We start from the raw sequence: 133520 nt of genomic DNA, 5'->3' as shown, positions 1-133520 counted from the left end.
AATATTCTTAGAAACTGACTGTTAAGCAATTGCTACAAAAAGATCACTTTGAACTTAGGGTAGTAAATATACACACTGAAAGCAGAGTGAACCAGTGTAGCCTAGACAAGCCCAGGGGAAAAAGAAAAAGCAACTCTGTGTAGTCAAAGTACATGTATAATAAAAGTAATGGGTAGAGCTGGCTTCTTAAGGCCTATATTCACCCCAGCCACATGCTCCCCCAGCTCCTAGTCTCCCCAGTAAATCTACAGAGGGTTTCTGAAATCAAACTTCACAATATAATTCCTCTTTTGCCCTCCCCCCTTCATATAAAATAGCAGATCTCATGGCTTCTTTTTAAACAGCTTTGCCTGCTCAAAGAGATTAATGCCTCTGTCTTTTTTTATTCCAGTTGTGCTCCCACACTCTAAACCATATCCGTCTATTCCCAGCTGGGTCTAATAGCTGAAGGACCAGCCAAGAATGCATGATAATATTCCTTCAGCATTACTTTACAAATAGTCAGACACAGGAAAGTAAAGGATTCATCAGAAATCTCAAGTCACAAATATGGTCTTCAGCTGAAACAGAAATGACACAAAGGAAAAAGGACAATATCAAAAGCCTTCCATGGTTTCTGTTCTCTGGTACAAAGTTAAAGTGTGTCCTTGAGAAAGTAATGTGCCAAACGCCTGGACCTTTAGAATAACTGTAGCCCTTTATGTACTAAACCATGCAAATTATCCAGCAGCCAGGAAGTAGAACCACCTGAGGGTTTCTTCCCACCCAGACCCTCTTCTTTCTAGGTATTTTGTTTGGCCATTTCTCTGTTTTCTGGATGTTAGAAAACATCCCTTGGGACTGCTCCAATGGGGCTATCAAATATCTAGAAATCTTTGACAAATGGCCACCCTGCATATAGAGACCAACCTGTCAATATGTGCACAGTCAGGGCAGCAAGCGGGTTGAAGGCTAGCAGGTCTTTATCCAGAGGCAGTAAAAATAAAAATAATGCCTTTCACTACAATCTACACCAATCTGTTGTGAGCACGCATCAGGTCCACATGCATTTCAGATGTGCTCATAACAATGAGAGCATGTGCCCAAATGCTTTGGTTTCATTCTCAGGAAAGCTTTCCTGATTGAAGCCCAAGTTTTCAGAGGCACTGCCTGGTGTGCAGAAGCTCTCACAGGCACATGAAACATCTAGTTAGTCCTGGTGAACCGAGGAATACCTAGAACCAATGTAGATTTACATCATCCAACAAAACTTGAGCATTTTCTCTGCACATACTCTCTGCGTGCTCATTAGAATTATATTGAAAGAAGGTTCAGGTTGGTCTTTTAGCAAAATCGTTTCTACTTGATAGAAAGATATGAAGACACGGCTACCCAAGCCAGTTGCTCTAAGCTATGGTAGGGTGTGGATTTACAGCACACTAGGCATTTCACAAAGACTGGCCTTGAGCATGCCCTTATTACATGGTGCCAGTGGGCTGCCTCCACTATCACTGCACAGTAGCTACCCACTCATGTGCTACCAAATGAGAGCCGTGTGGCTCTCACCAGCCAGTGGCTTATTTTGTAAATGCAAACACTTCCACCACTATGCTGTGTCTTGTTTGTGGATCCATACACATTGGGCCAGATTTTTAAAAGAATTTTGGCATTTAAGTTGGCTTAGGCATTTAATGGATTGGCACGAAGCAGGACTATGTTAAGTCACTGTATATACTACAGCAAGGACAACTGTCTAGATTTTCCTTTTTAATCAAGTGATGCAGCATAGGACTTCTTAAAGCACGGCCCCACCTGCTTATGTGAACCTTTTTGAGTTACCCAGACTAAGCTAATAACAAATACCCTTGTTAGCATTCAGGAACAGTCCTGGGCAGGTACTGGGAGACACCAAAAAGATGTGCTCTATTTTAATTCACATTTTTTCAGATAGGTAAGAGGCTGCGGTTAGATTTTTAAAAGAGGCGTTACATATTTGGCATTACATTACTATTATCACCATTTGTCTACAGCACTTTGAAAATAAACTTTTCATCATGCCCAGACATGATTTACAGATACACTCCTTCAAATAGAAACACTGTGTGAGTTTTAAGACAAATCCTTTCTTATGTCCAGATCTGATTTACAGTTAATTTCCTTCAAATAAAAATGCATGACGCAGATTTCCATTTGCTTTCTGCCAGAAACTTCTATTTTTAGATGCAGGGCAATTTTATACTCCTTTAACACACCTACCACTCCTGTACAGCAAGCAGCGTACCTTAGTAAGGGCTGACACATTCCACTAGATAAATAAATTCTGCAAAATTGCTGACAATATTGTATCAACATTGATAAGAACAGCAATGTGTCTGGACCTCCTTCTTGATGGAGATCTGCTAAAGAAAATTACTCTTTCTTTTTTCTTTTCTTCCCTTTTTAATTGTCATTTTTATATATGGAAATAAATCAGAAAAAGAAGTAGCTCTCTGGGTACAATCCATACTGGAACCAAATTGCTCTGACACAATATGTCCTTCTGCTTCTGTCAAGTTGGGGCTGCTCTAGAAGTCTTCACTGCCTCCCATTTTCAAGGCACAAGGCCTCATGTCATCAGCTTTGCCCAATATTGTCTCCACCTATGCCTCTCCCATTTCCTCACACACCTTCCACTCTCCATGCTCTGCCCAAATTACTGATGACTGACCGTTTTGGATTCTTTATCCACTCCCAATCGTGGAACTTCTTATAAGTCCACCCATGCTGGTAGAAGAAACATCTCAGCCAGTATCTACCAAATATTTTCCCTCCATTAAGAGAAGCCAGAAAGCTCCTATTCCAAAAAAACAAAAAAACCCCACTCCACTGTTAAAGATTATGGGGATATGTAGACAACAAGAAATGTTGTGTAGTGTGCCTTGTGTCCAATCCTTTGTCTGGCATATGTTTAGTAACATACAGACAATATAGATAAATATTTTGTTAGCTAGAGGAAAATACTGAAATAGTGTTCTTGTTTTGCTTTTCTTTTTTTCCACAAGTGACAAAGCTGGGTTTAGTTTTTCAATAAAAGTGAAAACATTTGGCACACATCTGATACACACAGATGGGTTTTTTCTTTTCCCTATCTTAATGTCAAGTCAAATGGAATTTTCCTGATTAGAAAAACAGTTTTTCTATCTATCTATCTATCTATCTATCTATCTATCTATCTATCTATCTATCTATCTATCTGTCTATCCTGGCTTTGTGATGGCCTGTCTTTTACATTTTATGAAATTATGACAACTCCAAAAACATACATTTATTGGTCTTTCTGAAAATAAACAGCTTATTATCTATACAAAGTGTGGAAACACAAAGAAAAAAGAAGACCTCATTTAGCAATTTCATTCTCCAGAGCCCTCTGCAGCACAAGTAATGCAGAGTACAGTGAAGATCATGTACCTCAAGTAGTGTGTTTCAGGGATCTGTAACATTCCTTGCTGCAAGCTTTGGGAAAGAATCGACTTCTTCTGGTAAGACATTTTTCTTCTATTAGCTAACTTATTTTGAGTTATTTGAAACTATGAATATTTGTCCAAATGTTTACATTACTGAGCAAATGTTAGGTAAATTCCATCCAAACAATGAAGCAACTTCCAGCAATGTGTAACAGAAATAGCGCCTCCCTTACATATTTACTTTTGTAAACATCTAAAAGCTATCCCATAATCAGTTACGGCAATGAGAAATGAAAGACACTGGGAGGATCGCAACTTTTGGAACAAAAACTCTTTCACCATATTGTAGATAATATCTGTGTAGGAAGAGAGACTTTGTACTTACTTTAATTTCTCATGGATGTTCTCACTTATCTATTCCCCTCAACGCTTCCAAATTATTTCCTGCTTTGACAAAACAAAACTATTTTTGGAGAATTTCTCAACTCTGGAAAAAATGTTTTAAAATAACACTTGGAAAGCCTTCTGAATGAAAAAGACTTCTGCCCCCGGCCCCGCTGAGTCCAATTGGCACTATGAAATACTTCCCATTCTGTTTAAAAACCAAGATCCTGAAAATAATTATACTTCAAATAACCCACAATTCTGATTGACCAGGAAGTTTGTGAAAACACAAATGCAACCTCCCTCACAGTAACGACCAGCTGCTTCAAAATCATCTATTATAGAACTACAAGTGTTTAAAATTAAGAATTTTATCAAGGATACATCTTTATAAGCATGTCCTTACGATTACATGGGTTGAAATTGGACAACATGAGTATGGAGTATGCAGAAAGAAATCAGAACTTATTTTTACCTGGAACCAAAAGTTAACTTTAATGAAAGAACCTGTTACATTACAAAATTACTGTTTAGTTATTTTTGCCATATGACATTTTCTCCATTTTCTACAGAACTAGTGAAAAAAGTGCCACCTATGCAGCTCACAGAGCTGTCTGCAACACACTGAAAGTTTTTCAAAGTCAGTGCCTGAAATTTTTCAGGCTACCTGAAAACAGCTATGACTAATGAAGCTGGTGAAGGGCCTGGAGCACAAGTCTGATGAGGAGCGGCTGAGGGAACTGGAGTGTTTAGTCCGGAGAACAGAAGGCTCAAGGGGGACCTTATTGCTCTCTACGACTGCCTGAAAGAGGTTGTAGTGAGGTGGGGTTGGTCTCTTCTCCCAGGTAACAAGCAATAGGACAAGAGGCAATGGCCTCAAGCTGCGCCAGGGGAGGTATAGATTGGATATTAGGAATAATTCCTTCACAGGGTGGGTGCTCAGGCATTGGAACAGGCTGCCCAGGGCAGTGGTGGAATCACCATCCCTGGAAGTGTTCACAAACCGTGTAGGTGAGGCCCTTAGTGACATGGTTTAGTGGTGGACTTGGCAGTCCTGGGATAACGGTTGGCCTTGATGATTTGAAAGGTCTTTTCCAACCTAGTTGATTCTGTGATTCCATCACATCTCAGAACAGACCTCCAACTATCATGGAGCTACGGCACCTTGTGTCAGCCCCACATTTTCAGAGGGCTTCTAGATAGGGAGGAGTACCACCGAGATTTTAAATGAATGAAAGGTCTTCCTTCTCTAAACCAAATCACAAAAAAATCACAGGCCATGATCTAAAGCGTTAACAATAACGATGTATCGTATTTAGGAATATTACTGTAAATAACTATGAAGTTTGCATTAGGACTAATGTTATGGTAGACAGTGGAAGCAGTGTCCAAAAACTAGACCAGAAAACAGCAACCCAGCACCCTGATTGCAGAAACCAGTATAGGATTTCCACCACTGCTGTTTCTCTGTGGGCAAATCCCAGGCCCTTGGAGAAGGCAAAACCCCACCTTTTATTAAGAGTTGTCTTGAGAAGCAGAATTTCACTGTAGAAGTCTGTTATATTAAACCAGCATTTTGAAGGATAAAAGACAAGGTAGGTAATGTATGGCATGATGCATATCCTGCCACAGTTGTTTCTCATCTTGCAAAACAGATAATAATACTTCCCAAATTCAGTGTGTCACAGAGTGATGGTATTTTCAGATATTGCTGACACACAACGCTAGTAACTCAAATTGTATTTGGCAAGGGATTGAATTTAAAACAGAAGTCTCTCTTGGGAGAGGGAGCTTCAGGAAACAATCTCAACTGATACCACTTCCCAGTGCTGACACTTTAGTGACATAATACCATGATGAAGCTTTATTTTACTGCCAAGTCTGGTATCCTCTTGTAAACCTAATTCAAGCAAAGAGGTTGTCTTTCCTGCATGTTTACTATTGCTCTTCAAGCCCAGGCAGCAGGAAAGTTCTTGTGAACAAATAACCCTGGATCAGCTTATGCTCAAGAGAAAGTGATATAAGCAACACTGGCTTTGCAATAGATCAGCTAAGGAACAGCCACAATATCCAACCCAGAAGTGATGGTAATGACAGGGCAATAATGAAGAACTTAGAGAGATAATATAGTTACCAAGGCAAATGTACATCCAACCTTTTGTGAGGACTAGGGGGGAATAATGCTGTCTCCTTAAAAACACCAGTGGTGTTCTGTGTAGCACCTAGAAGTGTCTTGTTCAAGTCCTACCTCAGTCCAGTCATACTTAATTTCTCAGACAGTCATAGCAGTTTGCTACAAATTCCACCCCCGAATCCCTTTTAAGGATTGTTAGAGCTTTGAACTCTACATTAGGTTTGAAAATGAAGTAATGAAATTACCTGATAAAGCACACATGCTATAAATTCAGACCTAGATCACAAATGAAAAAACCCCTCACAACATTCACAGAATAGTTAAGTTGCTCTCATAATGTACTTCAAGCATCGTAAGATGTTCAAAACCATATGACATCCAAAAATAAGAAAAAAAACATTGTTGAAACTGGTAATACTCAAATTTGAGCATGAGTCTGGACCTTGCAGAACACCCTTCCAGTGCTAATAGTGCAAAAGTCAAGCCAATTTGGTCTGAATTTGAATGTTCTCCTTGAAGCCCTGTGGGAAGGAAGGCAAATTTAGTTTCCAGATTTAAACCTTTCTCTGGTGTCAACTCAATGGCTTGTTTTAAAATATCAACACTTGAATGCAAACTTCGGCTATCTCCCCAAGGCACAAAAAGTGCAGAAAGAGAAGCGTCCAGCCTCAGGCTGTGGAAGCATTGCAGCCTGAAAGAGAACAGGTTCCTATTGGAAGCATTTGCAGATGTGTGCAAGTGGGCTACTTCATTCACTAAGAATGCCCCGCAGCTTCTCACATGGTCAAACTATTACACTTTGGAATAGTCTTAGGATACAAGAACTCCCTTGGGAGTTCAGGCTGCTGCCAGCATAACTTTGGAACTGCAGGGCAGGGAACAGCAGCTACAGCAAAGTCGCACCCATGAACCAGAGCTTTAGACCACACTGTGTGTGGTGAACAACTGGTAAACAAGAGAAATGCTGACTGAAGCATACAAGCTGTTCATTTAAAATAGACTTCAACTTGCACAACTTGGAACAGAGTACGACCTAGCAAGCAAGCAGTGCCACTTCCAGCCAGATGACTGCACTGAGTACTATTCTTTCTACATACAATACTCCTTGCATACACTTTGCATAGTATAAAGGGGATGCAACCACAGCAAACTGAATTAACCTGCTAGTGCTTTACTGGAAGTGTCTCACTTGGACAATCCCACTCCAGGAAGTCCAGTTCAACTCAGACTACAAATCAAACACCAGTAACTGAGCCCATGTGCTGTTGTCATGAGCACCTGCATGTTAGCATGTCCAAGGGAGATTATGGAATATAAATTAGCTATAATCTCTAACGCAAACAGAAAAACTAAAAGGGAAGTTTGGGTCTGTTACAGAACCTTAATCTAAAAGTTTCTAGTTGTAACACAGAAAAGGTCATAAACATCGTGGGAAAGTGGAAAGTAAAAATTTCACCTACATTTGTTCAGGACCACTCCCCCGTCTCTCCCCAAACTACAATCAGCAGGGATGCACCTGTTTTGAAGTTCTGCCTTGAGACAACTCAGTTCCAACATGCCGACAGGGACTTTGGCACAGCTTCATTTGCAATCAGAGTTTTTGATGGATTTTGTTCTACAAAATACGTAATTAATGCTTTTGTTAATGCACTTTAACAATTTATCTTGTATTTATTTACTGCTCCTCTCAGACTTTTCCTGACTGTAAAGACTTGCAGATTTCTGCTGATGCTAATATTATGAAGTGAATCGGATGAGAATGTTTACTGACATCTTCTAAGCTTTACTTTTGTTGCTGTAGTATTAAGCTAGGAGGGAGATGAAGAAAGGAAGGAAGCACTATCCCCTTATTGGGAGATCTACTTCAGCCAGGACTTTAGAACCTGACCCCGGATCAGTTTTGCTGGGGTAAGGACAGGGTGGCAGAAGACTTTGGCTAGAGCCAAGATCATGTCAGCAAAATGTCAATATACCAGAACCATGACAGATTAGGTTGTGCCTTCAATCAGTACTGAGCAATCAAGCTTCAGGCCAAGGAATTACCGGTAATCTACAAAGACAAAATATACTAGGGAGACAGGGAAGAGGGGACAGAGTATCTCTTCACTCTCCTCCAACTGCAATTTGCTTAAAATCCCTTACACTTTGGTCATCTCTACCTATTTCCTGCCTGAAAACCAATTCAAGCCAACTCTTCAGCGTTATTCTTCCTGAACAAGCCAATTAGATCCTACTTTCTCTCAACCTTCAGTAACTTCAAACTTCTCCAAAATACAGACTGTATCTTTATAAGAGGATATCACGTCTGTTATTTGGCATGTAATCCTTTCAATACTCCTGCCAACTACAGCAATTCTTCACGTAAAAAAAAAAGTATTCATTACATTTTTGTAAGTATTTTAAAATTTAATAGCTAGGAAAAGGGAGAGAAATAAGACACATTGTAATTAGCCATATATTTATGGATCACCAGCAGAAGTCCTCCAACGTGAATCTCCCAGGTACAAACCATGTTGTCTTATTTGGGAGCACAGCATATCTGTTACTGTAGATATCCCTGTAGATGAAATATTACTCTAAATGTGTATGTCATCTGGGTGGGAAGTAACTGAGAAGTGAAAGCTCAGTCATAGAGTCACTTCTGACTTCAGATCAGTGGCTGCTTTTATTAGGAGGCACAGATCAACCCTGAGACTTACCTACTAAGCAGGGAGCTTCAACTAGAACACTGGTAGAAGCGTAGCTGGGAAACTGAAAGCTTTGTTCACTTGTTACTTGTAAACAGCATTTTAGGAACATCAGTGTCTTTTTAAATTCACGTGAAACACTCAGCTCTGTTGGTTAATATCCTTTGTTTACTGTAGTCTGGACACTGATACCGAGCACAAGGAACTCTTTTTAATCCATTAATTGGAAGTCATATCACCAAACGTGCATGAGCTCAGTATGTCCAATCTGTATCATAAGTTCTGGTGAGAAGCCAGACCAACAAGTAGGTCTGATCTAACTGTTCCCATAAACATAGTAGGAATGTAACAAAAAATTCTGCTTTTAATTGTGCCCAGCAGCCTCCAGTGACCTTTTCCAGGGATAATCAAAGATGGAATTTGGCCCAGAGCAATTTGCTTTTAAGTTGCATTCGAACATCAAGATTAATAGATACCACAGAGAAATCAACATAACCCTAGACTCTGGACTGGTATTTTATGTCTTCCAAAATGATCTCAGATACATTGCTAAAAATCTTTACATCCAGTTCTGGCTCTCCACTTTCCCCTCTTTAGACTGGGTCCATCCTTTCAGTCTTTAAAGGACACCCGGCTACATCCACCCATCCATCCTCTTTGCTATTATTTCTTATGTAAGCAGCACTGCAGTAGCAAAACAGGAAACCACAAAGCCAGGCTGTGTAAGAAGGGAAGCTGATTTCATTTTAAAACAAAACTGATTTCATTCACTCACACCCTCATATTCACATACTCACAAGCACCTAGATATGCGTGTCCAAGTAGTCTGTGCAAAATTCAGGTGCCAGACTCCTGAATCCAGGAGATCTGTATAAGACTCCTTGTGACCACACAAAAAGGGACACTAGCCTTTGAGATCTTACCATGTTGAGCTTCTCTGAGGCTGGCAACTATGTGCTGGTTTTGGGCAGGCCTTTTTGTACCTTTTAGGAACTGTGAATAATCAGTCTGTCCTTCTTGTCCTGCCTCCAAGATTCATCAGGATTTGCTTAGGTCCTTTCCCTCCTGACCACCTGCACGTAGACAAATGCTAGGATTTTGATGACCTGCTAATCTAAGTGACTTCAAACGCATGCCATTCTTACAGCCCTTCTGCTGCTTTTGTTCCTTCTGGTATCTCCAACTAGCAGACATTCTCATTCATACCGGTCTTAACATATCCATTACAATTCTCCAAAATTTGAGTGATTGCCAACCATAAAAGAGAACTATATAAATCCTAACTCTCTGCAGAGCAAAGCAAAGAAACTGTTTCAGTGCACAGCAGAACTGCACAGTATTTTAAGGCAAGAAGTGAACTAACCATAATTTGGCCAAGGTTATAGACAGGTTGTCTTCCACAGAATCAACTAGGTTGGAAAATAACTTTAAGATCATCAGGTCCAACCATGTCATGTCTCTCAAGGGACATACTTTTTAGAAAAATAAAGTAACTAAAAATTTGGGCTAGTAGTATGTTGTTTTTCATGCAACTGATCAAAACCTGATCAATTAAAAAATAATATACACTATCTGGAAACCACAGTGCCCACTGATGCCTTCCATCCTTCTCCTGCATTTCAATATCCTGAACATTAGCTAAGTACCTGAAGCACTGAGCCCGGTACAGATTAGCTGCAAGAAAGGGGACATCACAAATACCACACGTTTCTAAAAGAGAAAAAAAAAGGCATTGTCCATTTGCTTCTAGTCCAGTAGAATTCCACCGCAAAGGGAATATGGTTAATTCAACATACGGAAAGATAAAGTTTATTGTTCTGCAGATTATTGCAACATAGGAAAGCTCTGGTCTTCGTGCTATCCTCAGGAAACTGCAGGTTACCTCGACAGTCTAAAATAAATACGTGGCCAGATGAACAAATTCCTTACCTTTGCCCCTGTGGGTCTTATCTGTAGTGGCTGTTTAAGAGAATGATTTTCAGTGTACCTCAGGGCAAGTCTTCATCTTCGTAACAGAAATTATATATGAATTCTCTTGAGAATTTCAAGATGCCAAATCAATCTCTGAAGATTTCAAATTTAACAATAATTTAAGAAAAAAAAAAAGTACTGCTAAAAATGACTGCACCTCTAAATCAGTAAAAGAATCACTGGGGTGAAAAAAGAGGGAATTTTTTTCAAACTCTCTTTTCTGGTCACTTTGGAAGGCCTTGAGCCTCACTTTCTCAGGTGGCGAGCATGCACTCTCATCTCCAGACTAGAATTAAACATTTTTCAGTTAAGCAAACAAATAATTGGTTTGTTCAAAGCAAAGCATATTCAATGATATACTTGGAGAACTCCAACATCAGATCCACCATGCAACAGCTCTACTGCCATGAGACTGAATTCCTTTTGTATGACAGTAAGAGCATGGGTTTGAAAAGAGAGTCTTATTTCCTATACTAGTTCTAAGTGGTTATTTTCTTTTACTTTCATTAACAATAGGCTCACTCTAGGAGGTAGGGCTCCTGGTGAGAACTGTAAGAACTAAATCTGACAGGATTCTTTACTTTATCTTCTAGGTCAAGTGCGAGAACTGCAAAAAAACACCCAAGGTCTTCTGATTCACAGGAGCAGGCTGTGACTGTCCAATTAGAGCTGTAAAACTGCCAGCTAGGAGCCGTAGCCATATAATACCCCCTGGGGGAAGAATGCCGGAACACCCACATTATGTTTGTGTCCCATTACAACTTACTGCAGCCCTGGATTTTGTGGGCACCAATGGTCTCCAGACTGATTTGTTAGCAGCTCTATCACTTATCCTAAAGGTGTAGTTGAATACATTTTATTCGCTTACTACTGGCATTTCTTCTCTTCTACTTCCAGAGATGGTGCTGTGGTTTTTTTTCTTAGAATTCCTCCACAGAGGAATAGAGATCCCTATGTCATTTTGCATCTCCTTCCTTCAAACTCACCCTGTGGCAATTCCTTTCATTCCCTGTCCTCATTCATATGCATTCTCCTTATTGGTTATTACGAAGCGATCTATGCTGAAGTCTTCCCCTCTCCAAAATGTCCTTCTTGCTGCTACCATTGCTCCATGGCACAAGCTAAGCCAGCTCTTCCCCTAAACCAGTTTGTGAAGCAAGAAATTGGAGTCACAACTTCAAAAGCAACAGCCAGTTTAAGGTAGCAAGAGAGATCTTAGATATTACCGTAGTATGTAACAAGACACATGAGCCAACTGTACAGATATTAAACACAGGCCACAGAAACTTACTGACGAATTTAAGTACTTTAAATAGCTGGCTTTCCCATTATGTCAAGGTTTATATATGAGCTTAAAGCTTTTTAAGTAGGTTTTTCAAAGCCAAGCAGCATTAAGACCAACTGTAGGTATTGTTACAAAAATATACAGCCCTTTTCTCCTCTGCAAAAAGAAATAGTTTACTAAAAGAAGCTTTTGTTCACTATTTCTCTCCATCTCCTGTCTTTTTGCACAGCTGAAGTGGTCATTTATGAAGGCAGGTGCAAGCGTGCAATGAAATCCATGTAAGTGGGAGACAACACTATCATGGCATGCCTAGGCTGTGAAGTAAACCAGCATCAAGTGGTCAGAGACTGAAGCAAAAACTCAGTAATGTGGCAAGTTTTGAAGTCATAGAGATCAGTCAGAAAAGGCATTGACAAGGGGTCTGGAAAAGGGATTACACAAGGTGAACAGCAGAAAATAAAAGAAAAGCTGACCAAGATCTTTTAAAAAACTAGAAATGCCACATACAAAACAGGTAGACATTAAAAAAGAGGCAGCAGTAAATGACTCTTAGGAGACCTAAAGGTTAGTATGACAAAGACTGTACTGTGTACATACTTGAAGAGAACACACAAGTTTTTTTGACTACAAAACTATCAAGGAAGAATGAGAATTACGAACAGAAAAAGGCTTAATAAGCCTCCAGTTAGCATAAAAAAAAAGATGATGAACAAGAGATCAAAGTGGCAAGTGAAATCACTGCATCCAGACACCACCAAAATCCTGAAAAACTTCTAGATCAAGTATTTCCTATCACTCTTTCAAAAACAGATACATAAGCACATCACAGACACATTTATTATTAGAGAAATCTGGAAGAAAATGAAAATAAATTTGATAGAAGAAATCAGCAATGCATTATGAAGCACTCACTTAAACTGGTGCATTCGTATCGTGTCACTGTGAAATGTACAATGTGCACAATGTGCACATCCCAGCCAGAAACAAAACTTCCATTGATTCATGTACATCCAAGACTGGACTAGAAAGATGCATAACCACCTCAGTAAGATTTCTGATGGGCATGCCCCTGTGGCATGGACACACCTGCTATTAACACAAACTTAGAAACAACAATGGGCAGGACATATCAGATTTCTATAAGCCCAAGGGCTAAAACTACTCACAGAAAGCACACCAGAACAATTGTTTCCAAGCACTGTAGTGTGACAATTCTTCCGGTTAGATCAGAAGCAACAGTTTCCTGGAAGGACACAAGGCCAGGCTTAAGCTGAGTGGGTTCTGTTGTAGCTGCAATTTCTCATCAAGAGTAACTGCTCTACACAGAAAACCCACAGCACTTTTGAATGGGCATTTCTGCCCCTTCTGTCCTACAGCTTCACTGTGCTGTGTAGCCATTAGCATCTGTTAGATGAGAACACTGAACAGCAAACAGCTTTCAAAGAGGTTGATAAGGAAGTGAAAAAATAAGTCTCTCTCAGAACTGAACAGCTTTGTTTACAAGGATCTTCTTCCTCCAACAGCCCAAAATCTTCAAAAGTCCACTTTTAAAAACAGTAACTTAAAAATGGCATATTTCAAAACAAGAAAAAGATGGCAAGCCTGGTATTTGATCTCTGCAATGCCAAATAGCAATTTCAGAAGATTTCTTTATTCATGAAGTACAGAACAGAGCACATGCATAAGACCTGGTCCTCTTCACAAATAGAAAGTACACTCACTGCTCTGAAGGAAGATCATGCATTTAGCAGCAATATTCATTTAAAGAGCTGAGTTTTGAGTCAGTTAAGGCTCTGACAGCTAGTAGGGAAGAAAACATTTTAGATTACTAAACACTGTTTCTAGTTGCTACCACTTAACACCGCGTCATTCCTACAGAAATACATAAATTAGCAAGCAATGTGATCATGCTGAAGCCTATGCATGACAAATAATGGTACATCGGAACAAAAAAAAATATACTCTGTTGTAACTTATTAAATTTTGTTGTCTAACTAGTCTTATGCTGCTCTGCAAGCTGCTTGTTGGCCATACTCTTAAATTTCAGCTCTACAGGAAGCTTCTGTACCCATTACTAGGACATGAAGTCTGAAAGAAAAGAATTCAGTCTTGATTTTTGTTGTTTTCACATACAAGTTCATTTATCTTAACAGTATTCAGGACTGAACAGGTTAACTACAAAAAACATCATTTGGTATTTCTTTTTCTCCTCATCTATAAAAAATTGCAAATGGAAAAGCTCTCAAGGAAATATAGTTCATACCAAAACATTTGCCAGACAAAAAAGGGTCAAATAAGTGTACTCTAGAACACAGTCTCAGCCGAGAATCAACACAGAATTCTGACACACAACATCCTACTACAGCTGCTGGAGTAGGTGCAGGGTACGTCATCTCAACAACCTGAAGTTAGATTACAGTCTTGTCCCTTTACCAACATAAAAGCCTATGTCAAGGATCCAGACTTGATTCATGTTCTTCAGTTTCATCAGGCAGTTCTTCAGCAGATGCACCACACACATTGTCCTGGTTATCTGCAGACTGATTTAGCTCATCAGGTTCCCCAGCTGCAATCTGAGTTGTTTCTTCTTCCTCTTCTTCCTCAGCTTCCCCATCATCTTCCACATCCATCTCAAACACCCTCACGTGACGGAGATTTGAACTTAGCTATGGAGACATTAACAAGTTTCCATTAACAAATCTTGTTTTTTTAAAAAAGCATCAATACCATCTTAAAGGTCAGCCAATAGCTTTGAAAACGGCCTTGCTTTGAAATGGAGGTATTGAGGAAATAGGCAACTTTTTAATTGCTCTGCAGGCTAAAAAGTAAAGCAAATAGATGTATCAACTTCTGTTAACATCTTCCATGCTGTGTTACAAGAGGGGTGTGACTGTATCCTGACACACTTATAACAGATTATAAGAGAATAATATATTTATAAATATTTTAGTATTCATTTATTTTATTAATTATTAAATATTTTATTATTGGTTATTTATTACAAATTATGTTTTTTATTTTTCACTAATTCTCACTAAATTAGCAGAAACAGGTTATCACTCTCTCCAGTCATAGGATGTTTTCTTTAATAGTTTACAAGCTGCTTCTCAGATACTGTACTTACCACACAGGAAACTTTCCTAATGCCATTTACAGAAACATACTGAGCTTTCATATTCTCCAGCACTCTCCACTGATTCTCCAAGATGACAGTATGTGTGGGTATCTCACCACTTTGCTCATCCAGCCTGCATGCAGGAAGAAGAAAAGCACAAAACTAGTACATAAGAAACTATTCCAGTACTAAGACAAACCTCAGCCAGTCCAGGGTTTTTTTACGTTAAAGTTTTATTGTATCATATGCAACAAGCAGATGAGCATTTGAAACCATTGAAAGGCTGCTATGGATATTCTAGAGAGGCGGATCCACCTGCAAAGAGACAGCATGTTTCATCTGAGGTAAAAGATTACAGCAGATGAGAAGGGAGTTGTAAAGCCTGATCTTCCCACAAGTAACAGCTACAGCAGGGGGATGAAGATGACATTCCTTCAAATGTTTCCTCTGCAAAAGAAGGGGTTTCTGAACAAAGTCCTGCAGGCAATGCCTTCATTTACACAAAAGTTTAGCCTCTATGACCTTTCAAAGATGTATTACTCTAGTTTTCTCCCATTCACAGGGACTGTGTGAAGGACTCCCTGCCTATTACAGTGGCCAGGATTAGTCTGAACTTGCTTTTAGTATTTTCTGTTCATTCTTCAATACACAACTTCTTTATAGCATTTAAAAAAAAAAATAAATTTACATTTCAGTATGGCTCTTTGTTTTGAGGTTAAAATGGATTTTGAGCAATCCACCAGAGGCATAGGGAGACAAAAAAAAAAAAGCAAGTGAGGCTCAACAACTAAAAGACTGGATTCACCACTTGAACTACATCGGCCTTTTTTTTCGTGTGTGTGTGTCAGTTCACTTCCCCAGATGCTCTTCTCTCCCTAAGCCAACACAGAGGCATGAGTTCTGATCTTTCAGGGCTAAGCTGACAATAGCAGTATGTGTGACTACCAGGGAAAGGATGAAGAAATATTTGTGTATCCTTATTACAAGGCAGAGGTATACGAGCAAATAGGCTGAAAACATCCTAAATTCAAGTATTCTGACCAGCAAAGTTAGCATCCTCTAAAGAAAAGATCATCTCTGAATCTGTGGGATGTCTTCAATTGGTTCTTCCATTTCATGGGAGCCATATGCACACATAGTATTCAGTCTCAAAAAAACCAAAACCAATCCCAACCCCCAAAAACCACAAACCAAACTTTTAGGAAGCTTCCATCTCTGCACCCCACTCCCCAGGCACAAAGCTTTTGTCTTTAAAATATTTACACACACACAAAAGGCATAAGTAATTGTACACAATTAGAATATTTGCTTAATCTGCTTTTCAGTTCTACATTTTCAGACTCGCTCAAAGTTTTTCAGTACCTTTTAGTAGAATCCCAGATTAATTCCCTGTCTTGGTCCTCATCTGTGTATACTGAAGACAAAGGCAGCTGAGCCAGCACTCTCTCCTTCCCTTCTTGTTCCATGCTCTCCTTCAGAACTACAGTTACAGTTTCATCATCATAGAAGTGTGCATCTAAACAACTGTAGCATCTATAGGAAAATAATTTAGAAAGGAATAAAAGTCAGAACTAAAATATTTTTAAGTTGCACAGCATTCATGTTAAATATTATTCAGTAGCTAACAGGGAGCTTTACTGTAAAGGTCAGTCATGCAGCCAAGACACTGAATGGCAGTTATAACCATGTCAGACTCTTGTGTGATGCAGGAAAAATGATTCTGAAGGGGAAAAAAAACCCACACGAACCTCCAAAATAGAACAATTACTAGCAATCTTACTTTGTCTCGGTTCAGGTGAGGTGTAAGGAACAGTAAACACAAACACCAGAGAAAAATTAGAAATACATCTGAAGGTACTGATGGCAATCACATCTGGCCTTTGTACATGAAAAGGATGAGCTTAGTCTGCCATGCCTGCTAGGATGCCTTCATTTGGGCATATCAAGTGTCTCTCCATCTTACTTAAAGAACATTACAGATATAAGCAAGAGCTGTTTCCAGCTAGCTTGCTTTCTTGTATGCGTGCTAAAAGCTCTAGTTTTCAGATAGAAAACTAAAAATACTTGATTTTGTGATGAAGTGCAAAAATAAGATTCCCACAATCCTGAAGCTTCATGCACCTGTGCCACCTCACCCAGGGACTACAAGCTGAAGTAGTAATTGCAGGAAAAAAGCCAAACTATAATGCCTCAGAAGTTAACATAATGTGAAAAATAAACATTAGAAAACATGGTTCTGCAAGAAAAATCAATATACTGACCTGGAGTCTGAGCTCTCATTTATACTGTTGCCCAAGAAGTTTCCGAACTCTACTGCAAGAATTCCATTACTGACAGACCTAAAACAACAGTGTTCGTTATCTCAGTCGATGATTTCTTTTCCATTCATAGAGAATCCAAAAATCTCTAAAGGCAACCGTGGTAAGAGATGGTGTAAGCCTGGCTAAGCTTAGCACAATACAAGTCTACATCCCAAAATAATGCAACTGGTGGATGAGAACCTTTTGATTTCCTCTGCCCTCACCAAAATATGACTAATGGAGTCAAACAGGAAACTGACTCTGGCTTGTGGGATACAGTTCTTCTCTACTGAACTCTTTGTCTTACCTGGAAGTATCGGTATGTCTCCTCAAGATGTATATTTTAGAAATAGAATCTTCTAACATAGTGAAGAGAACATAATGTATATTGGATGTTTTGTCATTCCACCTGTAATGTGAGGGGAGGAAATGAAAATTCAGATTAAGTTTTAATAACTGGTAAATGACACAGAACAAGGAATAGCAGCATACTTACAGAAATGGTAGCTTAAATAATTGAGGTGTGGAATCTTCACTGAAAAGAAAAAAATAAATGTTTATTAAAAGCTGTAATTTTGTGCAACTGAGCTTTAGAAATAATGTAAATAAGTACCTTTGAGAAGTTTTGTAAAGAGACATGCAGAATGCTTGATGCACTGACTTTCCAATAACATCCTAAAAAAACAATGAAAATAGGCCAAAAAATGCAGTCAGTTATTCATAATTGAACACATTTTTAAGACAAGAAAAAAAACCCCAACAAACCAAACAAAAACCAACCAACACCACCTGAGTACATCTGAAAAAAATCCACCAATATTTAAGCTGGAATAAACATCCCTACTGTAAACACTACTGTCACTTGACACACTAGCTGTTGTTTAACATCTTTGTTGGTGACATGGACAGTGGGATTGAGTGTGCCCTCAGCAGGTTTGCCGATGACACCAAGCTGTGTGGTTCGGTTGATATGCTGGAAGGAAGGGATGCCATCCAGAGGGACCTTGACATGCTTGAGAGGTGGGCCCATGCAAACCTCATGAAGCTCGACAAGGCCCTGCATGGTGGTCGGGGGCAATCCCAAACACAAGGCTGGGCAGAGAACAGATTGAGAGCAGCCCTGAGGAGAAGAACTTCGGGGTCTTGGTTGACGAGAAGCTCAACATTGACCTGGCAGTTGTGCTCGCGGTCCAGAAACCAACTGTATCCTGGGCTGCATCAAAAAGAGCATGACCAGCAGGTCGAGGGAGGCGATTCTGCTCCTCAGCTCTCGTGAGACCACGCTTAGGAGTACAGTGTGCAGTTCTGGTGTCCTCGACATAAGAAGGACATGGACATCTTGGAGGGGGCTTTGAGCAACCTGGTCTAGTGGAAGGTGCCCCCACCCATGACAGAGGGATTGGAACTAGATGATCTTTAAGGTGCCTTCCAACCCAACCCATTCTATGACTCTATGATTCTTCATTATATACAGATTAACGTATTGCCAACTAATACATTTATCTAGTATACAGCGCATACACCAAGTTAATTAACATTAAAAACAGACCCCAACAATGTGGAACATAAGACATGAAACAAAAAAGCCCCCATTATGCTCTCCCTGGCCAAAGGCTTGAGACATCCTGGCAGTGGTGAAGCTGAGCTGCATACTACCACCTAAGCTGCAGGCACTCAAAGGCAAAGATTTAAACTTCAGGCCTTTCTAAGCATGACTACTACCTTCAGTTGACTGCTAGCCCTAGAAAAAAGTTCTAATTTCTATAAATTTAACTTACCGCTGGCTTTTGTAAACACTGATCAATGACCCCTTCCATTTGCCTTTTGACAAAATGCAGTGATTTCTCAGGATAGTAGGGAAACAGAAGTGGACTTTCTGTAAACAGATAAAGTTCATGTGAAAAATACCTGTATCTCTATAAAAAACATAATACACTATTATCAAAGTGACAAACTGGAATGAACCCAGTGGAGGGCCAAAAAAGATGGCCACGGGGCTAGAGCACACGCTTTACAAAGAGAAGCTGAGGGGGCTGGGTTCATTCAGCCTAGAAAAGCAAGGGCTATCAAGGAGGAACCCACTGGTCTCTTCAGCTGCCTAAAAAAGGAGTTACAGAAGACATCATCTTCAAAGCTACTCACAGGGAGGGGAGAACATGCAACAGCCATAAGCTCCAGCAAGGGAAATTCCAACCAGATATAAGGAAAAGAGTTTTCACAAGGACTGGTTACTGTTCGTGAAAGGGCAGTGTGCCCAGAACGGCTATAGAGTCTACCCTTGCAGATGCAGAGGACCTGATTGCACAAAGCCTTGAGCAACCCATCTCAGCTTCAAAGTTAGCCCTTCTTTGGTTGGAGTAGCACTGTCTAAATTATTCCCTGATCATAAATTCTAACTCGAGTAACCAACTGGACTAGAAAACAAATTTGCAAGAAGGAGGAACTACATTTACTTGAGAGGTAGAAACAGAGTTGTCATAAAGTATCTTGTTTAAGCAAAATTATTTCCATACTTTTTACAGTAGCCCTGATTTGGCTTCTGTAGGATGGATTCATTCTCTTATGAAATGAACAACTTCGTAAGAAGACATTTAGCGTTGGAGATAATCTCACTGTTTATTTTAAGTACATAACTTGTTTCTTTTCCAATGTTTAGCTGGAAAAATGATACAAATTACATCAATCAATGAAGTTATACAAAATGTTGACACCTTTCTACCAAAGAAAGGTAGAAAGTGTCAACAACAGAAGCATTACTTGTCCTATAATCCTATAAACATCTCAATACTTGCCAAATTAATACGAAGAAAACCACTTTGAATTAAATAGGCAGAAAAAGGCAGCTTTAGCAAATTCTATTACAAGACAGGTTATGCTGTGTAAGTTTTATAGTCTATGGTTTCTAAAGTTAAACAAGAAATGTTTCGCTATCAGCTTGTTACAGTTTCTTACTTCTTTTTCACCGCTCATTAACAAAATAGCCTCAGACTCCAGTGAAGGAGAACATTTAGGACACTTCCCCCAGGTATGACCTAAGCGTAATTATTACTTCCTTGAACTAGAATCAAGATCTCCTAAAACAGGCATCTCCAGGGATATCTTCCAAGCAACAGTTCTGAGACCGGTACATAAAAAGGCAGGAAACTCCTCATACCCAGAAAAGGGCTAACTGACTGGGTAAGGCACTACATAAAAACTGCGTAAAATAACAAGGCCCGTTTATTTTATTCTGCTCAGATGAGGACCCATGACTAACACTACAGAAATAGAAATAACTCGTAAGCATGAAAACACAGATTATTCTTCTACATTGGTTCCATTCTACATGTATTTTTGTTAAATTTTTTACTAAAGCACAGGTTACCTTTAAGGTGAGTACTGTTTTTAAGAAAGTTAAACCACTGGTTTCCCTCTGTATTAGGTGGTGATACAAGGTCATCATCTTCATCTTTCAAGTACTAGAAAAGAAGCAGACATTTATATGATTGCATTTTAAGAATAAGGGACATTAGAATTCACCTCCAACATCACCCCTCAAGAGCCTGTTAAACATTTCTTCTTAATCTAACATGCCCTAGTGTTAAAACTAAATACTCCACCTCTTCTAGAAAAAATAAGAAAAATCAACTATTGTCCAAGATCACATAGTGGTAGTTCCATAGGAAACCAATTTTTAAATCGGTTTCAGCACAAATGTTTTGAAATACAGTGATTCATGGCATAAAGACAAATAAACACATTTCAGTTTTACCTTACTGTTGCTGGCTGTGAAGAAGTTTCACTTTTCCTAAAAATACAGCATGTGTAAGGTAAAACTATAGGATATGTTTTTAAACACTACTTTTCCTAATCATAGGGGAAAATAATTAAAATACTCTCCATTACCATTACTGGAATATGCAACACAGAGCAAAAGGGACAAAGATGAAAAGTAGACACAGCTTTAAATCTTCTCTAAGGATTTTCTCATTTAATCTTTTTCTATTTATTCCCTAGTTCTTTACCTGGCCAACTCTCTCCACATTGAAGTATTTTCCTTTACGATTGTAAAGTTCTGGTGCCTGAAAAAATAATGCAAACAAAACCATTATTTAAAGCCAAAGCTAATGAGAAGCAGCGTACAAAAAGATGATTGAGTTATTTTATCATAAGATTTTTCAGATTCAATTCTTGATCGCAAAAATACAGTCAGATGCTGTATTGGAAAACCAATAACTTACCTCATTGAAGTGTTCAGTAAGAAAATCAGCAACAAACGTGATATCTTTTTGAGTCATCTAAAAGGAAAAAAAAAAGTGAGAAAAGCAGAGGATAAGAAATATATTTCAATGAGCACAGAACACACAAGGTCCCTTGGCCTGTCCTCAAAGAACACATGCTGCAGCCTCCAACCTGCTTGGGGGCCCTCCGCTGAACTCACTCCAGTTTATTTGTGCTTGTCTTATATAGGAGGGCCTCAAACCAGAGAAAGTATTCTAGATGCAATCTGATGAGTGCTAAATAAGGAGGTCCTGTCCATGCTCCTTTTAGTACAGCCATGGTTACTTGGCCACCATTGCTGCCAGGGCACACTGCTGGCTCATGCCCCAGGTCCATCCCAGCACAGTTGCCCCCAGCCAGTTGGGGCTCTGCTGTGTAATTGCAGGTGGTCACTCCTCCCTGGGACAGAACCTTGCATCAGTCCTTGCTGAACTCCAGAAGGTCCCCATCTGTCCATTCCTCCAGCCTATATTTCCCTCTCGAAGGCACCTCTGCCTTTGAGCATATTAACTGGTTCACCTAGTGTGATGCTGTCTGTAAATCTGATGCAGGTGTATTCCACCTCCTCTACCAGGGCACTGGTAAAGATTTTAAAATCCCATTCTGGTTAAGTTAGTTGTTTAGGGCATATAAAGAGCTGCTATACACAGAGGTCTCAAATTCACATACAGTGTACTAAAAAGAGCAGTATTCACAAAGAAAACAGAATAAGTAATTCATATGAGACAGCATATTAGTGTGAATCTGCAGGCATCAACTTTCTCAAAGAAATGACAGATGCTATCCTTTAAATTTTGGAACAAAAATAAACCTTTAGCCTTGCACTTAAGGCAAGCAGAATATAGAGTATACCACCATTTATTAGAAAATGTTACTACTACCTTGTTCAGCTCTGGAAGCACATGATCTTCTGACATCCTCAACATGGCTGAGGGAAAAATTATATTCTTACTGCATTAATATTAATATGTTTTCCTAATAGTCTTTATTTTCCATGGCTATGTAATAAAACTGTTGATAAAATAGGAAAGATTACATTGTCAGAAGCAGAAGAGAGTGGACAATTATGAGTTGAGACTGAAATTAAGCCTCAGTTGCTTCACTAGCTTACAATACAAATCTTGGAGAATATTTATCTTTAATCTTTTCCAACTGCACTATAGCCTGTACAAGACAGAAAAGATTATTATAAAAAGAGTTCATAAGAATGTATTCATGTACATAGAATAGTAAAACAGACATAAAACACATGAATACTGTCACACCCAGAATAATCTGTTTTGAAATTCTCTATCAGTGAGACTTAGATAAACAGTTCTCTGTTCAGTTTGAACACAAGCAAACACAGTGAACATTTAAATAACGAAAGTTCTAATGTCATGACAGAGAACTCTGATAGTTCCACTTTCTGCAATTTTAAAAATTATAATTATTATATTCCTGCTCGTAAGCGCTAACACGGCATTCCTGGTGCTTTTACAGTATCTGGTAAGACTGCTTAGTTTTTTGTAAAGTAGTTCTAAAAAGATCAACTAAAAATTATAAACCTATTCATAGCCACTTGATAAGAATAAGCAGGCTAACATATAGCAATTTCTGCTAACGTCTTACCTTCAGCTACCCAGCTACAATTGGAGGTGGCTATTAAGCGTATGTGGGCATTCAGAGACTGTTTACATGTATGCATAACCTTACAGCTAACTAGATCTCCACAAGAGAAAACAACAAGTGACAGCGTAAGGAGAGTGAGACTATACTTCAAATATGGTGTAAACTAAATATTAGTTTAATTTCTCCCAAGACCAGCAAATTGCTCATGAAGCAGACAACAGTCTGGAGCATCATTACAGCATAAGTATATACTTAATACACACTGTACACACAGTAAGTTTAATCAAGAACCATCAGATTTGTGAGCTATGTAATATTATAATTAACTGTAACGTTTTTAGACATTCAGAAATTTTCTATGATAGAAATAAACAGATGATCATAACTAAGACTGGTTTAATTACTTGCCAACATTTCAATGCTTACAATACAAAACAGATACTGGATGCTTACTGTGCCATCAAGCTTACCAACATACAGCCATCGAAAAAACGCTTTGAAGTTTTTCATACTACTGTCAATAACTCTGAGCAAGAAACAAGAAAAGAAATTACCAAATGTCATAAGCCACTCCATGCTTAAGTCCCATCTTTACTAAAGAAAGGCCTGCAAACACTATCAGGTTTCTTTTAAAATGCCCAGTGCAACCTTCCAAGTAAGACTATTCTTGGGGTGTGAATCTTTGAGATGCAGTGAGACGAGATAAAAGCTCACCACCAACAGAGAAGCCTTGTTCTCCCAACCTCCTCTATTCCCAGCCGCATGCTTTTCCTTAGATACAAGACTCAATAGGGATGTTTTAGAAGCTCTCCAGACATTATACTTACTGAAGCAGCTCATTTGCTTTCAGGATGAAAGAACCAACAGCAGTGATAGCCTCTGCAAAAAGAGCTAACCATTATTATTAAGCTTTCAAAAGTAAAATCAGAGTGGGTAAGTAGCACACATACTACTGTACCTTCAATTCCAGATGCATCCAATCCCAGAGACTCATATTTTTGTTTCCATAAAGCCATCCCTTTCAATTCACTCAAGTGGTATAACAGTGCCTCAGAGCCACTAGAAAGGCAGAACAAAGAATCTTTTAGCACCTTTTGGAAATTCACCACTTCACTGTGTGCTATGTTTTCATCATTTACAAAATGATGCAAAGAGGAGAGCTTTGCAGAGAGTGGTGGTCTGGCACATAAGGGTTAAAGTATCACTTCACAGAAAGGCAAATACTGTCCTAATGATTTTAGCCACCACACAAAGTTGGTGTGAATATTTTGCACATATCCTATAAGCACACCAGGCAGTGATATACAGGTGGTGTGTCATGAAGATTGTCCAAAATACTTCAATAGCTCTCCAATACCCAAAAGTAAAACAGTACATTTTGTCACAATCATGGTCTCTGCACCAGCACACCTACCTAACAAAGAACCACCAATATGCATGCTGTTTTTTAGCAAAGCAGATAATATGCCATTTTATCTATAATTTATTGGATATTCTGTGACTTACCTCTGCAAATGACTTATGACCAACTTTTGTATACTGGAATAGGAAGACTCTATGGACTGACCAAGTTTTTTTAAGCCCTGTTAAAAAAGAAACACAAACATATAGTAAAGTTCTGTTAACTTAACAGAATAGTGATTAAAATATATTAAAATAATTATTTTAATATGTTAAATATTAACATACCTTTACTGTCAGTTGGTTCATTAGTAACGCCTGAAGCTCCAGACTGTAGCGGACAGGGGAGAGAACCAAATATGCATTCATTTTCTATTTCAATGTCAAATGCAAATGCATACTCAGATAAAACAATAGTAACTACCTTGCTTTGCCCCATAACAACAGCTGCATAAACTCATCCTGAACAGAAGTGGTTGTATTCTTTTCCTGTCAGTCAAAATGATTGAAATAGATTGGTGAAGAGATTAAATCCAGGCTACCAAATAATCTCACAAACGCTTCAGTTAAACTATATCATAAAACCCACCCCACATCCTTGAATGCTGGAATCAGACTACTGATCTCTGGAGATTTTCTAGTATTTTAAGTTATTTTCAATTGTATTACCCAGTAAAAATTCTAAGCAGTTTGCCACCACCAATAATCTGGTTTTAAGAAAATAAAGAAATTATTTGATTCAATTAACTTCTAGTCACAGTACCTGGACAAACTTTGTTAGTCGTGAGTCCATCTGCATCAATATTTCTTCCCATGCTTCACACATGCATGTCAATGACAATTTTATATACTGTAATACAGATACAGACATCAGTGTTATTCTCTTTTTCCCCCCTTCAACACACATGCAAGAACTGGATGTTACAATACCAAGTGAAACTATACTGTAGATATTATATAACATTTATTACCAAATTTCAAGTTAGAGCTCTACATTTACTTAAAACCAACTTAAGCTTCCTGCTAGAAAACATTTATTTTACTTGCATTAAGAATATTGAAGCCAGTAGGAACTGTGATATTAAAAGGATGTTGTAACACAACTGTACCTGTAACAGAGTTGAAATGTGAGTAAATTTCCGGGCCATTCGAGTTACTTCAGGTAAGTAACTTGATAACAGACTAGTGTCCAGCTATAACAAATGAAACAAACAACAGTCCACAGATGCTGCTTTGTCTTTCAAGAAATTTTAGATTACAGAAATTAAAAGACAGATTGGGAGAACCAGCAGAGACATTTCTCATTTCCTAAAGTCCATTTTAAGAGAGAAATACATTTCATTCAAAGGGGCACTAAATATTTTTAATACATCTATAAAAAACTCCTGATAAGGTTCATCATTTTGAAGTTCTAAGAGTAATAGTTTCAAGGATGACTGTTCTGGATAGACTGGATAATCAACAGAACTGCTGCTATGCCTTTGTATGCAGAATGAAGAAAATCTGAGTAACAATATGTCGTGGTTTGAGCCCAGCCGGTAACTCAGAACCACACAGCCGCTCGCTCACTTCCCCCCCCCCACCCTTCTTCCTCCCCCCGCTCCCGGAGGGATGGGGAGGAGAATGGGAAGAATGTAACTCCCACGGGTTGAGATAAGAGCAGTCCCGCAACTAAGGTATAACACAAAACCACTACTGCTACCACCAATGATAATAACGATTAGTGAAATAACAAGGGGAGAGGATACAATTGCTCACCACCCGCCGACCGATACCCAGCCCGACCCGAGCAGTGATCTGGGCCTTCCGGGTAACTCCCCCCGGTTTATATACTGGGCATGACGTGCTGTGGTATGGAATACCCCTTTGGCTAGTTTGGGTCAGGTGTCCTGTCTCTGCTTCCTCCCGGCTTCCCCTCCTTCCTGGCAAAGCATGAGACTGAGAAAGTCCTTGGTTGGAATAAACATTACTTAGCAACTACTAAAAACATCAGTGTTATCAGCGTTGTTCCCAGGCTGAAAGTTAAAAAACACAGCACTGCACCAGCTACTAAGCAGGAGAAAAATGACTGCTATAGCTGAACCCAGGACACAATAATTGCATAAATGAATGTCTAATTTAAACTAATATTTTAGAAGAATGCCTCAGATCATCAGCATCAGGTTCACTGGTGAAACTGCATGTTAACATGATGATAAATCCAAAAGCTAAATTGTGAATTTCAGAAAGGCTGGAAATAGTAGTTTGGGGGTTTTTTTCCTGCAAATAATCGGAAAGCAATAAAGCTACCATAAAGTAATTAGAAAAGCAGTTTTACTTATAAAGAACATTTCAAAATTACTTTACTTGCCTGAAAATATGTTATCTCAGCTTCGCTGTCTGAGGAGTCTCGTATCTCTGTAATAACCGATAGTGATTTCAAATCACTAGACAAACATAGTCCATGACAAGAACCTGCCACCTGAAGGATTCCAGTTTAAAAGTTAATGAAATATTGCATTTCCTCTAAGATGTATTTACTGCTCTAACACATACAATGACAATTGTGGTCAACAACATATAAAAACAAAGTGGAATTTTCAGCTACTGTTCAGGAGCAAAAGCACTCATTAGTGTGGATTAACGTTGAACTTTGTTTCATTTGAAACAAGATGTTAAAGCCACCAGAGACAGAATGTCTTTCCAACAATAGTCACATAACCCAACCAAGAGAAACAACTATTCCTTTCTTTAAAACTCAGCAACATGTTTTCACTTATATGTAAGCACACACACGTATTTTTTTTCATTCAGTTCATCTGTAGTTTCATCTATTATGAAACACAAATACAGAAAGTAATGGAACGTACCCCAGTTACTGTAGCAATCTTGAACATTCCATAGGCATAAATCTCAATAAATCCACAGCTGCCACCAAGGACAAGAGCATTAAGCCTATAAAAATAGAAGAATGTGTTGATGAGCATACTGAAACAAATTATAATGCATACAAACATAATTCCTTACACTTAAATTCCATCCCTTTACTAAAGATCCTCTAAAGAATCTCTGAACAAAAGGAAACACTGTGCTAATGTCAAGAAATTTAAAAACAAAACAAGTTTGGATGCCATTGATAAGACCTGCCTCTAATATTTACAGAATGAGTAGCAACTACTAAATTAACTGATAGAATAGGGGAAAAAAACCCAAAACAACAACATAGGCACACAAGTCCTTCTTCACTTTTTATCTTCCAAAAGACAAAAAAGTAGCGGTTTCTGGCAACAGCCCACCTATCAATACAGGCTGCAAAGCATTCCTACAAAGCTACTTTAGTATTTCCAGGAGTTTATCCTGACTACACGTGAAGTAACTTTGTTGCACTCACTCAGTCGCACTCCTCAGCAAAATCTCAAAGACAGTTAAGATTTGAAATGACTGCAGCATCAGAAACAGAAACCCAGTTCAAAGAACAGAGTCTGGGACAGACAGGTTTATGTTTTGCTCATTTACTAAAACCAACTTGCTACAGTGACTTGGTAAAAAGCTTCTCTATGACCTTTTTGTCTATGCTTAAAACATTAAACGTCAGACAGGGAGGTTATCTATTCTTGTCATACACCCATAAAACTTCAACAGTGAATAGTAATTACAGTGAGTAGTAATGCTCTCAAACGCAAAAAATGAGAACGTTTTACATGTCCCCTTATAAATACAAGAAAATTAACTGCAACTTCTGCCTGTTAAACACCTAAATACATGTTAAAAGAGAATATTTTCATTAAAGCCAAGACAGAAGTTAACAAAACAGTATCTAAAAAACTTTTGGTTTGATTAATTGAATGGATGAAGCAGCACAGAATGTAGGAAGCACCTACACCACAGTCAGTGACCAAGTCTCTCTCTATCAAGGAAGTCCTACTGTAAGAAGAGGTATCAAGTCTTAAGGAATAACTGGTGATAGACAGAGATGCCATTATTTAATAATTTTTTTTTAATAAGGAGGATGATCCTCAGTGGTGAGACTGTAAGGAACAGTGAAAAAAGCAAATGGAAATCCAAGGTACTCCTCAAAAATGCACCACAAGTGCTCCACAAACCCAGTCTCACTCTGCTAAACTACACTTCCTCCAGCTGCTCCTGTGTTTCCTAATACGAGACATTTACCTTAAAGTAACCTTAATACATCTGATTTCAGAGCTAATTTTAACTTTGCCACACTCATGCAAACTCATAGGAATTTCCCATCCATAACACGAATTTACCAATGTCTCCAAGACCACCCTAAGCAACACAACATAGCCTTCAAATGCAGCCCAAGAAACTTCTCCTAAGGAAAAGAATATATGGCACCAACAGCAGCTGCTGATAAAGTGCCTTATAATCCGTCTAAATTGAAGAGGGAAAGTGTAAACTGATGCAGGCTTTAATATATTCTTTGAACTATACTTTCATACATGAAAAAAGGAGACATTCCATATCCTTTCTCCAGGACCTTTAAAAACAGATTATGAATAACTTAAAAGTAAACCCACTGTATCCATTATTTTATAGCTTTAAATAAAAAAACCCAACAACAATCCCACAACCCACATACGGAATTTACCTTACATCACCCAGAAGCTTCATAATCTCATCTGACTTTTCTTCACTGAAAATACAAAATGTATGATTAGGGTTTACGTAGCTTGTCTCAACACCAGAAAACAAAATAAACAAAAACCAGAGAGAGATAAAATGCCAATGTCTTACCTGAAAATTTTTGCAGTGGTACTGTAACTGAAAATAAAATAATTATTCTCAATAACAGTGAGCAAACCTCTAATCTAAAGCATCTGTATTCATTAGAGATGAATAACCAAACCAAAGACAACAAACAAATTGTATCTTCTCAGACTTACTAGTACAATGCTTACTTTTTTGGTAGTGCTGGTAATTTAGGCAAAAGGAGATTTGATTCATCCTCAGCATTGTAAAAGGATGTAAGAACACTGAAAAAGAAGTAAGACTGTCTTTACCACCCAAGCTATAAAAATGGAGGGAAGGAGAATTTCTTTCTAACTTCAGCATTACAGCATATCTTCAATACGTAATATAGGTTAGTTACAAATACCAGAGGATAAGTCCTTATGAAGCCTTTAGTAATTCATAAAATGATCAAATTAGTAAAAGAAGTCTGAAAGTCTTTTATTTCCACCAAAGAATATAAAGTTTGTAACTGCTGACTCAGCAGCTTGCCATCAAATCTCTCATCTCCTGTAATACAGTTACTGACCAAGGCTTTCTGTTCAAATCCTCTACAACCCTGCGCTATAACCCACCTATACTTTAGAAAAGCTACAGGCACATTACAGTGAGAGGAAAACTAAAGTGCAATACTTAATATCACACCTTAGACATGCCAGAAGGATGAGATTTCCCATAAGGAGATAAGTCTATTCCCACCAGTTATTTCCTTGACATTTTAAGACTAGTGTTTTCTGGAGAGGGGTGGGATCTTACACCACCTCCCATTTTTAAAACCAATGTTTTACTTAATTGTTGTCTAGTACTGCAACAAGATGCATATCAGAGGTTTTTGTGGGACCACAGAAACAGGGACCATGAATGCCACAGAGCTCACGGTCACTAAGGGCAGTCTGACTTCCTGAAGCAAGTATACCCACAACAGAATTGCCAGTGGGGTTGAATGTAACACCAAAGGCACATTGTGACAGATACGGCACCAAACTAAAGATCTTGAAAACACAAGTGAAGAAAGACTTAAATATAATTCTTATTCTGACTAACAAAACAAATTAACATAATAACATTATTATAATTAGTTTAATAAATTAATCGGTATTGAAGCAAACTGGATCAGAAGACAGGCTGTACAAGCTAACATCAGATTAAGCAGCTCTTAAGTGGTGGGTGCTCAAAATCATGCTGAAATTTTTGTGTATAACCTAAAGAACCATGAGACTAAGATATCAGCACTACAAATAAGTGTATGAAAAGTTTCTAGTCTAACAAAAAGGAAAATTTTAGCCAAGTGGTAAAAAAACCTCCACAGCTATATATTATTTTATTTTATATGACTGCTTGTAACATTCTAAACATAAACTATTAGCAAGGCGGCACTACATAGCGCATAATCTATTTCTAGAGTTTTTCAGACGCACCTGCTTTCCTCAGTTACTTCCATCCAATGCATGTATGTAATAGATGAGTCCACAGAGAAAGAATGCAAGCTTTCAGGTTTTTCTACATCACACAGAATAATCCTCTTGGTATCAGTAAGGCCAAAAGCCAGAACTAGAGAAAGACAAGTGAAATGTATAAATAACCAATGTGCAAAACTTAGTACTTTATACTGAACTAGAAAAGGAAGTGTCTTCAAAGCCAAGTTACAGACAGAATTTTCTTCGTCTATGTACAGTCCTTCCAAATTCTCTTTTGAAATCTACTTACTAGAATGAAAATTGAACTATCATATTGTAGCTGATAAAGTCAAAGGCCTGATTTCACAATTATCTATCTACATGTTGAACTGAACATGCTTCTAACACTTCTAACAACAGTTCTGACACAGCAGAGGCTTCAGTTTTTTGCAAATTTGAGGCCAAAATCATATATAAAGATTGTCCACTAAGAAGGTTTGGGTTTTATTACAACAAAATACAATTTTAAGACTTGCTAAGCAGCTTCTGCATCACCTTCTTCTTAACTTTATTCATCCTTAAAGCATATGGCAGTCATAGGTTTCTGTGCTTGCTTCCTTGTAATCACAGACAACCAGCTTAAAAAGAAGTTTCTTAAACTCCTCATACTCCATCGTAAAACAATATCGGTAGTTTTCACCCACATGTCACAGAAGAAGATTGTTCCCATTCTCTACCACTAATGTGTTAAAAAAAAAATAAAAGCCCCCTACTAATTTCACCATTATTTCTGTTGATGAGGAAAAGGTGCTTTTTTTTTTTTTCTTCTCTGGCTTTTTTAGTGCAATTTTAGCCTCTGAAGTTCAGCCTATGCTAAATAAGCTAAACTCTCCAGTCAGTCCTGATCAGCCTCTTTCTCTCCCAATAAATATTGTACTACATACAAAAATATTCTTAGTTAGGAACTTGAAGTTTTCCTATTCCTTGAAAGCAGTATTTTGGACATAAATCCACCTTGCAAATCTGTCTTGCAATTGCTTTCGACAGTGTAAATCTATTACTTTGAATAAACCTACATAAAGTTAATCCATCATTCTCTTCAAAAACAGTTTACTTGAGAATTTCCTTGACAGATACGAGGTATCATCACCACAGCTTTCACTGATTTCCAACAGGATTTTTAATACACCGTATCACCTCATATACTTGACATTACTTTTGCCATCTGGTCTCCAAGCAAGAGCAGTCACTTCTTTTCCCGTATTTTCATTTGGAGGCAAACTCCACACTCGTTGAAAGTTTGCAAGCCGATGGAGTAAAACCTACAAAGCAAACATATCTAAGGCAAGAATAGACTACATTCTCCCACTAATACCAGTTTGTAAATCAGTGCAAGGTGCACTTCTTTTACCACTTCTAATAATACCTGTGGCTTAAATATTGTGTGCTCCTCTAGTAGATTCACTCCTATGTGGTTTTGGAGGGCAGTATATTGTTTACAGCAACAGACTGAAATAAGCTGTGCCATGTATAAGCCTGTAACCAACAGGAGTTATCCACGCCTCCCGAGCAGAAACACTCTGAAAGCACAACTGAAAGCACAGTCTTGTCTTCATGCATGAACAGCAGTTCCAGGGAAAAAAATTAAAAATATTAAAAAAAAAGTATATAATTGAAAATAGATTTAATTTAAATAGGAAACGTCGCGTGCTCCAAAACCCCATCGCTGCAGACAATGAGCGCATCATCAGTGAATTTGTTTGGAAATAAGGAAGTAAAAAAGGAAGGGGCAGTAAGTATCGAGGAGCTTGATAAAAACCTGCTATTCCCAGGCAGCCGGCTTATCTCACAGCACTATGCCACAGCAAACCACAAAGGCACGGCAGGGGCAGCGCTCTCCTGCTCGTCCCCCGTCAGTGCCTCCCCTGAGCCCGGCCGCCCCGCACTCACCTCGCCCGCTCTGTTGGCCAGGGCGATGAGGTCCCTTTTGGGGGACCAGGCCATGAAGACCACCTCCTGCGGCAGCTGCTTCTCCCCGACCTGCCGGAAGGCGGGCATAGCGGCGAGGCGCTCCGGCCCGGAGCCAGCCGTGCTCTAACCGGCTGCCGTGAACCTCCCCCTCCACCGGGCGGCCCTGGCTCCGCACCGCCGCCGGCCTCCCGCCCTCCGCGCCCGGCTTCCGGAGGCGGTGCTTCCCGCCACGGCGCGGATTGGGCCTGGGTTACCCTCAGCAGCGCAGGGCGGTGCTTCCCGCCCCGCCCACAGGGCCGAGGCGCCTGCCTGCCGTGAGCACCTGGCGGCTCCCTTTCCCCCCGCATCGAGGCCGAGGGGGGTGAGGGCCCCATGGAAGGGCGGCGGTGGGGTCCCAGGCGGGCCCGGTCCCGGCTAGGGGTGGCTGTGTGTGGGAAGCCCAGCCTGGCCTCCCTGCAGTGCAAACCAATGCTGCTCTGACTCCAGCCAACAGCATAGAAGGGCTCATCCCCTCCTGCTGCAACACAAACCCTCGTTTTTCTTACACCCCAAACCATGCAGCACTGACACTCACCCCAATCATTTTTACAACATACCCCACCTCTGCCAGCAGTGACAACCCAAAATACTAAAACTTACATTTTTTTTAAATTTAACTCGTGGAAGTAGTTTTGAAATAAATTTAAACACACCTACAAGGTTATTTTTTCACTTACTTCTGAAGTACTTTTTATTTTTCCGTTCTTGGGCTTTTCCACTTGAGAGAAAATTCAGAAACGCCCAGAACCGTACTGTGAGCGCTGCAGCTAACAGAGCCTGCATCCCAATGACCTGTGCCTTCCCGTCACCTACCCTCAGCTCCTCCCCTGCCCCAAGGCCCCCAGTACCTAACACAAAACCACCACCACCTCACCACTCAGCAGTACTCCTCCCTCAGCTTCACATTCCCACTAAATCGGACAGCTAATCCTAAACACACAAAATTGTTATATTATACAAACACATGGTAGGTGTACAGTTTACTTAGCACTTTTTTTTGATGCTGGTAATGATGTATAATGAAAGAATTGTCACTTTTAATTGAATCAGGTTTTATTTTAGATGTTAATATTAACATTTTTAGAAAATGGAATCAAAGGCTGGCCATAATAAACAGTAGCTATGTATCAGCAAGCAAAGTCAGGTCTTTTTTTTTTTTTTTTTTTTTTGTTTTTCACTTTCTTCCTGGAAAATATGGGACGCTTCACAGCATATTTACTCTCTTCAGAGTTTTCTGCCTTTGCTTTTTTGTCAGCTCTGTAAAGCAAAAAAGGAACATACAGATTAAAATGGAGAACTACATTTGCTAGTATTTTACATAATCTGTCCATTGAAGTATATGACCTCAGAAGTTCATAAACTCACACAAAGTACAAGGACCATTCCATCTTACAATGTTATGACATCTAATCCTCCTAAAACTGTCCATTTTACTGCCATTCATTATTTTTCATTTATGTAAAATAATTAATCAGCATTTTACCTTGTAACTGATGTAGAAAATTAAGAAATGCCACTCACCGAGTATAAAAAAGCACTTACAGACTTTTATACTCAATATATAATGCACAAATATATAACAGAAAGGGCAAAAATTACATACAGTTTAACAACATTATGAAGACACCTGCAAATAATACAGGGCCTAAATCTAAGTAGCAAGTGGATTGTTTTCAGTCTCTGACAAAGGATGTATTTCATAACACAAACCGTTGAATATTTTAACGAATAAAACATACAGCTGTTATTATTAGAAAAAGAAACCAAAATTATCTCCTGCAACAAATCAGCAAAACAAGTAACTGATGGCCTGAAAGGCCTAATCCATTCCAACGCAATGAACAGAGCAGTATCTTATTTGACATGAGAAACAGATGAGATTTCATGACTTAAGTATCCTTTTTACTTCTTTTAGCAAAGAAAAAAAAAATGTTAAGGGAGGGAATTTTTAAAAGAGATATGTAAATGAAAACATTGCTACCTTTTATCTCCATATCCAACACTCAGATTAATGTCACAGCAGGACATGAAGCAATATACCTGTAGTCCTCTACCACCCAAGCAGGCACCTCTCAATCTTGATGCTGCCCCAAAAGCTTAACTATCCAAATCTCACTATCAACAGGGGCACATCTTTTGAGAGGGAAGATTTGCATTTCCACTGCTACAGCCATTCCAGTCAAGAACCACAAACTAACCCATGCACTCTGGAGAGGAAGTTACAGAAGTGTGGGCCAACTATCCTGAACTGGGGATACTGGGCCAACTGCTCTATCGCCTCTAAGCAAATCCCCTTTCCCCTTTTGAGTTAGTTCCATCTGAAGACCATCACACACATTTATTTTTTGTCTTTTGATACATACAAGTATGTGCTTGTGTATGCTATAGAAGCACGATCATGGCAGAATAAAAGTACATAATGTGACCCTCATTAATACAGATTTTACATGGTGGAGATTTAGACCATATGACAGAGAGCACCTGAAATACCAGAAGGAAAAAAGAAAAAGATGCCACAACAAAGCAAGAGAACCAGGAAGCAATAAAAAGAGCATAGTAGCAACTCTTTTCTCTACCCTTTCACGAGGAATCTGAAGGGTTTAAAAGTGTTTCATTACTTTAATTTTGAATCTTCTTGACAGAGCTACCCCACGCACCATACACCAAATTTGGGATCCGTAGCAATCAGCTTTGAAAAAAAAAAACAGTTAAGGAGTTGGAAGCCACAGTAAGTGACTTGTCTTTTATCGTATCCTCCCTTTGGTATATATACCCCAGAGATACAGCAAGTGGGCAACGGTGAAAGCTGGTATCAGCACCCAAAGGCAAAAATCTTCTCTTTCTAGATCATTTCAATGAAACAGGATCTAATCTCATGTGAATGCTATCTTTTACTATATTAATGCAGTATTACACTTACTTGCAAGCTCTTCTGGTGCGGGAGAGACTGGGACAGGTACTGCGTTTGTGACCTGCCTTGCCACAAACAAAACAGCCAGCATCAGTCTTCTCACAAGTGTGGTTTTGAAGAGCACAGGAGTTGCAATTGTTACAGTGAAACCAAGCTGCAAAATAAGTAACATGATTTATGATCTTTAAGAAGTTTAGAATTATCGTTCTGAAACTAAGCTTTAAATATAGGCTACATTGCCAGGTTTTTAATTTTGTTTTAGTTTTATAGAGATGGATGCAGTCAGCTTCTGGTCCCTTGTCACATTTCATAAGGCAGCCAGGTACATATACTGTATGACTATTTCAATATAATAATATCAATATAATAATTTCAATAACTGAATTATTTTTTAGAACTACTATCCTGTATGCAATCTTAAATGAACAAAAAGTCCAGATGTTAAAATGGACTTAAAAATTGCAATTCCTGTACCAATAACAAAAATGATTGCTTTAGCTACTTAAACACAGCTATAAATACAACTGCACATAATTTGATCATGCCCTCTCAAACATTTTAATAGTTGCATATTTGTTTATGAAATTCTAATGAAAAAGTTGACAACATCAGGAGACAAAAAATCAAAGTATTTAAGTTTTCACATAACAAGTATGAATGGGATTTAGTACGGCTTGACAAAAATTTATCACATTCCCATATGGTGCAAGTATACCTTAAGTTTTCGAGAGAAATTGAGATTTTTCCTTTACTCTGTCTTCTGAGAAATTACATTTTATTTCTTTTACAGAATATTTTCTGGTTTGCAATCTCAGTTTCTTTGGACTATATCTAAAACAGTAAGTGTACTTTTATTTAAAAAAGTATTTTTCCGTACTTACAGGGTTTTACACACTTTTTGCAAAGAACACAATGTTTCCATCGCCTACCGTCCTACAAAAGATGAATAAATGCACTGTTTATTTCTCTGTGTGTGTGTTTGTTTAAAAAAAAACCCACTGTTGGACCTTAAAACTGAACTACTGATATGTGGTCCCCATTACCTACAGAAACAGGCCCTCTGCAGGAAGGGCTATAACTTGGAAACAACAGTCCTGAGAATCTGTGACAACTGCAGCATTTACAAATTAGCAAGTCTACAACTTTTGAAACATAAGAAATGTATGTGTCAACAGACCACTGATGAATAAGGTATGGTGTAAGTGGCAAACTCTTCCTGTCCTCTTTCCAACACAAAAGAACTGGGGAAAGAGAAATTAATTCCCAATGGATTATGAATGTGAATTGTGAAACCAGTAAGTCTACGAAACTGAACTGTTTGGGGTTTCCCAACGAAGTCAGAGTCAGAATAGGTTTTTACCAGAGCAAACATAGCAGAAGTTATTATTTGACTACTGCTAAAACTGCTATACAGAAAGAAGTCAAAACACTTACCTTTGATGTACATGAATTGCATATCTCACAGTGCTGGTTACCAGAACTAATGTACCGCTGACATATAGTGCAAAACCTGGAAAAACAAAATTTAAATGCACTGGTTCATTATTTGCTCACAAAGCAATATAACTTAATTTTATACAAGCTCAGTAATAAATATAAACACTGCAGAATCACTTTGCTAAATTAAAGATGATGTTTTTTATGCATAAAATCACCATTTTGGCTATTTAGAACATCCAAATAATAAAATTCAGGTGTTCGAATCCACATTAGCCACACTATTAGCAGTAAATCAAATCTATTTCTTTGTCCTTGATGCTCCTCTTAATGTTCATTTTATTAATTACTGTCTCAACCAAGCTGATTATCAGGCACAGCTGTTAATACCTCTCACAGGTGTACACAGAATTTCCTACAGACAAGCTGAGAAATCTCATCATTCCACCATGGAAAATGTAAACTTCTTTTTAGGTGTCCTGCTCTCCTACATGCTTTTTACATAACATGCGACCTTAGAATAAGAGAGAGAAATGTGCTCTTCAGGTGGCACCCAAAAGTTAGGCAAGACAATACTGAACAGCACCATCTCTTCGGAGACTTTATGCCTTAATTAAGAACAAACACACTCTTTCAGTCACTTCAGTGTTAATACATCTTACCTATAACCCTCTTCCACAGGAAGTACAACCATACTTGGTGTGAGGTTCGTGAAGATACGGACTGGGGACTGTCTACGACCTGTTTTGCCATGTTTATAAAGTGCATGATTATCATAGTCTACCTAGAAATATAAACCGCAGAAAGAGAGTCTTAAACTGAATGCTAAGCACAGGCAGAACTATTTACATATTTATTATCTTCATATATGCCTTATGAAATTTTCATTTTTATATAAAATACTCTAACTACAAATTAGATTACAAGTATTTTGTCTCATTTATTTTAAAATTTGTGCAAACATAGTATCAGGCTAGATTCAAGAAACTAAGTTCCCAGTACCACAAGAATGCTATTCTACTTCTACCTTTTTGTTCTTTTGCATGGAATACCTAAGATAACATTGCAGATGTTTTACAAAAGAGCAACCCATTTAAAAACATGGAACTATACCATTTGGTCAGTCTGGCAATACGAGCTGAGGTGCATCTTACCCTACCTCAGAATAATAACAAAGCTGCAAATCCAATCAGCACTGTTCTTTCCAGCACAAAAATTCTCATCTCTGAACACCAGGCAGGAATGCAGAGTCTAGCCCGGCAGGAGGTTCCAATTTTCTCCCACAAATTTCCATTGTACAAAATACAAATAGGTTGTTCAGAACACACATGTCAAATTTTACACAGAGCTAAGAGAAAATAAAACTCTAACACCATGAATACCCATGACTGAGCTCTCTGAAGTCACTGATGTACACACTCTTACACAGCTTACAGAATGGATACAATACTGGAGAAGCTGATGCCAGATTACTGCTTTATCACTGACAACTTGATTTATTATGTAATTCCAATAATTTCCATTGTTGTGATTCTACTTTGGTCCTGGCAGTTTTGGAGACGACAGACCTTATTTATTTATTTATTTATTTACTTATCTTTTTTTACCAGGGATGGGCATTACCCACCAAGCTACTGACATCTCAACATCTGGGAAAAATGAAACATTCTTCTTCAAGCTACCACTCACCTCTGAAACATGCACCTGTCAAAATTAGTGCAAATTGTCACACTGAAAACCTTGCAGAAGAAATGAGTTAATGGACAGATGACAGACGAGTTAAAGGTACCCGATAAACTATAGGAGGGGGACAAAATTATCAAAAGTGTGACTAACAAATACAGAATCTGGGCTTCACATGATGAGAACCACAGGGTTTGCAGTGCCTCCAACACAGTCAAAACTAAAGTTGAAGGTGGCCCATCTACAGACAAGTGCTACCATTGTACCTGCTTTCATTTCCTGTTCACAAGCACATGACTGAAATTTGGCAGATTCACTGAGTTCAGTCATACCTGGTAATCCATCATACTGAAGCTTGGGAAGAACTCCAGAATACGAGACTCAAAGAAGTATGGAAATATCCAGAACATGGGCATCTCTTGGTTGTTATGACCTAGTAATGAAAAGACTTAGATGTACATTAAAGAAAAACAAGGTACATGAAGCATGAAAAACGTACAGTCAACATTCTGAATACAAAAACATGCATATGTATGTCATGCTGGGCATAAGAACTAGCTCCTTCAGGCGACAGAAAGTTTTGGCATGTTTTATATATGTGGAGCTGTAAGCTCCACTAATTCTTGTTGCCTGCCTAGGTTGGTAAGAAATGGTATTGGTTTGGAAGCAGCTTCTTCTCTACCTTTAAAGTCCATTTTAATTGCAAAGTAGCTTTGTAAAAAAATTGTTAGTTTTTAAGAGAGACTTAAAGAATTAGGTATTATTAAACTCTAAGTATCAGGGAAGTAAGTTAGATCTATAGTAGTTCATCTTTAGAAATTATAAGTGTGTTCGCATTCACCTGAGTATCAAGAATCACAGACTTTTAAATAGGTACTTTTTCTTACAGTGATGTTACAGCTCAACCCGCCTGGTTGTAATACATACCTCTCCTTTCTGTCTCCTTCCACATTGCCATCAGTTTTTTAAAACTAGAAGCCAGTGCTTCCACTAACCCTCCAAATGGAGGATCAGTTACCATAATGACTCTTTCACCATTGTCTCGATACAAGAATTTTCTACAAGTTTCACGTGCAGCCTGTAAGAAACAGAGGTTAATTTCCAGAAATCTAGGTTCAAGAACTGTAACAGTATTGTCTTAGGCAATAAAATGATTTTTTTAGAAAGCTGACCTTTAAAGACAGAAGTTATTTCCTCTTGTGTAGTATGAAAAAAGAAAATCCCAAACAAAAAACTACACTTGAAGCACTGAAAACAAGTGCCCTGTTCAGCTAGAGATAATGTATCATGGGCAGATGCAATTCAAGCTTCCTAAGGCAGTCTTCCTCCTAAATTTAAATTTAGGTATTAAATTTAACTTGGAAAAAAGACGTTAAAGCAAGAAACCAACGTTCAGGCTTAAAATATATTTTATTCATGCCCTTTAAGTTCAGTTTTATTTGGTAAAGCATTATCAAAGTAATGGGAACAATTCAGTCCACTGAAAACTGATTCAACCCATACTGCTTATAAAAACTGTTCAAATTTTAGCAATCCAGCCTGGACTCTATTATCAAAGGAAATGTAAAAAGCTATGTCTTCACTGCCATTTCAGTGTGAAAATAGATGTTCTCTCACCTATTACCTAGCTTCTATTGCATTCCAAAGCCAGATTTCTAACATCAATATGCATTCAAGAGTGCTGCAGTTCAGTCCCTGAATACACTGCAATGAAGTGTGATTACAGGTGTCATCTTTTCACACCTCAAAAAGAACAATACAGTGTTTATAATGCAAAGGAACAGTCTTTTGTTTTAATTGCAAAGTACAAAACTTGACTACAGTACTAGATTAAAAAACATCAAAGGTAAGGCTTTCAGACCAAATTCCCATTTGAATCTAAGTAACTCTTTTTATTTCCAAGATCCCATCCAAAATTAGCTTCTGGAATGGAAAAAATATTATCTATGTAGTGTGAAAGGTATTGCAATAAATATGTTTATGCAAATCAGTGGTGGCTTACTAATAATGGCAGAGGAAGAACAGAGTGACTATACTATTGGGATAAATGTTTGAAATCAATGTTTGGAATTGAATTACACTGTGACTCTGGACAAAGCTACAATAAATGTCCTACTATACCTGCAGGTTTCCTAAGAAACTCAAAATTGAGCACATAATGTAAAATTCAAAGATCATCAAGAAGCACAGCATTTTCTTTGACCATTATACTAATTCAATCTCACTTTATGACCACAAGGTTAACCTTCTGACCTCGCCTGCCTTGCATAAAGCAGAAAAACCTCCTTTTCCCTCCCACCTCAATTACCAGTGAACAAGTCTTATGGCATCCATTGGGCTTATAAGGGCTGGGAATAAAGCAGTTCTGTTGTAGCAACAGAAGAACAGCGCTAATGAATACAACAACTCACACCAAACTGCCATTTTAATAAAAGCAGCAGTTAAAATGTGTAAGTAACATTAGTTAGCACAAATTCAACAGGCAACTTTATCTTTGCATCAAGTGGGAAAGAATTACTGAAGAGGCACTGCTATTCTTTGATTTCCACTACTGTAGACCATTTTTATCTCACAATAGCTGTTTTCCTTTAGTCTAGCCATGACTTTATTACAAAATTCTGCATCAACAACATGTACCTCTTTACAAAGCACTCAAGAAATACTTGGCCTTACCTCTCCACCAAAAAAATAATCATTAAACATATTGTAGTGGCAGAATTCATCCTCTGTGTAAAACTGTGAATACCTGTAAAATAAGTTTTAATAGTAGTAGGAAAATATAAACAACTTCTTATCTGCACTTAGAGGCATTTACAGTGAAAACCAGACCTTAAGAAAAACAACAACTGGTCTCTGATTACCGACTGTTACTTTTCTCATAAACTGGATGTTATTTGTGTATGTGTGTAAGAACAGACATGCAGAGACAGGAAAGGGAAAACAAGCACCAATTCATCTTTTAAAGCAGTAAGAACACAAACCTTGTACATACTCTTCAGACAGATAAGTATTTGTCAAAACCTACCTGAAATCAATATCTAGCAGAAGGCTTCTAACCCTGAAATCTTCTTCTTGTGATGCTTTTGACTGGATCATTTCATGAAGCCTGAAGTACAATTGGAGCAAAGAAATTTAACACATAATCAGTGGCTTCAGAAATTATCTTGCAAGACAAGAATACCTGGTACTTTACTAAACCTAAAACCAAACAGATAGAGAAGATGGAGTAATCTGAATCTGGATGATTCCATATGGCTAATATTCAAAGTTAGAAAAATTACTCTTAAGAGATGAAAAGTCAATGGAGCCTACTGGATCACCATGAACAAAGAAACAAAAACCCCAAACATAAGCAAAGAAACTCATTGTAACTTCTGTAAGAAACAACATAAGACTTTTAAAGTGTGTGTGTGTATTTGCAGGGCAGCTATAGTCTTCTGTATCTTATGAGCTCAAAGCAAGGTCCCATTAGATGCTTAACTAATTCCAACCAATTAAAGTATGGTGAACCTTTTACTATGGGGATATCCTTGATTATTTAAATGTTAATAGCCTGCATGGTTTTGAGAGAGATATATTATTTGAAAGTGTAACAATTCTCGCTGACGTACCTGGGCGTTCCAACGGAGAGCACTTGTCTGAATCCTAAATCAATAATAAGATCCAGTAGGAACTGACAACTTCTGTCTGCGAACAAATACTGTGCATTTGTTTTTTTATTCTCGAGTGGACACAGAAGTTGACTGGGGCTTTTTAACTGGGCAGTGGAGATATCACACAGGAACTGGTGATCTGAGTGTTTTTCCCATTCAGCTGGCAAGAGCAATTGCTGGCATTCCTGGCAAAACCTCCTCTTTGATAATGGCAACAGGACAAAATCCTTGTACCTTTAAGACAATAGGGAACAAACATATGGAGGGAGCCATGAAAGAGGGTTCATATTTTTTAAGAGTTCAGACATTTAAAGAGGCAATGTAGCTTAAGCCACTCTCGCAAAACTCTACTACCTACACGTGAATGAAGTCATGTTCACGAAAAGATATTCAAAGGATACTTTTAAAAGCTTATAACATACGAGCCAAATATATTGAGAGTACCCATACAATAACTGGATTAGAAAGTGAAGCCTCCATATCAACTACCAGCAAGCAGTCCTGTACGTTTATACACAAAACTAGGATGTTATTTGTCGCTGTATCACCTTTGCTTCTTTTCACAATGTTAAGTCTGTTGCTTTTGCACCCTAAAGTCAGGAATAATTTTTTGAACTGAAGCTGCTACTGACCTGTTGTTAGCACGTTATGAGCACTAATGTAAGAAGAACTATACATACAAAAAAAATTAAAATAAATAGATAGATACAGTCCCTGGGTTGAAAATACCACGCTCTAATTACATATTTCATGCTATTTTCCCCTTGCAGTCAACTAGTTCTTATTTTTCCAAATCCCTCTGGCATGTTTTCATACTTTAAAGATTCCTGAAATACTATCTCTGCATTCAAAGTACCTAAACATGTATTACTTGATTTTTACTGAAGAAAATAGCCATAACAATACCTTTCCACATTCTGTCTGTGTGTAAAAGAAGGCTGGTGACTTCTATTGTATTCTTCACGGGCTGCAAGCCTAGTTTCTGACACCTGTAAAATTTAAGTTTATAAAACGTTACAAAACAAATAGATATTGCTCCATATTAAATCTCAATATTAAACAAAAAGGGTGCAAAAAGGGCTGTTGCAGAAGAACAAGCATGACTGCAGCACAGAGGAATGCTGCAAATCACCACGAGTCTCTCATGAATTTAAACCGTGCAAAAACTAGAAGCATTTCATTCTTCTACTACATGTAATACTCAGGGGGAAAACTCAAAACATGGTTATGAAGAAGACAGAAAGAGGTATACTTTTCATTAATGCATGCCAGCAGTTGCACTCCCTCTGAAGAACTATGATCTGATCCCGAACAACTGATGACAGTAGAAATGTTGCCCAAGTCTTTTATGTGTGACTATTCTAAGAGCATGACAGCTCTTCTCTGAGTCTTCTACTTTGTTCCCACAAAACATACTTACAGCTTCAGAGTTAACAGTGTTTCAAGACATCTATGCAAAACTTATGGAACTGATTTCTTTAATGGGGGAGACAGTAAAATTCAATAGAACAAAAGACACCATCATACAAGTGACATTCAAAATGAAATTTCACTAGCAATACCGTTTAAATCCACACAACCAAGTGATTAACTACCTCATTTTCTCTTTATACAACTTTTCAGTAGTAACCAGCACAGCAGTGAACTGGTTATGAACACAATTAAACTCCAGCCTGACAAGCTGCTGAGGACAATGACCACAACACAAGATACTCATTTAAGAAACAGAAAAAGTAACAAAATGCAGCGGACAAAATCCACAGCAAGCTTTCTGTGAATACAGATCAATCCCTATTTTGTTACCCTACAATTACCTGCTCAAAGTTTTATAGATAAGCTGAAATTGCTGCAGATGTTCTACTGAGACTACTGAGCATCATGCTGATCCCCACCTCTCTATTTTACATATACCATTGCTTGCCTGTATCCACCAGATTTCCTCTGTCTTAATTGTGGAAAATGAGGACATCTTGGCATCAGAACTGTCCTATTTTGTCCAACATTGCACAGCATTTGCAAACATCATAACTTGAATACCCAAGTGCTTTGGCAATACAGTAACAAATGCCAGATTTGCTCACGGTTTTTTTTTCACCAATATTCTTTTAAATAGAGAGAAAAATTATCCCCAATATTTACCACAGTCCTACGCAGTGCTTTCTTACCTTTTCATCTTCCCACTGGAAGAAGTTACAATCTTTTCTATCCCTACAGGCTGAACAAGCATAAAACCTTCTTCCTTCCTCTTTTCCTTGGCTGGTCTTTACAAACAGAAGAGCAGGACCTGAAGGGCAAACATCACCACACATGACACAGGGACACCAAAAGGTGTGTTTTAATGCCTCCTCTGCGAGTGCCAAGCTTCCAGAACATTAACAAAGATTAACACAACTGGCGGGGGAGCCGGGAAAGCGGCGGGGGATGAACAACAGAGACGCTGCGGGCGGGGGAACCGCGGCCACCCCAAGCCCGGCCTGTCAGACCGCCCCGGCCGCTCACCGTGCGGGCAGCGGGGCGCGCCGGGCGCCAGTCCGAGCAGAGCCACCCCGCCGGAGCCCGGACCGCAGCCCCGCTCCGCGCCGCCCGCCGCCATGGCACCGCCTGCTTCCCGGCAGCCCTCGCCACCGGCAAGGCAAGGCAGGACAGCTCAGCCAGAGCAGCGGCGCGCCCCAGCGGCGCGGCGGCCCCAGCGCTGACGGAGAGCACTGCCCTTGGCATGGAACAACCCAGAACCAGGGTCTACGTATGGAACACCACCGACACCGAGCCCAGACCCGTGCGGTTTAGACCATGACATTTATTGTCTTCAGCGGGTATGTCCGGTACATAAACACCATCTTGAATTTTTTAAATAAAGTGTTCGGATAAAAACAATCATGGAAAGTTTATAAAGGTGTTCATTTCAACCCGATTTTGAACACCATACAGTGAGCTTAAACATTTAAGGCTTAAACGTTTCAGTTAGTCATGTGAAGTGCTGACATGCTACATTAACATTTACATCCACTCAAAATTATATAAAATACAAGCATTTTATTATTTTTGAGTTCCACAGTATTGCTTAGAATTACAAAATACAGCAATGACTGAAATACTGAAGGTTTCATAAAAGCAGCAATTTTTTTTTTTCCATTCCTGGTCTTAACTGTCCAGAAAATTACTAAAATAAAAATATTTTTCATAAGCCACAGATCTAGAAACATGACAATCAAGTCTTAAACCACGTAACTTAAGCATAAAAGCAAATGGCAACTGGCAGATAAGCATGACATTGCTAAGGGCACGGTCAGAAGTCTCTGTGCTCTATGTATCACAGTCTTTATCTTTTTTTTTCCCAATAAAAAACAAAAACAACTGTGTGTTTTTACATATAAATCTAGAAGGCAGACTGGTTTCGTGCTGAACACATCAGTGCTCCCATCATTCATAGTGCAGAACCACTTTGGTGACTACTGATGAACACAGTTATAGGCATATGGCAAAGCAAACCTGCAACAACGTGCTGCAATTCCTTCGTCGTGAGGGATCTATAAAGAAATATCGCAATTTTCCATAATGTGCTTAAATACACTAGTTCTAAAAGCTACAGGTGAAATTCCAACCTCTGAAACATACACTCCGTTTATTCCATCACAGTAGGAGCTGTGCATACTTACTCGGGTTGAACTTTGCTGTAATTCAATTGTTTAACTATTTTTGGTCCCAACGCTCAAAAAACCTACTTGAAGCTTCCCCCTCCCCCCCCCCCTTTTCCCTTTCCCCTCCCTCCTTTTTTTATTTAAAGTGCATGACTTCTCAAGTAACTAGCCTATGAAAATCTATAAACAGCTTAAAATATCAGGAAGAAATTCCAGGGAAAAGCATTTTCACAATCAAAGATAACGTTCTGCAATGTTTGTTTTTTAAAGACCATATAAAAGAAGTCGATAGTGTACAGGTTCTCACATTTATATGAAACAAAAAGAATTCCTGTCGTATTCAAAAGTAGTTTCTCAGCATATGCAAACTGTGTATCTTCCCTTATTTAGAATATCATTCAGAATACATTAATTTAGCCTATAAAAATACGGTATGGACAAGTTCTTCTCATCCTTGACTTAAGAATTCACAATTTTGACACAAAAATTGTAAACTTTTATTACATTCAAAATACATTTCTGAAGTCTTTAGAATTTAAGTTCTGAGGTGTTGGCAGTCAGAGCTCTTGGCATACAACAGAAGCACAGTATTGCAGAGCCTTTACACAGAAGTAGCTTTCTGAAGTCAAGAGAAACTTACTCTTCCCACGCATTTTTGTTGCTACCAGGAGGAAAAGAAAGGTTTCCTGCTATGAAAGGTCTGTGTGAACGCATTACCCAGCTGAACAATTCGGCCCTGACTTCCAGTGCTACTTCGCTCCACAATCACACGTGGCATCTGAACAAGCTGAATGGGACTCTTTTCATCCTTTAATGCCTGAGTAAGGTTTAATATCTAAAAGAACAAAAACATACAAATAAAACTGTGGTTAACAGACTTACAAATTTTAGATGCCACTCCTAAATCAATTCTGTAGAGGACTGTGCTGTCAAATACATTACATTTTTTTAAAGATATTCTATTGCAAGTAGAAACACTTTGTTTGGTAACATTATGTCATCCCACCGCTGACCACCCTTATAATCTTTTCTTGAATATGTCATGCAATGTCCTCTGAAATTTTGGAAAATGTTAGAGACAAAAATCTAAGAGCATTTTAAATTTAGCACATCTTTTAGGAGCACCACTACAAGAAAGCAATCAACATGTATTTAACATAGGATCCATCAGGCGTTGCAGCTACAAGTTATTTTCATATCAGAAGATATGAAGCCACATCATCAACCCACACCAAAACTAGTGTCAAGACCTTAGCTCCCAGCAGTATGTTATCTTCCTTCCAAAACCTCAGTGCTCATGAACTGCCCTGGTAATTTACTCCACATTCAATGTTAACCAGCTGAAAACTAAGGCAAGTATTCAATTTCCAGCAATTCAAACCTGGCTGCACAAAAGCAAGAGTGACGAGCAGGTCAAGGCAGTTGATTCTCCCTTTCTGCTCTCATGAGACCCCCCCACCTTAAGTACTGTGTCCAGCTCCGGGGCCCCCGACACAATAGGGATGTGGACCCTGTTGGAGTGAGTCCAGAGGAGGGTCACGAAGATGCTCAGAGGGCTGGAGCACCTCTCCTGTGAGAACAGGCTGAGAAAGTTGGGCTTGTTCAGCCTGGAGGAGAAAACTCAGAGAAGACCTTAGAGCAGCTTCCAGTGCCTAAAGGGGACCTACAAGGAATCTGGAGAGGGATTTTCGAAAAGGGCATGCAATGATAGGACAAGCGGGAAGGGATTAAGCTGAAAGAAGGAAGATTTAGAATATGGATATAAGGAAGAAGTTCTATACTGCAAGGGTGGTAAGACACTGGAACAGGTTGCCCAGAGAAGTTGTTGATGCCCATCCCTGGAAACGGGCAAGGCCAGGTTGGATGTGGCTTTGAGCAATGTTGTCTAGTGGAAGGTATCTCTGCCCGTGGAGGGTGGGGCTTGGAACTAGGTGATCTTTAGGGTCCCTTCCAACCCAAACCATTCTGTGATTCTACGAATTTAGTTCTGGTGACACACTTCAATTATCCTTAACACCATATTATTTTTCCCCTGCACAATGCCCCTTTCTTCCTTGTGAACTTACTGATTCCCTGTTCATTCTGCACTTCCATGGCTGAAGAACCCTGATAGTCTTTTACATGGTTTACTGCAATTTAGCTCTTTCAGCAATTCCACTTGACATGTACATTTTCTAAGTTTTAAGGCAATCCCCTTTGTAGATCTGTGTTCCCTGGTTTCTTAGTCTCTATATTCTTGAGAGAGCTGTTCACCTTGGGTTTGAAACCCTTCCCAATATTTCCCACACACACACTTCTTAAAAATATGCGAACTACTTTTGGTACCTTAAAGATCTCGACCTTAACATGCAAGATATATTTCTCTTCAGCCTTTATCCACTAGATTCTTAATTTTCAAATTCTTAAAGTTTTTATTTTTAAGGATGTATGTACAGATGTTTTGGCTACTCTGCAAATTCATCTTAACTCTTCTATAATGCCCTTGTAACATGCTTTGGCTTTACACCAAAGGCAAGTCTAAAATCCGTGCTAAAAGGCACAATTTGCTGATGTATTTCCAGTCACATCCAAGAATAACTCATCATCCTTATTTCTTCCCTAAATCCATGCCTGAAAACCTGACATCTCCCACAGTGAAACCCATTCTCATATAGCTAGAGAAGCATTTAAAATAAATGTCTGCTGAAATCCACTTCAGGAAAGCATGCAAAGAAAAGGTCCAGTTGCAGCCTTTATAATGGGATATTTATTTAGACAACCTTAGCTAGGTCTCTCTCAATTACATAGATGAGTTTTTTCCTTAAGCTTTTTGTTAAATAACAGATTCCATGTAGCTAATCGTCTCATCACAAAAAAGCTACTTAACACAGTTTAAGATGGATGAATCCTTCAGAAGTGACCTTCCAGTGACTGCACAAACTTCTCAGAAATATTTTCAGAAATAACTCCTATAATTCAAGTAAGGATTGTTGGCTTTTAGCCACCACACCTAATGTTAACTGGGATCATGTTTTGACTAAGCAGAGCTGCAATCTTGTGCAAGGTACTCTTGACGCAGGGAACTCTACAGACAAAACGTCAGATTAAGCTGCTCGGGGAATTGTGAGTATCAGGCTTTAAACTGTCCATGTTGAATTTATGAACACAGAAATCAGTTTCAATAAAGTCAGGGCAAATGGGACTATTAATTTATCTAGCCCAATTCCTCTACATGTTCAGAAATCACTATTTTATGTCTATAATGAGCTAAATAATTTGTTCTTAGCTAAAGCTTGTTTTCCACTATATCACACCAGTCTTAAATTTTAAAACAAGAAGATGGAGAAGCCCTTCTCCTCTCTTGCTTCAGTGCTAAGAAAAAACAAAACGAAACAAACCCAAAACAACAAACCAATGCTTAATCATCATCAATTTTCTAATCTGAACACAACTGGGCTGGTTCCAAGTATGGTTCTGATATTTGCTAGGATGAAGACATTTGTTACGTAATATTGCTTTCTTGTGAGAAGTATTTCAATAATCAAGTTAACCCTCCAAAATAAAGTCAATAACATAATGAAATTACCCACCAAATTTTCCATTCAAGTTTATGACTCTTCTCCAGTGTTTCATTTTTTAAATACCTTCTATGAATATACAGGTATTATGTTCTCCCCTATCTCCCACAAAAACAATAAAACCCAATTACATTGTCTAAGAAAACTTTCTTCTATAAAAATAACTAAAAAAAAAAAAAAAAAAAAAATCAGTAAATTTCTGCTGTCCCATCTGTATGCAAAGAAGAACGAACTCTATGAAGAAATTTAGTCTTTTCAGATGAAAATACCTTCAAGTGTCTTCCAATTCAATAGGAGTCAGTTTTTGTAGCTCTAAAAGAAACAGCTGATGAGCAATGGCAAATTAAATACATAAATAAAAACGTAAAAAAGCAGTCTTACCTGCCCCCTCATAACAGACATTTGGTTTTCAAAAGTAGCCTTGTCAAATCCTTTATCAGTCTTTAACAAAGAAAAAAGTTATTATAGAAAATGACCCATTTATTTCTAGCTATATATTCAGTATGCAAATTCAGCAACTTAATACATGCATAGTCATGTTTACCGATACCATAATAAATTTTGGAAGCTTTAAATAGTTGTAGTATGACACACAAAAAGGTCTATTTACTGCTGCAAGTTTACATATGTGGAAATGAAGGATGTTCCACATCATGAAATACATGAGTAGATACTACTTTAGGACATTGATAGGTATGCTTAATACCATCACATCATGTTACACTGCTCTGTCTCTCACCTTTACTGACAAAAGAATACTTCCTCCTTCAGATTTATTAAATAATCAACTTCCACTGGGTTTAACAGACCACCCAAAGTCACTTTGAATACAACTGAGTCAAAGATCAAACACTGCAACTGTGTTTCAGGATCTAGTTTTAACATTACAGCTGCATTTTCATTAGAAGTTTAAAATTTCCATTTCTTTCCATCCTGATCATTCAGATTATTTCATGTGAAGACAGAATTATTTACAGAATGTTTCACAGAAGGACACTTCTTTACATCTCGATATTGTAGCACAGTTTCAGTATCTTTAAGGTAAGTTCAACTTATTTTAAACTGGGCCAAGATTTCAGCACCAACTTCACCCAATATATCCATCTAAAATTAAGTTTATGAAAGGTATGCAGGTCTTCAAGTTAAATACCTGATTTCCTCAGATCGCTACAGTTTATCTTCGGTTATACACACCACACAGGTATGTTAAATGGAGTTTTTACACAAACCTGTGCTATAAAAGTTAACTAGCTTTAATTGATCATGTGCAACTTAGGTATTTAAAAGGTAATTATGTTTTCAGATGAGCTACTATTAATTAGCCACATTAGTGACAGTTTCCTCTTTATTATATATTCCCTTTCTACCATGCCAATGTTGAAGCTAAAAGAGAACAGTATCATGACATACAGTAAACTCATAAAAAGAAAAAGCATATGTTTCATTAAACATATCAGCTATTGCAGTAATGCTTAATTCAAAGCAGCACTCAATTCACCTTAAATAATTCATAAAGATCTTCACAAAGATCCTGTACGAAGTTCATATCAGAAATGCGAGGAAGAACTAGGTCTCTGGTCTCCTGAGAGAAAGGAACTTTTGCTTGAGAAAGCCAAGCCCAGTGAAAGGGATCTAATGCAGAAAACCAGTACACAATGATTAACAACAAGCAAAAACACATTCTCAAGTGCTTATCATTGACACAGTACTCTGCTGCCTACTGAAGTTCTCGGTAACACACCATTTTTCTCAGCATTGTTACCCCATATACCTCTTTTGGCTACAGTTACAAAAGCAGCTTTACAGCTACTAAGCCTTTTTTCCAAACAGTGAAAATATATTTTAAGTAACAGGTATTTAGTTCAAGCAGTAAAATATATATATAAATTAAATACTGCACTGTATATAAAATAAATAAGCACCAGTAGGGGCCTTCTAGTTTTGTAATGCAGTTTCCTTTGGAGTAAAATAATGGCTGCAATCAAATAGAAATCTTTCAGATGTTTGACTCCTACTGAAAAATTAACGAAAAAGTAGCTACTAGTTTTTAACACATTTTTTTAGTTTATTAAAATGCCTTCTTCTAAGCATGCTGAGAAAAACATTCTTAACTTCTCCTGTAACTGGTGTTAAACAGCTTTTTCAAGAGATGCTAAACAAGACACCGAACAGTATCAGTTGCAGGAACTAAGGAATATCACCAGTAGCAGGCCACCCACTGAAACTTCTTGACACTGCTCACAGCCCTTCACTCCTGACAGCCCAGACAGTTTTCCACCCAGCTCACAGTCTGTTTGTCCAGCTCGTCTCTCGCATTTCACTACAACACTATGAGAGACTACACAGGCAGCCTCACAAAAGTCAAGGAAAATCAGTATTCACTGCCTTCCCTCATCCACTGAGCCAGTCAGCATTAAAAGCAGCCTAGTCAGTTAAGCACAGTTTGTCCTTGCTGGCTTCCCAATCACCATTTTATTCTTCGTGTGCTTGAACATGGCTTCCAGGAGGATCCATTCCACAATCTTCATGGGGACTGAGGTTAGGCGGGCTACCTTGTGATTCCTTGTACTCTGCATTTTGCCCTTCTTGAAGATGCATGTGATATATTTTTCTAGTCATCAGCATCCTCCCACATTAACTACAGTCTTTCTCGGGTGCCCAGAGAACAGCCTCACATCAGCCAGCTCCCATCATGTTTTCAATGCACCCCATCTACTCCTATGAACTTCTGTATGTCTGTTTTGCTTAAGCGCTTCCGTTCTTCTGCTTTGGGTAATTGTCATTCCCAGAGGCTCTGCTTATGAGCTCTGAGGCTCAAAAGCCAAAGAGCAAATCTTACAAGTGAGAACTGAGGCAAAGTTAGCAATAAGTAACTTGTTCTTTCTTAAGTCCTTTTGCCTTTAAGTCTTTGCTGCACCTCAGTCCCACTCTCACTTCTAATTTACTTAACCCTTCTGTGTTGCCCATTATGTCCTCTGCTACCTTTATATAGCTGAACTCTGACTTTCCAGACTCCATCCTTGCACTACAACAATGCAAGTGAAAAAAAAAAAAAAAAAAAACAAAAAACAAAAACCAACAAAACTTATTTGGAAGTTACTCTCCCAAAAGAAAGATGATTGAAGAATGCAATACTTACATGCCCTCCACTCATCAGGATGCTTAAAAGGAAATGCTAAACCATTGTCAATTGCAGCAATTTTAATGGTAGATTCCTTAGTTACAGTCCACTGGCTATCCTATAGAAGGAATATTTCAAAAACAAGTGATAACTATGTGCTTATGAAAATAGTGAAATACATTAAAAATAATATAAATAATAAAAAGTAATATACTTTCTAGTTTCACACTTACACTTAACTTAAACAATATAAAGGAGTACCCAAATGAACTCCAGCACGTGTAATTCTTACTCTACCACCATTAAAGAGGAGCCCTTCCCCCAAATACAACATATAAATAGCTGAAGAAATGTGCTTGAGCAACAGTGGGCAGTTTCAATATTATTATAGCCCAAGCTGGTGAAAAAAATATACAGAACAATAAAGATACCTTCTAGCACTCTTCTATCCAGACTAGTCTAATCCAAACACCTTTTCCATTCATTTCACCTAGAATAATTTGCAGTTATATTTCTTGAGACCATGCACCAGAATTAAAGCCATGCACTTAATCCCATGCAAGACCAAGCTATAAAACTAAACAATTTAAGGAATATAACTTTCAGAGTACAATTTTCTTACCTTATCTGATAGATCAAGTCCATCATGTTGTTTTTCATACCTGACTAACCAGTTATCGTTACCTCTGTCTTTAAATAGGAAAATGCATGTCACAACATGTCATCTATACAGAAATCGTCATCTAAAGTGATATACAGTGACTAATATTGTAAATTTACTGAGAATTTACCAAAAAAGTCAGGCAAAACTGTTCAAAGAGTTTTCTCCATCACAATATGGTTTAGCTTTACTGAAATATATGAGGCAACAGAACTACTGGAAAGACCAAAAATCTACCAAGTGTTCTTAGGTATGTACTACTGCTTTCATTTCCCCAGCTGGCTGAATATACAACAAAATACCAGGTAAGCTAAGAGAAACTATCTTCATCCATTTTATGCAGAAAGATTGGCTGTAGCGTGCACTTCTCCTGGGGAAAAGACTATCAGCAACAGTACCACAATGACTTAACTTTAAAGCTTGTTTTAATGCTGACACGGAAAAGGAGAGGCCCTGCAAAATTATATACAGTATGACGTTTGACTACATGGAGAAAACGGACTCTTCAAAGACTGGAAGCGGAGGAAAGAAGGGGAATAAAGACCCTTTCAGAAGATAAAAGCATCTGCACCATTTACACAAAATCAAGACACTGGAGGCTTTAACAAGGTCTTTCAGATAGAAGATGACTGCATGGATTTGTAGGTCATCTTGAGGTGCTCCCCTAACTTTAGTTAAACACTCATCAGAAGTTTTTCATGTTCTATCATTATTAAATATAGTAGATGAAGGTAAAACCATCCACATAGTGATGTTCTGCATTTTGATTATTTTCCTTACAATGTTAAGAACATTACAGGACACAGTAATCGTTTGGAAACATTGGGATCTTTGCGATAAAGCTGACAAACCACAGCTGCACTAGAAAGTATTATGTACTTATGAAACTTTAGTTTGTTTCTAAAAAGCCACAGGTTAAGTGACTTATTTTCAGCTGGATTCCTTTCTAATAAGTGAATTTAAGAAAAATTAACTAGAGCCAATATGTCCGAAGAAGAGTAAAGATGCCCACCTCAGACAAAGCAGCAAAGGGAGTATATTTTAAATGCAAATCTGTCTTAGGATTATTGAGGGAAATAAACACCTACATAGGCAACAGAAGAATCCTAGCTTCTGAGTGGAAGAAACAAGAATGCAGGAGAACCAAGATTCACACATCACAGTTGTACTTCAACGCCTAGTCACAATGAATATGAACTATTTTGTGCTGATGCAAAACTCTGCTGTTCTCAGCTCCAGCTTAGCATTAAAAGAATGGTAGTCATGGCTTTTCCTATGGTTCCTGAAACCTCACCATCCCTTACCCTTATCGGGGGAAACAGTTTATAGCCTACTTACAGAATTAAAGCATAATGGAAGTATTTGTTCTTGAATTCTTCCATTGCTTAAAAATATCAAGTTACAGCCAAAAAGGGTTGTTTGGATTTTGTAATATTTAATGTTTGAATCTGAAGTAATTTTTTTAAAGTTTAAAATGCAACATTCTGGCCTTCAATAGTGAGAAAGGCACCTGAAACGCAATAAAAGCCTTCAGCAGCAGCTTGCAGCCAGCATTGCTTACCATTCCTGCCTCACAAAAGTAGATAGATATCAAGATATTAACAAATACCTGTATTTCTGATGACATAATCCAAGATAACCAATCTTTCAAACTGTGACTGAAATTCCTTCCTTGTATTCTCAGGTAAAGGATCAGTTTCAAACTTCCTGAGCCAGTAGTCAGCTTCCTTATATCCTTCAACAAACAGCTGGAAGGAGCCAACCTGAAACATTAAGTAACTGTATTTGGAAAATGCACTTGGCTAGGTCACATAACTGATCTTAACAGATTATGTACTTTCAAAGTACACAGGAAATATGACATAAAAAAAAGAAGATTACTAAGTGGTTTCTCTTTCATTCCTAAATTCTAAAAAAAGGAAAGGTCAAATCAGGAGGGTTTTTTCTGTTTGGTTTGGGGGTGGTGCAGGGTCTTTGGTTGTGGTTGTTTGGGGTTTTTTTAATATTTGTTTAAGCACTCACTGAGTTTACCAGAAATAAAATGTAGCCAGGCAGCTCAGCATAAGTGAACACTCACTATTATGAGCAATATTTGAAACAGAGAAAAAGAAGTAACATAGAGCCATAGAATGGTTAGGGTTGGAAAGGATCTTAAGATCATCTCCTTCCAACCCCCCTGCCATGGGCAGGGACACCTCGCACTAGACTATGCCGCCCAAGGCTCTGTCCAACCTGGTCTTGAACACTGCCAGGGATGGAGCATCCACAACTTCTTTGGGCAACCTGTTCCAGTGCCTCACTACCCTCACAGTAAAGAACTTCTTCCTTATGTCTAACCTGAACTTCCCCTGTTTACATTTAAACCCATTACCGCTTATCCTATCACTACAGTTCCTGATGAAGAGTCCCTCTCCAGCATCCTTGTAGGCCCCCTTCAGATATAGGAAGGCTGCTATGAGGTCTCCACGCAGCCTTCTCTTCTATTTTTTTTTTCCATTGGTTCAATAGTCAATAGGAATCTCACCAAAAATTACAGGAGAAAAAAAACAAACAAACCCAAAAAACTTCCTCTCTGAAAAGTTCCTGTGTTTCCTTGATGAGAAAAGCAGCATTAACCATTTTTTCAAGACAAACTCTTTCTGCATGAAAATGGCTGAAATACATTTCTCAAAAGAGTCCAAGGAAGAAAATCACAAATGGCATCAGCTCTATACATGTGGGCAACAGGTAAGGTCCTCAAGATTAAAATCCAAACAAAGACATATATTGGAGAAGTAAAATGCAGACAGATGCACACATGCAGACACATGGATAAACACAGGGCATGTGGAACAGCCATGCTGATACAAGCTTACATAACGTATGTCACATGGATCAAAACTGCTGAGAACTGACACAGTGGGTTATCCAGGCTGTATATAACCTGTGTTGTTTAAGTTTAGGAGAACACCATTGTGGTGGTGTTGGGGGGATAAAATAAGGCTCATTAGTCAAGAAGGTTGTGTGGTTTTAGCCACTGGAGTACTGCACACAAGATGAAAGCAAGGTAGGATGAACGCAACAATAGGATACCTAAAACAGTAAAACAAACAGAAGGGGAAAAAAACCTACAAATGTTCAGGAAAAATTACATAACTAGGCAAATTGAAGGGGAGAAAATTAGACAACATAAAAAATGATACTGAAGAGAAATGAACTAAACAGTCAAGAAAAAGAAAAGGAAAAGACCAAAACAGTGAGAGATGTACAACACTTTAACATGTTACTCCTCCCAGCAGAAAGCTAGACTGCAAACTGAAACAAAAAGTGGCAAGATTAAAGTAGTTCAAATGAAGGAACAATGAGTGGATAAAGTCATATTTATCAAGCTTCAGTCATTCACATACAGTTTTCAACAAGCAACAAGGTTTTTCTTCTACTGTTGAAGTTACCTATAAATATTCTTCTTTATTTTTCTTTTCTTTAATCCAAAGTTTTGTATAAGAATCAGCAAATGCACAAATTCCTTTTTCCATCTTACCTTAGGAGGTAGTCCAATTCGATTAAATTTTTTAGCAACTTTTGGCACTTTCTCTAAAGCGTATTTTTTTCCTCTTGACTTTGCACGATCTATTGCACTGTAATTAAAGGTCTCGCTGACAAGCCAGACAACCTTAAAATATGGAAGTTAAAAACACGGCTCAGAATTCCTCATTATTTCAATCATAAATTTACAATTAAATTCATGCTTAATTGTCAACAAACCAAAAAGGAAGCATCAGGCATTTCCAACAAATTTTATGTAAAGTAGCAAATATTCACCTTTTCACATATCCCAAAAGAAAAATGGGAATCTTTATATGCCAATTTTTGCAATTCTGCATCTCACCAGAACACAAGGAAATGAAAATGTGAGAAAATGGTAGAAACTGAAGTGGTTTGAAAGAAGAAATTCAATTAAGATCTAAACTTAACTTTTAAACCAAAAATCACAAGACACTATGTCTACACCAAACAACTATGCCTCTGGATTTACAACAGTTTATAAATTAATTTGGGATAATGATATACAAGGATGTCACCACAAATACAGTCTGGAGACTGACAAATCTGCCACTATTATTTTTGCATTTAATAATCTATGTATTTTAACTTTTACCTTGGTTTTAGGTACAACTCCTAGACCTAGCTTGTCATCCACAAGGTAGGCACCAGCTTCAGAGAGGTATCCCTGATTTGGAACAAGGCAGCCTCTGCCAAAGCAGCAAGGACAACAAACTTTGTGAAAATATTTGGTCCATTTTGGATTTAGATGTCCATAAGGCTCTTCAGATTTTGGTTTGAACACTCCAATAATTTTCTAGGATAAATAATATAAAATTAAAGCATGAATACTTTGAGTTGCAAAAGATTTAAATTATTTTAAAATTTAGTTATTTGAAAGTATTGGTTAGATACTATACATTGCATTTTACAGCTGATCTTTTTAGACGATGAAATAATAAAACAAAATGGTATTCCAAATAAATTTACTGTAGAATGCTTGTCTAGAAGAAATTCAAAATAAGCTATTTGTAAGAGAAAAATCAAACCCAGCTAACATTTATTAGTTTTTCAAAATTAATGAGGACTGCATTTTAGAATAATTTGGTTTCTAGTCTAAGTTTTTTAGAAAGGAGGTTTTAAAAGTAGCTTTAAAAATAATTTTCAGCCCACCAAAATACTTCAGACAAGAGACATAATGGTTCCAGGAAAGTCATAAACATACAGAATGCTAATAACCCAATGTTACCTTTTTTCTACCTATTTGTTGCTTTAAGTTTGAATGGATCAAAGTGCATCAAAATGCAAGACTGCATTTTGCAATTCCAAAAAGTGGTGGTGTTTACCACTGCTGCAGAATCCTCAACTGAGAGCTGACAATGGTTCACAGTGTCAGCCACCATTTACATTGGAGACATGTAGCAAAGCTTAAAAGCACTCAGAGTACTGTGTTCAATTTTGGGTGTTATGCTTCAAGAAATCTGTTAATGAACTGGAGAAAGTTGAAAAAACAATGAGAATAAACAAAAAAAAAACCAAAAGGGGCAAATAATGACAGACTCTATGAACAGGGATTGTTTAGCCTAAGAGAAAATGGGGCACAAGGAACTACGTAATTGGTTGCTATAGAGAAGAAAAGGAACAGCACAGTTACTGTTAATGAGCCAAGAAATGATAGGCTTGAATCACAGATAAATTACAAAGACCAGAACAGACTGCCAGGTTCTAGAGTCTCCAAAACAGGATGCCACTAACAACAGGTTAGACAGACATTCATCAGGAATCATGTTAAAACAATCCTGCCCCTCATCAGAGGCACTAAATAGATGATTTCTCAAGGAGCTTTTCTTACACGTGATTCCATATTTGTTAACCTCAAACCACAGATTATTACCACAATAAAGTATATAACCTTGCATTGTCTGTAATAAACTTTAGCCTACTGCATAAAGTCCGTGTAATGACTCTTCTATAGCTCAAGTGAAATGCCATATTTTCATTCCTTCTCACAGAACCCTGGCAAGTAAATAAAATTATAATAAACATCTAAGAACAGCTACTTAAGAAGCATTTTCATGCATTAGTCCTATCCTGAATCCTTACCAAAAAAAGGAATATCTCAATAAGCTAAACACTGCCTGTTGTGCACTCACATTCATACCTGATCTACACTCAAGTCATGAACAATTTTGCTGGCAGTGAGAAACTAACATTCTGCTTCAGCAATTGCCAATTCAACCAGATTATGTAGAGGACCCAAGCAGGTGACCTTCAAGCTTGTGGAGTATTTTCACTCGCTGCGTCCAAGACAATCCAGCTAGCCCAAGATTGTCCAAGAGAGACTAAATAGAGAGAACTTATTCCATTTAGTTTGTAAACAGATTACACAAGACACCAGGCGTTAGCAGCATCACCTGTCTTGTCCATCTCTTTTGATTCATTCCCATAAGCTACAGGGAAAAATAAGTTACAAAATATCACTGTTTGCATTCATCCTAGAAAATAAGTTTCCTATCAGCAGGAGAAAGAAACAAATTGACAAAAATTCTCTTGTTTTAGTTATGCTGTTAGCTGAGATTCTAAGGTTATACTCAAAATCATGAGCAAGTTCTATGCAACTGCACAGACACAATTCAGTTTAGATCTACACAAAAAGTACAACAAATACTCTATGCAACGTGAAAGCCAAGATGTTGTCTCACATTTTTTTTTTTTCTTTAAATCACACCACTTTGGAAACTGAATTTACTTGGTATATTGGTTAAGTCAAAATTCTAACATTAGGTTTAGAGTTGTTAAAAAGTTATTGATTTTTTTCCTATTGAATCATAGGTATCTGCCTGCTCAAAACAAATCCAGCAGCTTTTCATTACCCAGAAATGTTGTGGTGTATTATTTTATTATTTTTACTATATTTTAATTATTTAATTAAATTACTATATTCTAAATTAATTTAATTTAAATTTATAATTTAAATGATAAATGATAATAAAAATTAAATTAAAATTACTATATTTTAATATCACTATATTATTAATGTCAAGCCATTAACTGGTTTCTTTTCTGAATCTCACTCTTTGGATAATATTTCCTACAAACTGTCCATTTTAAGAAGGAGCTTAGCTCCTTCCATTACTTGTTGGGGCTGTACTGTACTAGACTATCAAATCTAGATATGGTTTTTAAGTTTTCACTGAAGTTAGAACCTTGCTAAATTTTGCAGCGCCACTGCTGTTGAGGACCAGAGTAGAATGAGAAAGCTCATTATGTAGACAAGGTCAGTCTTAATTTTGCAGGACTCCATTAGCATTACCAATCAGCCAATAGCTAAGCTGTCAACAATATGTTGCAGAACAGTTTGTAACAGACACAATGTCTTTTACTTTTCTGGTTACAAAATGAAGAGAAAATGCAGAAATATTCAACACTTCAGCAATAGTGCTGCTTAAGTACTGAACTGCTTCATATCAGTATACAACTATGCCAATAAGCACAAAAAGTTAATTTTTATTAGGCAATTTTAATCTTTCTAATAGACCCAAATCAGCAAATAAGATGACCCAGCAGTAGCAGGTTATTTTACCTATAACTTGGTATTAGTGTGGGTAAACACTTCAGAAGCTGACCAGTAAGAAGGCTTAGCATGTCTTTAATAATCTCCTCCTCCTTATGCTGGGGAAGAGCTTGCGCAAGAAGTTCAGGAGAAAGCAAGTCACAAAACTGGTCTGAAGTAGAATGATGCAATACTCTGTCAAACAGGATGTGAAATCCATTCTACAAATGGGAGCTGCACTATTGACAAAATAAGTTTTATCAGACCTTTAATGTGGAAAATAATTTAGATAAGCTCTAAATTTAGTGCACAGAACAAAAGCAAAATTCAGAGTCAGCTAGGAACTCAGTATCATTATTCTCAGTCCCATGTTGGCAAACACTTTCATACATTTTGCAATGATTTTTTTCTGGAACCCGCAAAAAGAAGTTTTTTTATATCTTACTTTCTACTAAATACTTAAATTCAAATCAATGACCCGCATAAAGGGGCAGTGCAAGTCGCTTAGAAACTTCACTAGGAACAAAAACACCACTTCACGCAAAACAGAAGTAAAACCAACAACAAATCACCACATAAGAAACAAGGAAATAAGGTGTTCCATCCAAAATACTGTAGTTACAGAAACGGTGTGTAAGTGATTTCTCATTAGCCCCAGTGTACAATGAGTCTCTCAGGCACTTGCTAGTCACCAAAAAAACATGCAAAATCAGTCTGGAAAGGCTTAGACAAAACTGATTTGCACATATTGAAATAAAGAACAAGTATGTTTTTTTCTTAGTAATCTACTAACTTTCTAAGAAGGAAAGACCTTGCTTACACAGCACTAAGAAAACCTCCCCCCAAAAAACCCACTTAACTAGTTTTAAAGCATTTTAGCATAACATCGTAGAATACTCTTTAGACATATCATGCCTCAGATTTTTGAAAAAGTATTAATTTAAACCAGTATTTGGTTACTCAGATTTTTTCCTACTGCATATTAAATAAGGTATCATCCTAATTTAAAGTACGTCTTTAAAAACAGTATAAACTTTGAATATGTATGTATAAGCATAAAACCTGAAAACCTACAAACAACTAAACTACCGAAGTAGGGAAGTGATCTGAAGTTTAAAAAGTCTGCGGAAACTTTGAACAGGTTTTCACATTAACAGCATTAGGTGTGACAGCAAGAATCCCACAAAGTGATCAGAGATTATTCTCTTTTACCAGTTTCAAAGAGACACACCTTCTTTCCCAACCCACTTTGGCTCTCCTCCACCAGAATGAAATTGGTCATTACTAACAAACATTCCTGGAACATCACAGTATGAACTGCAATGTGCAACTCTTAGAAGATTCTGAAGGGAGAGTTCTGCCACTTTCCATCTTAGAAATAAATTAATAAATTAATAGATTTATCTGTATTGAGCCAGGTAGCTATTCTAAAAATCGCTCATTCAATAAAGTGTAAAAACTATCAACAGAAAAGTGGCATTAAAACAAAATAAACATCCATGAAAATTAACTGACAAAACAGTAATACATTCTGTAATGACCAATAATACAAATAAAAGCTAAACAAAACCCATAACACTTGCTAAACAAATGGGAAATTACCATTTTGGGGATGTTGGGAAGAACGACAGTCTTGAATATGTTCTAAAAACCTAGGCACTTGAAGTGTTATGACTTCTATGTCCAATGTAACTGGGGTCTACAGGATTAACACCCACATCTACCTAAGGCCAGAAGACTGCTGACTGACCTTAAAAATCAGGTATGACAAATTAACAAAGGTGTGGAGGTTGGGAGTCTTCTGGAATAGGTCGCTAAACAGACAAAGTATTTCTGATTTAAAGAAAACAATGTGCAAGTATGTCTTGCTCTTACTAAACAGTGCTAACCAAATGCTACTTTTCAAGCAAGATATTCAGGTAACTGCTTCTTCTCTGTCTCAGAGTAACCTTAGGACACTTTGATGATCACAATTCAAGGCAGTATTTACCACTAACAGAGAGGAAAACAAATCTTCAAGATTCAGCAGACAAGTACAAGTAAAAAGGTAGATTTGTTTATATCGCTCTTCCTGCACATCAACCAATCATACTGGAGGAAGACATGACCTAAATAAAAGACTCTTAAAAAAAGAAGAGATAAAAATATAGGAGGCTTGGCTAAAGAAACCTAAACAGCACCCAGATTAGAAGCTCTGTTGTGTGAAAAATCAATTAAAACATAGAAGGTACAAAATGTTAGATTCTGCAGAAGGGAATTCCTGAATTGTTTTCAGATGTTAAAGAGGCGCTTATTTTCTCCATATTTCTCTGGTGCAGATAATTCAAAACATGGTAAACTGCAACAGAGAAATAACTTGCATTTTTGGCTTAGCTTATGCTGCAAGACATAATTAGAAATTTAAGTATTACTTGCATTGATTTTACACAACATGGATTTTGTCATACCATAAATTATCAAACAACTTATTTAAATGAATTTCCATTTAAATAGAACTTTAAAATTTCCACTTTAAACTTGCTGCTGATAGAGTTTCTGATTTTGCAATAACATGCTCACCCCTTTTGGATCCTTGGCAAAGTAACTCCCGCTGGATCCTTGAGAGATTCTTTCTGGAAAAACTCCACACTCTATAGCTTGTTCTGCTCTCAGAATAATCTCTGCAAATTCTGGATCATCTAAAAATATATTCATATCAGCAGTATGTCCTGTATGCCCTGAAAAATAAGAAAACAAGTAATCTTAAATGTAATTTGTACTACAAATTAACAACCTAAGTACATACACTGGAAAGCTCACACAGCCTTCCCTGCTAAACTGGTCATTCATAAAGACCACAGCCCACTGGATCAGAATCTGATAGACTACTTGGCCAATACTTCTGCAATAAACTACAGTTTCAGACTTTTACTGGGACTGTCAGGGACAATCAGTAAATTGCATTTCATAGAGTAAGAGGGAAAGGGTTCTAAGGCTTCCCTGACAGTACTTGAGTGAGTTAGGGAAATAAAGCAAAAAACCAGAACCAAAAACCAACCAAACAAAAACCAATCCACAATAACCCTTATTTTTATGGACTTTTACCTCTTGAATCAGTGGTTCTTATTCCACAATAAAGCCTCAACTATCTCTACACAAGAAACATCGTACCACACACCACACAGCTGAGCTGAGACTACTACATATTTTTGTCAGTGAAAGCAAAATCAGGGTTATGCATTATATTGTTACCAACAAAAAAAAGCAACGCCCATATTAAGTTGCTCTGCACATTAATCTTCCACGTGAAGAGGATCTACAGGTGAACTTCCTATCACAGGGACTGAAGTTGTCCATGCACAAGACAACTGAGAGGTCAGGGTTTAATTTCTATGCATTCACTCCATAATCTAAGCCCATAAGAAGACTCACTGCCTTGAAGAAATCCTTCAGCTGTGTCTTTTCTAATTTAAGAGATAACTGCAAGAAAAACATAGTCCATTAAAAATCAAAATCAAATCAAACAAACCACATTATGCTATATGCCCAAGGGAGAAAAATCATTTGGGAAACTTATGATTTATTCAGTATTTCTACTGTGCTACTAGAAAGCCTTCTGTTTCCACAGTGACGTGGCTGTACAAAAACACACAGGCTGAAAACAAGGAAACTGGCAGTTTTAAAGTGTTTCCTTTCAGTTTATCAACACTCACCAGATGAAAACGAGCCTTTTTTATTGAAGCTAGTATTTGCTGAATGTGGCAGGGTTTTCTAGGTTGGTTTCTTCTTCAAAAATTACTTTAATCAAGTTTTTCATTATGAAAGCATGTTATGGTCACAACTTAGTCCCCATAGAGACCCTAAACTTAAAATTAGAACTAACCAAGCTTTTTCTTGCAACCAGTCTTGCGAACTACTCTTCTCATTAAACTCCCACCCAGGAAACCAGAGCTCAAACAAACACAGTCCAACTACCAAGCTCAGTAACTTTTTCAAATTCATCTGGACAAGGCCTAAGGCTGTGAAGCTGCTATACATGGATGCATAGGAATATATACATGTATGCAGGAATTATGAGATTATGCCAAAGAAGATACGAATACTAGCATCCATGTATACACCTCAACCTGTTCTTCTGCCAGGTTAACATGATATAAACTAAACAAATACACTCTGCAAGAGTACCATGTATGAACTCTTTCACTACTAAACTAGCTTTATACTATTTTAACATTAATATGATTAAAGGTAGTCACTTCAACCAGTTCCATCTCTTTCTATATAGTTTCATATTCTGACCACAATTCCATTAGGAAAACCCTTTCCATGTTGCAATAAAATGTATTAATAACATCTGTTGCATGTTTGTTCCACCTGACACGTGAAACAATCCTGTCCCTTCAAGTGCTAGACACACAGAAAAGGTAAGGACAAGGAAACAAGAGCAAGATGAGATGCTGTGATCAATCACAGTTCTGAGATTTTCTTACACGCTCTTGGGGCAGATCCATAGTGTTGTTACTCTGTGGTCACCATCCTCACTGCCCAGTGGGGCAAGACCCAGGTCTCTAGTGTCCACTCCGAAGCATTAACTACTGTTTTGCCAGAAACACTGTCTCATTAACACATCTTCCTTCTTGTGGCAACAAGATAGGAGAACTCCAACATTTTAACAGCAAGTTTGCATTACAGGCCTGGTCTACACTTGGAACCATTGGGTTTTTTCTTATGGTTAAACAGGGTACACTAGTAAAAGCTTCCTGTGGCTACAGATAAACGTTACTAACATAACTTTTGTTGCTCAAATTGATGGGTGTTTTGTTCACATTTTTTTAATACGCTATTATTGCAAAAGGAACGATTTTTACCAGTCTCTGACGAGAAATCCTATGGTATAATTGCAACAGCAAACCCTGTTATGTGATAGAAGTCCACAGATTTCCACCACTGAACCTTTCCTAGATGTACATCTATTTACAAAGTTGCACAGAATCAGAAAGCTTGTAAGTCTAAAGAAGAAAAGCAATAAATACTGCATAGTTTACATTATATATATTTAGTTATATATAAGAGTTTATAATGAATATTATATAGTTTATAATTAGAATCAGAAAGCTTGTAAGTCTAAAGAAGAAAAGCAATAAATACTGCATAGTTTACATTATATATATTTAGTTATATATAAGAGTTTATAATGAATATTATATAGTTTATATTTAGAATCAGATAGTGGCCACACTTATGCTTCTTTTCAAATTGATAACTAAATCTTTGCATTTCTGGTTTTTCAAATCATATTTCTTTCTCTCTTTAAGTCTGTATTTCAAAACATGGAAAGTAGATCATTGTTTATGAAACCCAAAAATATGACAGAAGAGTCCACATGTAAAACTCTTAATACGTGTGCAAAGATAACTGGAACAAGAACTGAAGCAAAGTAAAATTTTTTCACACGATAATAAGATGAGGGTCACAAGCAAGTAATTGCTGGGACAGCTGAGGCAAATAGAAAACCTGGCAGAGTTTGCCAAGCGTTCAGGAAGCAACAGCCGGTGCCACCACAGAACACAGTCTGTAAAACATGCAAAGCCAGAAGTTTCAGTACCATGACAGAAACAAACAAAGCAAAGCCCAACAAAACAGAAGACAGAGAACAAGAAGAAGTAACAGTGGAGGCACTCATGAAGATGTAAATGAGTTCGTGCAGCCCTGCGCACAAAGCATTCGAATTTCGAGCCATTCACAGGACTTTCCCTTCGAAGGCTGCTAGTCAGCGAGACTGTGAGCTGAGCAAGGTACCCCCAGCACCTCGCCGAGCCTCTGGGCTGCCGACAACAGCTGGCAACAAGCTCCCTGTAAGGCAGGGACACCTGAAGCAGGCACCGGGCGCGGCACTTCAGGCGTACTTTAGCCCTACAGGCAGTTTCCCAGCCTGGCCGGCAAAACAGCCCAGAGGCTCCCTCTCCCACCGGCGCACCCCTGCAGCTCTCCCCGCGCTCAGCCCGGCCCGGCGGGACGGCGGCGGCCACGGGCCGTACCTGCGGCGGCGCGGGGCTCCTTGTCCCAGGCGGCGCCCGCTCGGCGCCCGCGGCCGGTGGCCGACGCCCGCAGGAGAGGCTCATCCTCTCCATCGCCCTCGGGCCCCGAGTCCTCCTCACCCTCCTCCTCGAGCCCGAGCTCCCCGCACAGCCTCACAGCCGCGCCGGGGGCAGCCTTCACCACGTGCGGCCCCCGCCAGGGCGGCCCTGTCTGAGGCGCCGGCTCCGCAAGGAGCAGCAGCCGCTCATCGGGCTCCTCGGCACCCAGCTCCGCCATGGGCCGAGCGCGGTGGGAGGCGCCGCCGGGCGGGCTCAGACCCCTCCGCCGCAGCCCATGGCGCCCCCGGCCGCCACAGCCTGCTCCGCGGCTCCCGTCGGGGCCCTGCGCATGCGCGGGCACCGGCTGCCCGCCTCTGACGCCGCTACCTGCCTTAAAGGGGCCGCGGCGCCGAGCGCGCCCGCCAGGCGTCATTGCCCCCTGGGGCTGTGCGGGAACCTCCGCGCCAGCTCGTGTGTTCGGGCAGAGACCGACAGCGGGCTCCGGAGCCCCCTCCAGGCTAGCCGCGGGGCACGGCAAGTTGCAAAGAATCCACGCCTCTGGGGGAACTGAGGGCCCGCGCAGTGGAGGTCCCGTTGCCGGCCCCGGCCGGCTGCACCGGTTGCACCAGTCTGCCGATAGCTGAAGGCAGCCTGAGTGATCTGCTCAGTGGCTCTCCGGGAGCAATCCCCGCTACAGGCCTCTATGCTTGCACTGCTGTCACTGCTGGTCATTTAACAGAACCCCCCCGAAGCTTGGGTTACTTCTGCAGTCCAAACAGACTTGTCCCCCAGCCGCCACTGTCACCAGCCAGCTGCAATCCCGTCCCGTGCTTTAAAGGACATTGTTCTACACCATCACGGCAATTCCCACAATGAAGCCTGGCACCAACATAAGTAAAACCAACACAAACATACCGCCATTATGTCCCATGTTCCCACAACCATCCTTTTGTTTTTAACGGGAAGAAAGAGAATACAATTATAACCCCAACACACTGCACCAGATTTTGGCAGGGCTGCCTTCTCCTTCCCACCCCTCTCTGCAGGAGAGGGTGTTTCCTTAGTGGGCTACTTCGAGATTTTGGTGAAATATGGGAGAAAGAGACATGCATGAAGCACTCACATGGAATCGGGATTCTGGATTATACTGGGAACAAATCAGTTCCCAGCTAAAATAGTAATTGCACATATTTATTTTTCATTATTCTCATAATTATTCATGATATAAGGATTAATTCTGTACATACAACCTGGACCACAGGAGGAAAACTGCTTTGCTTAGTCACTGACAAAATAAAACCTTACTGAAATGCTCGACTTGTGTTTGTTTCATCTCAGGTTACCTGTCAGCCAGTGGACTTTGGAACTAAATTGAGTGTCATTTATTTCTGTAACTATGAATATCTGTAACATTTGATAAAATCTGTTCACACTCGCATTTCTGTTTCCATTTCTTTCTATTAAAAGCAAACATATTCAGTCAACTGTGACTTTAGAAGAATAGTCATTTAATGCCTACTGAGCAAGAGTATGAAGGTTATAGCAACTGGATGTCATTTTTCTGTACAGAAGATTATATGGATGTTAATTCCTGTGTGAAGCAAACAAAAAGATCAGACTAAGACAGGAGAAGCCTCGTGTTTTTCCCAGCAGAGCATTAAGGAAGGCTGCATCTCCCTTTAGCTCCATTAGTTATCAGTGAGTCATGGCTGTTTCAGTAATGTGCTGTCCATGGGTTTAGAAACAATCCATGGGTTTCTGAAAAGTTTGAAAGTTCTTTCTTTTGGAAAAGCTAAGCAAGAGATAACTCATTAGTTATTTCCTCTGGTTTAGGGATTCATCTACGCATGCTAGTGCATGTCTAAACACAGTCAACTTAGTTTTCATCTTCTACTGCAATGAGAATTCAGTAAGAGGCTCACAGGTCTTGATCTAACGAAGCCTTAATGCTGCCTCAGTCTTCAGTAGTGCAGAGTTCAAACACTACGACAGCTCATAATTAAACACAATACCCATCACCATCACAGTTATTAACAAACTATCAACTGTAATTCTGAGTAGCTAATACTCTCAATTAGCCACCTGGATTAAAATTACTAACGATTAAATCATACAAATAAATTGAATCGTTTTCTTCATGATAACACTTCTGTCTCTATCTTTCTAATCCACACGGCATACTTTGTCATCTGATTATAATATATATCTGAGCACTATGTCGAAACAGTGGAGTGGGAAAACGGGAAAAAAAGGAACACTTATATGCACGCTCCTGCACTTTGAGCTTTAGGTGAGCGCCCTCTTGTGATAGCTAGAGTAAATAACAAGCTGAATAGATATTTCTAAACGCACAGCAGCAACACAGCCCACCGTAACAATCCAGATGCAGCGTGACTACGAGGACTAAGAACGAGGAGAATTGAACTTGCAAAACTCCTTTCCGCTCAAAGGGGCTGAGAAGCCGTGTTAATTATAGCCTGAACCAACAATTCTAACAGGTGTGTAAGACTACTCTGTCAGAACACCTGAAAGATCCTAATCAGGCTAATTAAATTTGCAGAAGCAGGACCGTCACTATGTACTTTTCTCATGCTAATTAGCCACCTGAGCTTGAAACTGTAAAACAGAAGAATCAGATAAGCTTTCATAAACAAATTTAGTTGACCAGGTGCAGGCTGGTTGAAACTAAACATTGGAACAAGCACATTGTGTACTTAATGCACCTTTTTACACGCTTGCTACTGGTTATTTTAGGAAGGCAAATGGCAACCTGCCAGCCCCCGCTGCTGCCTGAGTGCAAACGATAGGCGAGGCAGCCGCTCCAGCGCCCCAGGTGAGCTTCCACCTGCTGAGGGTTCACTGGAGGTTCCTTATAAAGGTGCAGTGCCTGTCTCTCATGTCCTGCTGGCATAACTGTCTTTTCCCAAGAAAAGACAAGGGGGGGAGGGGGTGTCCCTAAAAAAGGAAGCAAATCAGCTCTCCAGCAGTAGCCTGCTTTTCTCCCTGTAATGCAGTTTTCAGCCCTGGCAGACGGGCCCGGCTGCTGCTGCACCAAGTGAGCAGATTGCCGTTGTTTGCTGAGGACAGTCCCACAGAACCACCTTTGCCCTCAGAAACGTGAGGAGCAGAAAAGGCTCTTACCCTGACAGGAACCTTCAGGGGACGGATGTGACTGTTCTCAACAGCCTAATACTAAACTTTGCAGGGGGGTGGAGAGGAAACCAGCCCACGAGCAGGCTCTTCACAACCAAAACCTCTAGTTTCTGGTGGCTTCCCCCATTCACGGACACGGGAGCCCGCGCTGCATGCGGCGGCCCGGCCCCGGGCGCTGACAGTGGAGGCGCCCAGCAGCGGCTCCGGGCAAAGCGCGCCGTGGGCCCGCGCAGCCTCTGCCCCAGCAGCAGTGGCGGCCCGGCGCTCCGCCTAGCGGCCGAGGCGGCTGTTGACCGCGCTGGGCGGGGACGGCCCCGGCAGGACCTGCCCCCAGCACGGCGGGCGCGGCGCGGCCCGGCCCCCGTGAGGGAAGGCGCCGCGGCCCTTCTCGGTGGCGCATGCGCAACACCTCATCGGCCCTCATCCGGCGGGAACCGACCGGCCCGCAGCCCTGCGGACAGCGCCGCGCCGCGCTGAGCGGGAGCGGCGGCGGGAGCCGGTGCCGCCGGGAGCCGCGCTGCCGCCCGCCCCTCCCTCCCTCGGCCATGAACGCGGAGAACTTCAGCGCCAGCGAGCGGCTGGTGACGGCGGCCTATGTGCGCCAGGGGGCGCAGGGCCGCCGCGCGCACGAGCTGCGCCTGCGGGCGCTGCTGGAGCAGGTAACGGGGCCGTCCCGGGCCCCGCCGGGCACCGAGGCGGTGGGGCGGGGACTGCAGCACCGGCCTGTCCCGGCGCCCCGAGCGGGACCTGACTTCGCCTCTTCTCTGCCTGGTTCGGGCACGGGCCGGAGCGTCCTGCGCAGCCCCGGGAGCTCGGAGGTCTGCCGGGCCCCGCGGGCACACACCCCGCCGTTTTACCCCGGCGGCCCCCACGCTGGTGTTACGTCCCTCTAACCCGCCGTGCCGGCGGGCAGGGGCACGGCCCGAGCGAGGAGGCTCGGGAGAGTTGAGCGCCCTGTGCCGCCAGGCAGAGACCTGGCGGAGCCCCCGGGCGAAAGTCCGCGTTTGGGACAAGAAAAATGCTGTCTCAGGGTGTGCGTGTGCCGAGAAAGGCAAAGAGCTGCAGACGCTTTTTAAAACAAAAAGATACAAGCGTACTGATACATGAGGTACAAAATGATACTTATGCCAAAACAGTCTAATTTCTTAGTCTCCAGTGTGCAGAAATCATCAGTGAGTTCTCAGATGCTGAAGTTCTTGAACATTCTTAGTCACATTATCCACCGCTTCAAACTGAACTTTAAAACACACTTCAGAAACTAGGAAGTTTTACTGAATTCGTGTTATTAGAGCATGTAAAAAAAGCCTATGAACTATTGAGCTGATGTAGTAATGCTTCACGGATTTATGGGCACCTTTCCTCTTAGGGTCTTTTCTGCAGTTTGCAAAGATCAGCATGCAGTTCTTTACACAATAAAGAGCATGTGTTTGGTCGCAGATTTGAAGTGTTATATTAAGAGCTTTCTTTGCCTATTAGATGATAAGGGTTTGTTCAGCCTGGAGAAGGCTCCAGGAAGACCTTAGAGCAGCTTCCAGTACCTAAAGGGCGCCTACAAGAAATCTGGAGAGGGGCTTTTGACAAGGGCATGTAGTGGCGGGACAAGGAGGAATGGCTTTAAATTGGAAGAGACATTTAGATTAGACATTAGGAAGAAGTTCTTTACTGTGAAGGTGGTGAGACCCTGGAACAGGCTGCCCAGAGAAGCTGTGGCTGCCCCATCCCTGGCAGTGTTCAAGGCCAGGTTGGATGGGGCTTGGAGCAACCTGGTCTAATGGAAGGCATCTATGCCTGTGGCAGAGGAGTTGGAACTAGGGATCTTGAAGGTCCCTTCCAACCCAAACCATTCTATGATTCTATAACTAGAAAGGAAAATGTGCAGATAGGAAGATGTGTTACAAGTGAAACTATATTTCCCGTCTGTTCATAATTAATACTTTCGGTTCTGTAATACCCAAATATCTCCCTTTCATCCAGTTTTCTCTGTTGAATTCCTGTAGTAGTAGATTCTTGTCTCGAGAATACATCAAATAATGTATAGTCTTCTAGGGAATGATTAACATGTATGTGCTGCAGTGAGTTTATGTGTAACTTAAAGAACACTTGAAAGTGAAAAATCTCCTGACTGTTTTAAATATCAGGATATACTAGTGTAATTGCACTTAATGTATGGAAAAACCGTTATTAACTTTTCTTTGAATACAGGTTCATAACATTAGATAATATAAAACAGCATAATGAAAATAGAAACTGCTGTTCAGTGTGGGAAAGAAGAGTAACATTAATCAAACAAGTTGCATAAAGTCTTGTTCATGTTTAATTTCCATATTTCCTAGTTAGCTGTATGTTGTTGTTATTAAGGGAAAATGCCCTGAAGATGGATGGGATGAAAGCACCATTGAACTGTTTCTTCATGAGCTTGCTATAATGGACAGCAATAACTTCCTGGGCAATTGTGGTGTGGGTGAGAGGGAAGGAAGAGTGTCGTCAGAACTCGTTGCCCGAAGGCATTACAGGTACAAATTATTGGCAATTTGAATTATTCAGATTTATTATTAATGCTTTCAAATGGCATATTTTATTGTCTTGTTGTCTGAGACCTTGATAGCATTTGAGAAAAACAGTATAATGCAATACTGAATTAATACAACTTTCTGTATTAAATTTTCAGCAAGAACTCACTGGGAAGTCTTGAATAAAACAAAAATGTTTTGTCAGGGTCATGTCCTGTATGCTGCACTGGTAGAAGTTTAAGATGTTGACTGCATGCAGGGAAGCAGAGATCTTCCTGTTTTAAAAAAATCTATGCGTTACTTGCCATTTTTTAATACTGTGCAGCTTTTCATCTGTATATTATCCAAAACTGCTGCCTACTGTAGTTGTACCGAACATTCCCAGTGAACAGCTATTTGTATTTGGTTTATTCATTAACATCTTTATAATGTGATGAGTTGATATGCACATGAAAACCCAGTCCATCTATAATAGATTTTATATGAAGTAAGGAGATCTATAAAGACAAGAAATGCTTTTAATAGCTTAGACCTTCTGACACTTGATGTAAGGTGCTGTAGTTCTAGAGGCTCTGCATTAATTTATTTATGAATATACTTTTGCGTGTGTAGAGTTCTGTGCATAGTACCTTGCTGTGGTGGTTTATCTAACAGGAATGAAACAAAGTGAAATTTCCTGCAGTGTTTCTTCTTGAAAGATTGGCACAAAAGCGTATTAGAGACCAGAAATTTTAGTAAGCTTTTACCCAAGAAAGGGCATAGAGCCGTCCTCCCCTCCACTTATTTCTGCAATAAGTTTCACAGGTAACTTTGGAAGTGACGGAGGTAGGAGGAGATGGTTCTCAGGCTGTCTTTCCTTTCAGCTTAATAAATTCTAAGGGCTAGTCTTAGGGAGGATTGCTCCTTAGGAAATAGTATGCATGTGCAGAAAAGAAAAAGTGATAGTGTAAGAAAACTATTAAGAGCATAGCAGCAGGAATGAAGGAAGAAAATACTTTTGATGGAGTGAGGATTATGCACAAGTTTCAATTAATTATCAAGCTATTGATTTCAACCTATAGCCTGAAATGGGGAAAAAAGTCTGATCTTTAAAACTATGCTTCAAGAATTTCTGAGTTCCGTACACTCATCAGACTGCATTTTACTCTATTCCCAAGACAAAAACAGAATTAAAGCAATAAATAGATGTGTATTGTTACTAGCTTACTTGAGCAGTTGCTGTGTTTTAGCCATGGGTGAAGTTAGTTCTGTAAGCTTAGATTTTATAAACAATTTCAGGATCCTCCACTCTGAAAGGTGCTAAATAATATCCAGCATTTATAAGCACAGTTTATAAACATAATTTATAGACAGACTGCAGAGAGAGAGATGGTATTGCATGATACATAATATTGAATAGTAGAATGAAATAGAGGAAGTGAACATGGAGAAGAAGATGAGCAAAGTGATATATTAACCTAAGTGTCTTTCAGGACATTTTGTCACAGCATATGTTATTTCTTTGCCCTATGGAGATGAAGCATTTGTCAGGGGAGTATCTGAATAATACCACTATGCCTGTGGTATGCTACAGCACAGGCAACTGATTTTTGTTTTCCTTGGAGTTGTGTATCTGAACATGTCAGCATTTATAATGCTAATTCAGCAGACATCGAAGAAGTGCTGAAGTGTGCTTAAAAGAAAGCCTACCAGATGCTAAAGGTGTTGCCACTGTGGGTCTTCTCAAAGTTTTTACTTGCATACTGGAGCACTGTTTATCTACTGTTCACAAAAATAAAACAACAAACCAAACCCCAAGAAACACACCTAAAAAAATTTCATACAAATGTATGTAGTTTGTTATAATGGAACTCATTATGGCAGATACTGGTGCTGCATTGGATACAGCATTTTCCACAACTGCTTATCAAATTAAATTATTTTCAATTGGCAAGAATTATTGCTTTGGGATGTGAAAAAAACTTGAATTATGTTTTCAGTTCTTTTTTTTTTCTGTTAGGTTGATCCATGGAATTGGAAGGTCAGGTGATATTTCTGCAGTGCAGCCTAAAGCTGCAGGGTCCAGCCTTTTGAACAAACTTACCAATTCGTTAGTTCTGGATATTATAAAACTGGCTGGTAGGTGTAAATCTGAAAATATCTCTCGTTTGGTGGGGCATGTCAGGAGTTCTTCACATTAATTGCCAACTTGCTTTTTTATGTGCAGGTGTCCGGACAGTGACCAATTGCTTTGTGGTTCCTATGGCAACTGGCATGAGTCTAACTCTGTGTTTTTTAACATTGCGGCACAAGAGACCAAAGGCAAAATACATTATCTGGCCACGTATAGACCAAAAATCATGCTTTAAGTCAATGATAACTGCAGGTAAGGAGCTGACTGATTACACAGCGTGTTCTTTTAGCAGATAGAAAACTTCATCTAGCAGAGTGATCAGTTCCTATGCTTGCAGTAAGATCCAGGAAATGCACAGTAGTTCTAAGTGCTTTGTTTCCACACTCCTGATGTCTAATGTGATCACATGTATGCGTTGTCTTCCTAATGCCTTGAAAAATGTAGGCATACAGAGGTGTATGACCTAGTCAATAAAGAACACAATAGTAAGGAATTTCCAGATCACTCTCAGATACCTAATTTGCTGTCCTGAGAATTATGTCAAACAAAGGCTTATGGTTCAGATCTCTCAAATTTATGCAAAAGCCCTGTGTTTCCTGAGAATTATATCAAACAAAGGCTCATGGTTCAAATCTCTCAAATTTGTGCAAAAAGCCTATGTGTCCTAGACATTATGATCAGAAGGTGACAGGCTGTCTGATTTGCACATTCTTTTCTTTTAGAACATGGGAAGTATTAGCTGCTCTGTTTGGTTTTAATATTTCAGCATCATTCAGCTCACTCAGGACATGGGCTTGGTGCCTTTCTTAGCTCAAACCTTAATTTCTCTCAAATGGAGTCCCTTGTGTACCAGTCTGTAAGTAAACTAAGGGTTGAAGTGTATTCCTGCACTGAAGCAGTCCCCTTCTGCAGACAGATGCTTGGGATCAAGGAAAGGGCAAGTAAGAGAGACCGTAATTTTCCATCTCAGTGCACATACCTGCAGGTGGTGGCATGGATTCTGGTCCTAGTTCCTAAGACACTTTTATTCTTTACGTGAAAGAATAATTAGATAAAAATGACTAAACAGTTGGAAGCAGAGACTGGATTCTGGCCAGGTAAAATGCAGAGGTGTTTGAAAGGAGTTGGATCAGAACCAGTAGAACATGTCTATAAGAAAAGCATGAGTGTTATTGGAATACTATGCTCAATTTAGAACATCAAGCTAAGGAAATTCGATTTATAATGGAGAAGGTTGTGAGGAAATAAGATCAATCTATGATTTCTCTGAATAATTAAGACAACTATCACAGGATTAATTAAAACAATTCTCAACTAAAAATAAGAAAGAAGCAGGTGTTAGATATCTAACAACTAAGTATTAAATACAATCTCTGTCTTCCGCATCACTATCTGAAAACCAGACCAGGGCTAGCAATGTCAGTTAATCATTCTAGTCTAAGTTCTGTAGGGTTTGAGCCTTACATGTCAGTGTTAAGGCATAGTGTCAAGCCATGAAGGAAAAATTGACAGAGCTGTTGCCATGTTACAGTACTTTGGAACTCCCTCTTTACCCCCACCTCCTTCTCCTTTACTTTCATCAGTAAACTGAACATCTCTCTGCTTTTTAAGAAAGTAATAATAATAGTTGCTTCATGTTCAGGTATGCCATGCCACACCTGTTTGAGAAAGGGAATATATGGTTTCCAGTGTTTTATTCTATAAACAAAGCCTTTGTGATTTATTTATTTGTAAGCTAGAAATTTGAGTAACTCTGATGACAGGCTTCACTCTTTAAGAAAGAGAACTCTTTAAGCAGTGGGTTAGGTCAGCCATGCCTTTGTCTAGCTAGATCTTGAAAATCTTTGAGAATGGAGATTCCCTAACCTCTCTGAATAGCAGTTCCAGTGCTGTGCTATCCTCTGAATGAAAAGTAGTTTTTCTTGCTGTTTATTCTGAACTTCTGAAGCCAAAATTTGTTGCTACTGCCTCTTACATCCTACCAAAGAGAGTTTGGCTGTCTTTGTCTTAGTAATTCCCTTTCAGATTGTTGGGGGCTGCCATGAGATATTCTCCTTAGCATCTTCAGGCTTGAAAACTCTAGCTCTTACAGCCTTTCTTTCTAAGCTGTGTGCACTGTACTGCACCTTGGTAGCCCTCTGATGGACCCTCTCTGTTTTTTCAACATCCTTCCTGAGCAGCTGTTGCAAACCTAGAAACATTCTCGTATTTAGAAGGCGGTGGTAACTTTCTTTTTTCAACCATTTCTCCTTGTATCCTTGAGAAACAACCTTACAAGGTTCAGCTGTTGTACATCTTAAATACAAACTTAGGCTGGAAACTGGAAAAATATAAAAGACCTGGGAAATAGCTTGGATTTTGATACAACAAAGTTCACTTTCAAAACGAGGTCGTATGTGGACTTTTTTATCTTTTAAGAAGTAATTTGGAAGTTTATCAGTTGAATAAGGCAGAGCCTTATGATGAAAGCCAGTTCATAATGATGATTATTGCTTTGCTACATCTAATGGTGTCCTTTTTTAGAGAGGCTGTTTCAGTATGCTAATGTTTTAAAAGAATGCCACTCAAACACTTTCTTTATAATTGGGAGGGAAGAAGTTAATCTGTTTTTAAAACAATCTTCAAACCTGTTGCTGTAGCATACAAAGAATGAGAGGCAAGCTTTTGTCTGGAGTCCAGTATTTAACAAGAATGTTACTGTAGTTATTAGCTATGTGACATTGTACAATAAAGCAGGTTCTGTATCTGTATTCTTAATCCAAGTCTGATAGAATCTGTTAAAACAACAGAAGCAAGAAGATTTATCAGATTTATACTGGAACTAAAACCCCACAGTTAGTCAAATTTCATGATCCACATTCAGGTCTTGGTTTTTTTGGCCAGGTTTTGAGCCTGTGGTTATAGAAAATGTATTAGAAGGCGATGAGCTACGGACAGACATTGAAGCAGTGGAGGCTAAAATCAAGGCTCTTGGTGCTGAAAATATTCTTTGTGTGCATTCTACAACATCTTGCTTTGCTCCAAGGGTACCCGATAGGTAAGTAATCTTTGTAAGAAGTTATTTTCTCCTGTTAAAAAAAAAAAAAAGCCCCAAACAACCAAAACCAACAACACCTCCATCTTCCTAAAATTGCTCAATTACTGCCAACAATTAGTAGATACTTTACTCCCCTTACTTAAGGAAAGTGGCAGGTTGAAACAATGTTCTGCTTTCAGGAAAGTGTATTAAGAAAGTGAGAATAGTGCAGGAGGTTTCCTTCTGTCATATAACTGAGGTTAATGGTGATCTCTTGTGGTGAAATGAATGTCATTTTGGCAGTGGTTTTCTTGTCATTTCATGGAAGTAGTAAAAGTAGACTTCCATGGAAACATAGTCCAGGAAATGTAGTTCCAAAGCTAATTCCATGTTTTAATACTACTGTTGCCTTTTCTACTCATCTCCTTTAGCCAGTTAAGAATTTTCAGAGGCTGTTGAAACTGTTGAAAAGAAAGAAAAGCTATAGCTAAATTTTAAATCTTTGCTTGAGTTACTCTTTCTTGTATTATGCTGATGTTTATAGGGCTTATTAACTGATATAAGGAAACACTTGGAAGCATCTAGGGCAGATGTGCTGTGTGAGTGTAACGTATGATTTGCTCTGCTGTAACTTACTGTTTTGAACATTTGCTGCCTGATCGCATGATGCTACTTATAATTTCCAGCTGTTAAATCACCATTAAAAGAAGCTTAAAATACGTCGCATTCTTTCCTAGTACTATCATACAATCATAGGATGGCTTGGGTTGGAAAGGACCTTCAAGATCATCGAGTTCCAACCCTCCTACCGTGGCTGGGGCCACCTTCCACTAGACCAGGTTGCCCAAAGCCCTGTCCAGCCTGGCCCTAAATACTGCCAGAGATGGGGCAGCCACAGCTTCTCTGGGCAACCTGTTCTAGTGTCTCACCACCCTCATAGTAAAGAACTTCTATATCTAAACTAAATCTATACTCTTTCAGTTTAAAGCCATTCCCCCTTGTCCTGTCACTACATGCCCTTGTCAAAAGTCCCTCTCCAGCTTTCTTGTAGGCCTCCGTTACGTACTGACAGGCTGCTGTCAGGTCTCCCCAGAGGCTTCTCTTCTCCAGGCTGAACAAGCCGAACTCTCTCAGCCTGTTCTCACGGGAGAGGTGCTTCAGCCCTCTGAGCATCTTCATAGCCCTCCTCTGGAAGTGCTCCAGCAGCTCCACGTCCTTATGTTGGGAGCCTCAGAGCTGAACACGGTACTCCAGGTCTGGTCTTACAAGAGCAGAGTAGAGAGGCAGAATTGCCTTCCTTGACCTGCTGGTCACACTTTTGTTGCAGCCCAGCATATGGTTGGCTTTCTGAGCTGCAAGCTCACATTGCTGGCTCATGTTGGGCTTCTCATCTGCCAACACACCCACGTCCTTCTCCTCAGGGCTGTTCTCAATCCATTCTCCTTCCAGCCTGTATTTGTGCTTGAGATTGCCCCAACCCCCATGCAGGACCTTGCACTTCACTTTGTTGAACTTCACAAGGTTGGCATTGGCCCACCTCTCCAGCCTGTCAAGGTCCGTCTGGCTGGCATCCCTTCCCTCCTGTGCACCACGCAGCTTGGTGTCATTGGCAAACTCACTGAGGGCGCACTCAGTCCCACTGTCCATGTTGCTGACAAAAGTGTTGAACAGCAGCAGTCCCACTACCGATCCCTGAGGGATACCACTTGTCGCTGGTCTCTGGAGGGGCATTGAGCCATTGACTGCAACTCTAATGTGTCCATTATGTGTCCATATATGTAACTTCTATAGTTGCTATAAAGATGTCATTCAAGCGCTTGCTGAAGCTGAGATGAACATATGGTTATGAATGGGAAACAGAGTATCTGAGACATTATTTCAACCTGTAGCTTGGTTATGAAATACCTGAAGAACTTCTCAATCTGAAAATTACATGTTGGAGTAGAGATGCCTGAAGTACTTGGTATATTGAGTCATTCATCCAAAAAGGAGCACCATTGTTGCTCACAAAACCTGCTTTCTCTATATAATGAAAATAAGTATTAAGAAGCAAATTCCTTAAGTTTTACAATTGATAGACATATTTTTATGGGCCTGTATGTAGTACACTGAAGTATGAGATACTAGTAAGAAGTCTTTTTATTTTTCTTTTTTTTTTACATGATTTTAAATATGGTGTCTCAGTAGTTCAGCTGGTTTGAATTTATCACAAAATTGAAAAGACTCAGAGTTCCTCTGCAGCGCGTGCTTTTTGTTAACTACTTTGTTATCTGGAAAATTTAGTTGAACATTTGCAAGTGTAGGAAAGAAACATTATTGACTCTGAAACATGGCAAGTAAAGATACGTTTCACTCTGTTCTCGTACTTTTAAAAAAGCCCAGTATTTATCATAGGCTAACCCAGTTGCTGGAGGGAAGTTAAAACCATATAATTCTGTCAGAATACTATGAACATTGCTTGAAGTTGACTTGCAGATTTATTGGCTAACTTAAATCGCAGCTATCAAAATTGAATGGTCTATTTTATAGCTTGGGTAAATTAATGTTTTCCTTATCTGCTTCCCTTTTTTGACATGCAATTGTTTTGTCCTCTGCAACTAATAGATGAATTATTAGGTAGTGGCACTGTGTTATGATATACCACAGATATAGGAGGATTTGAATGCACTTCCTATTTAAAGGATACTGTCAACTGTTGAAGGCCGTAACATTCATCTTCCTGCGGGAAGGAAAATCCCATACGGTGCTTGTGGAGGCTACCATTTTAAATGTCCATTTTTAAATATCTTGCATTTGTAAGGCTTTGTTTAGTTCTGGTGGTGGTGGTTTAAGATTTTAGGTGGCTTAGGATTGTTAAAAGGTCAGGGTAAGAGTTTCATGCCTGTATACCTATAGCTTTCCTTTGAAGTATTGTTTAACTTTATGGAAATGATTCACCAGTGTATAAACCCTATTTGAGAGACATCAGTTCTCACAGTCTTTTACCTGCTGTTTCTATGAGTTGTTTCTAACACTACTGTATTTAAATATCTTCTTCAGTTAGTTTATGTACTTAGCGGTACTCTATATCTTGTTGCTTTCATTAATATTAGAAGAAATAGCAAAGCTTTCACAAACAGAAGAGAAAGAATAAATTGGAAAATATTTGTGTAAGCCCTGTTTGTGACTTTTAAGAACTTGAGTAGTAGCCAAACTTACATTAATGCTTTGTTTTTCTGATATGACTAGCAGGTCTTTTAATGGTTCGTTTTAAGCCTTGGAAGTGGGCAAGTGCTGTGCATGATCGCTTGGTTCCTTACATAATTGCCTATTCGTTTGAAACTGTAGCACAGTCCTCCTGTACTGTAACATGGATCTAATTGTTCAATAGAATATCTTTAGGAAAAACAAAGAGTCTTTTCTGTTAGCAGTTCTTGAAGAAGCTATAGCTTAGCTTGTTGCTCCTTTAAGTCTCAGAAAGTGAGAAAGGCAAACACCCTCTATGTTTCCAGTTTGGTGAAATTCTCCTGCACTTGAAAAGAAGCCTCTCAGAGGGGAACTGTTTTCCTTTGAGTCTCTCTGGAAGGTGAGGAATGAATCTGATAAAGATCAGCAGATCAGAAGGCAAAAACTTTGCCCTGTGTCGTGTTAGTGTTTCCTGAAGTATTCTGGTAATGTTACGTCGTTCAGGATGTTGACATGTGAAAAATTATGTGACATGCAGCTGTTGACAAATATCTTAACTGCAGAAGATCAATGCATACATTATACTACTGGTGTTTCCTAATCATTAAATACTTGTGATTTCTTTAGGGATAATAACAGTGGTGGTGATGTTTTCCTAAGGATTGAGGTTCAGAAAATTTAATCTGAAGTTTGCAGCTGAATTTTGCATTACAAGATGACACTAGGCAGTGTAATAGAAATAGAATGCAAAGGAATGTCACCTCCTGGAAAATGTTTTCATACTCTGTCACATTTTGTATGAATGTCACTAAATTACAGTGAGAGGCTGTACAGAAGGAGATAGAGTAAAAATGCATGGGAAATTTAGAGTTTCCTGATTTTTTTTTTTTTTTTTTTTAATACTACCTTTATCATCACTTTAAATTATTATATATTACCTTATTTTTTTCAAATAGATTTGATATCTAAAATATATTCACATGTTTGGGGAAAATCAAGAGGAGGTTTGGGGGTTTTTTGGTGTTTTTTTAATAGAGCATCATTGGAGTGCTTAAAAAAAAGTGTACAAAGTACATGTATGTTTAAAATGCTGAAGCCCCTTACCCAAAATTACCTACGCACCCACATAAATCCTAGTTTGACTGAAAAATCAATCCAGGCTGAGTTCACTGTGATTTCAGGGATTTCTAAAGGCAAGTGAAGAGTAAACAGAATAAAGTTTTAATTTGTTGATGTCCACATTCAGATGTTTTAGGGCTTTCCATTCCTTTGAAGAATATCTGTTAATCAGTTTATCTGAAATGTGCAAGCGAAGTTTTCAGTCAAAGGGTTGAAATATTAGTTCTTTGAAATAAACAGAAACATGTAAAACTTCCTGTTATATGATGCTTTTGATTCCCAAGACGCATCTTGAAATTTCCATTAGGCCATTTTCAAGCTGAATATTAGAAGAAAATTTAAAAAAAGTTTGAATAGCTGAAGTTCTATTAGTTATCATTAAAGTAGTATAAAAAATGCTTATATCTGAAACAGAACGATTTGGGATGTATTTACTGGTTTCCAGAGAAAACTTTCAGTGAAGCATGAAAAATTTCAGGTCTGGTCAACAATCTGTAGTACATGTAAAAGCTAGCAGAATTTTCTTTGTAACGTTTATAGCTTAAGGTGACAAGAGCTGCCTTGAGGTACTAATCAAAAAAGTTTCTTTTCTCATTCTGACCTCTTTGTAGACCTTTCAGGTTTTTAATGGTCTGATTTGTAACGTGAGTTACAATTATCAATGCTTCTCTAAAGTACAATTTTATGCTCATAGACTGGAGGAACTGGCTGTGATTTGTGCTAATTATGACATTCCTCATATTGTCAACAATGCGTATGGAGTTCAGTCTTCAAAATGTATGCATCTTATCCAGCAGGTAGGAGCTGTGTATTTCCAATAGTTGTTTTTTTTTTAACAAGTATAAGTAAATCTCTGATTGTAGACAACACTAGCAAATTTTATCAGATGTTTCACAGCTTTGAGACTAATCCCATGCGTGTGATATTTGAACAACTTCCTAAGAAATCAGAGCAGAGGGAAATGGAACTTAAAAATAGTATTTGTTATTTCTGTTATGTGCTTTTTATGTAATAAACACAAATTTATTTAGGTTTTGTTTATGTTCAAGTGTCTTTCATAATTTCTTAAAATAGTTCCTAAACTTGTTGATTAAAAAATAGTGGATCATACTTTAATAGGGATTAAGCCTTCAGCAGAATGTGAAGCACAGACTTTCAATTGAAGATACAAGATTCTACAGCAACACTTTATAGATGATGTCACTTCAAATGTTGGCACAGAGAACAGCTGAGGAAACTGGGTTAAACTCAGTGTTATGCTCCAAAACATTTAATTTCTGCTGCTGTTTAGTTCGAAGATGAGGTTGCTTAATATCTGGCATCAGCCATGAAACAGAATTCTTGCATTTTTGCTTGTTGCAATGTACATGCACTGCTGATTCAGTATTTCTCTTTTCTCTTGGTGCCCATAACAAAAGAATAGGGGTAATTTTTAAACAGGATACAGGATTGTATTTAGCTTGCACAGGTTTAGTGAAATTTTAACATAAAGTGGGCTGTGGAATTGCTGAGTTTTACTGCATAAAATGTATCTACTGATAATTTTTCAGACTATGAAGCTACAAATGGAACCCTTACTATGTGGTTTTCTGGCTTTTGGGTTTTGTTTTGTTTTTTTCTTGGCTTCTTGATAGGTTATTTAGGGGTTTTTTGTTTGTTTGTTCTTTGGTTATGCAAATGTATACATTTGAGCTCTGATTTGTTTTACATTTATTTACAAAATTTTATTTCTTGCAATGGAAAATGTACTGTCTATGAGGAAGTAGTTATTAATGAATATTTAGGGATGTGTATATGCTGAGAACAGTGTCAGCAGAACTTGCAAGAGTATCACAGGAAAGAGCTTTTGAGACTATTTCGTCCGTCATGCTTTTCCTCTGGTAGTCTCCTGTCAATTAAATCAAATGATAGCTGCTGGCATTCTTCTTTCCGTCAAAAAGCTAACAGAATGCTTCTTCCTATCTCCCATGCACTAAGCTATTAAAACAGAGAAATAATAACAGAGGTTTGGGTGGATTTGCTTTTACCACTCTTTTTGCCATGGGTATTAATTCTGTTTTATTTCTTGGGTTTAGTTTGTAGTACTTTAATGCGTATGTATTTGAATATGCTTTAATATGTATGTTCTTTTATATGCTTTTCAGGTTCTGTTCTGCTGCATACTTTTTAATTGTACAGTTCACAGTAGCATATAACTCAAATTGAAGATGTACTGCAGAATCTAAATTTTTTTTCCTTTAAGAATATGGGAGTGGCTAGGTATATAAAGACGTTTTGTTTTCTGGGAAGTGGGGAAACCTGCTGTAGGAAGTTATCTAGATCTTGATTTGCAAGCAGTCTTGTTAGGAGTGCTGTCACAGCCCACTTGGTGTAATGCAAATTTACACATGTATCAAGAAAAATCTCCTTCTTTGCTAATGAAGCGTTAATCTGTATCCCTTTACTGTGAGAATCTGTGAAATATTTTGGGTTGTACAGTTTTACCTGTACAAGTCCCATTAAATTCCAAGGGTTTTCTTGTTGTTTGTTGAAAATAAACTACACTTAGACTTGCAGGAAGTAAAATCAATATTTTACATCACGACAAAATAGGAATTTGTAAGGTACTATGCAAGCAGACAGTGGTAATAATAGTGAGCAATGGTAAGAAAAGGTGGTGCTATGATTTTTAATTTTTCATCACAAATGCAGTATATGAGAGTGGTTTGGGACTTGTATTTATTTTAGTTACATTGCTGCGTAATTATGATGCTATCACATGTTTCCTTTTTCCTAACGTATGCTGTGGATTTTATTTTTCTCTTTTTCCTTTTTGATAAAGGGTGCTCGAATAGGCAGAATAGATGCTTTTGTTCAGAGCTTGGACAAAAATTTTATGGTTCCAGTAGGTGGTGCTATCATTGCTGGCTTCAATGAGTCCTTCATTCAGGAGATCAGCAAAATGTATCCAGGTAACTAGTTCATGGGTTGATTTCATCCATACGAAATAACTGTTGAAAACTTGATTATCAGCTTTCTTTCACGTAAAATTTATTTTTGGCAATTCAATCTGTTTATTGGCATTTTTTTTTTCCCCCCCTCTAGGAAGAGCATCTGCATCTCCTTCCTTAGACGTCCTCATTACACTTCTGTCTCTAGGTGCCAGTGGCTACAAGCAGTTACTGAAAGAGAGAAAGGTAAGGTTTTTGGCAAGCAGCACTTTCTTGAAGTCAGCTGTTAAGAAAGTCTTGTTGCAGAACTGCTTTGTGTAGTAAATTTAGTTTCTGTCTAAAAAGCCATTGAACTTCTGAGCTCACAGCTCTGAATCTGGAAAGGCAGTTTGATAAAATGACTTCTTGGATAAATAGTGCACATGAGTAAGCATGACTTCCATGTTGTTTTCCAAACCAGAAAGCTAAACTGAGGTCCTGCACTATCTTGTACAGTATTCATACTTGTTGTTTTAAAGTGTGATTAATACAGTAGAATTTTGCCCATAAAAGCTTAATCTGAGAAGTACTGTGCTGTGTTATCATGGTCACACTGCTTCCAGGACTAAAGCATGAGATCAGACACTCAGAGGTAAACCAGGGGTCTCCGCTCTTGATCATTTGGCCCTGTTGTGCCTTTGTGCTACAATAGTGTTTAATTAAATGCTTGTGTACCACATTCTCTGGAGAGTCACAGCTTCTGGCTAGGTTATAAATACTGTGCATGCCACAAAAATTGAAAAATACTGTTATTTAGAGCGTTCATCTAGATACAGAGTTAGGTTTCTTTTTTGTCTCTCACAGACTGTGTTTTGTGTTGGGTATGACTGCATTGCACAAAGAGGTGGTGCTCTAAGGTTGCAACCTGTACATCTTCAGTTGTCCTTAATTCTGGACATATATGCCTGATTTTGCTATCTTTATATATTAACACAGGAGATTCATTCTGTAGAAGGAAATGCTGAGACTTAAGTACTGTTAATAGTTTTAAATCATGCATTATCTGTTCCATTATTTTATTCAGAAACTAAGTTTCAGTTGTTTCCTACTGACAACTTGCTGATGCGTCTGATTACCTGGCAGAGCAGTAGTACTGGGTGCTGTGACTTGTTTCTAGCTGCTTGTAGATGCATCCAGAAATTCTGTGTTGGAACTGAAATCCCATGGGAATAACTAGACTATAGAAAAACCAAACCTGCTTTAATAGCCTTACAACAACCAAGAAATGATCTGTGCAACTAAATGGCTTACAAAACACTGAAAGCAGTTGCCACTTTTGCCACTATTGCAATACAGTTTCTAACATTTTATTCCATACTGTTGTATGTATTGTCGTGTATCATTTGTGTCTTCATTAAAAGCAAATTGTATTTTTCCCCCCCTTCACTCTCATGTACAAAAGAATCCCAAGTGAATTTATCATGTCTTCTACAAAGCTGATTTTGCTGTTAGATTTACACTGGTAGCAGATATATAATGGGCAGTATAAGTATTCTCTAAGTCATAAATAATTATTATTTTGTAAATAAAATGTCCTAATGAATAGCTGCATATATTGAATCGTGTAATTTTCTTGGAAGTAGAAGTCTAAAGTGAATAAAGCATTATATTTTTACAACTTCAGGTCTTTTTATTTCACATGTGAGTATACTCTATAAACATAGCTTTATTTGTGACATAAGTATGTTTCTTTTATTTGATTTGCTGTAGAAATAGAAACCTTTTTTTGCTTAAATCTGTTTGTTCCTGAGTTGTAAAAATGTAATAGTGGTAGTTTATTGCCTGTGCTCTGGGAAAGCAACGGCAGAGCTATTAGGCTCCCAGCAGGAGCTATTTATAGCTTGACATTGAGTACTCCTTTCTATATCGGTGCAGCTGCACCTACTCGCACAAAAAGTCAGCTATAAAAAAACTTAAGGGTTTTTTTTTTTTTTTTCCTTTTTACCTTATCCTTATTGACATGGGTGTTACTTTGGGTTGTTTGAGCTTAAGCGAGAGGGAGAATATTGCTGAGAAGAGTTTAATCTTGCACAACCAAGAAAAGAGATAGTCTGCCCGGTTTTTCTTTTACACAGATGAATGGTTTAATACAGGCCGGGAAGAGATCATACGAGGGAGAGGAGCATGTACATGGAATAGGATTTTCTGACAAGCTGGCAGTCATGGGGTGTGCAGTTGTCCAAGAGTATGAGATTGTATGTTATGATATGAAGGAGTAAAATGGTGCAATGGATCTGAGGAACCAGAGCAAGGGAGTAACATGCACATGCTGTCCAGGTGTCTGAATAAAGGTGGCCATATATGAAAGCTTAATAAGGGATGTTTTCAACACTTGTGTTTAGCCTTGATGTTTCCAGAGAAAGGATGGAAAGCAACCACCAACAGTAATATTTTCTCACTTATTCTAAATTTTCAGCATTCCTTTTTATAGAACAGTGGTTTTCTGATTTTTAGTAGGGAATTCTACGTCCTTTGGTAACCCAGATAATGACAGCTGATTCATAGTCAAATTTGTTAATATCTTTGCTTTTAAAGAACTCATAATATTATGTAAATGTTATGTTTTTGTAGCAACAACTTTGATTTCCTCAGTACAGGCTATGTTGTGTTATTCTGCATTTCCAGGTCTTAAAACTCTCTATTTTTGAATATGTATGAGTGTGACTGAACCAGGCCACATGTAGCAAATATAGTGGTTACACTGTGTAATTGCGTAAACACTAGACTTCAATTGTCACCTCAGAATTGCTGGAGAGCCAGGACACTACATTCGGGGTTTACGTGCAGGACCCTACGTATCAGGTTTGATACCTGTACCTATTTTCCAGTGTGGTTTATCATTGTTGTTATTACTCCGATAGGAATAAATTATCTGTACAGTTCAGTGTGAGTTTATATTACTGCTCTACTTATGATTGAAGAATAAGAGAAAAGCTATTTAATGTCGGATATTAAAAATGTAAGATTTCAAGTATTTTTACAAGACAGACATTTGTTACTCCTCTTTTTTTGTCTAGTCAGTTTGTTATGATGTACTTTGTCAGGCGTGGGAATATTACAGGATTTTCCTTGTGTGAAATATGTGGAACTATATTCAAATTTTAAACTGGCAGAAGGCAAGATAGTTTAACTGAATGTAACCATTATCTTAAATGGGTGGTGTGTAGTTAAACAAGTGCCAAATATGAATTGAAACTTCAAAGAGGCCTGCGTACTTAAGGCGTGCATTGGAGAGGTATGGCTAATAAGGAGCCTGATCTCAAGGTCTTGAAAGTGCTAACAAGAAAATGTGTTGGTCGGTGTTGTAAAGAAAGACCTTTAGGAGGGAAAAAGGTGTGTGGTGATTGTCAGCATTAGTGTTACCATATCAGGTAGCCAAGACTTACTGAGCAGTTTCTGTTAGATTACTTACATGTGATACAAAGATTTAAAGGTTCTGTAATTAATTTTGTACTTTTAAAACTTTCCAGTGTATTATAAATTCAGAACAAAATTCTTGATCTTGCAATGCAAAAGAATCTCAATATGAGGGTATGTGGTGGTTGTAGGTATCACACATGTACATGTACAGTTTCTATCGTGTTTGGCTGCATTTCAAGAAGGTAAGCCTTCTGCAGGGGCTCTTTGAGGCATGTACTAACAGGTCTCCATGCTCAGCGCTGCAGCCTCTCTTTGCATGAGGTGGTGTGCCAGGTGGTCTGTTCAGCTCACAGGTCAGATGCAGCTGGTCAGTCTGATACACAAAGCAGAAGAGAGGTTATGATGGTTGCATTATAAACAGCTGCTGCAGTAAAGTAATTTAAGATGTGACCAGATCAGTCTCAGGTACAGCATATGTGAGTTGGCAGTCAGCATCTAGTACACAGAGGTTGTAAAATTGCTCTTCTGCAGTGTTGTCTTCAGCACCATAAGCAGCTATATGGCTGTTCTCAGAGGACAACTCCTCTTTTCAGATGAGAGTGAACAGGGGGGAAGGCGGAATGTTACAGACTTGGAGCGTAAGCAAGCTGGGTGCTTAGAACCAGCTAGGATAGTTTCAAGCGTGCACAGAAAGCTTTCTGGCCTTCATCAGTTCTCTGTCACCGGATACGGGACTAATGGCATATTTAGTATCCCCGTGTCCTGCTTTTTCTCTGGAGTTACTGGCTTTTTCCTTAGTGATTTCCCTCTAGTTATTTTCATTTGGAAGAACAATGCCTGTCACATGAACAAATGAATGAATAATGAATACTTACCCATAGTTAGTGTATGTTCTACTAAAAAATAGATTTATAATGTAAATATATTACAATCCAAATATTTTTAGTAATTGGTACAAAAGTTCTTGAAAATATTTTTGTACATTATATAACTTTGTAGATCATTATATAATTTTGTAGATTCTTATAACTTTATGTATTATTATATAATATTATCTATTATGTGGAAGTAAGCCATTTTGTCCCAATAATTGAGTCATTTGGCACATCTGATGCGTACACCATTGTTGGCTTGTTCTTTGTATTTTTGAGGTAGTTTATTGGTTTAACTGCTAGAAGGGCCAGAAAAAGTATAAGACATTTTCATATAGTTTAGCATTCGTTTCACTAGCCTGGTGAGGTTGTTTTGTGATAAGTTTCTAAGGGGAAAGAGTGAATTAAATCATGAAACTTAACTGACATTTAGTGCTTGGGTTGTTCAATGCAAGTTTAGCATGATAGTTAGCTTCATTGGAGAAAACTTGAGTGCCTACCACAGAAAATCAATTATGTAGGAGCTCATTTGTGTGTAATTGCTGAGGGTGCTTATACATTTTCCATGTAACAAATATTTTATAATAGAGGTTGGTTATAGATTTGACCTCACAAAAATATATTGCTTTTTTCCTTTTTTTTTTTTTTTTTTTTAGAGGCCATTAATCTATTTTGCAGAAAACTGCTTAACTTCTGAAACTATGAAATATCTAGAGGGCTTCCAATCCAAAGGTGCAGAATAATGTCTTTCATAAAAACAAGAAGTTTTGAATTTGTGTTCAGGAAGTTTCAACCAAACCAATTAAAATACATACTTGGATGATTTTTTTCTTTCTGGTTTTTTTTTTTTTTCCCCTGCCATCATTCCATTCTCCCTTGTTTTAACAAATTCTTATATATGTAAAGGCTCATCTACTAACCTAGATATTTAATCTTAATTAATACATTTATACAGTGGGTAACTGGTAATAGCGACTTGCAGTCCTTTTTGTAATAACTACTGTAAGAGATGCAACAGAGAACTCCCTAGGTACAACACACAAAAATTAATTACTTGGGATTTTTTTCTAGTGCAGATTTTTCTCAGTACTAATTTCACAAATACTATCTCGATAGTAGACACAGTTTATGTATATTTCCATAATGCTTTGCTTCAGTTGTAGAATAGCCAGCAGAGGGAGCAGAAATTAATGGATGATTTGGATTTTTAACAAATACTAATAAAATGGCTAATAAATTGGTGATGCTTATTGTGGAAAGCAATAACAAGAGAGTAATATGTTTATATTCAGTGGGGGAGCAGAAGGGAGACAAAAGTGTAAACATTTGAAACATAAATATTTTTCAGCTTCCGTTAGCGAATTGTAAATAAACTCTGATGAATTGAAGCCGTAAAAATCACTTGATTTACAAACACCTCTGCAAAATGAGAATGATTCTTCACAAATTTCAAGTTCTGAAAAGTAACCATAGATGCCTCCCAAAATTTTGGTTGTTGTTCCAAGTATTACAGAAGCTTTATGCTCATGTTGATAGTGGAATCAACAGCCTAATTTATTTAGACTGTAAGATGGTACTTTTTCCTCTCTGGCTGAATTCATTCTATGGTGTTAGGAAGAACGGGTCAGGAGCTGTGTTCATTTGATCACACATGAAGTGAGACTGGGTTCACTGCAGTGGCTCAAGAAGAGCAGCTGTAACATTCTTGTAACTTAGCTACCACAAAGCTCATTTGGTTTCATAAGATCTTTGGGAGGTTCTGCTCAAAAACATACTTTTGATCACAAGCTCTAATTTGTATCTGTCAGAGTCCAGAGGTCAGAACAGGATAGTGGTCTACAAACAGAATAGGCAAGTCTATTTATAGAATGACAAATCACTTTTCAGGTCCAGATATTGATGAGGATGCTTAAATGGTCAGTCATATTGAAGCAGATGAGCAGCACAATCTTCCTAACCAGAAAGAGGAAAAATCTGGTGTTCAGTATCTTTTAAAAAGACTACCCAGTATCTGTATCTTTTTGCTAGTTTTTATGAGAGTCTAAGTATTAAAAAGGATAGCAAAGAAGCCAAAGGATGCAATAAGAAGAATGGTGTTTATTCTCACTCTGTCCATAAGTGTTTTGAGCTGATATGTGAAGAGGAAGATATTAAACTGAGAAAGACCATCAGCAGTTATCATAGATTACCACTGGGGAACAGGGAGGAAATAAAATATGGATGAAGTAAGAGAAGCAGCCTTTTATGTGCAGTATGACTTGTATCTGAGCCAAAACATTTACGAATCTCAGCTTTATGACACTTTCACAACAAAGGTGCAGTCTAATTAAGTGATAGCAGAAATTCAGGTATCTCCATTCTTTTAGTAGGCCTGAGCAGGAAGGGCTGGTCCCAGAAAGCGTACTGGCTAGACAATAGAACTGAGTATTCAGGAGAGTACATATGGTGTGAAACAGAATACCTTCAAATGTGTTCTCACAGCTTTCTCCTTAAGAGACTGTGTTGCCATTCTCATACAGAAAAAGAAATCTATGCACTAGTGGCAATTGTGATTGTGTGATACGTGGTAACAACATGCACTGGTTTTAGTCTGGAATGTATTAATAGAGAGAAAAGTAAAGAGCGATTTGCCATAACATGGTCATCTGTTCATTCTCTGTGGCTCAAGGGGGCAGGTATTATTGGGGCAAGCTCTTGCAGGGGCGTGGGGGCTAAGACCTGTTGTGCAATGGGAATCTCCTCAAGGTTCTACCTGCCTAGGTTTCAGGGCTGCAGAGAGAATGACTGGCATCCCAAGCACATAGATCAGACCAGATAGAGAGCTTTGTAAGCAGCTTGAGGGAGAAGAACAGTGTTCAGGAAATAGAGCTGTTCCTTTATAGAATGATTTCAGAGAATTGTCTGGCCCACTAACTTGGTACACATGAAAAGAGGATCAGCTGTACACCTGTAGGGTATAATGGAGACTTAACAGTTTTGTGAAATAGGTACTATTTTCTCCGTTTGATATCTAATAACAAAAATACTGCATCTTTTTTTTTCTTCCAGGAGATGTTTTTCTATCTTTCAAGCGAGCTAAAGAAGCTGGCAGATAACCACAATGAGAGACTGTTAGACACACCACATAATCCCATTTCCTTAGGTAATTGTTGGGTTTTATCTTTTACAAAAATTCTAATATGCTGTGCATTCATAATGCACCTTCGCATGCAGTTCCTATGGATTAAGCATTGTTCACTGCACTCCATTAAATTGTTCTTAGACTGATACGAAACCACTGAACCCAATAAGGTAACCTACTATAAAAGCAGAGTAGTGACTTGGGCTCTTTATTATTTTACAAAATTGCTCCTGTCCAACGTACTCATTTATTGTAATCAAGGCAGGCAGAAGATGTTAGCATATAGTAATACTTTATAGAAAAGTAGATTTAAAAATAAATGAGGGTATAATTATTTTGCCAATCATCTTACAGTGCTGTAAAAGAAATTATGGAATTCCTACTCAAGGTATTTGTTCTAATCAGAAATTCTGCTGAACACCAGAGTAATATCGCCTACCTGTGCAGCATCTGCCTTATATACAGGCAGTCTAACCAAAGTAGTAATCTATGAACAGCTTGTGGGAAAATAAAAAATGATGAAATGTAGCATTTGTATTTCTTTTTCTCTTTGTATCTGAACACAAATATTTGGCTAGATTTTTATTGTCGGAAAACAGCTTGTCCTCTGTGGTTCTTTGGAGAAAAATAAGCTTTGTAGTAGTTTTAACCTGACCTTTTGTTCTTTTAGCCATGTCACTGAAGAATCTAGATGAAAATAATGATGCTGCTGTTACGCAGCTTGGATCTATGCTTTTCACAAGACAAGTTTCTGGAGCAAGGTGAGGATGCTATGAATTTGAAAAAATTGAGGGGTTGTATTAGCATGTATTTTCTGAAATCCTGTAGTACTTGCTTTGTACCATTTCTCTCATGATTACAGATTGCTGTTTGACAATAACCAGTCACAGAGTAATACACTCTTCTTCATCACTGTTATCTACTAATAATGCCTGCCTGCCTGAGTTAGCATCAAGGGCCCCTTTGTTAGCTTTGGTAGGCTAAATAGATAATCTGTGTCCATTTAATTTAGTGTCATTATTCCCTAGTACCCCTTGGTTTCATTTAGTTTCCAGCTGTTGTCTGATCTTACAGTTAAGTTGTAAGCTACTTAGGGAAGATCTTTGTTTTGTTTATTGCAGCACAAATATGGTGATGCTGGATGCTGGGGAATAAGCTTTTAATACCCTACATAGCTTTTTGTCATATGGAAGAAAATCCTGCTTTCTGTAACTGTCTTTAAAAAGAAAAAAATAGTCTACGACCTGAGCCAGTCCGAGATGAATTTATTCTTAAGAGACACTGGTACATGGAAATGCAAGCCAAATCAATGGTTTTGGTTTAAACCTTTTAGAAGAACAGAATGATTTAAAATTTGTTTTGGCAGGATTCCTTAATCTGAATATTACTGCTGCCATGCTAACTTCTGCCATAGACTTAATGTCATTTTTTTGTAGCAGAGCTGAGTGTTTCCACATCAGAAGGTATGCTTCATTAGCTTAGATTATTCCACTTGCACAGATGAATGACAGTAAATCTATATTTACTGTAGTTAGATGCTCTTTTTAATTTGTCTGTTCTAACTGTGCCTTGTTCTGCAATTTCAGCCATCTTTGGCTGAAATAATTCAAGAAATTAAATTTTGGAAGTTAAAACTCTCCAAATCTTTGCCTGATATAAGTAAGGGTTTCAGGTTTTTCCTTTTTTGATGTAAGCAACTAATTCTTTTGTGTATACACTGTTTGGCCTGGCATTTCAACAGATTTTAAATGTTGTGCTGAATGTCAGTGGTAGGAATATCCACTCCCTACTTCGGTCGCATACAGGCTTTTGCAGTAACCTGTGCAGAGCACTTGGAGAGAGGAAGGATCTGCTAATCCTAGTGGTATTTGTCTGAATGCAGTTTCTTTTATGAATTGCAGGGAATGTCTCTACAGAGGTAGTAAATTCTTATCAATTGATTGGTCTTAACTTCTTGTGTAGGCTTTAACTATAGCCACAAGGCAAGTTGTTTCTTTAACAGGTAAGGATGTGGATTAGTGTCTTGGATTTATCAGGAAACGAATATGTACTGAAAGTGCTGAGAAACAGGATGTGATAGGTACAGGTTCTTAGTATGAGGAAGAGGTAAAAGTGGTGGCAAAAAGTATCTGCTACAAGGGAAGGAATGAATATAAGGTTAACATCATAGGATGGAGAAAAAGATCTGGTAGAGAGGAAGGAGCGGGAGGAAGTTGGGATCCTGAGCACTCTGAATCACTTGAACTCAGACATTTTGGACTACCAAGCAGATGTCTACACTAAGGCTGCTATCAATATGGTGATCCCAAGGAGCTCAGGGTCACCAGGTTGCCTGAGGAGCAGTGAACTGATGTGGGTCAGATAGTTAGAGCTTGTTACAGAATAGGAAAGTTTGCTGCAGATGTGTCTTCCCCCTCTACACTGGGCAGTTCATAAGATCTTAACTGAAGAGGGTAAGGTGCATCCACATATGCATACAGACTTAGACTAATTCAGGATCTGCTACTACTGTCAATTCACAGTGATGCTTGGCCACTAACGTGGAGAATGCCTGATGTAAGCCTGCTTACATTAATATGTTTAGAGTTAGCAGATACTACACTGTATAAGAACGTGTGTAAATGTGTCCATCATAGGGTATCACATAAGATATCCAAGGCATCTTTAACTGGATCGCATTTTTGTTTGTTTGTTTCAGGGTTGTTCCCTGTGGGTCTGTACAAACAGTGAATAACTACACTTTTAAAGGCTTTATGTCACATGCAAATGACTATCCCTGTGCTTACCTCAATGCTGCCTCAGCAATTGGAATAAAAAAGCAAGATGTAGATGTATTCTTAAAAAGACTCGACAAGTGTTTGAAGACTTCTAGAAAAGAAGCAAAGAAACAAAAAACTGTAAATGAAATAAGTAATTCTGATACAGGCACAGAAGAACTTGAAGACTAGAAGATACACATTTGGTAACACAGGAAAATACGCTCTTGTTTGAAGTATGTCAGGTTTGTAATGGGTTAGCATTGTGAATCTGCAGTGGAGAAAATTTATTCCTGATCTGAAAACAACAACAAAAAGTTGGGTGAAACTCAGCTTTAAAGAAAGGAGGTGATTCTCTAAGACAGAGGGCCAGACACAAGTTTTTTGCAACATACAAATGTGCTTAATATCTGCCAAAGTAAAGCTTTACGTTCATAAAGACCTTGAGCTGACCCTTCAGTCTGTGGGTGGCTGAACCAGTGTTCAGCAAACCACAGAATGCTTATTTACTTGTTTTTGATTAACAAGATTTTCTGTGGCAATGATTGAATTCCTTACTAGGTATAGACCATCCAGCAAGAAATGTTTCATTGCTCTCAAAATATCTCTTGTTTTGCATCAGCACACTTTTTAAGTTTCATTTCTTTTCAGACTTACTTAAGTGTTGGGATAGTCCTTAATGAAATACAGTGTTAAAACTGCTTGAGGAAGTGATGGAGTTGGAATAGTAGTGTTTTTCAGCTGTTCTCACCTCTTATGAACTACCTAGAACAAAGCAGCCCTCAGCAGCAAAGAAAAACCTAGAATACCTCATAGCCTGTCAGCACTGAGCTCTTGGAAGCATTTACATAGTTCAGCAACCCACAGGAATTCTAATAACGAAAGCAAGGTGTTGTGGAATGGAGAGGTACAGGGGTGGGGTTTTTTTAATCTTTTTATTTTTTTCTATTTCATCTTCTCTTTGGTAGGGTGATCAGGTCAGAGACCCACTGAAAAGCAGGAATGCCTTGTGGGATTAATACAGCCATTTCAAGAGCCAGTGATACCTGAGGGTATTTTGGCATTTTCAGTCCATTGTTATTGAAATTTATAGACTTCCACTTCTGAAGTGCCTCTTGCCATTGGCACTGTTGCTCCTGTGTCTGTGTGCAGTTGCTGATTTCAGTTCATTAAGCAAACAATAGGTTCAGAGTCTGTTCCTGAAACAAAGGTTCCATATCCCTGGAGTGACAGTGCTGTAGCTTGCAAAACTTTTAGTTATTTTTAAATGCAGTTACTACATTATATGTAATTTTTGTCATTTACTGTTCAAAGTGAGCCTCGTGTTCAAAGACATTTCCTTTGTCTGTAATGGAGTGATACTTGGGTACCACAATTAATGAGTTCTAAATGTCAGGAAGTATTCACATTACTTTGGTGGGATCTGAGACATGTATCCTTCAGAGCCCTCTCTGTAAATTGCTTAATCAAAATCTTGGTGCTCTTAAAAGGATTGTCTATCCAGCGTGTTCAAATGAATTGACACAAGAGCTGATGTTAATATGCAGAAGTTAATGATATGCTAATTGCCATGAAGGTGCTCTCACTTAGTGAGGTCCATTGTATCTTAAGCTTAAATTGAACTGCTATTTCTACGTGGTTATTGCTGCAGTTACACGTTAGATTGCTTAAGCTTGTGAAGGTATGGCTCCCCGGACTACAGTCACAGTTGTTATTTGCTGTGCAAACACATCCTAGGAGAAATGTAATATAAGTTGGCCACTGAGTCCTTGTGGCTATAAGGAGGTGTAAATGCATTTTTCTTTCCTTTCTCTCTCTCAGTCTTCCCCTGTCCTTTTTTAATTTAATTTCGGATCATGTTATACCTCAGTTTTTCCAGTCAGTAAAACTCTTGCACAAGCTTGAGAGCCAAAACTCTGCAGCTCACTGCCTCAGTATTCAGTATACTGGAGTAGCCATTGAAAACCACAAGGCCTTAGTGATACCTTTCTTCCTGGTTTTTGATATTGCTGTTCTGTGCCTGAATGAGTAGAAATTATTGATTTAGATGACTAGTCCTAGAATGCAAACATTAGAACTATGGTTACGAGAGTTTAGGGAGGTGCACAGTAGCAGCTAAAATAAACATTTGATGAATGATATCCTGAAACCAAATAAAGAAAACAGCAGTTACCTTCTCTGAGAGGAAGAAACCTCTCCCTTTTACAGTCTCATAACAAGTTGTCTGCTGCAAATAATCCACTCACTTCGACTATAGATTGAACTGCTTTCTCAGGTAGAGATTTCCGGTCTTTGAAATGTTTCTCATTTGAAATCAAAGCTGAAAATTTCAACAAATCTCTTTAAACAAGTATCCAGGAAAATAAGTAAGTGGTTTGTTTTGATTTTGACCTTTTAAACCTTTTGTGAGTTAAACAAATAATTTAAGATTATTATTTTAATTTAAAAATAAATTAAATTGTGTGTCATTAAATTTCTCACAAATCTCAGCCACCTGAAGTCAGGAAATTGAAAATATTTTGAGAAGTGTTCCCCACCATAATGTATAAACTCTTGAACTAAATATTTGTGTTTATGTTACTTTGGTAAGCTGTGGTACCAGTTTGCAGTTTTGTTTGCTTGCTTTGTCCCTGTAAATGCCTTCAGTTTTAATTAATACGCATTTTTTAGAGACAGAAGCAGTATATAATGTCACTATAAATATAATGAAATTTTAATTCAAATGGCAATATACTTTTAAATAAATGGAAAAGACTTGGTTATTTATGGCATATTTGAACCAGGACATTCAGTACATGATAAAAATATTTTTCAAGGAAAAGCATAAATCACTTATTCTCAATTCACCAGTATCTGTAATAAAGTAGTGGAATAACACTGGAACATACACTCATGAGCAGAGTTTTCATTTCCTTTGTATAACAGATACAGGGAGATTTCATGACTCTGCCAGGTCTCTCTCACTAAAAGTAGTACTGTGAAAGATGGTAATAGCATGGGGGTAGGTTTGTCAAATTATGTAGAGTAAAACAAATACATTAACAGTATTTGCCTTTATGAAGATCCTTCAAAGGTTGTGCAGTGAAGTAAGAAACTTGTTAATTAACTGTGCAGCCCTTTTCCTAATTTCTACATAGGCATGTGTCAATAAAGGCTTCCACATACTTCAATCTCCGAGAGCCAACTTGCTATCTCCAGCATCCATATTACTAGTGAGACACCTAGGAAAGCTCCCTGGGCTTCAGAACATGTTCAGGGTTCAAACATCAAGAATCTCTAGTAGAAACTCCAAGAACAGATGCCCATTCAGTAAAGCTCTCTCACAGCTACTATTCATATAGTTACTTGTATCCATCATCTTCTAGGTCACAGCATGTGGTTACCAGCTATGAATTAGGAATGGAAAGGCACTTGAAATACCCCAGAAGAGCTGAGGATTCAGAAAGATAAGTTTGGGGGGTTACCATTCTTGCTACCTAGTCTGCTGCGCTAAGTTACTGCCCTGTAGCAGAGGTAGCAAAGTGATCTGTCTGCTTGGCAGCTACTGCAATTCATAGTTATAAAATACCGAAATGGAAGGTGTCGGAGCATTGCAAGCATGAGAAGCAGTGGCTGTAGAGCTAGCACGTCTCCTGTTTTGCTTCTGCAGAACGTATGTTCTACAGATACTTGCTTACTGAAGACAGTAACCTTTGGCAGTGGGGCAGGGTGCGTGAATAGGCAGGGACCTCTCAAACTGCTGTAGTCTGAATTGCCAAAATGACTTTCCCCCCTCATGGTGCCTGTAACTGTTCTGTGAGATGCTTTTGTTTCCCTCTGATAATGCTTCTGGATCTATATAGGTAGAAGAAATGAAGGAGCAGATGGATGTGCCTTATAAAAATAGCACTGGGATAATATAGTGCAGGCAAACTGACACAGAATGACCCATCTCACAGGCCCACTCTTGGTTTACTTCTTTTGTAGTATCTAAGATAATGAACAAAATGCAGGACTGTTTGAGCAATAATACTGCCTAGTCGCACTTTGTGCGTAACGATTGCCTAACATACAAAGCAAATAAAATCTACCAGATGCAGCAAATTCTCTTGAGCCTAAGAAAGCAAAAATCAAATGTTGCAAATGTAAATGCTGGCATTGCAGCTTAATACACATATAAACCCAGCAATCTATATTGTGCGATCATCATTTTTTAAGAAAGGCTGGAGCCCAGAGACTAGCAAATGTTCTCATCTGCAGTGTATCAGCAGTTCTCAGTCTTCAGCTGCTGTATAGATAATAATTCTAATTGAAGAATCATTACATGAATCCATATGTGAATGATAGATAGGCTATAGCCTTTTGTTCATGATGCTTTAAAAATTGAGTTGCTGTTTTCACTTTTATAAGGGGTGATTAGATTGCTTTTTTTTGTTTCCTTTTTCTTTTTTAAATGCAACGTTTTAATCAACCTGGCCTGACAGGATTTGGAATCTGAAGAAAAAACAATTTCTGAAGCTGACAGTTTTCTTAAACAATAGCTATTTAAAAGCTTGAATTGGTTACGAAGTGACTGTCCACAGAGAGAACCTTTGTTCAGATGTTTTTAATTCCGAAAGCAGCTTGAAAAAATGTGCTCTCTGTACTGTAATAATTTTTAAATGTATACTTTTTTCCCCACAAAGATAACAGCATACACTTTACTGCAGTTTAATAATTCTTTTAAAAAATCATGGTTAAAAAGGCATTTGCTCTGTTACTCATCAAGCATCTGTCATATCAAAGAAGTAGTAATGTATTTATCTTGATGGATAAGCTTCAGTGTTCTGGACCAAGTTCAGTGTAAGTGGACCAAGCTTTCAGTACTCCTCTGGGGATCCTGAAGTCAAGTTCAGGATCTAATTAAGATCGGTGTGATAATTATATCTGCTGCTGAACAGGAGCCTTTCATCATAGCAATAAAGAATTTCAATGAAATTCTTTACCATGGCATCAAAGCTGATCCAGTTCAGAAGCTGAATTGCTTCCTTAATGTGGATGGTGAAATTTAATTTGCCTTTAGATGCTGGATTCAAATCCGCTCTGAGTCAGCTATAGCAAAATTGTAACTGCTTGGGTTTTGACCTAATGTGAATAGAAAGAATGCACTGTTTTCAGCTGGATTATTCCCTTCCTATTAGCTGTTCGCAAAAAGCTGCAAACATTATGCCATCATCTTACACATCTTACATCATCTTACATCTTGGCTGGGGGGGAAGTTGGTCTTGTACAAATAACACGGCAGCAACAGACGTGTGTTACTAATCTTCTTCTAGGCATTCCAAGCAGGAGCACACCACTTCACTGGGAATTACAGATGAACACGTAGTGTTTTTACTGATCCATTCTCTCCAAAAGCTGCTTCTTGGATGCACTGCTTGTGATCAAAGTGTACCAGAGGAGCATGTGGCCAAAATACAGGGGAGAGGAACAAGGTCTCCAACATTTTGGGAGGTTTCTAGGTTGGTTATGTGTGTTTGGCTTTTGCTATGTATAAAGCTCATATTGCTGTGGAAACTCTTGAAAAAAATGTTTGCAGCCATTCTCATCTCTTACCTAAAATGTTTCTGAAATGAATTCATGCAGTGGCACCTCTGCAGGCCCTGGGACAGGGTGTGCTGCTCCAGCACCGCAGCTGATGGATCACGAATGCATTCGTGAGCTCTGGCTGCAGGAGGAGAATTCGGTGCCCAAGCAGGGGAAGTGTTCCCTCTTTGCTGTGTTATTCAGCTGCCAAGCAGATGTGACAAGTAGAACTAGTTTGCAGACACAAATACTGCTGAGCAGTTAATCCTATAACTAGGATTCTCAAGTCTGAGGAACTGCAGATAGAAAGAGTGCTTAGTTTGGTCTGTAATATGTCAAATGAGGAATGTAGCTATTGAGAATCTGTCAAACATAACTAAATAGAAGCATCTTTAAAAATTTCTGCAACATATTTATAGACTTCTGATTAAATACAAGTCGTCATGCTACTCTTATTGTCATCTTCTGGATCCCTCTGTAATAAAGCTACAATGCAGATTCTGGCTTCACATTCTACTCAGCATCTATTTCAACAGCAGTAGAGGAATTGCAAATAGCTTAGTGGGTGGAGGAGCCTGGGATACAGTTAAAAATATGTCTTTAAATGGAAGATGAGGAAAGTGTCTAGGAAGTTTATAAAAATAGAAATTGCCTGAAATGCTTGCCATGCAGCTGAGGGGGTACTGAGTCTCCAGCAGGATCCAAGTGCACATAGTAGTCTTGACCTGCTGTACAGTGCAAGCACCAGAGAATACTGTCAAAATACAGTTCTTATTTCATCGCAGTAGTAGCCTGTCCTCTAATAGTATTCACTTCCAATACTTTGTTCTCCCCTCACCCCACTGAGTAACTTTGGGTGGTTCTTTTAGCAGCCTCTGCTGTACTAGTGCATCTGAAGAAGGGTGGGCAGGGGGAAGGATGATAGCAGTGTACTGGTGTACCGACGATGCAGAACTGCACATGGAAGAAGTCAGCACACAAAGGCAGCAGGTGCAAGTGCACATGCCACTAGCAGTTTTTGTTGAAGGGTTTATCATCAGTAAATGGATTTGAATATAAAAACATTTTTCTATAATGATGTAACTGATGCGGTTAAAACTCAAGCTTATATTCCATGCAGATGGCACAAATGGTCATGCTCTGGTTTTCTCTTTGGTTTTGTTTCTAAAAATTCCAGCTGAATGTTAAATCTCTGCCAGGGCAGCCCTTCAGGTTTCAGAAAAGACTCACACCAGGTTGATCTTCCAGCAGTAGGTGGTTTTGTCAGGCCCCACGCAGTTCCTCTGCCCTCTCTGAAGGCTTGCTTGGGCATTTCAGCTTCACCGGCTCTAAGGTCTTTTGAAATGAGACATTCCTCAGTGACTGTGTCTTCAGAAATAATCTGTTGTGGCTGCTAGAGGCCTTTGTAGGCTACATACGCTCTTCACCGTGCGTTGTGGTGACTTCAGCAGTGACTTCTGGATCCATATGCTCATTTTCAGGTAAATAATTTTTGCTCTCTCTTTGCACTGAGATGGGCAGGACGAACACTTCTTTATTGCTCATACACCTTTATCAGTATTAAAAGTTGTGAGTGAAACACTACTGCTGCCTTCAGCAAGGCTGTAAGGCGTGTGTGGGTTTGCTAATGGAGTGGAGCGGGGCTAAGGGTGTTTCAGCTCCAGTGATGGTGTGCCCTGTGCTCCCAGTAATGAAATGCTGTTGCTTGGCCGAGTGAGGCAGGGGTTCCACGGCCCTTCTGCAGGTGTAAGCTAGGCAGAAGTGACCTGCACAGCTGGCCGGGGGTGATTTGTTCTGCTGATCCAGGAGGGTGTTGTGTTTTCTCTTTCCTAAATGCAATGGCTCTGCAGCAGGCTTGGGAAGAAGAGGCAATAACAATGTGTTTCTGTCACAGAAGCAAGTAGCTGTGACTCACAAGGCTCCTGGGGCACCACTTAGCGCAGTTAAAAGATGCTGTTTTCACTTAGTCGCTATATAACTGCATTTCTGAGTCTCACTGTTTGCTTCATTCTTGCATAAGCCACTCTTCTTGCATTTCCAGGCCCTAATTTTCCCCTACCTTGCAATTTCTGTAGATTTTTACATCTGTGCAAGTGGTGGTAAAACTCAGCTCTTTCGGTGCGAGAGCATTTAGCATATATGCTGCATTTACTTGGCACAAGCATAGGAAGCCATAGCAGGGGCAAGGCAGTGGGGAATCAAGCCAGTTGTTTACATCTTCCTTCAAAGGACTGGTAGGTCAAACATCCTTCTCCTGTCCACAATACTCTGCCACTAACAGCTGTTTGTGAGTGTTAGTGCATCACATTTTTTTCCCCTCGAGGCTGAGCACATTATCTCTACAACACTCCAGCACCTTGCTGGGAACACGCCACAGCTGTATTTTCAGAGTGTTTTGTTAATGCCAGTGACCTTGGTGGTGTGACCACAACACCTGCTTTACCTGATAAGATCATTAATTTTTTTCTCTGCAGCCTTTGTGTTGAGTGTAAGCAAATCTTCATTTGTACCTGGAAAACATTGCCCCAACAGCAGCTTACTGGAGCACTGACCTGTATCTCCCGGTATTTTTTAAGGTGTTAAGTAGGCAATTAGAAGAAATCACTTCAATAAAAGCAGAACGAACACAAGCCTCTCGTTAGCTGCAATGGAGCAAGACCTATTGGAATCAATTGCGCAGCTTTTCAGCTGTCACTCTGCTGCAGCAGCAGCTGTCTGTCAGTCGAGGTGACAGCAGAGAGCTGATCTATACTCTCCTCTGAGCTGCAGAGATAAGCTGCACATGCACAATGACTGTGTTCCCAAAAAAAAACACATCAGGAAAAGCAGGGTATTTTTTTAATAATAAATCTTTTCACCCTTTTAACAGTTCCTCCTCCCTTCTATGTTAGCTTACCAGGTTTGTTTCTTGGAGGGGCTGTGTGTTCTTCTTCCGCTTTTTACCTTACAGCTTTGTTTTTCTGCATGCTGCTGCTTTGTATTTCTGCAGCTGCACCCACCTTCTGCATCCCACCTTCCTTCTGCATCCCGCCTTCAGTGAGGTGGGCCTGTCGCGGAGGAGATGCGGGTGCTGCTGCCTCCCAGGCCAGTGTGACCATGGCTGGCAGTGCCACGGCTGCAGCTGGGAGCTGCGAAGTGCTCATCAGAATTGCTCAAAGAAGGTTTAAATGGGTCTGAAACCCCTGTGGAGTAGAGGAGCTGTAACTCTGGAGCCTGTGAAGGGGCTAGCCTTACACTAGTCCTGTGTGCAGGTAGGGCTCCACAGGTTTTGTATTTGGTTTTGCTTCTTTATTGCTCAGGCCTGAGGGTTTTTAATTGTTAAGGTAGCTTCAACTTTCCCCTCCCCACTGTTTGCTCCAGTTTTGTTGTTCCTCTGCAGCAATGTTGACATTAGTTGCATGTACAGGGTGGTCCTGCAGCTCTTCTCTCTCTTCCTCACCCCTATGCTGGATGTAGAGAAACAGAATTCCTTGGCAGAAATCCTGTGCTATGGGTCTTGCTACATGGCCCTGAGCGCAAGTATGTCCTGGTTGTATGTCCTGCGTGACGGGGCTGTTCAGGCTGCTTTGCTCTCCAGTCATGCTGGGGTTGAGGTTGTGGCTGGTTTTCTGCCTTACTCTACAGTAACAGGCATTTGTGTTTAGGAATCTGCGAGTCTTGGGTGACCTCATTTCTTCAGTAAAATATAGCAGTGTAAGCACTGTGTTGTGAAAGTGTAGGGGCTGATGAAGGCTCAGACAATTGATCGTGTCACTGGTCCAGACTAAGAGCGTATACATCTTGAGGGATTTGCTCCTAGGCCTTCCAAAAAGACCAGTAGAAACTAGCAGCTGGCATAAAAAGGAGAAAAGATGATCTCAGAGAAACCTTTACATGTACCAAAAAAATCCCCCAAACCCTAAATCTTTTAATTTAAAAATTCAGTTTCATTCTTTATTTTATGGTCTTGGTTTTGCCTGACGTCTACAAAGCCTGAAATGGAAAGCATGGATTTCTCCATCGTTCTGTGAGGTTGAGATAAGTAAGTAGCCTTCCTATTTCATGGGTAAGAAAGTAAAGACAGAAGGATCACCGCCGAGAGCTGATTGCCTTTCATGTAGCTGTGCTGGTGAAAGCTGGCTATACCCTTTGGTTCCATCTCAGAAAGCACAAAGTAGCAGGTCACGGTCTGATGCCCAAGACAGGTAGCTCAGGACACATGCTGTCCCTGTCCTTGCGTCTCGCTCTTTAAGGTGCAGATTACTTCAACTCTTCCATTTTTAACTGTTCTCTACTTAATCAAGGATAAATGCATTTTTGACTGAATAAGGTTTGCTAGAGGATTCACGAGACCAAATACCACGTTATGGCATATATAGGGGTAAAACCAGCAGCTCCCACTTTCCAGGCTAGTGGTTTTGACTAGCTAGTTCCTTCAATAATTTCAAAGGGGCTAAGATAAAAGGAGCTTAGAAAATAAAAAGATCTCTGATTTCCTTCCAGAAGTACAGTGCTGGAGCAGGGATGTAACACTGAGCTGTTACTGTCTCTATAGCTCTCAGGTCACTGAATATGCACTGCCAGAAAATGGCAGTTTTCAGGCCTGTCAACAGATATTTTTCTTAAGTATTTGACGTATCTCAGCAATAATAGTTACATACACTCCTGCACTCTGTCAATCCTACCTTTGAAGTATATGGTTTTAGGAAAGTTTAATACAGCTTGCTTGAAGTTAAGCAAATAACTTATCCACATGCAATGGAAGTCTGGTCATATCATAAAACATTTTTTTTCCTAAGCTGTTACTTACAGCTTTCCAGAAAACTGTGTGTCTAAAATAAGGTTTTGACAGCAAAAATTTCAGTGCTGTCAGTTAGTTGGAAACAGTAACTCTCTTTCTTGTTCTATCTCAAAGTAAATCATCTTTGAATTTTAAGGGATAGCGAGTGCAGAACAGCAGCAGCATACGCTGTATCTATACACAGAGATCTGGTTTGTTTTCCAATGAGGTTATAATTTCTCTCCAAACTTAGGGCATTGCTGAGCTCTCCTTTCAATTTTACTGCAAAGTCTCAACAATAAATTAAATAGAAGGCATGCAAAAATACACAAAATTAAAGGCAAAACACATCAAAACCAGTCATTTCTAAGACTTTTTTTTTAAACTGAATAAACTGTTCTCTTAGTAAAAAAATAAGTTCCATAAATCCTGACCACCTAAGCCCCACTTATCCCATACCTACTCAAACCTTCCCTTATTATTTCACATTTTACATGAATGCTTTTAGCACACAAATACCTTTCCAAGATTTTTGTGAAATCCAGATAATTTCAATAGTTAATAGAAATAACAGCTGCATTCAGAAATGTCAAATGTAAAATAATTGTTGCTTTTCCTTCTCAGTACCATGCATGTACAGTAGACAGAGACATGAACAGTGCACTCTGCATTTCAGGGCAACCCATGTCTGTGCGAGGGCTGGACCATCAGTTGGTTATGGATCAGTACCACACAGCTGGGGCAAGTGCAGGCAGAGTCCAGCAGAATTGTTCCCTCTTGCCTGCGCCCTTTATTTAACGGATTGTTAAACACAAGAAAGATAACCAAGGCATGAGATAAAACAGTGCTGTTCAGGAACACCTTTGAACAAATCCAATTAGATGTTAATAGAGCTTGCAGGAGCAGGGCCTGATCCAACCAGCAAATGAACTTCAGGGAAAGCTGAGGCTCTCGCTGGTACTTGGCATCAGCCTGGGCAGTGACCATGGGTCCTGATGGACCTTAATCGAGTTCCCCCACATAGGCTTTTCCCACTAATGCCTGAACTGCAGACAAGTCTGGTTCCCCTGAGAGGAGGTTTCCAGCAACAGGCCAGTCCTAAAAAAAAACCAAACAAACCCAACAACAAACCCAAACAAAAAAAGAAGGACAAATAAAAGAAGATGGGTGCAGGGAATAGAAAATCAATGTATTTAAATGGTAGGCTTACTAGGGCAACAACCATATTATTCCATGTCAAAGTCATATGTGCCATTATAGAAACCCCTTCATTGTTGGTAACCATTTAGTAACCATTCCTGTAACAATGACAAGTGCTAACTAAAAGCCCTTAGAACAACCCAAGAAGTCCTAACTTATTTCTAAACAGCTCCTTAGAGTGCCGATATTATGATGGATGGCACCTTAGTTTGAAATATTCTTTCCCGAAAAGCACAAGACTGCCAATATATGTAAGCTTTACTTGCACAGGTCAGCAAATATAATAGGCAAATACACAGAGCAAAATACATTTTGATTGATTAGACGGGCTTTGGAGAGAAGGCACCAAGTTCTTTATTACAGATATTTATCTTGCAGTCTTTTCCACTCTGCTGCTTGTTAGTGCATGTGGAGTTTTTTCCATGTATTTTTAAATACTAGTAAGTATGAGAGACAAGGGAAACGCTTTTCAGTGGATTTTCTCTTATTTTAATTGAAATGAAGTCAGATATAATGCTGGCCTGATCATATCTTGTTAAGCTCAAACCTGTGTATTTCCCAAGTACTTAGGGCATTATTGAGAATCAACCTAAACTATGTCACAACAAGTGCAACTAAGAATCCCGTCTTTATAAATATTTCAAGTGTCCGTTTTGAAAACAAACATCATAGTAGCAATAACGGCTTTTCTCTTTTATGTGCAGAAGTGTACTTGGGAATCCGCCAACATTTTCCCATCTAAAATGGTCATCGATAGGTGGTGCTATTTCCAAATTCAATACTAGGTTCTTCCCGTTTGCTCCTCAAATTCTCCTGCCTGCCTCATCTTCCTGGCAGATCTTCCTCAAAGCCTATTCGTGATAAATATGCAATTCCCAACAGACTAATCTCATCTTTTCATGTTCCTTCTTTGCTGCTATGACCTTTAGTTGCTCTTGCGTGCTAGTCTTTGGGTTTTCCCCATGCTCCAGTTGGTTGCAGCCAACTGTCAAGCAGGAACTTCTGGGAACATGATTCCCACACCTGGAGTTTTGGCTGCACTCCCGAAGAGCTTACCTTTGTCTTTGTTTAAAGTTCCTTGATCTTGACTGTATTTTTCCGTTCTTTCTGGAAAAGGGTCTTAATATTGCTCCAAAACACATGAACCATTTTCACTCAAATTCATCTTTAATACAGTTTGGTTTTTTAAATTCTGCTTTTGAAAGCAAAAGGGAAAATGTAAAGAAATGAAAAGGTCATATCAATGCAAAGCAAAGTCAGTTGAATGGTATAGAATAACTCTGGTGACTTCAGTCTTCTATTTTAAGCAAGGATATTCTCTTAGCTCATTGATACAGAATTCAAATTGTTTTCTGTTTTCAGTGACTGTCTGTTTCAGAGCAATACCCTGTTACTCCAGCTAGCAGATACTGTAGTGCTAATTCTCCTGGTGCAAGTCAGAACATCGGATTTGCACTGATGGGAGAACCAGGTTTGCTGCTGTTAGCTGTCACCATTGCAGGTTATGTTGTCCTGAGCCCTGTGCCATAGCCAAGAGGTGCCAGTGACTGCTGGGTCAGAGAGGAACTGTGTGAACCAAGCTTCCACACTGGAGACCAACATGCCTCCTTTTGTAGCTGTGATACTCAGGGCACATATTTGCATTTGTAATGGCTTTGTTAAGCCCCTTTCATCCAGTGCTGCCTAGAAAAACCTATAGGCTTGACACTGAGGATATGCTAACTGGGGTACTTCTGGGCTGTGCCTGGAGTGGGGCATAAAGAAGGAAAGCTGCCATCTCCAGCACCTCTCTGGTACAGTATGGCTAGTCTACATCCTTCAGCTCCCTCTTGATTGCTGCTAGAGGGTATGTCTGGGCCAGAACACTTTTAGTAAGAGACTGCCTCCTCGGAGGCTAATCTCCTAATGTTCAGAAACAAAAGAAGACACAAGTACCTCAGACATGATGCTGTGCTTCCTAACCCCTCTGAATGGCATCCACAGCCCCTAGAGTGTTTATAAGGAAGCTGCCAGAAGTCCATTTGACCTAGAAACTATAGAAGCTCTGAACCCTGTACCATGGACCACTTGGAGGTGCGGGCTGAACCTTGGCCGGGGCACCTACACCACTCACTTGAAGAGCACTGGCATCCTCAAGAACCGTGCCCCTTCCTTCCTGGGCTATGAGGCCACAGGCTGTCAACCTATTTGTTCCTCCTGCTCAGTTTAATGAACACTGAGTGGATTTTTTTCTTTTTTCTCCTTGGCGCACCTGCAAGGGTGAAGTACATCCCTCTTCCTTCTCCTCCAGAGGAAAAGACTGTAAGCCTCAGGCTAAGACTCTTCCCCCAAGGCTTAGAGAATCCCCTGGGAGCAAGACTGAGAATAGATTTGTCATTTTTTAGACAAATGATGATCAGAAATCTGTTGTGGGAAGGTGGAAGGTGGCGCTTATGATGATATTTTAAAAATAGTGCCTGTAACTGCATTTCGTGAAGGTCTTGGTCCTATGGTATGTTAAGGTAATCTAAGAAAGAATAGTGGCTCAAGGTTTTCATGGGGACAGAGACAAATAAACAACAATTTAAGTATACCTGATCTTGAGCCCTAAGTCTGGGCAGTTTTGGCAACTTTTGAACTTTGGACCTACCGGGGTTAGTGAACAACCAAGCCATCTGAGAGAAGGCCACCTCACTATTGATGCAGGTGATGCCCAGATTCCCAAGCAGCCAATGTTTGACTTCAGGCAAGGCACAAGAAGGGGTGCCTCAATCATTTAATCTTGCACCTCTACATCACATTTTCTTCTTTTCCTTCCCTTCAGCCCAATCTGAGTTAGCTATTGTCACTGATCCTCCTGCCTGTGGGAGGAAAGAGTCTTGTGCCCCCCTCACGTGGCCTTCAAGGTCCATCTGATACTTTACTGACGTTTCAGTGTTCTGCACCTAGACCTTGTTCAGAGAGCTATTAGATTACTTTCCCAGACTGCCTTTTTTTCTTCAACTGAAAGGTACAACTCCTAAACTGCAGCTTCTAACATGTGTGCATTGCTCCAGATAAGATCTTGCTGACCCTGTAAGAGACCTCACAATAAAAGAATTTATTTTGTTGCATGAGTATGATTTATGAGTATTGAAATGTAGACAAGGATCCTAGCAAGGGAAATTGAAATCTGATATGAGGAACGGAGATGTTGTTTGGGTACACAAACTGGGAGCATTGATGTCTGTGTTACCGCTCTGGAGAAACTGGATCAGGTTAACCATACGATCCAAAACACAACAGAGCATCCACATTAATTTTAAAGACCTCAGTAAATCAGTAAGTGTCTTGAAGGGTGAAACAGATGTCCTGGGCTTGAATATTAATCTTTGTCTCCAATAGGTTTTGTACTAATCTAGCTGTGTTTTATAGAGGTTGGTGAAGCAGCCATCTTTCACTTAGTATCTGCACCAGCCACAATATATGACGTATCTAAATTCACTGAAGAAACTGAATCATCTGGGAAAAGGAACTTCTCTGATCCTTGACCGTAGGTGCAAGGGAAGATTAAAACATAGAACTCAGCAGAAAGTCAGATCTACCCTAAATAATTGTGATCCTTAGAAAAAGCCCAGAGAGGCAGGTTTGGAAATGCACTGCCTGGAAGAGACATGGTAGAAGTACAGAAGCTGTCTTTGTTTTCTTAATCCCTCCAATGCCCGAAGGAATGGGGCTCAGAAATTTTGTAAGAAACAGCATCGCATTGATTTCTCCTAAGCAGAGTAACTTGCAAGACTGCCAGATTTTTGGCCAGAGTCTTGGATTTGCTGGTTTTCAGCTGCTTCAGTTTTTTAAACATTTTAAAACTGCATCCTTTTCCTCCAGTTTATTCCAGAAAACAGATTCAAGAAAATACCTCGTCAAACTACATGCAACCAACAGCACCTCGTGGCTCTTGCCACACAGCCTCCAGTGCTGCTCCAGTCGCCTTTTTGCTGTTTGTAAATCACTGGCATGGACAGACCACTATGCGTTTAGTTAGTTATTTAGCCTTGGTAGAGATTGGAGAGAACAAAGGTTAAAATAGAGATGTGCAAAGGATTACTTAGTACCATCAAATTTAGTATCTTTTCTACTAATAGATAAGACAATTTCTGTCTAAAATATTTTTGACTCAGTTGTAGGGGATGGCAGCAAAAAGATATTTTTATGTCTTGTTTCCCAGTTCAGATGTTTTCTTATAGTCACTGTTTTATTTCTTTACTTTGTTTTGGATGGTTCCAACATTTTCTCCTTTTTCCTGTTTCTGAATGTTCCTAATAACTCCAGCAATAAAAGACCAATAAAAAAGATAAATTCACACTTCCGCTGTGATTTTATCATGTATTTTTCATGCATTCCCAAATCCCTACCTCCAAAATCCACAAATAGGAAATAATGATTTAAGCCAAGGGATCATAGCAGAAGGTACAGCTGATGGTATCTCCCAACCTCCACTCACATCCTTGCCAAATGGGAATAATATTTGGAATCAGCTGCATAGGTGATTATTTTCTAAGCTTCTTGCAAAAATTGTGATATATTTTATTACTTTACTGTGGAATGACTAAAAAACCATATTTTTGCTCCAGTCCATAAGTGTTATTGCACAGCCTTAATGCCACTCATAAAACTATATGAGCCACACACACAAGGAGGGCTGAGTACATGTAACAAAATCAGAGCCTTAAAATGTCACTTTAAAAATAGTTCTCTGTTCCTAGCTATTCATTCAAAGACAGAGGGCAGGCTGCTCTGTGAGGTGGGTGGCAGAGGCAGTGGCATGGATGCTGTGCTTGGTGGCTTGGGGAGGGGATGGGTGGGCAAGTGCCAGCAGCAACACCAAAGACTGATGGGCGATGGGGGTTTGGCTTGACCCGGTTCTTCCTCTGCCAGTGTAGCTGGTTTAACTAGAGTGTGGTGCAAAGGAGTCCTTTAGGAGGTCATCACAGTCCTCTCCTCGCTTCCCTTGAGCAAAGCTGAAGCAATTGTGCCAGTGCCTGCTGTGGGGCAGGGGGCTTGTCCCCCATGCCGGTGGGCATCGCACCTGAGCGCAGCAAGACTGCACCACCCTGAACCGAGCCCGCGGCTGGTATATGCACACAAAGGGACATGTGGTCAGCTGCTGTTCTGACCAGCAAGCCTCTGTCCTGCACTGAACAAACTTCAGCCAATCAATCCAGAGGTCCCAAGGAGTTAAATGCAGATATAATTCTTTCTCTCATAGCAGGCTGGGGATCTGCGGGCAGGGTTCAGCCAAGATGCTAAAATCCCATTCAAGCCGAAATGTCACGTTATTTACTTACTAAAACAATGCTCTTATTACAAAGACATGTAAGGATGAAAATATGACAGCGTCTATTTTAGGTTGTCATTGATCTTTAATTTGCTGTGACCTGAAGGTTTTCTATGTAGTCAGTGCTTTTTGGCCAAAATATATGACTGCAGGGAAATGAGTAAATGAGTGCCAGAGATGTTCTTTTTTTCCTATGAAAAGACTGAAATTGCTTTGTGTAAATGTGTGGAAAATGCTGATATTTTGTTTCTATAAATACTTTGCCTCCTGCGTGCTGTATTTCATTTGTGCTGTTTCCTAGGAGTATTTGGCTTCTTATCACTTTTACACAGGGTGCTGAATACAAATGAGCCACAGTTTACCCAGCAACCAAGCTGTGGAGCATTTGTGACTGTTGTGCATTTCCTGAGCAAGAGTAACTACTGAATGAAGCAGATTACCCTGTAGCCTTGCAAAACACTGAGGATTATAAAACATGCATTTAGTGGATAAATACACAGAGGAAAATGCACAGACGCTCTCTGATTCTATATATACTGACGTGCGTGTATATGAATATATCTGGGTGAGGCAAAAAATCCCCTGAAATAATCCATCATCTTTAATGAGAATTTAAATATAGGGAAGGCAAAGAATCTCAGAGTTGCATTTCTTATTCTCAGTGGCACCACCTACAACTGGGCTTCTTGTTTATGGAGTCTATAAACAAAGCTCCATTACCACAGACTTATGTGATCACAGGATGATTCAGGTTGGAAGAAACCTCAGGAGGCCCTAGTCCAACCTCTGCACAGAGCAGGGCCAGCTCAGGTACAAGATTTTCCTTCCTCCAGTTGCTGAGGACCTCTCCGGCTCCCCAAGCCCTTTCAAAGGTGACGAGCAGCAGCCAGTGTTGTGAGCAGCCCATCAGGTCTCATGGACAGCTATGGGCCAAGTTCTCTTGAGATCCCTGACTCAATATGCACCCACTGCTGCTCATTTCCTCCTCCCACCCTGCCTCTCAGCACCAAGGCCTGCCATGATGGTGGCAGCTGGCAAGCACCAGGGCTGGGCTGGATGCAGTTTGTTGGAGCAAAGGGAGGAGTAGGCAGATTGAGGTAACTCCTGGTGCGTATTGGCAGTGTGTGAACCAAGAGGGCAGGCTCCCTTTGCTGGCAGGGGAACAGCCTCATACAGCCAAGAGGAAAACCCCAAGTTTTGTCAAGAACATCAAAGGTGAAAAACCAGGACAGCTTTTAAAAGACTTTTTGAACAATGGCAGGAAGCTTTCCCCAAGTTGGGTAATTAACCATGGGCAGAGGAGGGGTGGGAGAAGTGCACTTGGAGTTACACACCTGAAGTCATCATCCAAGTAAAGTCGTCATCCAAGTTTTAGCTTTTGCTCAGTTGAAGCCCGAGCAAGGGCTTTGCCTTGCCTTCAGAGTGGAATAGCAGTGCAAGCACTGAGGTCCTCACCCCTTCCCATGCGTGTGCCACTTCTTCAATTGCTAAAATACACACGTGGATATGCCTGAACTTTTTACATGCAGTGTTTGTGCTGTCTCAAATCAATTTAAATAAGGCTTGTTGAACTGGTTGACAAATGTAATGTAGATTACTTGGCAATTTTATCCTTTGCTTAAATTAAGCTGTAGTCTGTGATATAGTTTGCCAAGTTAGGCAAAATGATGTTATGATTGTTTTAAGCTCTATTTCATGATTTCCACCTATTTAATACTTGCAGTTTTAAACCTGCCTCCTTTGCTGTCATACATTGGAATAAGCTTTTCAGTGAACTGGGTTAGGTTGTACATAGTAGTAAAATATAAACATATTTTATAAAGGATATTTTAACATAATGTAACATCATTAAACACAGAACATACTTAGTGAAAATACTACTTACACCCTATAGCACAGTGGTTACTACACATGATTTTCATAGGACTGGGATAAGAGAAAATGAAGGGAGGGACTCTAGCATGGAAATGACTATGAACAGCAATGGAGGAGCCTCCTTCTATCCTGGTGCTCTCCACATGGGCAAGACGAGTGGGACGGCATCCAGCAATGAGCAACCCACCTGCACAAGTTGCTTTCTGAAGAAAGAGCTGGCAAGGGAGCAGAAACATCTATAAGTATTTCAGTGTATAAATACTGTGTTGGATAGACTTACGAGGGAGAGAAAGGAGCAGGCAGAGCTTGACAAGGCCCCCTGCCCTTTGGTCAGCATTGCACCTTCACACTTCCAGAAGCATTTAGCATGCCCAGGCTGCACAATGGACCAAACCCACACAGAAATTAGGAGGAAGATGAGAAAAATCTAGTCAAATGCTATGCTGCCAATACGACCAAGGTGCTCCCCATCTCTTTGGGTAATCTTGGACTGTTCTGCCTGTCCTTCGCTGAAAAAATGGTGTTTGACTTTCCTGAAATTCAGAAAATATCATAGAACTTTCTAGCATAAATAAAGCTGTGTCAGATAAAGTCTGACCGGCATTCACAACCTCCTAGCTGAGCAATGTCTGTTGTGTGATGGACATTATCTTTAGCTTCATCTCAAATGTGCTGAAGGCAATTTGGGATAATTTTCAGGGAAATTGGGACTGCAGAGAATTGGTACTCTTCTAAAATGTAGTGACGGTTTGTTCTGTAAGGGTGCTGTAACCCAGCAATCCTGGCTTGAATGGCAAGGTTTGAAGTAGTTCAGTGAGCAGGAAATCAATAAGTGGAATTGGGGTGAAATGGTCAGGGAACTGCAGTTGATCAAACAGCATTAAAATTTATTAGCTGACTGTACAATTTGTCAGTAAACAGGTATATACAAGGCAAAATCTAGCCTTCGGTATCTTAATAGTGCCCTGCCATGACACTCACAAAGCCTGCTTTCCTTCTCCCACAGCCTCCCTGTCTCTTTTTGTCGGTTACCTGAAATTATGGGTTATCTAAGGATTTTCAAGTGCCTATGCTTTTGAGGGACTGCAGGTTATCTGAGTTTTGGCCATACATGAAAAAAAATGCAGTAATTCAGTTTAATTGATTTCAAAGGACACAAACAACCCACGAGTGGACCACTTTTTCTGTAGCCAATACTATAGATATTCTGTCTTTAAGAATATAAAAGATACATTTTACTTTCATTTACAAGTCTAATTTAGATACATTTTTTCCAAGTTTAAGGTGGAAAGAGAAAAATTAAAACTCCTTATTGATTTTTAGGAGGTTATGTAGCACACCAAATTTCACATAGTGAAATGCAGTCATCCTGCAAACATGAAAATCTCTTGTAGAATTGTCATCCTGTCTATGGGGTTTTTCTTTTGCCTGGTGTCCTAAGGAAATGAGACTTCTGTTATTGTACTATCTGTTTTTATTTGTGCCTGAACGCTTTGATATCATTGAACTCATTCAGTTTGAACCAGTTTGGAGAGCAGGACGGAGGACACAGAGATCCTGAGTTCCCACTGACAGCCAGAGGGAAGAAGAGATGAGGGACACACAAGGAGAGTGACCATTGCACGAGGTTGCTGAAACTGGGGTAGTGGACAAGTGCAGATCCCAGGTGGGTTAGGATGCTGCAGGGAGGGAAGGTGCGGAGGGATGTGGACATACAGCCTTAGGTAAGACTCCATTCATTTTGTTCTTCAATTAACAACTTGCAGCTCCTTTGGTGTGTTAGGCATTCACAAGTGAAGAAAGAGAAAGGCATGTGGATTGTAATGTTTATTAAGTTTTTATTGCATACATGCTGCTAATATGCTACTAATACCTTTTCTCAAGAAGATTTATTGTAGGGTAGGACTGTAGGTGAAACTACATGTGAAAATCTCTGGGACACCCGAACTTGTTCTGCCTGTTCCTCTTTCCACAGTGAGCCCTTTCCAGATCCGGGGGTTCAGAGCCACCATGAACTCCTGTTTAGGGGCCTTTTGGAAAACATTTTTGGAAAACAAGGACAGGACGCGTGACCAAGTCCTCTTTTTCTGGTGTCATGTGAATAACCACCTCCACCACACATGGCACGCAGCAAGGTGTCACTGCAGAGGACTTGCCAGCATTCCCAAAGAAGGATTTGGCAAGCTGTACTTTGATTTCTGAGAATATGTTTTTTTAAAATGGTTTTCATAAAAGCCTACCTTGTAGAGCCACATTTCAGCAGAGAAAACTGCTTTTGTGCTTCTTTAAAGGGAAACTGCAGCAACATACCAGGTGTGCAATCTGCACCAGAAATGTTCAGAAGTCAAAAGCAAAGGACATTTAATCCTGACCAAGCAGACTAAACATTTGGTACGAAAGCTGGAGAATGTTCAAGATAATAATAATGTACTCTGCATGTTGCAGTACATCTCCTCTAGCAGTTGGAGTCCAAAAAGGTCACATCAACCATGACTGAAGAAAGAAAGGAAAACACTCAGCAAGATGAATATTGCTCAGAGCATTAATTTTCCCATACCTTCTTCCACAGCAGGGTCACAAGCAATTAAGAGTCCTCATAGTGGGAACACTTCCACTGACAGACCTTCCTCTCACCCACAATTTTTTCCAAATTTCTTGCTTTGGGCAGGTGGTCGGTTGTGATCCAACAAAAATCATTTTTATTTGCAAATTAACCTGGAAATTAAATTTTCTCAGACAAAAGGTTGAAGTGTTCTTCAATACTTCGCACATTGTATTGGGTGAGCTGATCAGCAGCTTTCTGTCCACTACTGTCCACTTCTGGCAAGCTACAGGAAAAAATACAGTGAAAGTATTTATGTTAATATTTACTCAATAAAGTGAGAGTTTACGAAAAATTTATTGAGAAGCAAAATTGAGAACACGTGAGAAATACCTTCCTGATCTCACAAGAAACAGAGCTGACAACTTTCACATCAGGGTATTTATTTTAATATTTTTGTGGTCCTAAATGTTTGTCTGATTCCATTTCTCTTTGCAATTCCAGATAAATATCCGAGATTTTGGAAAAAAGAAAGAGTCATCGTGTTAGCAGAAATGACAGTGATAACATAATGCATCAAAGTGACAAAATGTCTGAGCCGTACTTACCTGGGAATTGGGATATTTTCCGTTTAACATCCACTTAAAGGATCACGTACACCACTGTAGATGTCTGACTAGGGGTACATGCAGTGTCCCAGGGGATCTGCATGTTCAGTTGCAGTGACTGTTTAAAGACATGGCATATGCTTTGCACCTCACGTATCTGTTCAGGTTTTTATATCATGCCCATTGACACGCTGTCTGAGTGCTTCTTTGCTTGCATTACCCATTTGAAGTGCCATTTTATCTATGAGTATCTGATAGCACAATCATTCATATGCAGTTGACTGCATTTATTTGTAGCATGACTTAAATGGATGCACCTGCAAGTCTACATAAAAAATCACCTGAGCCTATGAACTGGAATGTGAAGGAAAGAAACAGAATGCACATTTCTGTGTTATTTCTCATTCTTCTGGCTTTATTTCAATGCATTTTTAATTCTCAAAGAAGAGAGAGGATTTAGTTTTTATGCAGGGCTACTGCATAAATCATATGCATATTGTATGGATACGATAGGTGCCACTTTTTAGAACAAGCAGGTTTTTAATGTTCTTCTAAGGAAATTTATATGTGTGTATGTATATGCATATTTATCTTTCTGCCCGGCCCCCCCACCTGTTTTCTGTCATGTGAATGTTCCAAAGCAATCATTCATTTTTAATTTCAGCAAGACAGGGCCGTCTGCTGTGTCCTGCTGGCACTCCAGGCTCCCCTCAGCCTCCAGCGAAGCCCTCACTCTCCATGCTGGCTCCCTCCTGCACAGTACCCCAGCCTTGCTGCACCTGCGATTCTTCCACCTCATCCTCCTCCGACTTGCGAGGAAGGCTCCTCGGCACCTCCAAGACCCCCAGAGAGGGTGGTCTGTGCCTGGCAGCCCCTTGTTGAGTGGAGCAGGCCTGCTGCAGGTGAAGCTGCACAAAACACCCCAAGTGGGAAGAGCAGAGAAAAACCCTTGTTCCCCAGTGAGGGGGAGATGATCACCAAATAAACTGCATTTAAATCAGTTAAATCAGAAAATACCTTGTCTGCAAAATTAATTGTGGGCAGTGACAGCAGGTTTCCTGTTTGAAATGTCCTGGGATTTTTAGAGGTCTGAATGAAACAGTTTAGCACGAGTGAAAGTGGTGGAATTGGGGTCCTAAACAATTTGAGGTGAAATACGGCATTTGCAGATGTTTAAAACCTTGTAGCAACACCAAACCCTGAAATCCTGTTTCCTGGCAGTGTGTTGAGTGCCACTTGGAAAGGGTGGCTACATCAAAGGCTTCCCAAAGTGGCATTCCTGGATGGCCACAGCAGCTGCACTTCATGAAGAAATGTCTTGTCTGGTTCATGGGAACATCACAATTTTGCTGCCATTTTGAGAAGTTATTGTTGTGCCTTCTTTATTTCACAGAATCATAGACTATCTCAAGTTGGAAGGGACACATGAGGATCATTGAGTCCAACTCCCTGCTCCTTACAGGACCACCTAAAACTAAACAATATGACTAAGATCATCATCCAGATGCATCTTGAATTCTGACAGTTTTGGTGCCATGACCCTGTGGAGGCCCTGAGGAGCCTGTTCCAGTGACTGACCATCCTCTCAGTGAAGAACCTTTCCTAATGGCCAATCTGAACTTCCCCTGACACAGCTTCATTCCACTTCATTATGTCCTGTTGCTGGTCACCAGTGAGTGGAGATCAGCACCACTCCCTCCACTGCTCCTCTTGAGGAAGCTGTAGACTGTGATAAGGTCGCCCCTTGGCCTTCTCTTCTCCAAGCTGAACAAACCGAGTAACCTCAGTGTTTTGGCTGCCAGGGCACACTGTTGACTCTTATTCAACTCGCCACCAACCCAAACCCCCAGATCTCTTTTTGTGGGGCTGCTCTCCAGCCTCTCATCCCCCAGTTTCTATGTGTAACCGGGATTACCCTGTCCCAGTTGTAGAATCCAGCACTTGCTCTTGTTAAATTTCACACGTTGACTGCTCAGATCTAGTCTATCCAGATCTCTCTGTAAGGCCTCTCTACCTTTGAGGGACTCCACAGCTTCTCCTAGTTCAGTATTATCAGCAAACTTACTTCATGTACATTTGATTCCTATGTCCAGATCACTTATAAAAACATTAAAGAACACTGGCCCTGAAACTGAGCCCTGGGGAACCGCACTGGTGACTGGCTGCCAGCCTGATGTAACTCCATGTACTATAACCCTTTGAGCCGACCTGTCAGTCAGTTTCTCACCCAACATATTATGGACTTCTCTAGCTGTGTGCTGGACATTTTGCCCAGAAAGATTCCATGAAAGACAGCATCAAAAGCTTTTGATTTCTGGTAGTGTTCTTGTATTTATTTCTGGGGGGCTTACAGTGACCTCAGGATAAAGCACCCATGACTCAGCTGGAAGAGAATCACAGGAAAATCCACAGGGCTCATGGATCACAACAATTTCTGTCTGCGTACCAAGGAAATAAGCATCCTGAGGCTATTGTGGTTGTTGAATTAAGATGCAGATGTGGTGTGTAATAGCTCCTGTGAAGAAGTGTATTACATGAATCATTAAAATCACTGAAAAGATAAAACCAAGGAAAGAAAACTGGGGATAACACTGACCTCAAATCATTTCTCTGTCTTGTTTCCACCTAATCAAAAGGATAAAGGAATTAACCTGCTAACTGAATTTTTGCCTGCTGGCGGGATTATGTATGGGTGGAGGTGATGAGACGTGGGTCAGCTCAGCACACTGAAGAGGAGTCTAACTGCTATTTTCAACTACCTGGCGGGAGGCTGTCTTGGAGCAGTGTAGTCAATGGTGAGAGGCAGTAGAGACAAGCTGAGCAGTGGAAATTGTCACAGAAGCTTTGCAACTGGCTCATGCTGACCAAGGGGAGAGGCTCAGACACTAAGGATAGAGTTAGAAGAGTAATTATTTCATTCATGTGCATGAGGTGTCCCATTCAAATTGGGGCACCCTGAATGTGGTTTCACACACGGTTCTGATACCCTTCAAGCATACAGATACATCATGATTTCATCAATCACTACTTAACACATACATATTACTGCTGCAAAGGAACTGTAATTCTATGGTGTTATCATCCATCTGATTCTTTCTTGACAAGACATCCCTGGAGTTGGTCTTGCTATAGTTAGAATCATAGAATCAACCAGGTTGGAAAAGAACTTTAAGACCATGAAGTCCATTACTCCAGGACTGCCAAGTCCACCACTAAACCATGTCATTGAAGGCCTTATCTACATGGTTTTTGAACACTTCCAGAGGTGGTGATACCACCACTGCCCTGGGCAGCCTGTTCCAATGCCTGACCACACTCTCGGTGAAGAAATTATTCCTACTATCCAATCTAAACTTCCCCTGGCGCAGCTTGAGGCGGTTACCTCTTGTCCTACCGCTTGTTACCTGGGAGAAGAGACCGACCCCACCTCACTACAACCTCGGACCTGCCCTTGAGCACTCAACCAACACCAAGGGGCGGGGGACAGCGACGCCCTCTGCCTCCTGGCGGGGCAGGGTCACGCATCCACCCCGCCTGGAGGCAGAGGGCGACGCTGTCCCCCGCCTCGCACCGCCCGGCCCGGGACCCCCCTTTCCCCGCCCGCCCCGGGGCGGCGCCGCGCTGATGTCAGGGCGCGGGAGGCGGCGGCGGTGGCGGTGGTGTGGGCATGGCGGTGCGGCTGCGGCTGCTGCCGCTCTGCGCGGTGCTGCTGCTGCTGCCGCTGCTCGCGGCTCCGCGGAGGCCGCCGCGCTGCGGGCCGCCCTGCAGCTGCTGGCGGGAGTCGGCGCTGTGCGTCGGGGCAGCGGGGGCCCCCCGCGGGCTGCCCGCCGGCCTGGGGTACTTGTGAGTGCGGGGCGCGGAGCGGGGAGGGTGGTGGGGTGGCGTTGGGTGCGGGGCGGTCCCGCTTCATGGGTGGTTTCTCTTCTAACAGGAGCCTGGTAAACGGGACGTTCGCCGAAGTCAAGGACAGGATGTTTTCCCACCTGCCCTCCCTGCAGCTGCTGTAAGTATGGCACTGGAAAGGGCAGCGGCCAGCTAGCACTTTGTCTGCGCCTCCTAAACTGAGTTACGGGTGCCCTTCTAGGAGGGGGGGGTAACGGGGACATTCCCAGCTTGTGCAGCATCCGCTGATGTAGCTGCTGCTTCCTAACAGAGGGATGCATTTTCCGTTCATAAACCACTTCATAAAATGTGCGCTTAGTTACTGAAGGAGGACAAAATGTTTTATGATACCCCAAGTTCCCTTTTATATAACAAAACCCCCAGCTTAAATAAGTTTATAGTGCTGAGTTTTCACGTGGTGCCTCTCTCTGGCTCACTTTGTGCCCAGGAGTCTCTCAGCTTTGGGATGTTGCAGGAGTGACGGGGGTGAGCAGAGGCTGCTGGGACGCACCTCGGAGGGAAGGAAGCCTCTGTGCAGAGCCTCGGTGCATGAAGCGCTGGTGGTGTCTGCAGCATGACTCTGGGCTTCAGTGTCCGTCTTGGAGGGTGGCCCCTCAGATGCCTTCTGACCTGGTGGGCCTCTGTCCCGGGGAACAGCAGTCCAGCTCCGGCACTCTGCAGCGCTCCCTCCTTCCTGACCTTGGGCACCTCGCTTGGTCATGCCCATTGCAGTTAGGTGTGTGCTTGCAGCTCCAGCAGCTTACCCAAACTTGCCTTAATTTAGCTGTCCTGGAAGGCAGTAGTGGAAAGGCACAGAGACACAGAGTGCGGTACAGTCCCCTGGGGAGCCTGCGTGTCTGTTTCTCTGATAGTCGCTTCACTTCGTCTGTGCCCTGCCTAGCCCCGTTCAGCCTGCCTGTAATGCCCAGTATCAGGCAGACCCTCCATGCCTCCCCCAGGAAGGGCCAGCTTCCTACCCAAGCAAAGACATGCTGCAAAGAAAAATTGAGCCAAAAGATGCGAGGCACCCAGGCTAAGCACTCGCCACAGAGCTAGGTGTTAAAATTGGTCTGAGCAAGAGGTAGTCCCTAAAGGCCTCTGCTAGCGTGATGGCCAGCCTCCTCTCCTTGGGCACCCCCACCTCATTTGACTCAAAGGCCTGTCTCAGTATCTGGGGGAGCAGCACCCTGTGGAAAATGCTGGGGAGAAGTAGGCAGAGCAAGGGGTGGAGGCTTGCACCTTCTTTAGCGTGGCACCAGCCCCAAACCCAAGTGCCTGTGGGTCTTGGGGCCCAGCACAGAGCGCCAGGCAGAGGGCAGGGGGACTGCCCACGGGAGAATAAGGGCAACCAGCTGACCTGTGTTAGCTGGGAAGGGATGAACGCAAGGGTGGGCTGAGAGAAACCATGGGCGGAAAACTCCAGAGGGGAGAACCTGGCTTGTTTTGGATAGCGGTACTGGGAAGAGGGAGGAAGAGCACGTGAAAGGTATCCCTATTTCTCAGCTGTAGCAGATTTCCAGGAGGAGATGTTGGGTTGGTGGGGCAGAGGTCAGCTGTTGAGAAAGTCAGAAGTTGTGAATGTCACTTTATCCAGTAGACCAGGCATGGGAGCCAGAGGGGTTTGGCATCACCACCACCACCTTGGGCCCTGACACATTTTGTTGGTGTGATTTGTGACTTTTCCCTTCAAGCACGAGAAAAAAGAATTATTAAATGGCAAAAGAGATACATGCATAATTGATCACTTGGGTACTTCCTGTGTCCTCCGTGGCAGTAGCCATGGTAAAAGAGTAATGTAAGGATTTATTTTTAATGGCAGTCTGCATCTTTGTCAGATTTCTTTAGGATAACTTAGGGAGTATTTGTCTAGCATTAGCATAATAACCGAGGATCGCAGGGAAAGTTTGCATTTCATGTTCATTAGTCTTCTAAATTAATTTTAGTAAAATGCCTAAAACCAGACAAAAAGAGGATTAATAAGTTACTCTAATAAAGTGATTAATGTAGACATATTCACTCAGAAAATTCGGAAATTTTCCAAAAATTACTTCTTTTGAGTAGCATTTGAGTTTTAGACCAAATAAGAAGTTTTGCTACTTTTTGTCCTTTCCAGGGGATCAGAGAGTTGAGGGTCAGGTTGCATTTAACCGTGGTGGATGGCACAGTGAGCATTTTTCCTGGGGAGTAGTGGACGTTAACTAGCATCACATTATGCATTTGGTTTGGGTTTTTTTTTTTTAATAGGCCATTCCACTGTGGTTTATGTGTGCTGCATTGATGGGGCAATATGGGCTCGAGTCAGTAAGATTAGTTTGGTCATGGGCAATAAACACAACGGGCATAATCCAGCGTGTCAAGTTTTAATGTGCTTTCCTAATGCCTGCTCTCCTTTTTCAGCTTGCTAAACTCCAATTCCTTCACTGTTATACGAGATGACGCCTTTGCTGGTCTCTTCCATCTAGAATACCTGTAAGTTTGGTATTTTATGTCTTCCCCTGTCCTTTATATATCAAGATGTTTTGATAAGTTGCCAAGATTCCTGCTGTGGAGTCTTAGTCTTTACTGTGATTCCCAGGAGCAGGGGAGATGAAGGATTTATGTTCTGCTCCTGTGCAAATGTTCTTTACAGTGGCTCACCCTTTTTCAGAGGTTGCAGTGGATTTTTAAAGCCGTGAATGCAAGGTGGCAATCACAGTACACTGAAAGGCATTGCTGAGCAAGAGCTTGGCTTGGCTTTCCAGAACAGTGCCATCACTGTCGAGGGGCTTTGAACCTCAGGAAAGAGGTGGGAAAGCCTCTCCTGGCCTGCTGGCAGCCTGAAGAGGAGTTGCAAGGTATCCGTGTACTGCCCAGAGCAACCCTGATTGCCTGACTGGTTCTCTGGTTCTCTTCTCCAAACCTTCTTTCTTTTCAAACTTCACCTTTTTTTTGCTGTCCCATTTAATGCCTGTGGCATTTATCTTTGTATTATAAATAATTATAGATATATGAATATATAAATATATATTTCATATAATATACATTATTGCAATTATTTCAGTTATTATTTATATTTATTTAACTTCTCTTTTTCTTTACTTTATTCACTTACTTGATTTTTACATTACCTTCATTTCCCAATTTTTTTTTTTTTTTTTTTTAGGTCACCCTTTTTAATTTTTAAAAAAGTATTATCCCTGGTACCAGGTTGTCCTCACTTCATACTCCAAAGGACTGCCATTTCTCTGTGTTACTGGACATGAGCTGGTATGTTTGAAACTTGGAATATGATCTGAAAAAAATTCCTCTTTCCACTCACCTTCTTGTGCTGAAAGGTAGCTGTGGAAAACATTTCTGTATTTTTCCAAAGGAAGACCATTGCTCATAAAACTGAGTGCAGACAAACAGGTATTAAGGTGGGGTGTATTCAGGATTACTAGTCTGATACATGCGGAGCATCCAACAATGGAATTTGCAGACCAAGAAATAGAGGATCATGGTAAGTGGTATGTGCTAAAATCCACGATTCAGATTTTTCAGAGGATTTTTCAGAGACAGTGAACTCCCTAATCATTCTCTTTTCCATGTGTCTACAGGGAAAAAAGTAATTTTCAGTATGTTTGTAAAAAGGAAGAAAAACATTTTAGTGTCATTTCATGAATTACTTGCTTTCAAGTGCTGATGAGCTTGTCCCAGCAGCATATGCGGTTGTCCTCGTTGCATTGGTGACTGCAGAGAGACCCCTGTCTGAAAGAAGAAAGTCCTGCCCCTCCTCTGCTGGTCAAAGGGGCAATCTCTGTCCCTGGTTGTCAGCTGCAAGCCAGGGAACAGCGTGAAGACTGGTAAAGCCTTACAGTTTCAGTTTCCTTTAGCGGCAGCTGAACAAATGGTCTCAGTTAATGGCTGTGGTCACCCTCCCTGCCAAGTCCACAGAGTGCTTCTTATTCCCAGCAAATCACACCTCCACCTTTTGGGAACTGGGTGTGAGTGGCCTTTTTCTGGGGTTTTTTTTGGCCATGTAGCCAGTAACACCATTACAGATTCTGTAATTAGTGTTTCTTAGTTACCAGTGATCAGACTTTACATAGAATAAGAAAACCTCACTGACAAGCAAGAATGACAAGTTTCTTTATGTACAAAGCAAAGTCTCCAGACGAAGAGCTGCTGGGGAGTGCCCACAGCAGATACTTTTTTATATATCTGTATACCTCCAGCTGTGTCCTGCTGAGCTTGCAGCACTGACAATGGCATTCAATGCACCCTTAAACTGACTGGCTCCGTGTACAGAGTCTGGATAAGACAGGTCTGATAAAGACGGGAGCTTTGCTGGTGAACAGAGTGGCGTTCCCAGGGTAGCATCCCTTTGAGGCCAGGTTTGGTGACTCAGGGATCCAACAAATTACTGAGTCCCAGCCCAAATTTGCATCATCTTGCTGCAGTATGTGCAATGAAGCCGTGTTTATTTGCACGGACTGGTGAGCTGGCGCTGTGCAGGGATGCCAGGTGCTGATGAGAGTATCAGGAGGCAGTTTGGCTCTCTACTTTGTGATTTGAATTCACGTCCCCAGGCAGCCTTGGGACAGTTGACCCTCTTCTGACACCTGTGTAGGCACAACACTTTCTTATCTGCACCTTTTGCATGCAGTCAGGGTCCCAGTCACTTCATGAAGGATTTTGGCTACGACTAAACATCAGAACCAAGAGCACTTGGCATCTCCTGCATCCCCATCTTGACTCTCTTTTGAAGACACCTTGGCTCATAGCATTTTTCCTCTATTTCCCTGGAAGGCAAACAAGGATGTATAGGAGAAGCGAGACGTTTATATCTCATGAAACCTTTTATAAAGTCAGCATGCAGTTGTCTTCATCCAGGTACTGCTGTACCATGCAATATCTTGATGGCCACCTGGCTGCGATTGCTTTGCAGGGCTGATGATGTATTTAGTGATTTGTCCTCAACTGCTTAGGGGTCAAAATGCTCAAATATCAACGCTTTCTTTAAATGCTGACATACACTCAGGAGGAGCAGCATGCTCTTGGCATTGGTACGTGCCTGACATTATTCCCCCAGTGCACGGGCCCGTGACTTGTGTGCAACCAGGCACCCTGCAGAGGTGGTGTCCTGGCTGGAGGGAGCTGAACTGTGGCAGTGAGAAGAACAAGACACTAGTCTTGCCGTTTATGCAGACTTTGTATGTGTGTAGTTCATGTCACAGCTCTGGGGGTGCTGAGGTGGGACAGTGCACAGCCTGGGCAGCCCTGGCACTGCTGTGCTGCCCCATGGTGTTACAGTGCAGGTGATTTGTGAGAGGAATGTAGGACCTCAGCTTTTAAAGGCCATCTCAGAAACCTCTCCTGTGCAGGTCTCTTGCCTCACACAACACGCCCTGAGAGGATTAACCAACAGAGGAATAATGTTTTTTGCTATGTCTGTTTTGTTCCCCTTCTGCTGGATGTTTGTGTCGCATGCTGCTGTCCCTTTTGCTGCCTGGTACTTGCATCATTCCTTGCAGTCCACCCAAGGAAAGTGGTAAAGGGAAAACAAGAAGCTCCACTGAGACTTCCACACCTTTAAGTCTGAAGGGGCTGCCAAGGAACCTGCTGAATTTGGAGGCCATAGCTTAAAGCACTTGTGATGCTAATAATAATGTTAAAGTCTTTTAAAATACTTTTTTTTTTTTTTTTTTTTTGCCTAGATTCATTGAAGGAAACAAAATTGAAACCATTTCAAGAAACGCTTTCCGTGGCCTTCGAGACCTGACTCACCTGTAAGTTATTTAACACTTGGTAGAGTAATTTCTGCTTGAACAAAACTCTTAGGGGGGGACCACTGGTTTTTCTGCTACAGAGAAAACCTCTCTTCCTCTCCATGCATCAGCTTCCTCCTGCTTTCAGCAGCATGCCTCCCTCAAGTTAAAAACTGGCCTTAAAAGAACTCCTGCTGGGGCAGCCCTGTGGCGTGTTGGGCTGCCTGTGCACACTTGCAGCTTGGGCTGGGATGCAGCTGCTGCCCGCGGATGCTGCACTGCTACCATCGCCACACTGTGTGCTCGTGATTATCAGTCCTGGTTCTTTTCAGCATGCTCAGTGATTGCCCTCTGTGTTGCATTTGCACCTGGGCAATAAAAAAGCTTTATGTATTTTACTTTTATGTGAGCTTCAAGCAATCTCCATTCTCGAAGAAGAGTAATTAATATGGGTCTGTTCCTTATAACTTAACAATGCCAGTGGCTGGACAGTTCTAACAACCTGTAAGTGAGCTCAGACTTTGTAAGAGTCAGCCAGACAAGAGACTGCAATGGTACTAAGCTCTAACTTTCTTTTCTAGTTCTTTGGCCAATAACCATCTCAAAGCTCTGCCGAGGGATGTCTTCAGTGATTTAGATTCTTTAATTGAACTGTGAGTAATGAGAATCTTTCTGTTGACTGCCTAATTCTGTCACTCCATTACTCTAGAGTTTTACATTCTGGGTTTGTGTGGTGCTGTACCCGACATCTGCACAGGAAAGAAATGTGCCTTTTGTAGTGCTAGCTTTCCTAATTTTAAAATTGTTTACTTGGTAGACTCCTCTAAAATAACTGCTCTTTCTCAAATCACTGTTGTTTCTCATGCTGCTGTACATAGCTTGCATTATTGTACTTCTTTCTGATGTTTCATATAAATTGTTTTTTAGGGAAAGGGAAACAACAAATTTTAAAACTACAATTTCTCTGAACATTTTTTCCTGTTACTGTGCATGCATCCCCTGAGATTATTTTAGTGAAAGGCATTAATTTAAAAAACCCACCTTTTTTCTTGTTTTTATGTAGTTGTAACACATTGTTGACTTACTGTCAGTGTTGTCTTGTATAATTGAGCTGATAGTCAGCTTCTCTTATTTTTGGCCTGGCTCTCCCAGACAGCAAAGTATAATTGTAAGCAACAAAAGTTGCCAGATCGAAGAACAAGTACAGTGTTGAAATTGCACATACATTAGTAGGGGAAGATTAAATTGACCGCACATCGGCAGCGACTCAAAAAATACAAGCCTTACATCTGTATTTTAATGTAACACAGAAATGGTGCCAGCAAGGCCACTCTGTCAACCAGCGGTACTGGAGTAGTTTAGTGAAGGAATGGGATTTATCTGTGTCAGCAGTAGATGGAGGAAAGGAGGCTTGCAGCAGACAACCAGGCTGTCAGGATTTATTACATTACAATCCTAATCCTATGAAAGTTTATAAACGTGAGTGACTTTACATGTGAATCATGGTGCTCCATTACTATGATTATATGTGAACATATTTCCTAGATTGAAACAGTTTTTCCAAGGACAACACTCAGTGAAGGAGAGTTCATAGTATGAGAGTCCAAATAAAACTGAAGAAACTTCCCTATTCTCAGTTTAGAAACAATTCAAGGCTACTCAGATATTTTTAAATTCAGCATGTCAAGGTGGTAACAGTTCTGTAGTATTCGTATTGCTATCAACCTTTTCAAATCTGTTTATTTCTGTGTGTTTTTTTAGAGATTTAAGGGGAAATAAATTTGAGTGTGACTGCAAAGCCAAGTGGTTGTTTTTGTGGTTAAAGATGACAAATTCCACTGTTTCTGATGTCCTGTGTATTGGTCCAGCAGAATATCAGGATAAGAAGTTAAATGATGTGACAAGTTTTGATTATGAATGCACCACTACAGGTATTCAGAATGTATATTTCTAAGCACACTACAAATGGTTAAATATCAGAAGTTTAGACTATATCCTTTTGCTTCTCTGAGCATGACCTGGGGGGGAGGAAAGGGTTACATACAAAGCACTTCCAAGTACTAGAACAACCATAAAATGGGAAAATTACATTTCGAAGTCAAAGTAAGTACTGAGTTTTTATTTGGATTAAATGATAATGGAAGAAGAGCTCCGACTATTCATATTCCAAAAGACTTGATTATGACTCCCTTTGCGACTTACTTTTCATCACAGAATGCTTTCTATTATCTGGAATAAGGCTATATAGTTATGGCATATGAGCTGCCCAAAATCTCTGTATTTTACAGAAAGCAATGAACAGAAGTTAAAATAATGTGGCTGTATCTGTTATCTTTATTCAATAGGCTACAATTTAATAGCATCAAAAGTGGTGGCAATACTGCCAGCTGTTCTTCATGGAACTCCATTAAGTTGTGGGAAATGTCCAATAATATTCTCACCACTGTCTTGTTTAGGATCTTGATTTTTATTTTAGGTAATGTAAAGCATGCTAAAGGAAGTGAAGAGAAACTTGCATGTGGTTATGCTCCTATTTTATGGCTGAACAGCTGCAGTTACCTATCTTTAAATGTAGTCACATCATATAACTGAGTATACCAGCTGCGAGTATTGTTTTTCATCTTTCATGTATATGATGTCAGCATTCTGCCTTTTTTCTGTACAGTAATACCAGAGGTGTTCAAGTTGTCATGTGTCATCAAGTCATCACTATTAAAAGACAATAAGAATGTTGATTACTAGTAATGTAAAATGAAGTTTCATGACAGGGTATGAATGGTAATCCAAGGGCAATATGTAAAGGAAAAGAGAATTAACTTGAAATTGAAAAATACATCAGAAGAGTAGCAGGGGTAAAGTGTGATAATCTGCTACATAAAAGCATGTCAAAACAGGAAAGCATTGTAGCTTAGAACGGTACCTAAGTTACATTCCTGTGTCTGCCAAGTCAATGAGATACCAAAGTACAAAGTAAAAGCCACTTTATTTCATTGCAGTCTGGTTTAAGCACAGCACTAACGGTGGGGATGAACAAGCCTTATCTACCTGGTCCTCACACGCATACTGACCTCCCTGCCCTCTGTCATCTCTTTGTACCTAGAAACATAACTATGAGGTTGCAACAGGCAAAATTCACCCTTAATGTTAGTTCCTTGGTCTGCCGTAGGTGAAATTTCTCCAAGCATGAATGTAATTTCACATGCTGTAGTTTGCTGGGGAGCTAAGACGTTACGTGGTGCAAGGATTGCCCAGCTGAGTATTTGTTCAGATGCCATCAGAGGAGTGCTCTTGCAGCACAGCATATACCTGTAATACACCCTTCAGACAGCAAAGGGCATTTTCAGATCAGTCATTCTCTGGGAAGGCTGTGTGCCGAACCTCTGTGGCCTGGGGCTGGGCAGCAGCAGGCTTCCCAGAGCTCCCGTGCGTAGCGAAGGTGGAGGGTGTGGAAAACATGGAGCTCTGGTGTCCTTACAGAGTGCCAAGAGGGACATGCAAGAATGACCTGTAAGAGACAAAACAGATAAGTAGAGCAGAAACGGAGGTCTTCAGGAATGTGTCACCTCTGAGACAGCATCATGTCCCCTGCACTGAACTGGAAGTTACCTTGCTCGGGCCGTAACCCTTTGGTGGCCTTGGTGGTCTGCATTGTCTGCCCACAGCTGCTTTTTCCTTCTCTGCCTTTGCCTTCCCCAGATCCAAAGGGATCACAAATATGTCCATATTCATTCCCTGAGGACTGATTAGTCACAGGCTCAGGCTTGTAGCATATTCTGTGTGTATTGTCCTTTCCCACTCTGTGATGAGCAGTGCTCTGCAAACCTCTTTCATTCATGTTAGTCTTTAGTATTGTATTTCCCTCCTTTGCCAGGTGTGATCAGACTTTCCATCATTTCTGGTCTCTGGTACCCTGTGTCCAGCATGACTGGTTGTAGGATGTGGTAACAAAGCCATTTGCTTGGTAAAACATGCATCTCATTGGCTCATTGCACCCACTGAACTGGTACAATGGTAACAGGAGGAGAGATGGAAAGAGGTGCTGCCAAATAAAAAACAAAACAAAACAAATCAAGACAAAGAACAAAATGCTCCTATTGCTTCTTCACAGAGAAAGCAATTCATAGCGTTGGTGATCTGCACTTGTAACTCTTTTCGTGATAGCATCCCTCTTTTCCATGTGTCACGGCTTACATCGTGGAAGCAGGTCAAGCTGTTTCATTTCATTTCTTCTTCTTGTCCCACAGCAGTGTGCGAGGGGGCTGTGCTGTGGCTATAAGCGCAGTGGGGAGACATGTAACTTATGTTCAGGAGACTGGAAAATGGCCTCACACTCCCACAGTCACTGGGAACAGGCTGTGTGCATGTCTGGGACCTGCTTTGCCCAGCCTTGCAGGCAGGTATCATCTCACTGAGCTTTGAAAGCTTGGTTTCCTCTTTCTTTACCTAGCTGGGATTGTCTTCTGGAGGTGGTCCTCTCTTTCCTTACTGGCTGGAAGGAAGATAGCTTTCAAATTAAGAGTTACCTGGTCTGTACTCACTCCTGTGCTGGAGATCACCTGTGATGCTGTGGTGGGAGATGGGAATGGATGGCTAATGCTCCCTGATAGCACACCCAGACCCCAGGTAGCCTCACCTGGAGTAGAAGTCTCTACCATGGGGAAGAAAGGACATGAGGAGAGGGGGACCGAGTCACAGGGTGCGGTTTAGGAGCTGCTGCCCTAACAGATCATTGCTCCCCTTTCTCTTTAGTGTCCTGCAGCGTTCCCTGCATGCTGCCCCTCTGCTCTACCAGCATCAGTGCTCCTGTGTGCTGGGATCAGCCAGAGCAGTGGAAGGGAAATCAGCCCAACAACGAAAGTGCTGGGTCCCTCATCCGTAATGGGTAATGCCAGTTCAGCAGCAGAGGGAGCAGAAGGAGCAGAGGCAGAGTGGGTGGCTGGAGGATGGGGTGGACACACTACCCCGGCCATCAGAAAGCAGTGTTAAAACCATGTGTCTTGAGACAGGGAGAGTAAAACCATGCATCAGAGAGAGAGCAACAGACTGGGCAGCGAGCAGCACAGGGGAAGCAAGTGCTGCATCCTCTTCCTTCTCCTGTGCAGGCTGATCTAGCTTCAAAGAGAACAATGTTGGGACACCCTCTCCACACACACACACCCCCATCCACCCCCCCTACATTTACTGTACAAGCTCTTTCTAGAATTAAAGCAAGGCATGTGGACCTGCCTGTAAAACTAAATCAAGCCACCAAGACCTGAATTGTTGGCAATCCTGATGTGGCAGTATCTCTTTACTGTGTAACTCTGTTCTACATTAGAATCTGGTATTTCCAACTGGTGCTAAACCCAACATTTATTGCTTTTTACTGATTATGACTGATTTTGTTACCCATTTTTACTCATCCAGTGATATAAAGAGCCAAATGACAGGTGCAAGTAAAATAGCTGTGTTAACACTGGATCATTTCTGAATGAGCAGTGGGTATTAACACACAGACTGGTTTGTTTTAATTCACAGATTCCCTCAGAGTGTTTCACAGCTCTGTGGATTTCAAGAGATGTCTTTTTCAGGATTAGGGGTTTGGTTTTTTGTTTTGGTTTGGTTTTGTTTTTTTTTTTTCCTTCAAGATTTAGAAAATATTTTGATTTTGAGTGACTGTATCTGCTATTGTTCCATTCTTTGCTGCCTTCCCTGATTTATCACTTACGTTTACTTTCTGCATACTTCAGTGTCAGTTTTCTCCAGTTCTTTTATTTTCCCAGTGAGAATGAAGATAACTTTCTTGTTTTCCTACCAGCATTTATGAATCAAGCCCAAACTCTATTTATAATAGTCCCTCGAAGAATGGAGACTGTCATTTCTTTCACAGCTGTAGAATCTGCTCTGTTTGTTTAATGGTAGTCATCTATCTTTATTCTCCAGAAGTATAACTCCTCAAGGGCAAGGCTTTCAAGCATGCAGAGACAGAGGGTTCTTCATTCAAAAGCAATTATTTCATAATGCACCAAAATGAGGGACTCGAGTGAGGACTTAATTACCATTTCACCAAAATCCCTGGATGCTCAGGCCCTTCCAGCGTAGGACTGCATGGTGAAAACATGTAGCAAATGGAGCTTGAAACAGAGCCGTGTGTCGTTCTGCAGGGAAACGCCATCGTAGTGGAAGATGCATTTCCTTTTCTACATATCTGTATCCATACATCACTTCTGCCACGTTCTAGACCCAAGTGCTGGCTTTGCTTTGTCAGCTCTGCTATACTGGTTTCTTTTTATTATAATAATGACCTTGCCCAGCTGTCAGGCCAAAGATCAGACCCAAGTCTCCTCACTTTGCCCCAGATCGGCTCTGTGCTGACTTCTGAGTTAGCCCTGGGTGAATTTTAGAGTTAAATCTACAAATGCACTTAGATTTTGAGAAAAAAAAATCTTGAGTTTTTGAGTTACACTCTTAGTCTTTACAGGTTACTCCAACTCCTCAGTCTTAGTGTCTAGGATAAGTTTTCCACTGGATAGTAATTTGCAGGTTGGTTGTATTTTATGCCTAAACTACTTTACAATGCCCCATAAAACGTTATGTTAACTGGGTTTTTGATTACACCATTTTGTCTGTGGTCTAGCCAAAATGGGGTTATCCCCAGGCAAACTTCAGATACCATTTCACTTTCTGCCTGGTTTAGCATAACACAAATTGCTAGTGATTAAATTTGTATGACTTAAGAAGTTATTGGACTTCAGCTGGAAGTTGCTGTCTCTCAGCTTGACAGTGATTCTAGCAAGGCCATTTCACTTGACAGGAAAGCGACTTCCAGCTGTGGGGAAAGACACTTCTCTCTTGATATCCTAATTTCATTGATACCAGCCAGCTTAGATGGAGAATCTGATTTCTGCCAGTATTTACCTATTTGATCTCCTTTGCAACTATATTTCCAGAGAGGACAGTTTGTGATGCCTAAAGGATACTTTCCCCTGTTGCTGCATGCCTCATGTGAGCGCTGACACTTCCATGCTAGTGTTATACAAAATCCAGAATATTTTACTCATTTTTCAGTGTAAATCGTTATAATCAGTGACCACTGACTCTGTGTTTCCAGTAAAGATTTATCTTAACTTTTGAAAATGTATGTTTCTAGATTTTGTTGTTCACCAGATTTTGCCCTACCAGTCAGTTTCAGTGGATACATTCAACTCAAAGAATGATGTGTTCGTAGCCATTGCACAGCCCAGCATGGAGAACTGCATGGTGCTGGAGTGGGATCACATTGAAATGAATTTCAGGAGTTATGACAACATCACAGGTATATGAACATCTGGATTCCCGTTGTTAATGAACTGTTGGTGTTTCACAAGGACAAGATTCATAGGTGGGACCAGTTGATGGGTTTTGTTCTGAATCTCTGTTGAATTTGGCAGATGAAAGCATATAATGTTTGGACATTAG

At 39.9% G+C, this 133520-nt stretch overlaps 5 protein-coding genes across 11 annotated transcripts in view; 2 read left to right on the top strand and 3 right to left on the bottom strand.

Annotated features, from left to right (window-relative positions):
* Positions 1-12702: 12702 nt before the first annotated feature.
* Positions 12703-32869, bottom strand: ANAPC4 (anaphase promoting complex subunit 4). 2 transcript variants are annotated; one of them, XM_030492634.2, is made up of 28 exons: positions 32646-32869; positions 31912-32017; positions 30717-30849; positions 29469-29543; positions 29305-29331; positions 29159-29203; positions 27420-27504; positions 26921-27031; positions 25680-25763; positions 25334-25420; positions 24995-25059; positions 24859-24901; positions 24676-24752; positions 24128-24228; positions 23997-24048; positions 23640-23695; positions 22440-22486; positions 21519-21575; positions 21303-21359; positions 20663-20756; positions 19077-19174; positions 17912-17973; positions 17795-17833; positions 17606-17707; positions 17260-17337; positions 16361-16531; positions 15008-15131; positions 12703-14549 (listed from the first exon to the last, which is right to left on the bottom strand). In XM_030492634.2, exons 1-28 carry the CDS (start codon positions 32751-32753, stop codon positions 14334-14336), a joined length of 2400 nt encoding a protein of 799 aa, XP_030348494.1. In that variant the 5' UTR covers positions 32754-32869; the 3' UTR covers positions 12703-14333. The 2 variants fall into 2 exon arrangements, with proteins under 2 accessions (XP_030348494.1, XP_030348495.1); XM_030492635.1 differs by lacking the exon at positions 32646-32869 and adding an exon at positions 32122-32293.
* A 961-nt stretch (positions 32870-33830) lies between these two features.
* On the bottom strand, positions 33831-46754 carry ZCCHC4 (zinc finger CCHC-type containing 4). 2 transcript variants are annotated; one of them, XM_030492064.1, is made up of 13 exons: positions 46668-46754; positions 44555-44673; positions 43296-43378; positions 42348-42623; positions 41762-41842; positions 41410-41482; positions 39664-39814; positions 39069-39169; positions 37716-37837; positions 37051-37126; positions 36498-36549; positions 35626-35770; positions 33831-33962 (listed from the first exon to the last, which is right to left on the bottom strand). In XM_030492064.1, exons 1-13 carry the CDS (start codon positions 46678-46680, stop codon positions 33833-33835), a joined length of 1422 nt encoding a protein of 473 aa, XP_030347924.1. In that variant the 5' UTR covers positions 46681-46754; the 3' UTR covers positions 33831-33832. The 2 variants fall into 2 exon arrangements, with proteins under 2 accessions (XP_030347924.1, XP_030347923.1); XM_030492063.1 differs by lacking the exon at positions 46668-46754 and adding an exon at positions 44889-44996.
* PI4K2B (phosphatidylinositol 4-kinase type 2 beta) lies at positions 44598-66828 on the bottom strand. 4 transcript variants are annotated; one of them, XM_030492066.1, is made up of 11 exons: positions 66459-66828; positions 63001-63158; positions 57505-57705; positions 56887-57018; positions 54976-55129; positions 53328-53395; positions 52724-52823; positions 51083-51216; positions 49966-50025; positions 46668-46862; positions 44598-44673 (listed from the first exon to the last, which is right to left on the bottom strand). In XM_030492066.1, exons 1-10 carry the CDS (start codon positions 66733-66735, stop codon positions 46689-46691), a joined length of 1458 nt encoding a protein of 485 aa, XP_030347926.1. In that variant the 5' UTR covers positions 66736-66828; the 3' UTR covers positions 44598-44673; positions 46668-46688. The 4 variants fall into 4 exon arrangements, with proteins under 4 accessions (XP_030347926.1, XP_030347925.1, XP_030347927.1 ...); XM_030492065.1 differs by lacking the exon at positions 44598-44673 and having other exon boundaries at positions 45167-46862; XM_030492067.1 differs by lacking the exon at positions 44598-44673 and having other exon boundaries at positions 45167-46862; positions 63001-63149; positions 66459-66808.
* A 3206-nt stretch (positions 66829-70034) lies between these two features.
* On the top strand, positions 70035-97815 carry SEPSECS (Sep (O-phosphoserine) tRNA:Sec (selenocysteine) tRNA synthase). 2 transcript variants are annotated; one of them, XM_030492369.1, is made up of 11 exons: positions 70035-70309; positions 72009-72163; positions 74160-74278; positions 74367-74525; positions 77157-77310; positions 82268-82370; positions 84395-84524; positions 84658-84749; positions 91823-91916; positions 92566-92656; positions 94594-97815. In XM_030492369.1, the coding sequence occupies exons 1-11, from the start codon at positions 70049-70051 to the stop codon at positions 94841-94843; spliced, it is 1608 nt and encodes a 535-aa protein (XP_030348229.1). In that variant the 5' UTR covers positions 70035-70048; the 3' UTR covers positions 94844-97815. The 2 variants fall into 2 exon arrangements, with proteins under 2 accessions (XP_030348229.1, XP_030348231.1); XM_030492371.1 differs by lacking the exon at positions 70035-70309 and adding an exon at positions 70422-70681 and having other exon boundaries at positions 94594-96347.
* Positions 97816-120130: 22315 nt separating this feature from the next.
* Positions 120131-133520, top strand: part of LGI2 (leucine rich repeat LGI family member 2) — a 19769-nt gene continuing 6379 nt past the window's right edge. The window contains exons 1-7 of the mRNA XM_030492557.1: positions 120131-120318; positions 120407-120478; positions 122755-122826; positions 126033-126104; positions 126665-126736; positions 127845-128014; positions 133213-133377. Coding sequence (XP_030348417.1) covers positions 120143-120318; positions 120407-120478; positions 122755-122826; positions 126033-126104; positions 126665-126736; positions 127845-128014; positions 133213-133377 — 799 coding nt within the window. The 5' untranslated portion in view covers positions 120131-120142. The remainder of the gene's footprint in view (positions 120319-120406; positions 120479-122754; positions 122827-126032; positions 126105-126664; positions 126737-127844; positions 128015-133212; positions 133378-133520) is intronic.

The sequence above is a fragment of the Strigops habroptila genome, chromosome 7 (genome assembly GCF_004027225.2).
Source record: "Strigops habroptila isolate Jane chromosome 7, bStrHab1.2.pri, whole genome shotgun sequence".
In the NCBI taxonomy this organism is placed as follows: Eukaryota; Metazoa; Chordata; class Aves; order Psittaciformes; family Psittacidae; genus Strigops; species Strigops habroptila.
Note: the sequence above shows the minus strand (reverse complement) of the source record. Positions and strands in the feature narration are given on the sequence as shown.

Bases quoted from the DNA above. Each gene is read 5' to 3' on its own strand.
- ANAPC4 (XM_030492634.2), bottom strand. From the start codon at position 32,753: ATGCCCGCCTTCCGGCAGGTCGGGGAGAAGCAGCTGCCGCAGGAGGTG. The intron at 27,032-27,419 runs GTACGTTCCATT...GGAATCCTTCAG, and splicing joins AGATTGCTACAGTAACTGGG to GTGGCAGGTTCTTGTCATGG. The intron at 17,974-19,076 runs GTAAGTTAAATT...TTGTTTTTTTAG, and splicing joins AGTGTTTACAAAAGCCAGCG to GATGTTATTGGAAAGTCAGT.
- PI4K2B (XM_030492066.1), bottom strand. From the start codon at position 66,735: ATGGCGGAGCTGGGTGCCGAGGAGCCCGATGAGCGGCTGCTGCTCCTT. The intron at 57,019-57,504 runs GTAAAAGTTAAA...CCATATTTTAAG, and splicing joins GAGTTGTACCTAAAACCAAG to GTTGTCTGGCTTGTCAGCGA. The intron at 51,217-52,723 runs GTAAGTATTGCA...TTTCTGCATTAG, and splicing joins TCCTGATGAGTGGAGGGCAT to ATCCCTTTCACTGGGCTTGG.
- SEPSECS (XM_030492369.1), top strand. From the start codon at position 70,049: ATGCGCAACACCTCATCGGCCCTCATCCGGCGGGAACCGACCGGCCCG. The intron at 72,164-74,159 runs GTACAAATTATT...TTTTTCTGTTAG, and splicing joins GTTGCCCGAAGGCATTACAG to GTTGATCCATGGAATTGGAA. The intron at 84,750-91,822 runs GTAAGGTTTTTG...TTTTTCTTCCAG, and splicing joins AGTTACTGAAAGAGAGAAAG to GAGATGTTTTTCTATCTTTC.
- ZCCHC4 (XM_030492063.1), bottom strand. From the start codon at position 44,982: ATGGCGGCGGGCGGCGCGGAGCGGGGCTGCGGTCCGGGCTCCGGCGGG. The intron at 41,843-42,347 runs GTACGTCAGCGA...ATTGTACTTCAG, and splicing joins CTCTCCGTTGGAACGCCCAG to GCTTCATGAAATGATCCAGT. The intron at 35,771-36,497 runs GTAAGTACGGAA...CTTATTTTGCAG, and splicing joins CAAAAAGTGTGTAAAACCCT to CTTGGTTTCACTGTAACAAT.